This window comes from Mustela lutreola, chromosome 4 (genome assembly GCF_030435805.1).
Source record: "Mustela lutreola isolate mMusLut2 chromosome 4, mMusLut2.pri, whole genome shotgun sequence".
Classification (NCBI taxonomy): domain Eukaryota; kingdom Metazoa; phylum Chordata; class Mammalia; order Carnivora; family Mustelidae; genus Mustela; species Mustela lutreola.
Window position 1 is genome coordinate 134,687,199 of NC_081293.1, and position 144,179 is coordinate 134,831,377.

The 144,179-nt window shown below is 36.4% G+C and overlaps 1 protein-coding gene and 1 long non-coding RNA gene across 3 annotated transcripts; one reads left to right on the forward strand and one right to left on the reverse strand.

The window, feature by feature from the left end:
• Window positions 1-15,255: 15,255 nt before the first annotated feature.
• SEM1 (SEM1 26S proteasome subunit) lies at window positions 15,256-41,513 on the reverse strand. Its single transcript, XM_059171183.1, has 3 exons — window positions 41,304-41,513; window positions 21,784-21,877; window positions 15,256-15,468 (listed from the first exon to the last, which is right to left on the reverse strand). The coding sequence occupies exons 1-3, from the start codon at window positions 41,377-41,379 to the stop codon at window positions 15,426-15,428; spliced, it is 213 nt and encodes a 70-aa protein (XP_059027166.1). The 5' UTR covers window positions 41,380-41,513; the 3' UTR covers window positions 15,256-15,425.
• A 5-nt stretch (window positions 41,514-41,518) lies between these two features.
• Window positions 41,519-118,695, forward strand: LOC131829410 (uncharacterized). Of its 2 annotated transcripts, none has more exons than XR_009352842.1 (3): window positions 41,519-41,655; window positions 43,729-43,885; window positions 116,692-118,695. It is a non-coding gene; the product is annotated as an uncharacterized LOC131829410 (long non-coding RNA). The 2 variants fall into 2 exon arrangements; XR_009352843.1 differs by lacking the exon at window positions 116,692-118,695 and adding an exon at window positions 44,703-46,479.
• Window positions 118,696-144,179: the final 25,484 nt, after the last annotated feature.

Consider the following 144,179-nt stretch of genomic DNA (forward strand, 5'->3'; position numbering starts at 1 on the left):
TATAGATCCATTTGGTCAAATATGTCATTCAAAGCCACTGTTTACTTGTTGATTTTCTGTTTGGATGATATATCCATTGATGTAAGTGAGGTACCAAAGTCCCTTACTATTATTGTATTAGCATGGATTAGTTCCTTTATGTTTGTTATCAACAGTTTTAAGTATTTGGGTACTCCCATGCTGGGTGTGTATCTATTTATAATTGTTAGAACTTCTTTTTGAATTGTTCCCTTTATGATTATATAGTGTCCTTCTTTGTCTCTTGTTACAGACTTTGTCTTAAAGTCTATTTTGTATGATGTAAGTATTGCTGCCCCAGGTTTCTTTTCACTTCCACTTGCATGACAAATGCTTTTCCATCCCTTCACCTTCAATCTTCATGTGTCTTTATGTTGGAAATAAGTCTCTTGTAGGCAGCATATAGATAGATTTTGCTTCTTTAATCCATTTCATCATCCTACATCTTTTGATTGAACATTTAGTCCATTACATTCAAAGTAATTATGTATTTATTGTCATTTGTAACTTGTTACATGATTGTTTTTGTAGTTCTTCTCTTGCTCTCTCCTCTCACAGTGTCCTGGCTTTCTATAGAGATATAGAGATTCCTTTCTCTTTATTTTTTTTGCATTCCTAGTCTATTTTTTGATTTGTGGTTACCATTAATTTTGTATATAACATCTTATGGATATAGCAGTCTATATTAAGTTGATGGTCCCTTAAGTTTGGACCCATTCTTAAAATACCAAATTTTTACCTCTTTGTCCCCTGCACATCTTAAATATATGGTACTGTACTTTATATCCCTTCATTTTGTGAACCCCGTGGCTGATTTTTATAGGTATACTTCATTTTACTTTTGTGCTTCCTACTTTTCTTACTCTTGTTTATGGCCTTTCCTTTCTACTCAGAGTTCCTTTCAACATTTATTATAAGGTTGGTTTAGTGGTGATGAATTCCTCTGACTTTGTCTGAGAAACTGTTTCTTGCCTATTTTGAATGATAGATTTGCTAGAGAGAGTATTCCTAGTTGCAGGTTTATTTACTTCCAGCACTTTGAATATATCATGCCACTCTCTTCTGGCATTTCAAAGTTTCTATGAAAAATCAGCTAATAGCCTTATGGGGTTTCCTTTAAATGTAAATGTTTTCTTTTCTCTTGCTACTTTTAAAATTCTCTATCACTACCTTTTGCCATTTTAATTACTGTGTGTCTTGATATGGACTTCTTGGATTAATTTTGTTGGGGTCTCTCTGTGTTTCCTGGGTCTGGATCCCTGTTTCCTTCCCCAGATTAGGAAAGCTTTCAGCTATTATTTATTCAAATAAATTTTCTGCCCCCTTTTATCACTCTTCTCCTTCTGGGATCCCTATGATGCAAATGTTGTCATGCTTGAAGATGTTGCTGAATTCCCTTAATCTATTTTCATTTTTTATTATCCTTTTTCTTTCTCCTGTTCAGCTTGTTTGTTTTCCATTACTCTATCTTCCTAGGTTGCTGATCCATCCTTCTGCATCCTTGAGTTTACTATTTATTCCATTAGATGTATTTTTTTATTTCAGTTATTTATTTCTTCATTCTGACTCATCCTTTTTTATATTGTCTACCTCATTGTTGAGGATCTCACTGAGATCTTTCACTCTTTTCTCAAGTCCGGTGAATATATTTATGACCATTATTTTACATTCTCTATCAGGCATATTATTTATCTCCATTTAATTCTCTTGTGATTTTTGTCCTGTTCTTTCATTTGGGACATATCCCTCTGTCTTCTCATTTTGTCTAACTCCTTAGGTCTCTCTCTATGTTTTAAGTAAATTAGTTATGTCTCCTGCTCTTGAAGTACTGGATTCAAGAAATAGAGGTCTTGTACTGCCCTGCAGTGCAATGCCACCTGTTCACCAGAACCCTGAATTTCATGGGTGTCTCCTGTTTGTGTTGCATGTGTCCTACTATTGTGGCTGAGCTGTGTTTGCCTTCAATTCAGTCCCATCTGCAATGCTCTCTTTACCTATTGTGAGTAGGGTTTCATCCCTGTGTTGTTAATGGGCCAGTCTGGGGCTACCTTTGGCTTGAGTTGGGTCAGACGAGGCATTTGACAGAACTCCAGACACACTAAATTGCAGGGAGCACTCCCTGTGCTGTCTCCTGAGAAGCTTTTGTAAGTGGGCAGGGCCTGGAGTCAGACCAGACATCTGCCCCAGCCCACTGTTAGGGCTGCAGTCTAAATAATGTGTGTGGTTATCCTCTTCTTTCCCCAGGACAGGAGTTACTTTGGATTGGTGCTGGCCCCACTGTGACTACTTACACACTGCCAGGCTTGTGGAGACGCTTTGGATTGGCTTCTGCCAAGGGTGTGTTGGAGGGGGTGGGTCCACAAGAGAACACACAGGCGCGATGCCCTGTGTTAGTAATGTTTGAGCAGGTCTGGTATAGGAGGGGATCTATAGCCATTTTGGAGAACACTTTCTGAGGTTGGGTTGGAGGTGATGGGTCCATAAAAAAGCACAGGGGCAGGGTATGTTGTTAGCAAACTAGTTAGAGAAATTTTGCCCTGTGCTGGTTCCCACAGGTGTCCATGTATCTAGTCTGGGAGGTAGGGGAGGAAAACGGTGCCCTCCAGCTCCTTTGTTCTTGGATAAGTCTCCCAATATCACTGCCCCTCCAACACAGAGTCTGAGATTAGTAAAACAAATCTCCCTCCCATATATCCCAAGTGTTTTCCAAACTGACATTTCTATGCTGCATCTCAGCAAGGCTGTTTGTTCTACTCTCTCTTTAACGGCAGGATTCAGTTTCCTATCACCTTCAGGTTCTTCCAGAGCCAAGCCTGCTGATTTTTAACATTCTAGGTGTTAAGTGTCACTGATTTTAAGAACTCGTGATGTTAAATCCCCTCTGTTTTTTAATCCTCCAAATGTTATGGGATTCATCTTCTCAATACAGGTTCCCGCTGGCATGGGGTGCCTGGTGTGGGGTTTGCTCATCTTCCTTCTCTGTGCCTGCAGTGTCCCTCCCTCCTGTGGATATTCTCACAGGTCAGCTTGGTTTCCAACCACATCTCTGCTTTCTCTTCTTCTCTAATTTATGGCTTCTTCTCTAATTTAGCTGTGCAGAGTCTGTTCTGCCAGTTTTTAGGTCATTTTCTGTGTTATTTACACTAATGTAGGCATTATCTAGGTGTATCCATGGGACAAAGTGAGCTTAGGATCCTGTTACTCTGTCATCTTCCCCAGAAGTCCTAGAAGCCATATTTTTATATGAAAGATGTGATTTTCCACTGAATTCCAGTAACTGGAACAATTCTTCAAGTGTTATTCTTCAAGTGCACTTTCTACATGACTACAGAAGGCGGCATGATCTCTTACAATCCAACAGAACTGCAGTATGCTAATCATAATCCTATTTCCAGACCTTCCTCCAGGCTTTTCTTTCTGCCTGGAATGCTCTAGCCCCCCCCCCCCCCCCCTTATGCTCATACTCTTTGAGAAAAGCATAACTAATGCCCCAAAATACACAGCTCTCCATTCATCCCTCAGCATCCTAGCTTACTGCAGTTAAATAGGGCTATGAACTCATTCAGGTCAATGGTCTGTTAACAGTGGAGAAAAGCACTGCATAACGTTCCCCCTTGCTCTTCCATTTTGGTGGAGAACATGACAGCCACGTGTGTTTATGGGGGTCCAAGTGATAGACCTGAGTCACCAAAAGTGTATAGTTGTCCCAGAGAAAAGACTTTGCATAAGCAAGAAATAACCTTTCAAGGGTTAAGATACTATGATTTTGGTGCTACTTATTACCATAGCTTAAGCCTGACCCACACTGAATAATATACACTACTTACATCCCAACCCCACCCTAAACTTACTCCTTACATCCTTGACCTCTACCTCACCACCCACTTGTCTGAGAGGTTTCTTGTCAATCTTCAGATCATGACTCATCTGTTCTTGGAGAAGTCTAATGGCCATCCTTTCTTAAGATCTCACCCTTGATATCCTATATTTTTGAGCCATTTTTTACTTAAAATTATTCTCCTCATAATTTATACTTGCATATTTATAAATATGTCCACTTATTTTTTCTTGTCTCTATCAGTAGACTGAATGTAACACACAAGAAATCTATAAGACCATCTAGGTTTTACTCATTAAAAAAATAAGTAAAACCTAGATGGTCTTATAAATAAAAAAAAAGATAAACTAGAACTTAGAACATCACTAGATCTTAGAACAATGTTTTTTGTTTTTTTAGTAAATGAACATCATTCTGTCAAAAGAATTACATGTAAGAAGAAGGAAGTCTGTTGTTCCATAATATGGGCAATGGCATTAGAAAGACAAATCCCACTGGACTAGGTGCTAGGCTAGAAATTTGTACAGAGACTTGACTACAAAAGTTCTGTACACAGAAGAAACTCAAGGGTATAAAAAATTCACATCTAAGAGGAAAATCATCAAAGTCTTGGGCAAGTACTGAAAACCAGATCACTGTTACTATTCTTTCATTTTGGTAACCCTGTCTACAAGCACTAGTGGTATTTCACAGTAGAAAGGAGTGGGGACAGGGTCATTTGGAAGGTTCTGAATCTGATAGAAGATGGGAATAGATAATATATTAACCTAAGCAAAAACAGCAAATATAAATACCTAAGTCCTATACCAGACATTTACCATTTTGTATTTATCTAGCACCCAAATGTATCCACATATATCCACCTTCCTAATAGCATCTCCCCTTGGGGATAATTCAAGTGGTGTGTAGTCTTATGGGGCACCGAGTGCCATCTCTCACTACCATTTCCCATTTCCAAAGAGGGAGCCTATTTCTTCCTTTATTCCTTCCTTCACTAACTACCTGGTACACCCTGTACCAGGCAATCAAACATCACTCTTAGGGCTGTAAATCCCAGTGAGTGAGCAATGAAAAGGAAGAGAGCACAGAGGCCAAATTCATTGGGTCAAATTCAGGGCCCAAGAATCAGGGAGCTCCTGAGTTGAAACTTTGGGTAACTAAGATACTGATGCCAGAGATGCCCTAGCTCTTGTCACTTTCTTATAGTCCTACAGCCCCAAATCCCTGCCAGTGAATTCTCCTTTGACTTAAGATATTTAGGGTTGATCTTTGTTGCAGGCAACCAAGAACTCAGACCATGGCTGCTATATACAGCTATCAAAATTTTACTTTGTACAAGCAAACCCAGCAAAAGAAAGCGTGGCTAAAATCCAGCCTGTGCTCCACTTGCTGAGTTTGTGGGGCTATATTCTGCTAAAGGAAAGGGTGGCATTTTCCAATTTCCTTAGAGGCATTTATAGGTGGGCAGGGGCCCTTCCCCTGACTGATATATCCCCTTTTTTCAGTTGTAAAACAGAGACCTAGAGATTAAGTCATTGACATATAAACTATGATTACAGTGATGCAATAATACTACAATGGACTATTCTGCTGCCTCTCTACCTGTAGGTTGAACCACCTATTTATTCCTGCAAGGTAAATGTGAAAGGACAAGAATGTTCTTGTACAATTCATCTTTCTATAACTGAGCTTACCACAGTCCCAGGTACTTATAATTTGTATTCAAGTATTAATATGGTTGGAATTTTAATTAAAAATATATTTACAAATATTTAACATTCTGTGTTATACTAGTTTTTGAATTAACCCTTCATATTCATCACCACTGGCAGAAAAACAACTCAAAGAACTCAAGAACTTCCCAAGTATTTTAATTTCCTATAAACTAGATTTTTCCAATTTTATAGAGAAAAAGAAAAGAGAAAATTCTGTAGAAAGAGAAAATTCTCCAATTATGCTGTCCAAACTCTTATCCTAATCTCTTCAATTCCCATGATAGTTTTTTACATTTCTCACATGTCTTTTAGATCACAGATTTATCTGGAGACTCTCAAGTATTTATACCATACCTGGTATGCAAATGACATTTATTGTTAACAAGGAAATTAGAGCACCACCAGTTCTTCCATTAAGAATCTAACAGTTATGCTACTTTTCCTTTTACCATTTTATTAAATCCTCCATTCTTCTTTTCAATTTACTTTAAGATGATCAAAATCTTTTGTTTCTACTTCTCCTTCCCATAAAAGGAAATTAGATTTGTTTTCAGGCTTTAATCCTGGTAAGATAAAGTGAACCAACTTTGTTTTCATTACTGTCCAGTCATTCCACTAATCACGAAAAGAATCACTAAAAGCAATCAGCGAGCAAGGTCAACAACACTCCACAGAGGATTGGTGCAATAGTACTTAGCAAGACTGGGGGGAAAAACTGGCTGTGCTTCACAGTCCTAAGAGGCCTAGTATGGCTTCTTATGAAGTTGCCTCTAAGCAGGAATGGGGATGATTGAGGGAAGGGAATTATCTTTATTATGCAGGTCTTCTGGTACTAAGTCAGTTCATGCAACAAAGAGCTAAAAGTTTCATTTGGAGGTTAGGGTTACCATCTCTCAGTACAGTGACTCAGATATTGGACTTTGAGACAAAGAGCCTAAGCTTTCACAGGTCCCGTTCTTCTCTAGCAGTTTGTGTTGTCATATGCAATAAGGAATTGCAGTATCTTTCACAAACATGGACACCAGTTGGGGTTAACAGGTTCTAAGTTAAAGAAACCAACTTTACCTAACTTGAAAGGGACTTTAATGGAAGTGAGAGTTAAGAGAATCAAAGACGATGTTGAATTCCCAAGTTTGAAAAAGAATCCAAGATGCCCTGTTAGGGAGAAGAGTCTCAGAAGCAGGAATGAATTCTGACAGTTTTCCCCATCTTTTGATCTGAGATAGAAATTATGAGAAAAGAGTCTAATTGGCCTAGAATTGGCCATAGACTTTTCATCCTTTTGGCTTGGGCTGAACAGGGGACCTCAATTCTTGGTTTCATGAAGACTGGAGGGGGATGGTGGAGAGGTGGTGAAGTTAATTACCCATAAAGAATTTTGGGTATTGTTATCAACATAAGGGGCATAGTATTGTAGGTGGCCAAGTTGAAAACAATGTCCACTATGGCGTTAAAACAGAAATTTTTTTGACCCAAAGAGCACAACTTAGTTTCAGTGAATACACAGTGCCTGATGCATGGTAGCTACTCAATTTTAAAAAAATATTTTATTTATGTATTTGACAGAGAGAAAGACAGCGAGAGAGAGGGAATACAAGCAGAGGGAGTGGGAAGGGGAGAAGCAGGCTTCCCGTAGAGCAGGGAGCCCAATACAGGGCACCATCCCAGGACCCTGGATCGAGAACTGAGCCAAAGGGAGACATTTAATGACTGAGCCACCCTGGCATCCCTCAATAAATATTTTTTTGAATGAATTTCTTCTTCAGTGCTATTTGTTCTCATCCTTCCTTTATGCCATTTATATTTCCTTTTATTAAGTATCCCTTATTCTAGATTGATGAAGTAGAACCCCCAAAAAAGAAAGTTCAATGCAGTGAGGAGAGTACTGGAGTTTTTCTTGCTTCTCCCTATGTGACCTTGGGGACAGGTCATAATGGCTTTGGGTTTATTTCTTTAACTGCAAAATGAAGTGGTAGAGGTAGATGCTCTTTAAGAATCTGTCCAATTCTGTAAATCTAACATCATGGTCAGAAATATAAAGATGACAAAGACTCAGCAAATTTAGAAAAAAAAAATGTTTATAATTTTCACAGTATGTAGTGGTTTTACCCTGAATCTGGACAGAAAGCAAAACCTAACTTACTTGGTAGTACTTAGGAGAAATTGCCAATATCATAGAAAATCTAGATCACTGTTATCAAACTTTAAAAAATGGCAATGAAACCGATTTTTCAAATGAAATCCTACATTGAATCGCAATGTCTAACACAAGTAAAGGTCAAAAAGGTCCAAATGAAACAAAGAGGGATCTGTGGACCCCTATCCTCACGCCTTAATCCACAAGCTCCTAGGAATACTATTAGAAATCCCTCATCAAATTTGACTGAATATCCTAGACTTTTCTGTGCATTGTGACCGTTCTAAAATGAGATTACCAATTTCATTCATGCAAGAAAAATTAAGGAAAAGTATATATGCTCTGTTTCAATGATATTAAAAGAGATAATTGTTAGTCTATCAGCAATTTTAATTTGAAAACAAAATAAAACCTAACAGCAGTTAATCTCCTATGCTACTGTCAACTAGTAATACACAGATTGAGACTATTGTATCAGTGAAAACTTAAGCTTCCAAAATGTTTTAATAATTTAACAAGCTAAATTGTAAGAAGAAACTTCTCCAATATATAAATCACAAGTATTTTAAAACTTTGCTTACAATTTTTGTACACTTACAGCATGACTTCTTTATCCCACTAAATGTTTTTCCTACAGTCCTGCTTCAGAGGAAAGATGCATATCTCCAAAGCCAAAGTAATTTAGCATATCTGTATCTATGTATCTGTATCTACCTATATATCTGTATATATCTCTATCTATATGTAGAGAACATCCTGTTCTTATCACCAAAGGGGAAATTACTGAAAAATATTAAATGACATAAACACAAACTGTCATCTTTGTGACTAGATAGTGACCTTAGCCCTAGCAAAGAACAATTGCTCTTCTCATAAAATCTATCCATTCCTCGACTTGGAAATATGATAATCAAAATCAGTAAGATATACCCTATCAACTTAGACCACAGGTTTCTACACACACAATGCAATGAGTATTTGAGTATGAGATCTGCAAAGTTCAAACATCCTTATTATCTTTTTTTTTTTTTTTTAGGATTTTATTTATATGACAGACAGAGATCACAAGTAGGCAGAGGCAGGCAGAGAGGGGTAAGCAGGCTCCCTGCTGAGCAGAGAGCACAATTCGGGGCTCAATCCCTGGACTCAGACCATGACCTGAGCTGAAGGCAGAGGCTTTAACCCACTGAGCCACCCAGGTGCCCATCCTTATTATCTTTATTAACACTAATGTACAGAAGAGAACATTACCTTAGGTAAAGGATTACTCTTGAAAACATAAGATTCATATAATTAATGTATTGAATAATTAGTGAAAAATGATGTCATATTTTGGGCAAAGTAAAAAGTTATGAAGATTTTTCTGTAAGATATTCACTGCAGGAAGTAACAAAAAAACATATTTCAGTCATTGGTGATCCTACTGACCTCTTCTGGCAAGATACAAGTTTTGAATTGTCTAGGTACAACCAATGAGATGACATGAGCCAATTACAAGGATTTGTGTCTTACAAGCAAGAATGAAGGCAAAAGTCATCTCTCTGTTTAAAAAAAAAAAAAAAAGTCTCTCCTCTATCTCCTCATTTATACTGACTCTGCTGGACCCTTCTGAGCTCAGGAATGACTTATGAGGATGAGGGGGGGGCAAGCTTTCCAGGTACCAACTGGTGGAAAGGCCCCTGGTGCATTCAAGCAATTGAGTATAATGACTTTCTGCTTAGTGATTTAACTTTCATTTACTTTTCAAAAGTGACCAAAATATGACACTAACTGAAAATCAAGTGATGTAAGCTGAGATAGGCAGAGGCTAATTATATTCAGCTTTGAGTTCAGTTTTATGATGCTTTAAGAAGTCCTTGATGGCATTTAAAGAAAGGGATGACATGGTCTAAATTTCAACAAGATCCCTATTTTTAACAGGAAAAGACAGTAGGGCAGAGAAAGTAAAAGCAGGGAGACTAGTCAGGTGATCATTATAGAAAAGCCTAGTGAATGATGGTTTAGATTAAGGTACTAGAAAGTGGGAGTAGATAGATTCTGAAATTATCAGTTATTTCTAGATACCAGTAACCAAATATCCAACCGAAGATACCTTATATTTGCTTATTTTGCAGGAAGCTTAGTGCCAGAGCAGCCTCAAGGATATTATCGAAGAATCACATTCTTCCAGACTAATTACCTTTGGCCTCAAAGTGGAATAGTTCTTAGGTAACTGCCACTAGCAATTAAGACTACATGCTCCTTATTCACACCTATAGAGAGGCTTGCTATTTCAAAAGCCAAGATCCCTCTTTGCCAGATGCCCCTAGCCAATTGTTTATTGGCCCATATCTATTTAAACTTGCCCATCCATCATCCACTCATCTGTATGAGATGGAGTTATGACTGACTAAAGCAGAGCCCATCATGAACTGGGAATGGAGTTGACTTGCCTTGAGTTAGATGGCATATATGAAAAGGTAGTATGTGGGGGAAAAAATGATTTGTTTGAAGAGTAAGGGGAAATGGATGCTGGGTAGGCAAGCAGTGCCATCAACCTGATATACTTTGAAGGTGGAGTTGACAGGGCTTGCCACTAGATTAAATACCAAGAGAAGATTTCAAGAACAGTTCTTAATAGTGTTGGCTTCAGCAATTGGGAAGATGGGGTATTTACTGAGATGGTAAAGACTGGATGAAAGATAAGGTTAGAGAAGAATAATCAAATCTTCCATTTCTACCATTTCTTCCATTTCTTCTACCATTTCCACCCAGTTAACTTTGAGATACCCTTTAGATCAAGTGATCAAGTTGTTAGTGGTTAAGAAAATTTAGGACTTCAAGGAGAGGCAAAGACTGAAAATAGAGAATGAAATCATACATATGCAGTTTTGTTTTTCTTTTTTAAGCAACTGAGACTGGACAAAATTACTGAAAAGAATATAGTATGGATAATAGAGCAAGAAGTAGATACAGGATAGAATCTAGACCTATGCCAAGATTTAAAGTTGGAATACAACTAGAGCCATTAAGGCAGCTAGAAAACTCAAGTCTAACTCACAGCATCTTCTGTGTGAGTAGACAGAGTGGCGAAAATTATTAGCTCTCTGCTAAAAGAATGGAAGATGTTCCCTCTCTCAACTTAGCTGTGGAGCATAAATGATATGGCTATCTTTAAAAAGTACAGAATAGATCATGATATGCCATAGCATGGCATTTTTAACATACCATACAATTTTTCAAGAGTGTTGGCTCATTATTATAATTCTTTAAATTAAACATTTAGTAGAAATAGGAAGAAGAGACATGGCATCCAGTGGTGGCAATTCTGATCCAAGGCCTGATGAAAAATACTGACCATTATTATATCTACAATTTGAATTCAAAACTATTTCAAGTGGAATTAAGTGATTATGGAAAACGACAAAGAAAAAAAAAAAAAAAACAACCCTGGATGCTAGGCTTTATCTGACACCTACAAGCTATACAACCATGGCCCCTTTCACTGCCTTATTTTCCAAGGTGGCTTTCTATTTGATGAAATGTTTACAATAGACAGGCCCTTCCTACCTGCCTTGGCAGGGCTGTTGTGAAGATCAAAATTAAAGAAATCTATTAACTATAAAGTCCCACAAAAATAATTTTCTTCAGCTGCTTGTCTTTCTACCATTGACGGCTTCATCATCCTGATACTAAATACCAATTTTCAGGTACTCAATCCTTAACAGAAAAGAATACCCAAGCTAAATTTTGAAATTTCATGAAGAACAAAACACCAGATGGAACTTTGATAGGAATTGCATTAAATGTGTAGATTGCTTTAGGTAGCATAGACATTTTCACAATATTTATTCTTCCAATCCAGGAGCATGGAACATTTTTCCATTTCTTTGTGTCTTCCTCAATTTCTTTCATGAGTACTTTATAGTTTTCTGAGTATAGATTCTGTGTCTCTTTGGTTAGGTTTATTCCTAGGTATCTTATGGTTTTGGGTGCAATTGTAAATGGGATTGACTCCTTAATTTCTCTTTCTTCTGTCTTGCTGTTGGTGTAGAGAAATGCAACTGATTTCTGTGCATTGATTTTATATCCTGACACTTTACTGAATTCCTGTATAAGTTCTAGCAGTTTTGGAGTGGAGTCTTTTGGGTTTTCCACATATAGTATCATATCATCTGCGAAGAGTGATAATTTGACTTCTTCTTTGCCGATTTGGATGCCTTTAATTTCCTTTTGTTGTCTGATTGCTGAGGCTAGGACTTCTAGTACTATGTTGAATAGCAGTGGTGATAATGGACATCCCTGCCATGTTCCTGACCTTAGCGGAAAAGCTTTCAGTTTTTCTCCATTGAGAATGATATTTGCAGTGGGTTTTTCATAGATGGCTTTGATGATATTGAGGTATGTGCCCTTTATCCCTACACTTTAAAGAGTTTTGATCAGGAAGGGATGCTGTACTTTGTCAAATGCTTTTTCAGCATCTATTGAGAGTATCATATGGTTCTTGTTCTTTCTTTTATTGATGTGTTGTATCACATTGATTTGTGGATGTTGAACCAACCTTGCAGCCCTGGAATAAATCCCACTTGGTCGTGGTGAATAATCTTTTTAACGTACTGTTGAATCCTATTGGCTATTATTTTGTTGAGTATTTTCGCATCTGTGTTCATCAAGGATATTGGTCTATAGCTCTCTTTTTTGGTGGGATCCTTGTCTGGTTTTGGATCAAGGTGATGCTGGCCTCAGAAAATGAGTTTGGAAGTTTTCCTTCCATTTCTATTTTTTGGAACAGTTTCAGGAGAATAGGAATTAGTTCTTCTTTAAATGTTTGGTAGAATTCCATCTTTTTCAAAGAAATGAAACAAATAATTCTAAAATTTATATGGAACCAGAAAAGACCTCGAATAGCCAAAGGGATATTGAAAAAGAAAGCCAACGTTGGTGGCATCACAATTCCGGACTTCAAGCTCTATTACAGAGCTGTCATCATCAAGACAGCATGGTACTGGCACAAAAACAGACACATAGATCAATGGAACAGAATAAAGAGCCCAGAAATAGACCCTCAACTCTATGGTCAACTAATCTTCGACAAAGCAGGAAAGAATGTCCAATGGAAAAAAGACAGCCTCTTCAATAAATGGTGTTGGGAAAATTGGACAGCCACATGCAGAAAAATGAAATTGGACCATTTCCTTACACCACACACAAAAATAGACTCAAAATGGATCAAGGACCTCAATGTGCGAAAGGAATCCATCAAAATCCTTGAGGAGAACACAGGCAGCAACCTCTTCGACCTCAGCCGCAGCAACATCTTCCTAGGAACATAACCAAAGGCAAGGGAAGCAAGGGAAAAAATGAACTATTGGGATTTCATCAAGATCAAAAGCTTTTGCACAGCAAAGGAAACAGTTAACAAAAGCAAAAGACAACTGACAGAATGGGAGAAGATACTTGCAAACGACATATCAGATAAAGGACTAGTGTCCAGAATCTATAAAGAACTTAGCAAACTCAACACCCAAAGAACAAATAATCCAATCAAGAAATGGGCAGAGGACATGAACAGACATTTCTGCAAAGAAGACATCCAGATGGCCAACAGACACATGAAAAAATGCTCCGTATCACTCGGCATCAGGGAAATACAAATCAAAACCACAATGAGATTATCACCTCACACCAGTCAGAATGGCTAAAATCAACAAGTCAGGAAATGACAGATGCTGGCGAGGAAGCGGAGAAAGGGGAACCCTCCTACACTGTTGGTGGGAATGCAAGCTGGTGCAGCCACTCTGGAAAACAGCATGGAAGTTCCTCAAAATGTTGAAAATAGAACTGCCCTATGACCCAGCAATTGCACTATTGGGTATTTACCCTAAACATACAAACATAGTGATCCAAAGGGGCACGTGCACCCGAATGTTTATAGCAGCAATGTCCACAATAGCCAAACTATGGAAAGAACCTAGATGTCCATCAACAGATGAATGGATCAAGAAGATGTGGTATATATACACAATGGAATACTATGCAGCCATCAAAAGAAATGAAATCTTGCCATTTGCAACAACATGGATGGAACTAGAGCGTATCATGCTTAGCGAAATAAGTCAAGCAGAGAAAGACAACTATCATATGATCTCCCTGATATGAGGAAGTGGTGATGCAACATGGGGGCTTAAGTGGGTAGGAGAAGAATCAATGAAACAAGATGGGATTGGGAGGGAGACAAACCATAAGTGACTCTTAATCTCACAAAACAAACTGAGGGTTGCTGGGGGGAGGGGGTTTGGGAGAAGGGGGTGGGATTATGGACATTGGGGAGGGTATGTGCTTTGGTGAGTGCTGTGAAGTGTGTAAACGTGGTGATTCACAGACCTGTACCCCTGGGGATAAAAATATATGTTTATAAAAAATAAAAAAATAAAATATCAAAAAAAAAAAAAAAACACCAGATTCTAATGAAAGCCCATTAAAGCCTCTGCCCAATTCCTATAAGGTTTCAAAATTGTACCTTGCACCAATTTAAAGTCACATGAGGTGGCAACCCTCCCGGGTAATATCTGACACTGTCAAAGTGACTACTGATATGGCATGTAAAGATAACCACCCACCAGAGTTGAGAACATATAAATCAAAATATTTCTTCACTTGCCACAACAGTAGCATGGCTGCCTGTGCTGCACTACAGGATTACAAAAATGTAAGATGTTTTTACACTTTCCAAAGTTCGTTCTTATTCCTTAGTCTACCTAAATCACCCAGCAGTTCTCCAGGTAGGCAAGACAGATATAAGCTTGTCTTAGGAGAAAAACATGTTCAAAGTCATTTTGAGGCATAACTTAAAGTGTATTTCAGGCACCCAATTTTATTTTGGTGTTAATACATCATGTTACATAAATTTTACATTTTAAATTACTCAACAGTTCTCCTAATTCTCCTTCTAAATAAGTAATACATTCAAGTTTGAAAATATTCCTCATAAAACCTGTTCATTCTAAGACTTAACGAGGAAGAATCCTTTTACCAACTAAATTATATCTCCCACTCACAAAAGTAAATGTGGCAATGATAATCACTTTGTAGAATCTTATACTAAATGAATCTATTATGTAGTACCTGAGAATATGCCTGTTAACAAAGTCTCTTGATCCTACTTCACCAATTTTGACAGAGGACACTGACTATGATCAAACCACTTGGTTTTCAGTACTAATAATACTCTATCACCTATTAATACTATTACTAATGGCTCAGGAACTAATTACATCAATTGAAAACAATCAATATTTTTAAAACACAGGTTTTAAAGGGTCATCTTAGAGATGTCAGCATGTTTCCTAAGCTTTCAAAATACAGATGAGATTAAGGTTAAATGTAACTTAAAAGAAGTAACCTTATGAATAAGATCAACATTAAATTGATGTGGTTAAAAAAAAGTGTTGAATTGGGGATCAGATGAATTTACTGTCTCTATATAATAAAGTCCTAGAAAATCATAAATAGTGTGAGAAAATTAATGACGGGAAGCAAAAGATCAAGACTTCTGAACCAAACCAAGATTAGATCAAAACATTTATTTTTTTGTGTGTTACAAAAACAAAAATAAATCCCAGCAGGTAATGAAATAAACCTTTTTTTTTTTTTTTTTTTAAAGTGTCTCATCCTGGGTTCTCTGACTTAGAATTTAGTACAGTTCAAGTTTAGGTTGCTTCAACACTTCTTCTGGATGCTATGAGGTCTCCATCTTATAACCATGTTTCTCTAGTTCAGCTCTATAATAAAACACAAAAGAAGAACACCATCACTGGACATTCTTTATGATAAATTAAAGAAACAATGTTTTTAGAAATAAAATTAATTAAACAATGAGCTAAGCCTAGGCACAAATATAAAACACTACCAATTAGCTTCTACTTTACACCCTTAAAAGAAATCTGTGCAAGAAGGAAGCTGAATGTGAATAAACATTAATGCTAATAAAATTCTGCTTTCCCATAAGTAAACCTAATTTTATATTCCTTAATTTTCTAATAAATCGATTTAAGGAAAAGATGAGATAGATTAACTACTATCTTCCAAACATCTTTGAAATACCATACAAATGTCCTGTTCCTAATATTTAAAGAAATTTTAAGAATTATCAACCATAAGGCTAAGAACACAAGACATCTGGTATCAAATTTTTAGGAATTTTATAATCCTAGTAGGTATTACTGCTATTTACACATAAAGAATAAACAGACTTCTTTCCATATTGACATATATCTACTGCTCTAACCCAGACAAAACTTATTAAATTTAAAAGTACATGGGACTTATTCTGCATTAACTTTATGTAGACAAAACATATATAATAAGTTATAAAATACTAAACAAGATTTTACTTAAAAAAATTTTAAATGTGTATTAAAGACCTCAAAAATTTACAAATATATACAAATATATATTGTAAATATGCAACATAAATTTAATTTATATTTTATATAAATATAGATATTTTATAATTTAAGTAATTTATTCAACCTGAACTTTCAGTCGTCCTTATATACTGCAACTTTTCACCTGCTTTGCATAAAACAGATGCACAAAAAAGTTTAGCTCTATAGTCAATTTCAGCTAAACTACTACTCCAAGTATGATCGGTAACTTCTCTGACACAATCCAATTTTATAGAAGTTTATAACAAAATTATTTCAGGGCCAAAGTATGATAAAACACTGTATAAATGGGGCGCCTGGGTGGCTCAGTGGGTTAAGCCGCTGCCTTCGGCTCAGGTCATGATCTCAGGTCCTGGGATCGAGTCCCACATCGGGCTCTCTGGTAGGCAGGGAGCCTGCTTCCTCCTCTCTCTCTGCCTGCCTCTCTGCCTACTTGTGATCTCTCTCTGTCAAATAAATAAATAAAATCTTAAAACAAAACAAAACACTGTATAAATGTAAAGTATGATTAATGTGCCCCATGCCATTATATCTAGTAAGATAAATTGACATTTGTTCTCAAGTATAATTTAGCTTGGACACTATCATACTCTCCAATGTAAACACAACACAAAAAAAACACATGTAGGAATGATGTATATTTACTATTCATTTACCCAAATGTCACTAAAATATTTACAGTTACTTATAATACAAACATGGATCTAAAGTCCATGAATAATATTAAATCCAGAGATTATTCAGAAAAAACATTTTTATCTTCTGCTCAGGTGTAGAGAATAGTATGGGCCAGTGGTAAATCACCCCTTTAGAAGTCAAAAGATCAGCCCAGGTTTCTACTCCTTCCTTTGCTAAATTTAACCAAAATGCTCCCTTTGCCCCCCCACCCCATCCCCTTCCAGGAGATTAAAAGATTTTATCTGTTCTTCATGTTTTCTACTTAAAAAGGAAATAATTTTTAAAGTTTCTTAACAGTCTTCTGCCGTCTTTAACAGAATCAATGTGGATTATTCAAATTCTCTTATTCTACAACAACAAAAATCCTGGAAAGTCAGCCTACAATTTAGTTAACAGGTACACCAAATCTGTGCAGGTTTGCATCTGCCTTCCTGAAAGGAGGTAGTGACTAATTACATTTGTAAATTATTAACACATACAAAGGAGAATATGATATGCTTCTCTATTTTTAAAGATGAAAAGGTTTTTTGCTAGAATTTAAGACATATAAAAAATCAAAAGGAAAAACAAATCAAGGTACTAAGTACAAAGCACAAAATTATACAATCTAATCTATACAATCTAACAGAGATGAGAAAGAAATCCAGCACAACTGGAACAGGATCACAAGACACATATAGTGACTACACACTATTTGAAACAAAAACAGCACCTTTCCTTTATCAACAAAAACAGAAAGACAAATAGCCACTGGTAGGTTTGAGAACTCTCTTATTATCCAAGAAACTATACTGCTATAGGACAGTGGCTATATTTGACATGGAAATCAGAACAATATTGGCTTCTTGGATTTTTTTTATGTAACATGTGATGCAAGGTCAGGAAAACTAATCCCACCCATTTCTACTGAATGTGTCTCTAAATAACTCCAAGAAGAACTAAGAGTCATTGTTTTTGCTGCTTCTGATTGTTTCTCTATGACTTTTAGTTACTTGGAGATACAGGTGACCTTTTTCTTTCTCCTTCTACTTGTTATAGGTATTTACAGTGAAAGAGAAAAACATGGAAAGCAGAAGGCTAAGACATGTAGCTAATAAAAGGCAGATTCAGAGTTGGAACCCAGGGAATCACAGTGACTCTAGAAAATGTATTGCCTCTCCAAAGCTAGGGATTAGAACCTATTTACAATATCAGAACACAGTAAAATATGTTCTTTATTATGGCTTAAAATATCACATTAAGGACCTCCAGATATTTTACAAAGACTAAGAAGAACATCTTTGCAGAGCTAGTTAATCAGGACAACTTTTTTAAAGCAAAGATAACAATATTATCTGACACTGCAATGTCCAATACCGGAATCACATATGGCTATTTATTAAAATTAAGTAAGATGAAAAATTCAGTTCATCAGCTGCACTAGCTACATTTCAATGTGCTCAAGAGCCACATGTGACTGGTGGCTTCTGTACTGGATAGGGCAGCTTACAAAACATTTCTATCAATATAAGAAGTTCTATTTTATAGTGCTGATGAGATGTATCAACCCACATGTGGAAAAAAACCCTCATGATTCAAACAGGAAAATAAAAAGAAAAATCTTATTCACTAATAAATCTTATTCACTAATAAAGGTATCAAAACTTATACTCTTATAGAAATCCACAAACATAAAGGCAGAACAAAAGAGAACATAAGAATTGTGTAAGTGTATTATAAAAACAACAGGACACAAATAATATATGAATAATGCTCTACTTCCAAGCTAGAAAAAAGGTAAGATGCAGTAGTGGCAAGAAATCCAATTATCAATGTATTTACTACTAAAAGTCTCCTGGTAAGATAATTGTACATAATAACGCCTTTTTAAAAAAATTATTTATTTATTTATTTATTTTGAGAGCGCGCACACATGAGCAGGGGGAGTCCCAGGCAGAGGGAGAGTGGAGAACCTGAATGTGGGGCTCAATCCCAGGACCCTGGGATCATAACCTGAGCCAAAGGCTGACACAACCGACTGAGCCACCCAGGTGACCCAGTATTTAATAATGTCTTAGTTTAATTTTTTATGAGAAAAGTGCTATTTTCTGACTTTGAAAGATAAAAAAGGAAAACATTTTGAAGAAATTTAATTTATGAATAGCAAAGGAAGAAAACTCATTCAGCTCCAACCTGAAAAGTTTTAAGATAACAGAAAAGAAAACAAATGATAATGATAAGAACTCCGAATGGGGATCAACAGAGCCGGAAGGCCTGAAAATATTCTAAGAGTATAATGTGATTCTAGTGAGGGAAGAAAGAGAGGGATGCCTACTAAAAGAAATAATGAAAAAAGAAGAAAAGAAAAAAAGAAAAAAAAAGAAAAGAAAAGGTAGCAGGGTGTTCTCTGATGTTGCTCAGTTTTAAAATATGAACCAAAAATTAATGCAAAAAGTGGCAAGAACTTATGCACACAGAATTTAACCCCAGAATGGATTGAGAGCTATAGAAAGAACAAAAAAGGTGAGAGCCATATATGAATAAAAAGAAATGAGAACAGATCCAATGCTTGGAAGAGATGTAATATTAACAGACTCAGAGAAAAAGCAGAATTATTGTTCAACAGTGTTGTTCCTATCTTGTTCATAAAACTGCAATAGGAAAAACATAATTAATACAAAATTGAAAACTAAGACAGTTTAGATAACTCTAAACTGAATTAAAGCAGCTTAAAATCTCTAGGCTCTGAATAATTACATCTCAGCGTACTGAAAGAATGAAAAGACACAGTCAAAAAAGAGTCAGCCATTTTGAGAAATCATGGAGAATTGTAAAAGTACTAGAATAAAAGGGAAAGGTAAATTGTGCTATTTCCAAAAAGGGGAAAAAGGTGATAGATAAAATTGCTATTAGTCTCCAGCAAAATCCTAAAATATCTTTAGAATGTAGGGTTTTTGAGCCCGTGAAAAATGCAGTGTAGAACAAAAGGTACTGCATCATTAAATTTTTTATAAAACATCTCTCTTTTTGAATAAATGTACTAGACTAGAAAATTAGAAGTCTGCAGTAGAACTGCTAGATCTTGATTTGAGCAAAGCATGACAGTTTACTTAGATAACTCTGTGGCCAAGATAGCTACTATGGATTGAATCAAAATAAAATTGGGGAGGTAAGAATTATCTCTACAACAAATGGTACTGGTATAACAAAAGAATGAAGTTGGACTCATTTCAAACCATGTACAAAAATTAATTTAATTTTTTTAAAAGATTTTGTTTATTTATTTGACAGACGATTACATGTAGGCAGAGAGGCAGGCAGAGAGAGAGAAGGAAGCAGGCTCCCTGCTGAGCAGAGAGCCTGATGCGGGGCTCGATCCCAGGACCCTGAGATCATGACCTGAGCCGAAGGCACAGGCTTAACCCACTGAGCCACCCAGGCGCCCCCCAAAATTAATTTTAAACGGATCTTAGACCTAATGTAAGAACTAAAATTCTAAAACTGTTAGAAGAAAATATGTGGATAAATTTTCCTTGAATTTGGCAATAAATTCTTAAAAAGTAGATAAACTGGACTTCATCTGAATTAAAAACTTATGTACAGAGAACACTATGAGGAAAATGAAAAGAGAAATGAGCAGAATGAGAGAAAATAACTGTAAGTAATAGGTCTGATAAGGGCTTAGTACTCAGAATATATAAAGAACTCTGACAACTCAACAACAAAAAGAATATCAACCCAACTTAAAAATGGGCAGAGGACTTAACTAGATTATTTTTCAAAAGAAGATATACAAATTGACAACAAATACACGAAAAAAGGCTCTTCATTAGTCATTTGGGAAATGCAAATCAAAACCACAGTGAGATACCAATCCACACCACTAGGATGGTTAAAATAAAAAAATAAAGTTTTGATGAGAATGTGGACAATTTAGGACCTTCATACACTATTGGTAGTAATGTAAAATTGTGCAGCTGCTGTGGAAAACAATCTGGCAGTTCCTCAAAAAGTTAAAGAGAATTATGATACGACCCAGAAATTCCACTCCTAGGATTATATCCCCCAAAGCTGGAAATAAATATTCAAACAAAAACTTGTTCATGAATACTCATAGTAACACAGTTCACAGTAGTCAAAAGCTGGAAACAAACCAAACGTCCATCAACTGATGAATGGATAAACAAACTGTGGCATATCATACAACGAAATATTATTCAGCCGTTAAAAGAAACAAAGTACTAATACATGCTGTGGCATGAATGAAAGGTGAGAACATTATGCTAACTGTAAGAAACTAGACACACAAGATCACTTATTGTATGATTCTGTTTTTATGACTTATCTAAAACAGGCAAATCTATAGACAGAAAATTAGTAGTTGCCAGGGGCCAGGAAAAGAAGAATGCAGAGTGACTGCTTAACAGGTATGGTGTTTCCTTTTGGAGTGATAGAAATGCTTTGGAATTACACAGAGATGATAGCTGCAGAACAGTGTGAATATACAAAATGCCACTGAATTATACACTAAATGATTAGTTTTATGATATATGAATTTTACTTCAATCAATCATATTAGGTAAATTTGCACATGAATATGAAAAAGTACACTCCCATCACCCCAATCTCCTTTCCAGTTTGAGAATCACCAATCTTTTGGTCCTGGCATTCTGGTTCTAATTTCTGCGGAGTTATTCAACATTGGTAGAAAATTAATGTTGACAGAATTAAACCCACAAAAATAAAAAACAGCAAATATGCTTCTATTTAACTACCTTTGTAAGGAAACTAGAAAGAATAAAAGTTCTATGCAATTACACAAAGTATTCATGTTCAGAAACACAGATGAAGGTAGTAGATTTTCCTTTTCGTAATTCAAAAATGTATTTCAAAGATTAATGATCTTTTAAAGAGGTCAATCATCATATATAAATTACATATTCCATCTTTACAATTAATACTAAGCTATATAAAATCTGACTTAAAACTCACCGTAACTGATTGGAGAAGTCATCCTCTACATTGTCATCATCCCAATTATCCTCCCAGACATGTGCATCTTCATCTTCATCTAAACCAGCCCAGTCTAAAAACAGAAACAGATGCTGTCTAAATACTTCTCACATGTTATTTCCATAAATACAGAAACTTCAGAAAGTTTGCCACTTAAGACACAATTCAAAACATCTAATACCATATCTATAAGAAATGGTAACCCTCCTCCTTAAATCTCAATTTATGCTGTCGTGTTCTCTCAATTCTTGAATTTGCAGAAAATCTAAAGCAGAAGTTAATACAAAAAAAATTCTATTTGCCATGAAAATGTATTGTAATTTCAAGAGGATATTTACTTTCCTGATTTTTACCTTGGGCTAATTTTTATAAGGTCTATTTCACAAACTTCTAAAATACAGCACCAAGGATGTGAAAGTAAACTGAGGAGAAACTGCTAAACATAAAAAATGATAACTCATACATAAAAAATGGACCAAATTACAAGCATCACTAACATTTGCCTATCAACAATAGAAAATTTTTAAAGGGAGGACAAACATAGATATGTACAAAGAGGAATGCTACCGTTTTTAGTTTTCTCAATTTCCTTTTTTGCTTTCTTCCCTTTTGACGATGGGGAGAGGGGTTAAATTTTAGCTTTTGTTTACAATACTCAGAAAACCTATGAAACTAACATCTCCTTCCCTACTACCTCAGACATTCGCATTATCATTTCTTACCTATATAATGGCAATATTCTTTTATCAGGCTCTTCTTGCTTCTACTCTCTTGATCCTGATAAAAATCTAGCCTCCTGGGTTATAATGTCATTATATATTCTTCTTCTTTTTTTTTTAAATGTCATCAAACCATCCCAGAAGAGAGTTTATGCATACTCTGTTGTCCTATTTAAGATGCACTGCCTGCTATAATCTTGACATAGCTTTATTACAAAAAATTGTATGATTTTGCATAATGTATTTGTTTTAAAACAAGTATTTTAATTATTTAAATTTAAATCCACTGGGATGATTCACTCATGTTAGTCATGCAGCTTCAAGTACCCTCTTATACACATTTCCCCCTTGTAAAAAATAACAGTGAAGAGCAATTCACAAAATTTTCCTTTTTATTCAGTTCTAACTTTACTTCACATTTTGAAATTGCTTAAAATTTTCTAGTCATCAAACATATGCTGCTCCTCATTTCTTTGACTTTCTGCCATCTTTTGAACCTATTAGTTGGCCTGACATCTACTTAATTAAAATACCTTAATTAGTTAAAATACCATTCCCCAATAAAAGGAACAATAGATCCCTGAAGAAATGGCTAATACCAGATCTGGAATAAGGAAGTTAAGAGGTAAGTTTGGGATTCCTTTTTGTAAACATGTCAGAAGGTACTAAAACTGGGTTAAAGTTGTTTCTACTGGCCAAATCTGGAGCAACTTTAGAATCACAAAGAATGACATACTGAATTAAATGAAAAAACCCATGAGTCCATAGCAGTATTTTGGGGGATGGGTTATTGGGAAGGGGATGCTCTTTACAATTCCCAGGTACATAAATGGAGAAAGAATGACAGAATTAGAAAATCACCACTTTGTAACCCTCAGTACAATTCAGGCAAGGATCAGCAACGGATACTAAAACTATTGAGTGAAAAATAGCTGAAACTACACAAGATTATGTACTTACTAAATGAGGGGAAAATTGGAACGATCTGGAAATCACAACCTTAACCAATGATTACACTTAACATCACCAATAAATTTTGACAACTTGACATGTATCTTTTGATGTAATTCAGTGAGAAATAAATATCTATGTAGATTTCATTAAAAAATGCTGGCCTTTAATCTAATCATGAAGGAAATACCAGGCAAATCCAGAATGTGAAATTCTTTATAACTGGTACCTTCAAATAAGTTAATGTGATAAAAAACAAACAAACAAACAAAAAAGAACAAAAAAAAAAAAAAAAAAAAAGAAGGGGCTGTACTGGATGGGGGAAAAGGGATGAGACATTTTCTACAACAGTTGGTAAAATCTGGATATGGACTCTGTATCTGGATGACAATGAATTAATGTTAAGTTTCTTAAACATGACTGTAAAACTGTTTTAGAGGAACATGTCCCCCACTAAAACATGTATGCTAAAATATGTAAGAGTTGTGTCATTTTGTCAACAGTTTATTCGCAGGTGGTTCTCAAATATATTTGATATATATGATACAAGTAAAGTAAACAGGGCAAAATACTAGCAACTGATAATCCTTAGGTATTTGTTGCCTTTTTTTAATTGACACACAACTGACATATAACATTGCATTAGTTTCAGGTATAAATATAATGATTCAATAATTGTATATTTTGCAAAATGATAACCACAGTAAGTATAGTTACACCCATCACCATACATAGTTACAAAATTTTTTGTGATGAGTAATTTTGAGAGATTTACTCTCTTAGCAACTTTTGAATATGCAATACAGTATTATTAAACTATAGTCACCATGCTATATACAGTAAATTCCCACGACTTATTTATTTTGTAACTGGAAGTTTGTACCTTTTGACCCCTCATCCATTTTGCTCAGCCCCACCTTGTCTTTTTTAATACTTTTCTATAGGGTTGAAAGTTTCAAAATTAAATGGTGGGAAAAATAGTTTAAAAAAAAATCACTTTGGGGGCACCTGGGTGGCTCAGTGGGTTAAGCCTCTGCCTTCAGCTCAGGTCGTGGTCCCAGGGTCCTTGGATCAAGCCCCACATCGGGCTCTGTGCACAGTGGGGAGCCTGCTTCCCCCTCTTTCTCTGCCTACTTGTGATCTCTCTCTGTGTCAAATAACAGAAAGAAAAAAAAAAAATGACTTTGGAAATCAACTCTGGAAGCCTTCCCTATGCCCATCTCCTCCTCCTTACCCTCGGGGATTAGGATCCCTCTTTTGTGTCTATCTCTATTACGGCAATTACATAAGGTACAACCATAATGATCAGTTATATGTCTATGTCCATTACTGGAGTCTGAGCTCCTTAACAATAACTTTGTGTTATTTACCTTTGTATTCTTTTTTAAAAAAATTTTTTTTAAAGATTTTATTTATTTACTTGACAGAGATCACAAGTAGGCAAAGAGACAGGAAGAGAGAGAGAGGAAGAAGCAGGCTCCCCGCTGAGCAGAGAGCCCGATGCAATGCGGGGCTCAATCCCAGGACTCTGAGATCATGACCTGAGCCGAAGGCAGAGGCTTAACCCACTGTCCGCCCAGACACCCCTACCTTTGTATTCTTAAACTACAAACAGTACCTAGCATCATGCACAACAAATGGCTATGAAAAATAAAACTCTAAACCAGACCTTGTATATTGTTGTATAACCCCCTTCCTACCCAAAACAGTTATACTCTCTCTTAAGTATGTCTTAGCCTAAGTTTCACTTTAGTAATTAATTATTAGAGACATGGCTAAGAACATTTCAACTTGAAAAGAAAAATAATAAAACGTATGATTTAGGTTTTTCTTGTACATATAAGTTAAAATCTATTCAACAATTTTTGTTAGGTATATAACATAATGAGTAATATGGGTATATTACTCATTATGTTATATACCTAACAAAAATTTTTGAATGCAATACATGTCATCATCATGATTTAAGAATAGAAGAAAGTACGTCTATTTATCTGGTCCCCCAAGACAGGACCAGATAAAACTTAGGAGGCATCGTAACTACTCTTTCTCCTTCCACTATCACAATCACTCATTATGACCCTTCCATTTCAACTCCCAATTATCTCCAGAATAAGTCTCCCCTTCCCTATTCTTACTGCCACTTATTAATTTAGGGTTATTCCCTTCATAAATAATACTGTAGTCTTCTTTCTGTCCCCTCCTCCCCAGTGGTACACAGTTTATACCATTCCACCACCAATGCCTAAAATGCAACTGCCATCTCTGTCCATTACTAATTCAAAACCTACAGGTTTGAACCACATTTTATTAAATCTGCAACTCTGATATGATTAGTTGAGTGCTGGGCACACCACAGACACTCAATAAAACACTGGGTAAATGGACTATATTTCTCAAGTGCCCTCTGTGTGGTCAATCTCAAGAAAACAGAGGCCAGTGTGATCTCAGTAAAGCCAAGAGCATCTATTTCAACACAGAAGAGATCAATAAGCTCCTGTATTATGAACTGGTAATGTAAAATTCTCAATTATACTTTGAGAATGTCTTTGAGAATAGTGATAACTTCATCCAATGCTCCCCAAGGAAAAATCATGGGGGAAACTTAAGACCCTAGTGCCTGAAAACATGAAAAAGTTTCCTTAGGCAATTTAATTCAGATTGTTAAGAAGCTCAGTTAAATGTATACCCAACGTTAGGGCACCTGGCTAGCTCAGTTGGTAGAACATGTGATTTTTTAAAGAACTTTTATTTATTTATTTGCGAGATAGAGCAAGAAAGATCATAAGCAGGGGGAGTGGCAGAAGGAGAAGCAGACTTCCTGCTGAGGAGGGAGCTCGATGACATCCCAGCACGCTAAGGTCATGACCTGAGCCAAAGCAGACACTTAACCCACTGAGCTACCCAGGCACCCCAGAGCATGCAATTCTTGATCTCGGAGTTCAAACTCCATCATGGGTGCAGAGCTTACTTAAAACACACACACACAGGGGCGCCTGGGTGGCTCAGTGGGTTAAAGTCTCTGTCTTCAGCTCAGGTCATGATCCCAGGGTCCTGGGATCGAGCCCCGCATCGGGCTCTCTGCTCAGTGGGGAGCCTGCTTCCTCCTCTCTCTCTGCCTGCTTGTGATCTCTCTCTGCCAAATAGATAAATAAAATCTTAACCCCCCCACAAACACATACACACACACACACACAAACGATGTATACCCATCTTTAATTATTGGATATAGGGCAGTGAATGTATATTAATAAAAGTTCTCAATAATCAAAAGTATTTTTACACAAATAAATTTTCTTGTACCTCTTAGCTTATTATTCTCAAGCAGAGAATACTATAATTACCTAAATTCAAATCCTAACTATTCTCTGAGGTCCTTAACAACAATAATACTTAACAGCAGTATTAATTATATCTCAATTGACTGGGCTAGAAATAGCCTTACATTTCCTATAGTACCTTGCAACTCAAACTGAAAATTTTTATTTTGTTTGTGAAACTAACTATATTTTATCATGAGTAGATTAAGACGTTAAAAAAAATTGGGGAACCACATTAAAGGAGCCACATTCCCTTAGTCTGTGGAAGTGTGATTGGAAAGCTACTGCAACCCATTTTTATTTTTACTTTTTAAAAGATTTTATTCATCTATTTGAGAGAAAAAGAGTGCACACGAGCAAGGAAAGGGGCTGAAGGAGAAGCAGACTCCCGCTGAGCAGGGAGCCTGATGTAGGACTTAATCCTAGGACCCTGGAATCGTGACCTGAGCTCAAGGCAGATGCTTAACCAACTGAGCCACCAAGGCACCCAACCCATTTTTACACACACACACACACACACGCACTCCCAAAGCTAAAATAAACTGAGAGAAAAAACATTTTGCACCTTTATAGACCAGAAAAGTGACTTAGTTAAGAGTTAATCATCAGGTACTGGGATAAAGTAGTATTGTTAATTCCCATATTGCCATTGCAATCAATAATAAACTGTTCATTATATACGTCATAATATTATGAATAAACTTTTTATTCTTCTAAGAGGAAAATCTCAGAAAGTAAGGTATTCTAAGGGAAATATAAAGGGGCAGAAACTGCAATGTTAAGTACATGAGAGGAACATTAAGTAAAGGTGGTACTGGGTGTAGCTCAGATAAAATTTTAAATTAAAAAGGAGCCTCATTTTAAACAGTAGATATATCTCTCTACAATACTGAATGATTTTCATTTTAAAATTAAAACTAAATAAAGCACTTCAAATGATCTCAAATTTAACTTTCATAGAAATATGTATTCTTGTATGTTGAACTTGTATTGGGACAACTAAATTCATAATTCATTTTATGGCAAGTGAACACTGACTATATGCATTCATCCACATCCTCTCCAGTCTTACTATAACCTATAGTTCCATAACTACCTAATAGTATTAATGGACAGTCTAGGATTTTATGATTCTTGTGTTGTGCTAATTGCATACACTAAGGCTTTCCAGTATAAAAAATCCACATAAAACTAACTATATCATTACACTGCAATGTAGCAAGATATGGCTCTACACTTCAAGTTTTTTTTATAAAATGTCTAAGATGAAGTACTGTTTAAAATCAGAATTTTAGAGAAACTCTTGGAAATCACAGCACATCATACCCCCCTTCATTTGAAAACCACCGCCATTACCACTACAATAAAACAAAGAAGGTAAATATTGTTTACAAGAAAATATTTAACTTTTTCTATCAATATTTCAAAATCCTAGACTTTAAACATTGATATTTGTATTGAGCCAAGAAACAGGAATTGCTAAATTAAGTGTTTATTTTACTGATACTTTAAGCATTCTTCATAAAGATATCTAATGGGGTATAATATTCCACAAAATAATCTGAAAATATTAAGACTAAATAATATGTTCTTGAGTAAAGGCGGTGATATAACTAAGTAACAACTGAACTGTTTTAAAGTTCTAAGACACAAAGTCTCTTACCAGCCCACAATACTTCTAATTAACATAACCAAGTTATTTCTATTTATACTACTCCCTAATAAACAATAATGTGTCAAAAGATTTGTTAGAAATATAAAATAAAAGAATATTTATTTCACATTTCTCTGCTAATCTTGTAGGCCTACCCTTTCAAGAAGAGTAAAAACATAGTTTTCCCCCTGCCCCAGGAACTTTTAATCTTACTATGACTTGATTCAAAATGCTGATTTCAGTACTGTTATTATTTGATGTCATTCAAATGTCTTCAAGCTGGCTTTTAACTCAAGAATTTTTAACTAAAGAGACTAAAAAAACAAAAACAAAACAAAACAAAACACAAAATCAAATTGTTAATACCTATCCAACTTCCTCAGACAATCACCAATAAGAAACAACAGATTCAATAACTTGTTTTATAGAAGCTCCCAATTCTTAACTCTACATAGGATAGAAAAAGTCAAAATTCTTACCATGAAAGACACTAGTTTGAAGAGTGTCTTAAAAACTTAGAGTGGTACAAGGTTGGGTTTAAAAAGTTGAATTCTGGGATGCATGGGTGGCTCAGTTAAGTGTCTCCCTTCAGCTCAGATCATGATCCGAAGGTCCTGGGATTGAGAGCCCCATATAACAACACTCCCTGCTCAGCAGGGACCCGGCTTCTCCCTTTCTCACTACTCTGTGCTTGTGTTCCTCTCTATCTCTGTCATAAATAAAATCTTAAAAAAAAAAAAAAAAAAAAAAGAAGAGGTGAATTCTGATGATAATTTAGCATACAGATAAAGTATCTCTCCCTCCTTTAAAAACCATCTTGTGCTATTTTAATGGCAAGGAAAGGAAAAAGAAGGTAAAAATAAAGTTTAAAAAAAAAAAAAAAAAAAAGGAAAGCAGCTCATGAGGGTTGGGCAAGACAGTACAGTGAGCAAAATTTTTAGTAGAATACACACAAAAAAATTCATAATGATAGTTCTGTATTTCTTTAGTAGTATTATACAGTACTTTATAATTTTGATACTATTGAGTATACAGATATACAAATTTAGAAAAGCTGGTTAAATTCTTCACAAATCATCATATGAAATTCAATGTATTACTCTTTAACCTTAATGCCTTATCTTAGGAGTAAGACACACTAAACTCTGTATGAAGTGAACTATCCTTCCAATTATCACAGGTGAAGAATCCAATATGTAATCTTTTGAATTACAACTTATTAAGCACTTTAAACTATTTAACAAAAGCACCAATGAAGATATATGTGTTCATTCACACTGACAAATGGGAATCCATAATCTATTTTAGGTGGAAACTTTAAAGATTTTATTAACAAATGTACTGAATATATTATGTAAAAAGTTTAAGTTATAAGGTAAAATAATACCCAAGTATTATTTCCAAACACTTATAAATCCTCCATACTGTACATATGTTACATTATTTATAAATTGCAATATATGTATACTCATACTAAGTGAATGTGTAAATTAAAAAGCAATGATGTTGTAATCTCCGGTATCTGGCATTTCTTGCAATATATCCCTGATTTGTGTTTTAATTTTCAACTATAACTCTAAACTGATAACTATGCAATTTTATTTAATCACTCCTTTTTAAAGGCTTAAACCCAAATATAGGGCAAAATAATAAAATGAAACAAAGGATACCTGATTCATGTCTAATGCTTTCCTTCAATACATAGCTGACTTTATAAAGTATATACTTTATCTTCAACACTAAGTGCATTGCCAGGATTGTGATTAATCATTTAAATAACCACAGCTGTGTTTACTTCAGTGTGCAGGCCTCCAGATGTGTACTGGTAAAAAAAAAAAAAAAAACAACCATATTTTAAGAAGAATTGGAAGTAACCAATAACAGATGCCTAATACATAAGTTTCTAGGAATTCTAGAAAATTATTTAAGACTTTCCCCCAGATATGGCTTTGTTCACATCTGCCAGTGAGAATTATATCTGTGACTAGCCTTAAGTTTCACAAATCTGAACCATCAAAGATCCTACATACTTCTTCTAAGTATCACCTTGAAATTTAAGTATGGGAAAGGGAATTCTCTCAACTTAGTATTTTGAAATTACTCTCCCCACTCTCCAATACACATTTCAAAATTTCCCTAAAAGTATAAAGTATACTATTTGAAGAAAAGCGAAAAAGAAATTCTCGTTATATTAAATAGGGTTGCAAATGCCTTATTCTATACCAATGTGTAGGAGCATCAAATTTTCATTTAATCCTTAAAACTAAAGCTACCCTCAGTATAAACAAACTAATCTTCAACAAAGTGTCTTCAAATAAAAATTGAGCATTTATATGCAGAACATTATATGAAGAAAAAGATTTTTAAAAACATATGGAAGTTTGAAAAATTCTTAATCGTACACTTACCATCACAGTATACAGAGAACTACCTACCATCATAGGTACGTGAAAGAGAACAGCACAGTTACAAAACCATCATTCTGCTCATGAATTCAACAATGAAGACACTCTAAATCTAGTCATTTTGAGATGAATATACATGTCCCTGCTTAAACTGTATAAAATAGATTAAAACAAAAATTTAAGTTTTACAGGTTATCATGATACAAAAACAACTATACCCTAGAGATCTAATGTTTATTCAATAGCTAAAAAATCAATACCTAGCACAGCACCATATTATTACTGCATTTTCTCCAATAAGGACCAAAAATGTCAGTGAGGAACTTTAGACCAACCAACCAAATGCAAGTCATAAATGATGTTGCTACCAGACTACTGGTAAGCTTTCAGTTATTTGTGGTCAGCAGTCTGAAAGAGGCTCAAAATAAGCTAAATAATCATTTATAATTTTTCATATATTTTAAAAGAAGGAAATTCAAACACAATTCCTTTCATCGATAATTTAAAAATACATGCCTCTAGGAGAATGGTTCCACAATAAAGTCATGCTGACTTAGCTTCTCTTTATTAGCGCTTAGTTTTTCTCTGTACTTTTATAAAACTGCCGAAAGCCATTACTCTCATTTTTTGCAAGGCCTCATGCCCACACTTGTCGCAATTCCCTCATTCTGATCCTCCATATGAATGAGTTAAGATGTGAACCCCAGCACCTGTCTTCTACTAGACATGCAAGTGCAAAATCACAACCTCCAATTTCTTATTCCCAACAGTCCTTATCAAACCAGTTGCCAAAGCTCACTTGTTATTCTTGTGTCACTCTCTTCACTTCTTTCCTACTAACAACCTTTCTCAGGCCCTTAATCCTCAGTCAAGCTATTTCAACATTTTGCTAATCAGTTTCCCTGACTCAGTCTCTTTTCTATCTTTCCAAATTAATTTAGCTGAGTTGATCTTAAACTACCTACAGCTTAAAGGAGGCCCACACATATCAAACAAACAAACAAACAAACAAACAAAAAATCTACTTCTCATGTATCTAAAGGATAAAGTCCAAACTGGACTTTTGGTTTAAAATTTTACAATATTGGGCTCCAAACTACCTGCATTTACAACCACTATTTCATAGTCAAATAAAACACAAGTATTATTTTTTCACCTCCAGGTATCTACTCTTTTCCCGTTCTTTTGGAAACCCTTGTTCTACACTTCTGTCTTTCGAAAGCTTTGTTCAAATGTTGCTATCTCAGCTTGTACAGAACTGGAAATGATTTCCCCTTCTTTTCAACTTCTGTTAGTTACACTTTACTACCAGCTGTTTAATTCCCTGCCCTCCCTATCCCGGCCCCCACCACTGGAAGGAAACTCAATGAAATCTTACCCAGAAGCCCAATAGATAAAGATAAGCAAAAACAAAATTGCTCTGATTTAATTGGGAGTATTGAGGGAAGGACTTCGAGTTCCACTCCCAAGATAAGCACCTCCAAAATACTAAAAATCTCAAGCTTACTATGAAAATCACTGTGCCCTGACTCCATGGTATTTCTAAGTTCAAAGGTAAGTTATCACCTAAGGAGTCAAATTTGCCTCAGTAGAGCATCTAGTTAACTATGACTTGGTAAATTACCAAATTTTGCAGAGCCCCAAGCATAAAACCTTTATAAATCTGCTATGTGAATTAAGTGAGACCATGTATCTAAAGCACTTACTATTGATAAATGGCAGCTAACATCATTCTCTCTGCACCATTCACTACCACATTTATAGGAAGCACTCAACAAATACATATTGAATGAATAAATCACTTATTATGCACCAATCACCTCACAGGAAGTTGTGGAGTAAGGAAAGTAAGAAGGAAAACATGTTCCAGAATAAAGACAATACTATTTCTACCAAACATTACATGTATACAACACAGGAAAAAAATGTATTTGGTGAACTTTTAATACTTCAGAAGAGTTTAAATTTAGTCTTTGAAACTTTTATTTTCTCCTCAATGTTTTCAACAATTCATCACATCTTTCACTGAGTGATGTTTAACAACAATCCAGTAATAATGTTAAATACTGAAGTTGCAATTGCTTACTGCTAGTTTATTCTATAGGATCAGTGAAACAGCTAATCCAAATAGTTTTTCGAAGTAATTTTTACTGTTTAATATCCTGGAGTACGCCTCTCACTAAATCCTCCCAAGCACATACATATATACGTGTGTGTGTGTGTGTGTGTGTGTGTGTATTTTTTTTAAAGAATTTTTAAAAGATTTTATTTGTCAGACAGAGCGAGCAAAAAGCAGGGAGAACAGCAGGCAAAGGGAGAAGCAAGCTCCCCACTGAGCAGGGGGCCCAATGTGGGACTCAATCCTAGAACCTGGAATCATGACCTTAGCTGAAGGCAGACACTTAACCCACTGAGCCACCTAGGTGTCCCCAAGCACCAGTATCTTGATTTTTTTGTTTTCTTAACTTCACTGTATTTCTTTATACCTCCTGCACATCTGTATGCATCCTTAAACAACTGTTTGCTATTATTTTATGTATCTTTATATTTTATATGAATACACTATTTTTAGAGCACTTTTGGAAATTAATTTAAAAGTTTTCAATACTAGAAAACTAATCAATTTTTAAATAACCAACGAAGTCAAGCTTTATTTTGGATATTCCTAAAATTACAAATAAAATATCTGTCAATTCAAATTCTAAGTAAATACCAAATATCCAAAATCCAACTCCCTAAGGAGACTGGAGGGAAGAAAAGGGAACTAACATTTATTGAGTACCATTTTGTATGAAACTCTGTGCTATGCCATTTCATATGTATCATTGTTATGTGTGTGTCCTTCTCCATCTCAAAACAGTTACGTTGAAGCCCTAACCCCAATGTAATGGTATCCGGAGATGGGGTCTTTGGAAGGTAATTAAGATTGTGTAAGGTCATGAGGGTGGAGTCCTCAAGATGTGATTACTGCCATTACAGGAAGAGACACCAAACAGCTCACTCTTTCTCTCTTCACCCTGTGAGGACACAATAAGAAGGCAGCAGTCTGCAAGCCAGAGAGTTCTCACCAGTCACTGAATCAGCCAACACCTCGATCTTGGACTTTCCAGCCCCCAGAATGCTGAGAAAATAAACTTCCATTGTTTAAGTCACTCAATCTACAGTATTTTGCTATGGCCCCTCGATGGTAACAGCTGGGGTGCTTGGGTGGCTCAATCCAACTAAGTATCTGCCTTTGGTTCAGGTCATGATCCCAGGGTCCTGGGATCCAGCCCTGCATAGGGCTCCTTGCTCAGCTGGGAGTCTGTTTCTCCCTCTCCCTGCGACTCCCCCTGGTTGTGTGCAGGCACGCTCTCTCTCTCAAATAAATAAATAAACTCTTAAAAAAAAAAAAAAAAGACAGTAAAAATTCAAGGAAAAAATAACAGTCAATCTCACTTAATTCAATCCCAAAATCAAAATAATGACATTTCATTTTTCATCCATCAGGTTCACAAGGACTAAAATGCTAAATATGGACAATAGGCAACCTTATGAGGGAAAAAGTAAACTGTGATAGAAATTTTAATTGGTATAGCCATTCTCAAAGGCAATTTAAGGCTCTATGTCAAAATTCAAAATGCACCTGGTAGCAAATGAGGTGGCAGAGCCAAGAGGGCATTCCTACAGAGGCAGAACATAGAGTGAACACGGAGAAGTAGTCATGCGGTGCTTTAGCGAGGAGAGGAGAGGGTGGTCTGGCAAAGAATGTTGAAGCCCAAGCGACATAAGGAAGGTAACTGTGGGTGGAGGGATCAACAAAGATTGGCTAGGGAGCAGGATGACCAAACAGACAATATATTTAAGACAGTGAAAGCCAGATTTCTCCCTGTTAGGGAAGGGAGATACAAATATGGAAAGAAAATGAGCTAGAATGAACCCCGTAGTGCTGAACTGTAACTGGAGACACTGTGTGAACTTATGTTTTATATATACACACATACAAATACAAGTGTATAAATTTATGCACACATTTGTGTACTTCATTCCTTCCACTGAGAGGGTCCCCAAAGCAACTAGCACAGCTGGAGTTGAGATCCTGCTTTCTGAATATTATTCTCCACTAAAAGAAATGCTCCTTGGAGAAAGAGCTGATTCAAGGATTTGAGCAGGGAAAGAACAAGAATAACTTGGAATATCTTTTTGTGTCAGAATGCTTGGAAACGCACAATTGACGGCGAAATGTCAAAAAGGTCAAAGGTATGACAGGGCTCCCCATGTTCAAATATAGGACAATCTGAGGATCAAAATAAATAATAGCACCATATTATAACCCCTTAAATGATAATCCGAGTCTGTATGGATATAAATAACCAAATTAATAAACTGAAAGTTTGATAATGAGTGGAATTTAGTATTTCCATAGTTTCACAAAATGCCTATTAATTACAAAGGGAAAATGAGTAATCTAATTTTGGAAGAGCCTCATAGAAAATACCTTAATAAAGTGATTGAGGTGAACTTCTTCAGTAATACAACAAATGTGAATCATATTCTATCTGATAGGATGTAATGAGAACACAAAATCGCAACTATGATATTCCTGATAACCAAGGTGTAGAACCTGAATTGAATCAGGTGAAAACATCAGAGAAATTCAAGTAAGGAACATCCTACAAAATAACTGGTCTGTAAACTTCAAAAGTGTCAAAATCATGAAAGTCAAAGACAAAGTGAGAATTGCTCTAGAATGAAAAATACTATATATAATATGGTCCTCTGTATTTTTTAAAAATATATATATAAACACACACAATATATACATAAATTTTGGAAAGATGCTAAAAAAAACTAGTTAACAGTGGCTATCCCTGGTGTATGGCGAATGATTTGGGGGAAAGGCAAGTAAATGCTTTTACTTTTTACTTTATGCCCTTTTATAGGTTTAAATTTTTGCTATAAGCAGCTACTTGTACAATTATCATATGCGTAATACTATAAAAGCATTTTAAAGAAATTAAGTAACTAACATGAACTGATAAGCTACAAGTTGATGAGAAATGGATTCTGAAACTAGGTTTGATCTTAGATTCATTGTGCTTTTTCTACCCCAGGGTTCAAAAACTTTCTTCTTGCATATAATTACCATGAATGGACATGCAACAAGCACTCTGCCATTCATCATATTTATTTTTTATTTTTAGTAACACAATTTCTTCATTTCTTGCCACCACCACGTAACTAATTTAAATGTGTGATAGTGTTATGTATGTGTCCACTATATTACATTTAATAACTGAAAATAGCAGAGTCCTCTGAGCATTAGTTAACTAATATATGACACATTATCAGTTGTATCTATCCTTATATTTATAATTTTCAGGAATCCCATTGATGATTTAGTCCGGTTGGTATCCAATCAATGTAAATATTTCTCCATGACATTTTTCACTGGACAATTCTTACGCAATACTGGTCTATACAAAACAAGCATTTAAAATCCTTGGCCTCTACCCCTAAATGTCATTACTTCACATTTGCATCTGTCAGGTAAATGTGATGTCTAAAAATTCTTCCCTGGATAAGAACCACTGTAAGATGTCTTACTTTGTTAGGTGAGAGTAGCTCAGTTATTCCAGAGGGAACCACAAGCTTGTTTATTGTCTGCCTCAACAGACAGATTTCCATCAGTATCAGTCTCTTACCCAGCAATTTTTCAAGGAGAGTTGGAAGGCAGGTAGTACACTGCTCTTGAATTCATCAGATAACAAAGCAGTTTCACTGATCATAGAAAAATTATAGAATACTTAATATAATAGAATTCTCTTGTAAATATCATTACTTCTGGAGGCAAACTCAGTTTCCTTTTAAATATTCTAAAAAGTTTTCCCCTAAAAAAACAAACAAACAAACAAACCCAAAAAACCCCCTCTCAATTCTGGCACAGAAAGAAGAGATTAAAAGAACCAAAAGGCCCACTTGTTCTTTCCACTCTTCTTTTCTCACCCACTTCTGATTGTCAGAGGAAGGTGATTAATGAAAATATTTTAAGTATCCTTTTAATATCTCTCTGATGAAAATTTTTTTGACATTTGAAATAAATTATAAAGTATTTCAGTTTTAGACCCTGCTCTAGTAATTACCAACTTAGCCATACGAGCTTGACAAGTTTTATCTTCTCTAGATTTTAAGTTGCTTCCCAGTTCTAACCATGCCAAAGCCTCCAAAATTAATTATAATCAATCACACAAATTATGTTGAGTGTCCTCCGAACAAAGCCTATTCTCAGTTTAAATAGCCAAAAAGCTGCAGAGCGCATTTCACAAAGATCCTAAACATGATTTTTAAACAGTTCTTTTTTTTTTTTTTAAGATTTTATTTATCCTTTTGACAGAGATCACAAGCAGGCAGAGAGAGAGAGGGGAAAGCAGGCTCCCTGCCGAGCAGAGAGCCCGATGTGGGGCTTGATCCTAGGACCCCGGGACCACGACCTGAGCCCAAGGCAGAGGCTTTAATCCAATGAGCCACCCAGGTGCTCCTAAACAGTTCTTAATGACCAGATTATATACCAATCAGTTAGAGTAACTGTGAGGAACTGCCAATGTAACACAGATCCACAGACTAAACAACAAGTTTTTAAAAAGAAGCATTTGTTTCTCTGGACCTTCAGAGAATCACCCCTCCCACCACCAGTATACCTCACACTGAAGAACTATTCAAAAGAAACAAAGAGGCTCCATAAAAACACATTACCGTAGCTTCCGTTTTAAAACAGAAATTCCCCTTCCTTAAAATGACTGAATGACATCCTACCAAACAAGTTCTTATCTGGGATGAGATGTAGCAACAACATTCCCCCAAAAGATGGATAATCCATTACTCAAACCAGGGATACCAAACTTCAGTAATGGTATTCATGCAGCAGTCTCTTGTAACTGCGAGCTACCCTACACAATGGGTATCCCCCATCACCCACTTTCTGGAGCAATGAGGCAACAAGGCCTGTGAAAATCAGACCTCCTACAGATAGAAAAGAGGATTATAGCCCATTTTATGTTGTATCTGTTACTGTGTCTGACAATGGCACATTTACTATAAAGACAACCACAAGAAAGAGAATCTCCAAAGAAAGCAGAGAACCTGGAAAATAATTCAGGTCATAATCACTGAACTGAAAATTCAAATACTAAAAAATTCAAAATGGGCCATTTAGTTATTCTCCAACTATAAAGTGCATACAAATCTTTAAAGGATCTTGGTAAAGTCCACACTAATTCAGTAAGCCTAGGTTGAGAAACTGCATTTCTAATAAGCCGCCAGTTAATGCCAAAACTGCTGGTCTATGGATCACAATGAACAGCAATGAAGACTGAAACATGACTTGGCCATAAAAAATGAACAAAAACCATATAGTTTCAAAAGGGAAATAATTCAGTAATTCCTTGGTGATATTTTCCCAGGTTTTTCTCTTAGTTTTTTTTTTTTTTTTTTTTTTTATAAGAGCAGTTTTTATTAGTAAAGATTTATTGGTTTCACCTATTGGGCTAATTTTGTACCCACCAAAATCTTAATTCAAATTAACATGAAAGGAAAACCTGTCTAAATTATGAACCACAGAAGAAACACAGAAACCTAAGCAAAACAATGGCATTTCAATGTTATTTCTTACTCTAAATGGAAATATTCCTAAATGAATTGGGTTTTACACATTCAAACCTGAAGACAACAAATATCCTATACAGACCAGTTAAGTGCTGAGTTACTTAATTTTAATAAACTGGTTGATCTCAACAGGCTCTTGTCTTAAAAATAAATAAATAAATAAATAAGTAGAATTCTCAGGGTATCTGGATGGCTCCATCAGTTAATCAACTGACTCTCAGGTCATGATCTTAGGACCGTGAGATCAAGACCTGTATCAGGCTCTGTGCTGGGCATAGAGCCTGCTTAAAATTCTCTCTCCCTAAGATCCTCCTTCCTAAAAAACATTCTCTGCTTTTTCTCTTAACTTTAATGAATTCTTTACTATATTACTACCAAGACTTTGAACAAATTGCTCCTCACAACATAAACTTCGAATAAGAACAAACTACATATTCTGCAAAAAGCTGCTGAAATCAAAGTTGCTGAGAAAAATCATGTGTATCATTAGGTACTCAGTTATCTCCAGAACTCTCTAAGCAGTCAATTCTCAACTACTTACTTTTTTTTTTTTAAAGATTTTATTTATTTATTTGTCAGAGAGAGAGAGAGAGAGAAGCACAAGCAGGCAGAGTGGCAGGCAAAGGCAGAGAGAGAAGCATGCTCCCTGCTGAGCAAGGAGCCCAAAGCAGGACTCGATCTCAGGACCCTGGGATCATGACTTGAGCTACCCAGGTGTCCCTCACCTACTTACTTTAAAATGCAAGTTTATTCATTAAACGAGCATTTATTTATTTATTTATTTTTAAAGATTTTATTTACTTGACAGATAGACACACAGTGAGAGACAGAACACTAGCAGGAGTGGGAAAGGGAGAAGCAGGCTTCCCGCTGAGCAGAGAGCCTGATGTAGGACTTGATCCCAGCGTCCTGGGATCATGACCTGAGCCGAAGGCAGAGGCTTAATGAGCCACCCAGGTGCTCCTCAACAAGCATTTATTTACCACTTACTATGTGTCAGGCACTTTGTTAAATGTTAAAAATAAAGCTTGTGTTGGGGAGTCACACAGACCTTTCAGATCCTGGTTTTACTACTTAATGGCAAGCTTTTGAAATCTAAGCATGGATTTCCTCACAGCTGTAGTGACAGTTATACTATAAAATGAAAACAAAGTGTCTACATTGTACCTTGTATGTGATAAACAATGGGTAAAAGCTATATGAAATATGAAGTCTGAGTAAAAAGTTGATCCTGCCCTCAATAAGCCAGTTCTCTACTGAAGAGCTCAGTATTAGATTACAAACCAACTTGACAGTGAGGTAAAGGAAACATGTCTGGGGGGCCTGGGTAGCTCAGTGGGTTAAGCATCTATATACCTTCAGCTTAGGTCATGATCCTGGGGTCCTGGGTCCTAGGATCCAAACCTGCTCCAGCTCCCTGTTCAGCCGGGAGTGTGCTTCTCTGTCTTCACTCTGTCCCTCCCCCACCCCCACTTGTGCGGTCTCTCTCAAATAAATAAATAAATAAAATCTTACTTTAAAAAAAAAAGAGAGAGAGAGAGAGAGAAAACATGTCTGGACAGATAAATCACTACCAAAACAACAACAACAACAAAACAATCCTCTCAATACATAATGAATCCCATAACTGAAATGTGCTTTCGGTTAGTGTAGGGGTCCTATGAACACTAATGTCTTCTTCCACTAAGCAAAATAACAGAGTACACCATAAATAAGAAGAAAAAATGTTCAAGCTATGTGGTTTTTTATGCACAATAGGATCACAATGGGGTAAACACCTTAGGACAATTTTAGCGAAGTTGTAATTGCTTAACATAACAGATCGGTACACTATTAATCACAATTCTCTTCCTACCACCTTCAGAAAGGCTACCAATAGCAGCCTTTATTTACAAGAACAAATATTTACCCTACACATAACAAATAATAAAGGAAGTCATTCTGGAAACCTACCTGGAAACAGCAATTAATAAATTTTGGTCTTTATTTATAAAAATATAAACAGAAACAGTACATCATTCCTAGAAGGTATCCATCATTTCTAGCCAGCTATATGACATTCGACAAACTTTCTTAATAGTTCCAAACTTCAATTTTTTTTTTATCTGAAAAATGGTAATACCGGTACCTAGTTGCTAGAATTGTTAAAATGAACACAAGCAAAACACTTAGACAAGTAATTACTCGATAAATATTAGCTATTTGCTATCACTTACAATGAGAAAACTACTCTTGGTAACCATGAAACTAATAAAAATATAAAGCTTTAGGATTCTGTTAGTTTGAAGTGATCAAAAATGAGAAACAAGGATAAGGTAAGAACGTGTCATTACCCACCAACACCTGAGCCTACTTCAGTGGCTTCATTTGTGAAGTCCTAAAAGTAAGCAATACTGGCCTAACCAGGTACAGCAATTGAATTCTGGGTGGTTTAAGGACAAAGGAACGCTGCTACACGACAAGAAAGTAAAGAAAAAAGAGATATATGTAGATATGAACGAGGTGACGGGTTAGGAAAAAAAAAAAAAAAAAAGACCAACCATCCCGGACTCGGAGAGGCTCGGGTCACCATGGCTCCTCCCAATGAGGAAGCAGAAGGCATTCAGCCTCACTAGCGAGGCCCACCCAGACACGCCGAACCCAAAGCCGGTCGCATTGAAGGTCGCGCGTGCAGAGCCTCGAGAGCCGGCCGCAGGGGTCTGGACTTCCCGCCGGCGCCCCCGGGCCGAGCCCAAGCATCCGCGCCGACTCTACCCGGAGGCCTGAGTCACCGCCCGCGCGGCCCAGAGGCCGGGGCCCAGCCGGTTACCTTCGGCAGGGAACTCCTCGAACTCGTCGTCCTCCTCCAAAAGACCCAAATCCACCGGCTGCTTTTTCTCTGACATGACGATGCTCTGCGCCAAAAACCTCTCAGGCCAAGAGGAAAGTTGGAACTCTCACTTTTCCTCACCGAAGCCGCCAACGCCGAGGCGCCTCTGAGGCCGGCTCTACCATCGAGACGCGGTAGAAGAGCCACGGGAGCAGCGCAAGGAATGCTGGGATACTGGAGGTCCGCCCAGCGCTTCCTGCGGGTGTAGCAATCTGTCAGAGTTAAGAGATGGATCATTTTATACCTTTATTGTTTTATCGGGGCTCTCTGAATTGGCAAATTTGGCATCCGGGTAGGTTTTCCTCATTGGAAAAGACTCACAATGTGTAGAAAAATTAAACACCTTTACTTAGTCTAAGTCTGAGGGATAAAGTGCCCGATAAGATTCCCGAAGGGCCTGCTAAGTGTCGGGCCCTTCATATTGATTAGCCCCAATCTTAAACCGATCCCTAAGCATCGTATTAAATATCTCCACGTCACAGAAAATTCAGATTCAGAAAAAAATAGCCAAAGTCAGTCAAGTAGTGCTACACAGTCCAAATACAGGTTTGTTTACCTGACTTGCATCTCCACTCTGCCCTTTGTCCGTCGTTTCTCCATCTTGCAATTATGCTGTGTGTTTCTGTGTGAAATAACTAGTTTTAAGGTTATTATAAAATCAAACAATGTAAAAATCGATATATTTAATACTTTATGGTGTTCACATATATCATTTTGAATTTTTCAAATATTAAGTATTTTTAATGTAGCTGTGAGCTTATAAAACTTATGTATGTTGTGTATGTAATATTATAATGTAACATATAATTAGGTGTATAAATTTTGACACATATGCTTGCTTGTATATTTAAATCGTGTTCCTTCATTCAACAACAGTAGGTGTATTAGTTCATGCCATGCACCAGGCACCATATTGGAAATCAAACAGGTGTAAACAAAGTCCCTCTGTTCCAGGAGTTCAGAGTCCACTCAGAGACATGTAAACAGGTAAATCACAGTGGAACATAGTAATACATTTGAATTTCTATTTTAAATGGAAGTTATCTGAGAAATGAACAGAGCGTATGGATGTACAGAGAATACAGCAAGTAAATATAGCACAGATATGGACCAGAATTTGGGAACCTCAATTAGATGTAAATATTTTTTAAAAATGAGATGTCCCTTATTAATACTATTTTGATTTGTAGTGATTACTGAAAACATTAGCAGCCTTCAAATTAAGTTCAAAATGTATATAATTTGACATGTTATATGAATAAACACCAAAAGAAGAGAAGGAAAAGATGAGGAAAATCTAAAATTGGAATTAAAATTAGAAGTAAACTAAAACTCTAAGTAAATGTGGACAGTGGAAATATAGAAAATATATGGTATATTTCTTCATATTAAAATTTTTAAGTATGGCAGCATTTGCTAACTCTGATGGGACCTCTTAAAATTTTGTACTTTCATGCTGTCTATCATATATATTACATATGCCACTGGGAACGACACACCAAGGTAAAGCTTTGGGCAGGCAGTTTGATTTAGGCAGCAAAGAATAAAAAACAAATCATAGATCTGAGACAGCCATTTTGCACAGAGATAAAAGATTTGCCTGAGGATGTATCCATAGAGACAGAAAAATTAATGGCTGCCAGGAGATGAGGAAGGGGGGAATTGGGACTAACCGCTAATAGGTATGAGGTTTGTGGGATGATAAAAATATTTTGGAATTAGGTAATGATGATGGTTGCAAAACAGTGAATATATTAAAAACTACTGAAGTGTACACTTTAAAATGATAAATTTTAAGTTATGTGAAGTGTATCTGAATTTTTTAAAGTGCTATAAAAAATTTGGCTTTTTAAAGGATAAAGGAAAAAAAAAAAACACCTCAGTGTGTAGAGACAGATAGTTGACACAAGAACCCCTAAAATCATTTCTTTCTAACACTACTGAACATGTACATATGTAGGAAAATGGCAGAAATACATAAATGTAGACAAAAGTAGAGAGGGCAAAGAGGTAGAATGAGGAAGAAAATGGAATCTTAAGATTGTCTTAGCTGTGTGTAGCAAGGAAACCCTCTATAACATTAGAGAGAAGCACTGCAGTCACAATTATGCCTTTTCCTATATATATCTATAATTGGTCGATTATATTTAACTTCACAAGAAATCAAGATAGCATATTTTATAGTAGATGATTGAATTTGTCTCTAGCAATTTTTTTTTTTTTCCTCGAAGTCCTGTTTGGGATCTATATAATTATAGTTATACCACAAATACCTGAATCCTTAAGTTTCCTGTAGAATGACTATCAGTAACTAGGCAGAATGGATTCTATAAGATTGATCTTTCTAATATTTATCTCTATCCAGGAAGAAATGGCCAGGGGCTGCTAAATGCCTGATATCTGGAGGAAGGACTGATTTCAGAGTCACTTCATTTGACCTCAGGAAGGTACAGCTAATTAGCCAGCCATGAAGAACTGAGGAGACAGGTCTACACATCAAGTCTCTAGGATGTCCTTCCAGGGTATGTAAAAAGCTTTGGTGACGGAATCACTTGAGTTAATTCAGGCTCTGCTGCTTACCAGCTATGGGGCCCTAGAAAATTACTTTCCCTCTTGGGCCTCAGTTCACTCATCTTTGATATGGGAGTAATCAATTACCTTCTCCATGAGGTTGTGGGAAGGATTAAATAAACTATTTCATATAAAACACACTCAGAAGGATGCCTGACATATGATGAACAATAAATAGTAAGAGTTTGAAGCAATAAATAGTAATAGTTTGAAATCAAAAGAATGACGATGTTGATTCCTACCCTCTAGCAATTCACACTACTTCTTGAGGTTAGAAAAAAAATTAATTCCAGCTGTGCTTGTCATCAAGAAAAACTCAACTTTTGCTGTGCCCTATCTGTCTTTTAATCTGTCCTTTCTAACCTCCAGAACACAGTTGTTTGCTAGAGCCTCTAAGTGTCCAAAGGACAGGTCCTAGATAAAATTAAATCCATAAATCAGACCTTCAGGACCTTTCTCTTCCCACCAGGTCACAACATTCAGGCATTTAACCAACAAGATCATCAAAATTTTACATATATTTGTGATAAAGGCAAGTGTAACTCTGTAGGAGAAAATGGAAATTTGAAAGGGTGGGGCATACTAAACCATATGCAATTTGTGACAAGGGACCTAAAAGCAGGGAAATGTAGAAAGGATGAGATATAGAAAGTAGACTTCAGTATATCTTTTGTAGAACATCTTTTATTTCATATAAATCTATAGCTCTGTGTTCACATTTTCATTCTTTCTGGGCCTTTAAAATTTATTCATCTTCCCCTAAAACAGATCTTGAAGGTCTTTAAGAAAAGTGGACTATAACTGTGAGGTCAGGCTCTGAACACCTGCAGCTAGCTGTAAGCCCTGCTGTGATCTACTTTTTTAAATTTATTGTGGTAAGAGCACTTAATATATCTACCCTTTTACATTTTTGAATGCACAATACAGTATTAACTATAGTCATGGTGCTGTACAGCAGATCTCTAGAACTTACTCATTTTGAATAATTGAAACTTTAACAGCAATTCCCCATTTCTCTCTTTTTCCAACCCCTGGCAATCACCATTTTATTCTGTTTTTATGAGTTTGACTATTATAAACACCTCATGTAAGTGGAATCATGGAATATTTGTCCTTCTGTGACTGGCATATTTTATTTATCATAATGTTCTCCAGGTTCATCCATGTTGTTGAATATGGCAGAATTTCTTTCTTTTTTAAGGCTGAGTAATATTCCATCCCTTTTCCTGTCAATGGGAATTTAGGTTGTTTCTATATCTTGGTTACTGTGAACAGTGCTGCAAAAAAACATGGGAATGCAGATATTTTCTTGAGATCCTGAGTTCAGTTCTTTCAAATAAATTCCCAGAAGTGGAATTGCTGGACTGTATAATAGTTCTATTTGTAATTTTTGGAAAGATCTTCATACTGTTTTCTATAGGGGCCGCATCATTTTACATTCCCCAGAACAGTACATAAGGGTTATTCTTTCTCCACATCCTTGTCAATACATGTTACTTTTTTATTATTACTATTATTATTATTATTATTATCATCATTATCATTATTGTTATTATTGCCACCCTGACAAATAGATGTGAGATGGTGATATCTCATTGTGGTTTTTATTTGCATTTCCTTGATGTTTCGTGATGTTGTTTATATTTTCACATACCGATTGGTCATTTGTATGTTTTCTTTAGGGAAATGTCTATTAAAGTCCTTTGCTCATTTTCCTTTTTCTTTTTCTTTTTTTTGAGCAAGAGAGCATGCATGTATGAGGTGGAGAGAGAAGCAGAGGCAGAGAGAGAATCTTAAGCAGGCCCCACACCCAATGCAGAACTCAGTGTGGGACTTGATCTTATGACCCTCAGGTCATGAACTGAGCCAAAGTCAACAGTCAAAAGCTTAACTGACTGAGCCACCCTCAGGTGCCCCCCTTTGCCCATTTCTTAATTTGGTTTTTGGGGTTTTTGCTATTGAATTGTAAGGAGTTCATATATATTTGAGGGATTAACGCCTTATTAGTTACCTATAGGTTGCACATATTTTCCCCCATTCTGTAACTTGCCTCTGTGGATTATTTTTTTCTGTGCAGAATTTTTTAGTTTGATGTAGTCCCTCTTTTCTATTTTTGCTTTATGGCTTGTGCTTTTGGTGTCATATCCAAGAAATTACTGCCTAGACCAATGTCATGTAGCTCTTGACTACATTTTGTTTCAGGAATTTCACCACTTCAGGTCTTACATTTAAATCTTTCATCCACTTTGAGTTGATTTTTGTATGTGATGTGTGTTTAATGGTTTGGTTTGGGGGAGTGAGTAAAAACAAAATGAAATATAAGAACTTTTTTTTAAACATAAAACCTGAAATATGTCATTTTTGAAATAAAGGGATATTTTCCATTCTCTTTTCACAAAGTTATTTAACATTATTTATGGATTTTGCTCTAAACTATATGATATGCAGATGCCACATGCAGACATAGCCCCTCCCCTCTTAGAGCTTACATCCTAGTAGGTTTTTTAGCTTCTATCAGTTCACCTGGAATAAAGCTAGAATTTGTTTGGAGCAAATATTTGAGACTGGCTATGTTTCTAAACTTTAATATGCATTCAGCTCTGGTGATCTTATTAAAATGCAGCTTCTGAATCAGCTGGTCTACCTAGGGCCTGAAGTTCTACATTTTTAAAAAAAATTTTATTTATTTATTAGAGAGAGAAAGAGAGATCACAGGTAGGCAGAGAGGCGGCAGGGTGGGGGGTGGTGAGAGCAGGCTCCCCGCTGAGCAGAAAGCCCCATGCAGGGCTCCATCCCAGGACCCTGAGATCATGACTGGAGCCAAAGGCAGAGGCTTAACGGAGCCACGCAGGCACCCCTGAAATTCTACATTTTTAACAAGCTTTCATTTTGCTGGCCTGGAGACTACATTAAAGCAGCAAGTGTTTAGATGAAATGAAGAGAAAATACCTGACTTTCTGATCATTGATCCAGCTAACAATACTGCATGACTAGTCTATAACTTGCTCTTTTAATGGTGTAGGGGAGAAAAGACTTTCCCTTTGTTCTCCTAGGTTCAATAACTGGGTCTGTAAAATAAATTGACAACAGGCAGATTAACAGGAGCAAAGGTAAACAAACTTCTTAATTTTTATTATTATGCACACCAGGGCCTCACAGGAAAAGAAAAAGTGAATACCCAAAGAAGTGGTGAGATTTGAGAGCATGTATGCCATCTTTAACAGTGGGAGGCGGGGATATAGGCAATTTAGGGGAGAGGAAGTTATTTTTAGGAAAGATGAACGGGCTGTTAGAAGAATAGATAGGAAATATGATAATTTATGACAAAGTGTGTCTGTGTGTTGACTTGACTTCTAGTTCCCTCCCAGTGGTAGAAGTCAATCCCAGGAAGGGGATTTATGACAACTGAATTCCTTTTGAAGGCTCTGTCTTTAGGCCGATAAGGGAAGTTCAAAGGAAACCTCCCCCTATATCTGTTGTTTTTCAGGTGCCTTTCCCTCAAAATAATCACTATACCAAAGTGACATGTTTTGGAGTGGCATGTCCAGAACTCCTTCAACAGCCATACTAAATTAAAATTCTTGTTTCTTGATATTAGAGCTTTACCCCTGAAATGCTCTTGCTCCTATCCCTAGGGGCTTACCTATTAGACGCGTATATATCTGTGAACACACACTCACATCTTCATTAATATTATGAGTGCTCTATACTCAGTGGCTGGTTCTGGACTCTCGGAAGAATTACTATCTCAATAAAAGAAGAGTTCTTGGCTCTTTTAATGTGACAAAATGCTTGCATAAGTAAAAATGTGAAAATCATAATTGTAAAATAACTCTCTAAAAATCTAGATCTCATTGTAGAACAATTAATAAATAATAAAGAAATGGTTATATAAAATTGAAATACTAATAATGATAAGTACTTAAGGAAAAGCCCAGCCAAAATTTCCATCTTGCACCAAAATACATGTTCAAAAATCGATATTTGCATGCCCAAGACTTGTTTGAAAAGGCGATTATGGTCTTACAAGTAAATCATAAGAATTTTAAAAATTTTGTAAATGCTGTATTTATATGACAGACAAGAACCACTCTGAAGGAATCATTATGGTTTGGGAAATGATATGCAATTTCAAAATCATCTAAATCATTTCAATTGCCTGTATTTACATTTATATAATGGGTATTTATAATGGTGATTATTTTAGAACTTACCTTGTTTTCCAGGATCTCACATTGGTTTCTATGGGAACGAGAATGGCTCTGAAGAGGAGCATTTTAAGAACTCTTTTTACATTCAGTGACTGCTAACTGAACTGCAAATTCTGTTTGTTAATGATTTTTAACTCTTACATTTTAACACAGAAATAAAAGTTGGGCATTCTAGCTTCATAAATCGTTTTAAATAGTAAAAACTATTTTTATGAAACATCTGGCACATTGAAACATTAGAAAATGAAATAACTGGTTCTAGGACCTAATAATCTATTCACTTTATTAAATTCATTAGTGATTAATCCATATTAGCCATGTGCTTACCCTTGGAAAATTGTGTAAAGAAAACATCATCTGATATATTGTTTTAGTACATTTTCTCTGCTATTGATGTGTGTATATATGTTTTCTTACTTTTGTAAAAATCCCTTTAAAAAGCAGTATAAAATGTTCTGCATTTAAAGTTTCCCTCTCCGGTTCCTCACCCATCCTGTGCTATTATTTACCCTGGTACCATGTTATACCTTTGCCATGTTCTCACACCAGCTGGAACTTATTTTTAGTATTTTTTGAAACAAGCTCCTAAGTCTTCAAATTCCACTTTTTCTTTTTCTTGGAATAGATTTTTAGATCATAAAAAGCCCAATGTGTAAGTTATGTATTACATTTGTGCAGTTTACTATATTTAATATTTCCTCACATTTCATGTTTTCCTATAAACTTTATTTTTTTTATTCCCTGGAGAAATGATATTTCAGTATATTTTTATTTAATTCCCTCTCAAAGTAATTAAAACCCACTAAAAATAAGAGAAGCTTATTTCAGAAAAGAGTGCTAAAACTAAATTTTTGTAATGTCCAAACTATAAAAGATGCCAGTTGAAAGCACATGGCATCTCATAACCAGCTTATGTAATAGCTTCTCCAGTTATTGCTGACATATAATCTGTGTCTTAAATCCAAAAAGTGCAGGTTGATGGCAGAGTGCCAGGCAGGGTGGAATAAGTGAGAGTGTTTTTTACCTTCTTGGGTTGGTGGATTTCTGCTGTTAACAGTGTTGCTCTAGCATTGGTCAGGATTGCTAGAGACTAGGGGCAGTCTGAGAAGTGAGGCTGCTGGTGTTGTTTGACCAAGAGACTATCCTGTAGAGTACTGACTTGGTATAAACCCCGAGATTTTTTTTTTTCTTTTGTAAAAGTATTTTTCATTAGATTTGATTTTACGAAGTAAACTAGGGATTATTACACTTTGGAAAAAGTGAAAATAAATGGGAAATATGTAACCAAATGTTTTGGGAAAATGATTAATTGATTGGCTCTTCTGTTTTCTAAAAGTTGATTTTTAAGTGAGGCAGAAAACAAGCTGAAAAGTAAAAGCAAGTAATATGTTAATCTTCAGAAGAGAAATATTTATAAAGTATCTGAATCTGAAAATGAGGAAAATGATTGTTAGGGCCACTCAAAATAGGGTCTGTGGACCAGTGCCTGTCTAGGAAAAGATAAATACAAAAAGTGACTCTTTAGAGCACTTTGACATTGCCACTTCACCCAACTCTGTGATTTTTGTATTTTACAAAAATCAGTCCATGGCATTTGGAACCTTGTGAAATTTGCCCTTCACTTCAATTAGTTTGAGTTGCACTGATTTAGCATAAATTACTATAAACCAGGGGGGAAAAAGTGCCATTTGAACTTCATAGTATTGAAAATAATTTATCCTATGTGATTCTGTCTGAAAGCTAGGAAATGAAAGGTTTTTATCTCTGAAAGGTCTCTTTCTAGCCCTATAATAACATCTTTATTTTCGTAAGATTATAGCAAAGGAGGCTGCTGCTGTTATTCTCTCCTTTTGCAGATATAAAAACAAAAGTACAAAGGGCTTAAGTGAGATGTCTGATATTACACAATTACCATCAAAATTTTAAAGGCAAGAGAAGAGCATTTCACAGAACTTGTTTAGTATTCTGATGAATAAAATAAAAACAGCCTAGCTTGATTATGGCAGCAAATTGGATATATTTGCAATTTCATATGGTAGATGGCAGTGCATTGTCTTAAGTTTTCAGAAGGAAAATCATTGTTTTACAGTCATTCAGTGGATGACTAGTGAAACTACACATACTAAAAATCAAGGTGAGGAGTTTGAAAGAATTTACTAAGCAACACCAAAATTGAAGAGAATGAAGAAAAGTAGGAACACATGTAGAGTTCGGCTAAAGAACTGTTAAGAGCAGAAATTTAAGTCCACACTTCTTTGAAAGATGTAAAACCCTGTAAGAGAAAATGCCTGCTACCTTGGACTACAGATACAAATAAAATGAAAATATGAAAGGGAGAGTTTAGACATACTCTGGGAATTTTTGTTAATTGTTGAGAGTATTAGGTTAGTTGAGTCGGCGCCTAAAGGAATCTCTGAGGACATTTAAAACCTCATTGAACAGAGCCATGGACATTGTATTATGGAAAGCAAGACTTCAATGGCAAGGGGGATGGACTGGATCAACCATGAGATCTTTTCCAGCTCTAATTTCTAGTATTCCATAGCTCTGAAGAATAGTTGCTAAATTGCTTGATCAACCCAGACAAACAAAACTCAGCACAAGAATAAAACCCCAGACAAAACAATAAAGGTAGCCAAAATTAAAACACGCCCCTCCAAAAAGAAAAACAAAAACCCTAAATCTTGCATCATACACCAAAGACGACAAATTCAGGCTCTGGCAACCTGCCCAGAGAAATGAATTCCAGAGACAGGACCCTTCAGTGAGCAAGCCCAACCAAAAAGTGGGGAGAGTTCAACTTCTCAGTCAGGCTTGCAAAACCTCCCAGATGATCTTAATACCAGAGCGGGCTTAAAAAGTAAAAAGGAAGAAAAAATCTCTTCAAGAATCTGTTCTGTGAGTGAACTGTTCATTCAACAAGGATTTATGGAGTGCCTGCTGTACACCAGCCACTACTCTAGGAAACGGTACAGGTGAACAAAACAGACAAGATCTCTGACCTTGAGATACTTATATGAGGAACGACACAGGGTGGTGTGTCATATATTAAGGGGTGGTAAGTGCTAAGTGGGGTAAAAAGTAGGCTTAAGAAAAGGAGGGGTTGGGGGTGGAATGTGGGGAAGTGACTGTATTTAATAGTGCAATCAGGATAGAACTCAGGGAGGTGACATCTGAGCAAGGTTGAAAGTGAAAGGAGGTAGCCAGGTAGATTTGTGGCAGGGGGAGAACATTCAACATAGCAGGAAGGTTGGAGAAAACCTGGTGTATCTGAGGAACAGGAAGGAGGCTAGTGTGGCTGGAGGAGAACGAGCATAAGGAAAAGTACAGAGTGAGTCAAAGAAGCCTTCTGGGTTGTTATTAGGACCTTGTCTTTTACTCTGAGTCAACTACCCACAACATCTTGCTTCTAGGATCCTCGGAACTCAGTAAGAAACTAATTTATGCCAGGTAGCATCCTCCCTGGGAAACCACTCCACCCACATATCAACAGTGTTTCTGCAGGTTACTTGCTGTAGTAATGTCAGCTTTATCCAGGTATATGGCCCCTTAATGTAAAAATATGTCCTGTAGTTACTACTACTGAGAATGAGGAATGCTCATCAATACTGAAACTCTGGATATTTCCTTCTGTTTATTCTTAGATCACAATAAAAAAATCCAAACAAAATTATATTTGTGATATTTGTATGTTATTTACATATATATGAAATATGTCTTCTGTAACAGAAAATACACCCCTAATATCAGCAATACTATTATGGGCTCATGCTTTTGAAACCTAATCTTTATTAAGCACTTGATGAATATTTAAATGTAAGGAGAAGCATAAGCAAATCAATTAAAAAAAAAACTGGCTCTGCTTATGAGAAGTAAAGACATTATGAAAGAAATTATTAGATGTTTTCAGGTATTTGAAAAATTATGATAAAATTAAAAATTCAGTTAGAAAAGCACTCTTAATGTTTATTCATTAATTGAAAAAAATTGTGCTGAGTGCCTGCTTTGTATCTGACAAGTTTTCTAGACACTATGGATAAAAGAGGGAGCAGTTCAGGAAAGCCTGCAGCCTACTATGTTTCTCCCTTAAGATTCTCCTCAGGCAGTTCACCAGATCATCCTTGTGTAACAATATGCAGTTGAGGACATAGGTTGGAGGCTCATCTGCAAACCAGTATCACCTTTTAAGATGGAATATGTCAAGAAAGGATGCTTTGTAATTTTTCCCCATCTAGTTATTCCCCTCAGGCAGACAACATGCTGAAGTCTTAGGAACTTTAGGCAAGGAAAAGAGCACTGCATTTGAATTAAGAGCTTTGTGGTCCTATACACCAGGCATTAGGTGACTACTGGGCAATTGAAATGTGGCTAGTCCAAATTGAGATGTTCTCTAAGTAAAAAATATACAGGATTTTGATGATTCAGTTTGAAAAAGAGAATGCAAGCTATCTAAACATTTTTTATGTTGATTACATGTTGAAATGATAATATTTTTATTTTTTAAAATTTTAAAAAAGATTTTATTTATTTATTTGACAGAGATCACAAGTAGGCAGAGAGGTGGCGGGGTGGGGGGGTTGGCGGGGAGGGGAAGCAGGCTCCCTGCTCAGCAGGGAGGCCTGATGCAGGGCTCCATCCCAGGACCTTGAGAACATGACCTGAGCCCTGAGCCGAAGGCAGAGGCTTTAACTCACTGAGCCACCCAGGTACCCCAAGAAATAATAATACTTTTAATACATTGGGTTAAATAAAATATACTATTACTTTATCTTAGTTCTTTTTACTTTTTATATGTGGCTACTAGAAAATTTAAACTTAGATCTGTGGCTTAATTTCCCCAAAAGTGGGGATCTGTATTTGTTTCCTGTGTCAGCTCAGTACTATTGCATAATAATAGCTTATTATGAGTACTCTGCTCATTGAGTGGCAAACTCTCTTCCAAGCAGATTACTTGTATTTAAACATTTAGTGCTCATAATAACCCTGTGAGGAATGATTTCTCTGGTTGAGTAATTTGAGGCACTGAAAGGTCAAGAAACTTGCCAAAGGCTACACATCTAGAGACCAGGAGAGCAGGAAGGCTTTAAAGTTGTAACTAATCCAGTGACTCTCAACACCTGAGTGTTCATCAAAATCACCGGTAGAACTTGTTAAAACACAGATTGCTGAGCTCCCTCTCCTGAGGTTCTGACTTATTTGATCTGGGGTGTAACCTGAGAATGTGCATACCTAACGAATTTCCAGGTGACACTGATGCTGCTGATTTGCAAACCACATTTTGAGAACCATTAGCCTAATTCAGTGCACTTATACCACCAGCCTCCAATGTTAATGGAGTCTTCAGCCTTTTCGAACCATAATTTCTTTACCTTAAACTGTGGATATTTCATATACCAGAAAGTTTACCATTTTAAAGAGTACAACTCCACGGTTTTAGTATGTTTACGATTTTGCCACTATTGTTGCTATCTAATTCCCAAATATTTCCATCACTCCAAAAAGAAACTCAGTACCTGTTAGCAGTCATTCCGTTTCCCTCTCTCCCAGGCTCTGACAACCACTAATATACTTTCTTTCTCTATCGATTTGCCTATTCTGGACATTTCATGCAAATTAAGTAATATAATGTGTGGTCTTTTTGTCTGACTTCTTTTCCCTTACCATCATGTTTTCAGGGTTCATCCATATTTTAACATCTATTTATACTTAATTTTATGGCCAAATAATACAAAATTGTACCACTTTTTGTGGTGCACAGATTTTGCCCATTTCTCAGTTGATGCACATTTGGGTTGTTTCCCCTTTTTGGTTATTATGAATTTGTGTGGATTTGTTTTCATTTTTTCATGGGATATAACTAGGAGTGGATCCAGTAGGAATAGAATTGCTGACTCATATGGTAACTCTATATTTAACTTTTTGACGAATTATCAAACTATTTCCAAACCATTGTACTATTTTACGTTACCATTGGCAATATATGAAGACTCCAGTTTTTCCATAACTTTGCCAACATTTGTCATTGTCATTTTGATTACAGCCATCCTAGTGGGTATGAAGTATTGTCTCATTATGGTTTTGATTTGCTTTTGTCTAATGACTAATGATGTTCATTTTTTTTAAATGCTTATTGGACATGTGTATATCTTCTTTGGAGAAATGTCTATTCAAATCCTTTGCCCATTTTAAAATAGGGTTGTCTTTTTATTTTTGTGGTAGAACGATTCTTTATGTATTCTGGGTACAAGTTCCTTATTAGATATATATGATTTGCAATTTCTCCCACTCTGTGGGTTGTCTTTTCACTTTCTTGACAGTGTCCATTGAAGCAAAAAGTTTTTAATCTTGTAATTTATATATTTTTTAAAATAGCAACTATATATATTTAAGTACACAACATGATAATTTTGTACATATACATGGTGTACATATACATGGTGAAATGATTACTACAATTAAACAGAATAACATATCTCCTCACATAGTTATCATTAAGTTTTTAATTTTGATGAAATCCAATTTATCTGTTTTTTTATCACTTGTGCTTTTAGGTCACATCTAGAAACCACTGCTTAATCCAAGGTTATGAAAGTTTAGGTCAGTGATCCATTTTCAGTTAGTTTTTATACATGGTGTGAAATAAGGGTCCAACTGTATTCTTTATCATATGGCTATCCAGTTATACCAGCACCATTTGTTGATCATAGGATCCTTTTAAAATTTAGATAAAAATATTTCAGAGGTGGTATTAATTATGGCTACTTATTAATATTAATTACAATACTATTTTCCCCTCTTGGTGCTTCTCTGCAATTCTATCAAAGCTTTGTAAACACTGTATGTAGAACAAAATAAATGTCCTGTGAACTAAAACTTCAAGTCGGTAATGACTGACCACAAGATAGGTTTGTTCAATTGCAGTTCTTCATTTACTGTTACGTATTAAAGTACCAACATCCCTGCCATTATGTCAACCTGTATTAATTCTCCCATTCGCATATAGAGGATGAGGGAAAAAGGAATGTTTATCCTGTATGATTCTCCTTTGTGATTTTATAATACCATCTCGCTCTTGTTTGTGCTTATGGTACCTATTCATCTGATATAACTACAAATCTGAAATGTGGTGAGTTATTGCTATATACTACTGTAGTAATGAATATACAAAAGAGACAAGAATAAGATAAATGCTAGGGAAAAAAGTTTTAGAAAGGAAAGAAAAAAGGCAAGTCCTATTGTGGGACTGACAGCAATTAATGTATGTAGATAATTCCTTTCCATAGGAAGACAGCTAAATGGAATATAAAACACATTGTCCAAATGTTGTAAGAAGGTTGCAGTGAGGGTAAAGATATAGAGGTACAAAGGTGTGGGTACATGTGGCATCCAGAGAGATGAGAATTTTAAAGTAAGAATGTTTTGGTGTGTCCCTAGACTAAGGGCTCCCAGACCAGTGACAGGAATAGTTAGGCTCCTAAGCAGATATAAGTCTGTGGTGCCATAATTCTAAGGGGAAGTTTCATCATCAGCTTTAAAGCATTCTTTTTGCTTTATTCCCTGCCTCCATAGTCATTAAGCCTATGTCTGTCCTTGGTTCATTTCTGAGGTCGATATCTGGAGAGAAAAAAATTCTTAGTGTAAATGGTTTGCATTATAAATGAACAAAGTTTTCTAGTGACTTTGTGGAACTAAACCTAAACTCTATTAGATGAAGTTCTGGATCTAAGGACTAAGGAAAAAATCCTAGACTAGCATTTAGTCCAAGCAACATTGCTGAGTAGAATATGATAATGAAATTAGAAACTAAGCCACAGAGCCTTGTACATTTGTTTCAGAATCACATATATATTTAATAAAATTCTCATTAGTTACTATAATGAGTCAAATGATAGAAATAAAATTTGGAGTCAGATTCTTCTTTTTGAGTGAATTAATAACTCCTTAGCATTCAAAGAATTCTGGATAGAGATGTAAGTATCTCAGTATGTTTAAGGGAGGTAGTAATTCTTTAAATACCTATTTCTGTGAAAATGCCCACCGAATTTGGTAACATACGGTTGAAAGTTCCTGAAAAATACACATTTCCCCCAAATAAGAATCCAATCAACATTTTTCCTTATTATTTCTTATGAACTTCACTCTTATGAACAAGAACTGCAAACAAAGGGTTTGTTTGCAGACTAGGAACTATGAATGGAAGACTTTTATTTAATTTATTAGTTTTTACAACTTCTGCCATGCTTATTACATTCTTTTCTGGTGTCAGCATTCCTATAGTACTTAAGTCTAAACTTCTAAAGCAAAAATGGTGTTCATGTCCATACAGTTGACAAGAAAGTACTAGGGAGTACATGACATGATCCACTCACAGCCAGTCTTAGAGATGAGAAGAAACAGGAACCTCCAGGGATAGATGCAGTATTAAAGAGAAAAGGAATGCAAACTATGGAATTCAAGTCTTAAAACTTTAAAAATCATGTGATGAATTTATGTTCCATAAAATTCTTGGTCAGTAGCTACCATCCTAAGTCTTAATCACCATGAGTTCCATGGACCTACATGAGGGAAGAAAAGGCACAGTTGGAAATTACCTTAGGCCAGAGACTGGACCCAGCAGGTTCCACAGAAGAATAGCCTGCCTGTCTTCTGTTGGTCCAACCAAGTGAGATTCTCTTGAATTGGGCAGTGATAGCACAAACCGAGAGAAAACAGACACCACAGAAGTTGATTACCATACCCCTGGCTGCCTACTTTCTGGTATAGACTTAGGTCTCTTTTCAGAGCCTGCGGTCACCTTTACTGTCTTGTGACTTCTGATTTCATGTGGGGTTGTTTCTACACTCAGACCTGTGACTGAATTGAATAGCTGATTGCCTCACTCTGTTTCATGTTACCTGACAAGATCAAGCAATGGTGTATCAACTCCAGTGGCTCAGGGATGGGGAGCAGAGGCAAAGCAAGCATGGATAGTGAAAGCCAGGACCTAGGGTCTTAGAAAAAGCATGCATTTTTAGGATATTAGAAAAGCAAGCTGTAGTTAGCTTAATTTTGAATTCTGGGGCTGATTCCAAGCAAAGTAAAATTCCCCACATCCTGGGCAGAGCAAGTCTGTACATGTGGTGGCCGTGATGTCTTGTCCCTAGGCAATCACTTCTCTTACCTTAGAACAGCACAGTGAGGTTGCCAAAGACTTTCCTCCCTCACATCGAGGGCTGATTCATGAAACAGTGACTTGCTGGGTTACACCGTGTCCTGGATTTAAAAAACTGAGCAGGAGCCAGGGTGTGGACTATCTATGTAATTCTGTCCCCAGCCTGTGTCAGCATGTCTTGGTATTTAAGCAAAGTTTAAGTGCATGCTGATTTGTGTGAAGAAAATTCAACAAAAGAATAAAATTATTATAGACCTCATCATTGTCAGGAAAGTCAAATACTCTGGTCACTGGGTGAGATGGATGAAAATTTTATTTTAAAAAGCTCTGATATTATAATGTTAGCCCTAAAGTAATTCTTTTTATAAACTGTTTATCTATTTCTTTCCATCCTTGCATTAAACTTTATAACCCTCCCATGAGGTAAAATTTTATCTGTTTTACAAATGGAAACATGACTTTTTAAAGATCATAATCAATAATAAACCTAAAGAAAAAATAACCGTGAATTTCTTAATCTCTGTTCATGATGGCAAGATGGGAAAAGTAATTTATTATACTTCCATGATAGAAACATTTCCGATGAATTTTTTAAAATGCTATTTTTTTCTCTGTGCTTGTGATGTTTAAAAAACATGAGAATGGGAGAAGAACATGCCTTTTAAGGATTTTATTCAAAACAAAACCCTATTTACATGCTTTTTCATTTTAGTTATTTTTCTAATAAACTTTATTTTCTGGAACAGTTTTCGATTTATAGAAAAATCATGAGGAGAGCATGGAGATTCCCCCATAACCCACTAGTAGTTTGCCCTGTCATTAGCATCTTACCATAGTATGGTGTTTTTGTCACAATTAGTGAACCAATATCAATACATTATTTTTAATTGAAGTCTGTCCTTTACTCAGGTTTTCTTAGTTTTTACCTATTGTCCTTTATCTATTCCAGGATATCATCCAGGATGTCACATTACCTTTAGTTATCCTGTCTCCTTAAGCTTCTATTGACAGTGACAATTTCTTAGACTTTCTTGGTTTTTGATGACCTTGAGAGTTTTGAGGAGTACTTAGGTATTTTGGTTTCAGCTATATCTATATCTCTATTAGGTATCTTGTAAAATGTCCTTCTATTGAGATTTTTCTAATATTTTTTCTCTTAATTAGATGGAAGTTAACAAAATTTAGAAGCAAGACCACAGATATAAAGTGCCAATTTAATCCCATGGTTTATCACTTTTGATCACCTTGACCACCTAGCTGATGTAGTGTTTGTCAGGTTACATGCTCTTTTAAATTTTCATTTGATCATAGAGAATATTCTTGTTATTAAAAATAAAAAAAAAAAATTCTTAACTTTAATTTTAAACATAATTTATCCAAATAGCAATAGAATTAGAACTAGCGATCACTGAACAGATTACAGTACATAAGAGATGACATTGCATATTTAGGAGGGTGACAGGAGGAGGAATTACACAACAGAAAAACTGGTTTAGTGAGTCTTAATGTTTATCATGTACAGGATTCCTCTGGAGCAGGTTGATACAATCAGTTCACTAGCATATTTTACTTTGCAAAACATGTTGCAATTCCTTTTCGTTATCTCCCCCCACCCCACCATTCCTAATGAGGAAGAGAAGTAGGGCTTCCTTCAATCACTTTTCAACAAATGAAGGAAGGACTTTAGAGAGATTTGTGTTTGATTTTGAACTTAGCCACTTTCTAATAAGTGCTCTTTGGAAAACTTTTGAGAATATCTTGTCCATAAAAGGGGGCAGTGGGCATATGTATAAGAACACAAGAGGATTAAATGTGAAGTAGGTTGAGCAAGGAGGCATTATTACTACAAGGTGGAGAATATGAATTCCATAGCTCTTATACATCTATAAACATGTTTGTTTTTCATGCCCATATGCTTTATGGCACAGCAGAAAATACAAAGCAGATATTTTGCTAAAGCCTCATGGTGTGGTGGAGAGACTCAAATCTAAGTAATAGTGTTATCATCTCTGAATCAGGTGAATGACTTTAAGAGCTCAGGATTTGGAGTCAAAAGACCTGGGTCTATAGCCTGAGTCTATATCCTGAGTCTGTCATTATCTACTGTGTGACATTGTAAACATTACTTAACATCTCTTAGCTGTGGTGTAGTTGTCTGTAAGATGACTATAATGTAAGGATTAAATAAAAGCAGCTAGCACATAAATTAATATTAATTTCATCTGGATTTTAATCAACTCTGAAGAAGCTGAAAGTCAACTTGCCTATGTAATAACTAGCAGAAAGCTTCAGAGCATTCTTAGCTATGCTTTCAATAGAGAAATTGGGCTCTTAATGTCCTCGAAGGCCATTATTTTGACATTTTGTCTAAGGCTAGTTCTTAATTTGACTCAGTTATTTTAGGTAGGAATGTTTTCAAAAGACCTAAGTGATGTTATTAACAAATGGGTTACATCTTCTCTTCACAGAGTTAAGCCTCTAATTATACCTTGAGCTGATTTATTAGTACTACAGGCTTAAACATTTCCTAACTATTAAGACTGACTAGAGACTCAGAATAACTGTCCACATGCAAGGGATCTAAATAGCAAAACACCACAGAGGAAGAGGTGATACATGGTAGGTGAGTCACAAGGAAAAGCTCAGAGAAAGGTATTAATTAGAGTAATAGGAAATTATAACAAGTAAAATATGGGTTAAGTATCAGTCAATTTCCCTTAAGGACATATTTCCTATGGTAGGAGGGAAGAGTCTTCTAAAGAAGGTGATTAAAACGAGACTGAACAGAGTCCTTATGAACGTACCAGAGAGAAGAATCCTACAGTGGTGGAAGTATGGGGGGAGGGTGGTAAGTGATCTAATAGACTTTTGCACTGCTAAGAGACTTGAGTTGCTGTTCTACCCAGTAATTGAACACATTGTAAACCACTAGGTATGCAGTTCCCTCCCTTGAGTGTGTAACTGTCATTCTCATAGGCACTATTTTTTGCGGGGGGGCAACCTTCCAGTATCACTGATATTACCATAAAGATTCCATGTCTGCCTTTGTTTTTAAGATCCAGTGTATATATTTTGACCATTCTTCCAGCAAAGAAAATTTTATTTCTCCAGATATAAAGGACTAATTATTAATTTCAGTTTCCTTAAAAGGAATATAAATTTGACTTTTTGGAGTTAATTATTTAATTTCTTTTTTGGTAGAATGCTATTAGTTTAGTAACATTGAGTGAGTAAGGATTAGCTGCAAGTCTCAGGAACCCAACCAGTGTATTTAAGGAATGAGGAATAGTTAACTATCACTCTTTTAAGTCAAATAGGGAGAAGTGCACACAGATTCATAGTCTTGGCTTCAGCAACTTTGTACCCCCGCTGTAGTATCCACAACTGGGCTGCTCTGGATCTCAGGCAACATTGGGCCATAGCACTCCTCCTAGACCCATTCCAACTTGAACCTACACGAACCTTCATGAGCAGGCTAGGTGGCCACCTATGTGGAGTAATTTCAGAGGTGCTAGGAAGGTCCTCCTTATCTGTTGCTTGGCCATATCTGCAACAAATATCATTCTTTAATTAGCACCAAGGTGTGACATCATCCCCCCACTCTTATCATCCACCTCTTCATCCTGCTCCCATCCTACTTTCTACTTCCTTGTATCTTCTCTTTTTCCTCTCAAGCTCCCCAAACGATTTGGGGGCATTGCTGTTTGCTCTCTACCCTTATTTCATTTTAATAGCCAAGACCTGTTAAATCCACTTCCAAATATCTCTAAAATAATCTACTCTTCTCTACTACTATAGTTTGATTCACACTCATCTTTCTCGTGGGTTATTACAACAGCCTCCTGAACTGGTCTTGCTTCTCTTCTTATCTCCCTTTAATCCGTGATCCACAGAGCAGCCAAGGAGATCTTTTAAAACACTAATCTGTGTTAAAAGATTTAAAACAGGGAAGAATATGGAGAAAAGAGTACACTTGTGGACTTGTGCACATGATCTGGTAATTTCACTTCTGGAATTCTGTATCCAAAGGAAACGAATATACCAACTCAAAAAGATATCTCCACCCGTGTATTCACTGCAGCTTTATTTACAAAAGCCAAGACATGAAGACAGACTAAGTGTCCATCAATGGATTAATGGATAAAGAAAATGCTATATGTATATTATGTGTGATTATTATATTATTCATCATAATATATCTAATATAAATAACTTATAATGTTTATAATATATCTATAATATTTATATGTGCTATAATATATGTAATTATAACATAAATGTGTAGTTTGTGTGTATATATATATGTATATATGTATATACATATAAATAAAATGGAATGCAGACTTATAAAAGGAAATCCTGCCATTTGCAATACCATGATGGACCTTGAGGTCATTATACTAAGTGAAATAAGTCAAAGATAGGCAAATGCCATATGATCTCACTTATAGATGGAATTTTTTAAATTAGCTCATAAATATTGAGAACAGATTTGTGATGGCCAGAAGTGGGTGGTAGTGAGACGTGAAATGGGTGAAAGAGGTCAAAAGATAAAAACTGCCAATATAAAATAAATCAGACGTGGGGATGTGATTGTACAGAATGGTGACTACAGTTAACAATACCCTATTGTAAAAATTACTAAGAGAGTGGATGTTAAAAGTTCTCATCATAAGAAAAAAAAAATAAGAATGGGGCGCCTGGGTGGCTCAGTTGGTTAAGCATCCAACTCCTGATTTCAGCTCAGGTTATGATCTCAGGGTCATGAGGTTGAGCCCTGCGATGGGTTCCATAATAGGTGGAAAGTCAGCTTGAGATTCTTTCCCTGTCCCTCACCCTTTCTGCTCCTCCCCCTGAGCAGACATGCACGTGCTCTCTCTTTCAAATAAAAAAAACTTTTTAAGGAATTGTAACTATGTGTGGTGATGGATATTAAGTAGATTTGTGGTGATCATACCGTAATATATACAAAATTGAATCATTATGTTGTCCACCCGAAACTAATATAATGTTATATTTTAATTATATCTCAATCGAAGAAAGCAAAATAAAATTAAAAATCCAAACAGGAACCTGATTATGTCAAGTCCCTTCTTAAGCACACTGCTTACCTTCCTGCTGACTTCAGTGAGTTTCATATTCCCTCCGCATGGCTTTCCTCTCTAGCCTTATTTCCCTCCTCTCTCTGTTTTACATTCAGTGCCCCAGCCCCACACAATTAGGGGAAGCACTTTAAATACGCTGGCTATTTCTTCTTCATCTTAGTTCCTTCAACCTTAATGCTTTCTACTGATCCTTTTTCAACTGAATAATTCTCACTTACCACGTAGATTTAACTTTAGATAACTTGTTCTCCAGGTCTTCCCATAGTCCCCCAAGGCAGGATTAAATGCCATTCCTGTGTACCTCTGTGCCTCCCTATATGTTCACCTCTCTGCAGCTCTATCACACCTTAATATTTCCTAAGAGATTGTGAACCAGCATATCCCAGTGACTGGGACTTTTTAAAAAACTAATGTATTTATTGATTTTTATTTATATTTTACTTTTTATTGAAGTAAAATGGACATATAATATCCTATTAGTTTCAAGTATATATCATGGAGATTTTATTTTTATATATTATGAAATAATCTTCATAATAATTCTAGTTACTGTCTGTCACCATACAAAGTTTTTGTAATATTACTGACTGTATTCCCTATGTTGTACATTATTACATCTTCATGACTTATTTTTTTATAACTGGAAGTTTTTACTTCTTAATCCCCTTCACCTGTTTTGCCCGCTCCCCAAACCCTGATCCGATTGATAACCGAGAGTTTCTTTCCTCTATCTACAAGTCTGTTTTTTTTTATTCATCTGTTTTTTAGATTCTACATATTTAGAAATCTAGATTTCTCCAACTTACTTCACTTAGCATAATGCCCTCTAGATTCATCCATGTTGTTGCAAACAGGAAGATTTCATTCTCTTTTTATGGGTTTCATTCTCTTTTATGGTCTCTCTTATGGTGAGTGATATTCCATTGTGTGTTGCATGTATGTGTATATATAGATAGATATATACATACATACATACAAATATAATAGGTATATGCATATCCATTCATTTATTGAGAATTTTTACATATATATTCATCAGGGATATTAGCCTGTAATTTTCTTTTTGTGGGGTCTTTGGTTTTGGTATCAGGATAATGCTGGCCTTGAGGTGTTCCTTCCTCTTCAATTTTTTGGAATAATTGGAGAAAGATGGATATTAACTATTTATATGTTTGGTAGAATTCACCTGTGAGGTAGTCTGGTCCTGGGCTTTTGTTTTTTAGGAGCTTTTTAATTACTGATTCCGTTTTATCACTTGTAATTAGTCTATTCGGGCTTTCTATTTCTTTATGATTCAGTTTTGGAAGGTTGGGTATTTCTAGGAATTTATCCATTTCTTCTAGGTTATCCAGTTTACTGTTGTATATATAGGGACTGGGTGTTTTTCCCTGTGTTATCCCCAACATTTACTATAATGCCTGGCAATGCCTAGTAAATACTAAGTAAAACCTTGTTGAATCCGTAAGTGACAAACAGATCTTCCCCTGGGAGAAGTAACATATTGATTCAACAGCAGAAAAGGCACACAAATTAGGGAAATTACCTCAGAAACTTTGTGGAGAAGATGAAATTAGGACTGGGCAGATGGGGTGGCATTTATGGCATGAGGAACCGTCTGAACAAAAGTATCTAGATGAGACTAGGTAAAAGATGTTCATAAAATATTGAAGAATCTGGCTTTATTAGAGTGGAGGATATATGCTGAGAAAATGAAGAATGGCCTGATTATGAAGGGTTTTGAAAGACAGGGTTTTTAGACATAGTATAGATGAAATTGAGACCCATTCATGATTTTAGAACAAATGAATGATTTTAATAAAAGTACTTTTTAAAGAAGATTGATCTGGGAAATGTATACAGAAAACACTGGACAAGGATGGTTCTACATACTGAAAGGCAGTTAAGAGGTCAATGTACCATAACATATGAATAAGGAGATGAGGTAAATTAAATTGCTATTCCAAATATTCATTCCTTCTCTCTTCCAACCTACATTTCTCACCTCTTGGCTCAGGACTTGATGATATGATCTGCTTTGGCTGCTAGAATATTAGTAGGACTTGAGAAGCTCTTGTGTGATTGGATTTACTTCAGCGGTCATCAAGAGAAGAACATGTCTTAGCTAGCCTAGAGAGAAAGAGAAAGAGAGAGAGAGAGAGAGAGAGAGAGGTGGGAAGCAGTTGAGCCCCAGCTGACCAGCTGACCTCAGGCAGCCCACAAACACATGATAAATACTAAATATTTGTTTTAAGCCATTGGGTTTTGGTGTGTTTGTTATACAGCAATAGTAGCTGATACAGGGGATAAGGATGTGATAGTGGTATAGAAAGAAGGAAGGGAATGATTATGATATATTTTTAAAGGATAAATTAATTGGTTGAAACAGGCTCTGGCCATAATGAAATAAATTTATGTTAAAAAATGGAAAAGAATAGCTTTAAAAACCTTTTTTCCTTTATTGAATAAATCGAGACTATCTGAATAAGAAAATCTGAAGTAAATGAATAACATTATTATTCTTAAGAAGCAGTCACTTAGGTATATTCTTTCTCTTCTGGGGGTAGATTTATTTTTCTATTCAGCAAGTGTTTGCTTTATGCATTTGCATTCGCAATGGTCCTTATTTGGTCAAATCCTTCTTTTGGAAAGTGTACCAGTTAGTTAATTATCTACTTAGGAGGGAAGATGATGTCACTGGAAAACATTTTATTCTTGTGAATTTACATAAACGTAGAATGCAAATAAAATAACATTTTTGAATAGTCCCCTGCACATTTTTACTTTGGGAGAAAATAAAAATTGACTGCCAATTTCTGGTAATTTTTTTTCTTTTGTAGACTATAGGTAATTTGGAGTGACTAATCCAGCTGTCTTTACTCAATTATCTGGCTTGCTTCTGGCAAGAAGCACATTAATAGAAGAAATCAGAGGGGACATTACAATTAGAAGAGCAAGGAAGAACTATATAATGCTTTGCTTATAAGAATCACCTATTGTTGCTGGGGAAATTGCATTGCAATATTTTAATTTGGAAGTCAAATCACTCATCCTTGTCTAGACATAATCCTCTGACTATGGAGGAAAGTGCTTCTTTGCCCTTCCACCAAACTTCCTGCTGCAAATCCGCTTTTACCTGTGTCCCACTGTGTGGATTCATATTGCTGTGGGCAAGCAGCTTCTGATTATTTCACATGCAGGAAAAAAGGGCAGGAAGGAGGGAAGGGGGGTAGGAGTGGGGAGAAGAGAAGAAAGAGAAAAAGAGGAAAATGAATGAAAAATTCTCTATAGGGTTACTGGAGATCAATAAATATGGCTGAGGTGTATATATCAAGGTTTGTCATACTGTCTTACCCTGGCTATGTTCTTTCTGGGCTTTTTTTCCCCTCTAAGATTTTATTTATTTATGAGAGAGAGAGAGAGAGCAGGAGCAGGGAGGAGAGGGAGAAGCAAGCTCCCCTGCTGAGCAGGGAGTTGGATGCAGGGCTCAATCCCAGGATGCGGGGATCATGACTTCAGCCAAAGACAGATGCTTAACCTACTAAGCCACCATAGGTGCCCCAGCTATATTCCTTCTAAAAGCCACACACTTTGGCACAAAACTGCCACCTCAAGTCTGTGAAATACCCTCTTCTATCATTATAAAAACTCAGCTTTAACGTATTTCTTAGACAAATTTTCCTAGACGTATTTTACAAATGAAGACTAGGATACAGCTGGGAGTACCTAGTACTCGGCTGGTTCTGTTAAGAGAGTAAAGTAGCTCTAAGAGAGTAAAGGAGCTGGATTTCCCCTAACCAACTTCTGGGGATGCCAAAAGAGAAGAGAAAAGGTTGAGGAATCCTAGAACCTGACATTGAAACTTAAGGAGCTCCTGGGAGCCAGAAGGAGATTAGGTCCAGGTGTGAGGAACATATCAACTCAAAAGCAAGGGGCCATCCTGTGCTCTGGATCAGAGTCAGATAGGGAAGTGCTCTCTAGTTTGGATGGAGAGTGATAAAAAGCAAGCCAATGAACAAAACTCATACATACCGGAGATTAGTCCTTAATCATTGAGCTCTCCCTCTCCCCCTTTCCTTTCAATATGCCATGAGAGAGGTGATTGTCGTTCAGAGAGCTAGCTTTTGGCAAAGAATAGTGCCATAGGCCAAGGGATAGGAATGTTTCAAAGCCAGTTGCCAAGTTGATGGTGGAGAGAACAAGTGGGATGAGTGATAGAGGGTGAATTTTACACCAAAGACCTTCTAAGAAGAGCATTCCCTCCCCAATGCCAAATACAGTCAGATGAGTGCTAGACAGAGCCTAGGCTTTTGCTGCTTCAGCGTGAAAACATTACCACCCAAAGCAGAAACTTTCCAAGATGTAAGCACTATAAAAGAAGACAAACTTAACAACCTGTGCTAGATGAAGCACTATTAATGCACCAGGTAGAAGAAAAAGATTTTTAAAGCATGATAAAGATTTTCAAAAAAATAAGGGAGATTATTAGGAACACAAAACAAACAAAAATCATTATAAAAATGAATCAGTGAAAGAAGCTGGGCGTCAAAACATGAAACTTGAAATAAAGAACTCAATATATCTGAAAATAAATTAGTGAACTGGAAGATTAGCTGAAGAACTCTCCTAGGAAGCAACAGGCAAGAAAATATAAAAGGAAAGGTAAGATATACAGAGAATAGAAGTTTAAAAAAAGTTGAGATCTATAAATAGGAGTCTTGAGAAGAGGGAACAAATAAATAAATGGAGGAAGGAAGTCTTGCCGTTTGCAACACTATGGATAGACCTTTAGATTGTGATTAGTGAAATAAGTCTGACAGAGAAAGTCAAATACTGTATGGTATAACTTACATGTGGAATCTAAAAAAGCCAGACACATAGAAACAGTAGAAGGATGGTTGCCAAGAGCTGGGAGTGACAAAAATGGTCAAAGGGTACAAACTTCCAGTTATAAGGTGAATTCTGGGATCTAATGTACAATATGGTGACTATCATTAACAGTATTGTAGGGGGGGCTGGGTGGTTCAGTGGGTTAAGCCTCAGCCTTCAGCTCAGGTCATAATCTCAGGGTCCTGGGATCCAGTCCTGCATTGGGCTCTCTGCTCAGCAAGGAGCCTGCTTCCCCCCACTCTCTGCCTGCCTCTCTGCCTGCTTGTGATCTTTGTCTGTCAAATAAATAAATAAAATCTTAAAAAAAATTGTATTCCTGAAAGTTACTAAGAGTAGATCTTAAATTTTTCATAACACACACAAAAAGGTAATTATGTGAGGTAATGAATGTCTTAACTAACCTTATTGTGATGATCATTTCATAATATATGTGTATCAAATCATCACATCCATCTTAAACCAATGTTCCCGGTCAATCATATCTCAGTAAAGCTGGGGAGGGGGACCAAACCAAATAAATGAAGGAAAGGAAATATTTGAGGAGATAATAACAAAAATTTTTCAAAACTGAAGAAATGTCGAAGACCTTAGATAAAAATCACCATGAACTGCTAAATAGAGTAGATGAAAAAAGAAATCATAACTAGGCATAATATACTAACATTTAAGACCATCAACCAAAAAAGAAAAACTCTACAAACTTCTAAAATGGGGGTGAGGGCTAGGCACAGGGTATTATACCTATCAAGAAACAAGAATGAGGTTGCTATTAAAGACATTAAATGAGCTAATGTATGTAAATTGCATCAAACACTCCCTTGCATAGTAAACATTCTTTAAGTGTTAACTATTTTATTATCAAACTTTTCCTAGATGGAAGAAGACAGTAGAGTAATATTTGTGTTACAGTTAACATAGAGTATTAAAGGAAGTCCTTGAACTTAGGGTTTTATGATATTCTCAGTAATGTAAGGTTAATAAAATGATAATATTCCCATAAAATGTTCCCTTGGACAGATATTTCCAGTAGGAAAAAAATCGATCACTCTGCTCCCAAATGCAACCCTTGTGGCCCCCAGTGGTGTGTGGTATCCTCCTCTCCTGGTTTGTGAATATATGTCCAATACACTGCTATCAATCTCATATGTCTCAAGTCAGGTGTCTTGTGTTTGGCCATCTCATACTATTTAGGGTGGGAAAATCCTTCCCTCACCAAAGGGGTGACCAGAAGGCAATCAAAACATAACTAATATGGGATATAGATTTAAATATATTCATCAGAAAAGAAGAAAGTCTAAAAACACATGAGCTAAGAATTTTAATCAAAGGGGAAAAAACAACAAAGCAATGAAATAGAGACTAGTAATAAAACCTGGATAAAATATATAATTTGGGGAAGAAAAACCACACAAAAAAAGCATAATTGGCCCAAGAAGAAATAGAAAAGTTTAGTAGACTGATACAGTTACATTTTTTGTGGTAATCAAAGCTTTTTTTTTTTTTTTTTTTTTTTTTTACAATTTTACAGTTGAGTTTTACTAAATTATTAAAGAACTGCTAAACTTTATGAGTTATCCCAGAAAATACAAAACAAGGGAAAACTGCTCAAGTAATTTGATAAAGCCAATTAAACCTTGATTTCAAACCCAGATGAAAACAGTGTAAGAAAAAAATATGTAGATCCACCTTACTTATGAATATAGGTAAGAAAATTCTAAATAAAATTATTAGCTAATGGAAGGATTCTATCTGTTAAAAAAAATAGCATCGCAATAAGTTTTTCTCTTGAGAATACAAAGGTCATTCAACATAAGAAAATGTACACATTAAGAGACTAAAAGTAAAAGATTTATGTCATTCAAATAGCTGTAGAAAAAGAATTTGATAAATATGATTTTCAAAAACTGTTAAAATTTTTTTCCCTAAATAAAGTTTATTTACTAAAACTTTACGACCAACATTATACTGAATAGAGAAATTTTGGATGTTGGCTGCAGTGTACCATTATTTGATACAATACCAGAAGTTCCGGCCAAAAAATAATATTTGAAACAAAGTAAGAGGTATAGGATTAAAATGGAAAAAATAAGTATTGTTTTTTTGTAACTACATTTAAAAAAACTCAAAGGGATTAGCAGACAAAATATTAAAGTATTAGGAGTTTTTTGAGAGTTTGGCAAATCTGTCAAACAAAAACAGTTTAGAAATTTTAACCAGCAATAATTAGCTTAAAAATATTAATAGGAAGGAGACACCATTTACAGTAACATTCAAACCATAGTGCCTAAGAACTAAAGTATACAATGTGTAAAACTTAATAGAAAATTTTAGAATTCTATTAAGAATGTAAAAGAAAATCTTAGTAAATAGATCAAATGACAACATAGCATTTTTTTTCTTTCAGTATTGACCTGAAAGTGTTAATAAAATTCTAGCAGTATGTTTTTAGGAATTTAAGCAACTGATTATAAGATATATGAAGGAATACAAGTTCCCAAGTTTTAAAAGGAAAATTTTTAAAAGGAAAAGCAAAGTCATTTTTAAATGACTCACCTCAGACATTAAGATACACCGTAGACTCTTAGCAATAGAAACAATACAGTTTTGGTAGAAGAACAGAGACTGGTAGGATTGAACAGAGTGTTTATAAACAGACCCATGAACATATAAAAACCAGAATATGATTGAGAAAGCATTACAAAGCAGTAGAGAAAGCTAGATTTTTTAACATATGATTCTGACTGTGCTGATTTACCATATAAAGAATAAAGTAGCTCTCTACTTCACATCATACACTATAAACTATAAAGCTTACATATTAAACTATAAAGCTAATAAATAGAATGTAAAGGAATGTTTTCTAACTTCTTCCTAAGGAATGGTTTCTTGGATCAAGGAAGTATACACAATATTGCCAAAATTGATGTCCATAGCTGTATAAAATTTAACAATTTCTATTCAGTGAAGGGCACCATATACAAGGCTAATAGAGAGGTCACTGGAAGAAAATGTTTGCTAACTCTAAAGAGAGTTTCTAGTAACTAAAAAAAAAAAAAAAAAAAAAAAAAAGAAAAGGAATCATGCCTACAGAAGTGATACACAAAATGGAAGATAGTCAATGAATAGATGAAGAAATGCTCAACCTCATTAGTAATCAAGAGAAAACAAAGGAAATTCAAACAACATGAAAGGTCATATTTTACTAACCAGAGAGACAAAAACCAGAAATAGGATAATATTAAGTACTGGTGAGATATACGTGGAAATAGGAAAACGAGAGCACTGCTGGGAGGAATGGAAACAGGAATAGCCATTCTGGAGAAGAGTCTGTCACTACTTACGTTTAAATACTAAAAAACATATATTTAATTATATAAATTGCATCTATATTCTCTATTTGCTGACCTATCAATCCCATTCCTGAGTTTATACCTTAGAAGATACACTCACAGGGGCGCCTGGGTGGCTCTGTGGGTTAAAGCCTCTGCCTTCAGCACAGGTCATGATCCCAGAGTTCTGGAATCAAGCCCGGCATCGGGCTCTCTGCTCAGCAGGGAGCCTGCTTCTTCCTCTCTCTCTCTCTGCCTGCCTCTCCGCCTACTTGTGATCTCTGTCTGTCAAATAAATGAATAAAATCTTTAAAATAAGAAAAAAGAAGATACACTCACAGATCTTTAGAAGTTATATATAAGGATGTTCATACGAAGTGGTATGTGATAAGTTACTTGGTAAGTGCCTGGAGGGGACGTAGGTGCAATCACCAGGAAAATGCATAAATAAAATGTAGCAGATGCATTTAAAATACCGTACAGTGGATAAAAGCATACACTCAGTGTACATACAGCAACATGGATAGATCCTAAAAACACAGTGTTAAGTGACAAAAGCATGTGCATATCCAGGGGCATCGTAAGCAAAGTAGAATGGCGATCTTGGTGAAGGAGCAGGCATTGGGGTGGAAAGGGAAAAAAAAAATAGAAATAAAACAAGAGAGACGATTGGCATAGAGCCAGGAATTGAGTGTAATGAACACAAACATGCTTCTGGTGTCCCAAAGAAAAAAAGTCCCAATGCCTTGTCTGGTTGCTGACACAAATTCTCCCACAATTTCAAAATATAAGATGTAAACATACACATGTGCATGTACACACACACACACACACACACACACACCCTGAAGGACCCAAACCAGACAAAAACGCTTTTACAGCCTTACCTGGAAGAGCTTATTTTTGTGTCTAACAACTAGTTAAATCAATTAATGCAGTTAAACTGGTTTATGCTTTTATTTTCCTCTTCTCCTTACACAGATTTCTCTGCCCTGTCAGCATCACACCCCACATCAGTTACTCCCCACAACTTTAGTGAATCAATAATATTAAAGGCTGAAAAGGAACTTGTGAAGATAAAATTCAAATTAATTTGGTCAAATATACCCACTCCATGTACTGAACCTTCTTGGTGCAGGTTATTTGGGGAATCAGGTAATTAAGCAGCAATTTCTATTAGTAGATTGCCAACAGGAAATTAAACCCCAAACTTTTGCTCAGTGGTAAAATTCTTGTCTAAAATGTCAAGAAGATGTTTCATCAAAATCATCGAAAGAGAAAGCAGAGTTCATTAACTACTTGAGAAACTCAAAATACAGTTAGTTGGAGTATTGCTACTCTCCAAAACAATACCATTAAAATATTCAAGTAGGAATAGTTAATATTTATTAAGGGCTTACAATAGCTGAGCATCCTGCAGGCACCTTATCAGGCGGTTGTTATTATCATTTTTTTTTCTTTTTTAACAAATGAGGAAACTGAGGCTTAGAAACAGAAAGTATTTAGCTGAGATTATATAGCTACTAAATGGCCAAAATGATGAAAAACAACAACAACCAGATTTAAGAGGTGTTTCCTTTCTCTCACAGGAAATCCTTTGTATATGTATGTAATGGCAGAGGAGCTAATTCTGAACTGTAGTATTAACTCTAAGTTGAAAAGAAGGTGATTTGTGGAGTCATGCCTCTTCCCAGTAGGCACAAGCTTCTGTTCCCCTGCTGCCGATTAGCTTACCTGATCAAAATTTTGACCTCCATTCTACATGCCTTTCGAGCCCTCTGGAACTCATGATATGAGGCCCCAGCTCATTAGACCTGTTCAAGCCAGACTTCAATGCATTGTCAGCCCTAGGGATCTGTTTGGTCTGGTACTAAGTTCTGTTTTCACCCAAGAGGAGAGAGCATCCAAGCAACCCTATTTTCTAAGAACTGTGAGTTAAGACACTGTGCAAGTAACTCTTTGGGGTTTGTTCCAAGGTCAATAGTTATTACTAGTCATTGTGTTTTCTATTATCCTCTTTCTTTCCTTTCTCACTCTCTCTCTCTCATTTTATTTTTGCTGTGAGCAAGTCTTAAAATATGTTGGGCAGTTTCCTTATGTACCAGAGCTAAAATTTCTTAAGAAGCTATGAACATTGGAGAAAGATGTATATGGGCAATCATATCAGGAAGTCATGATAATTAAAACCCTAGTTTATGTCCTAAAAAGCTCACTAAACCAGGAAACAGGAGATAATTGCAGTCCTGATATTGAGCAGTTGGTTTACCTCTTTTGGGCTTTCATTTTGTCATCTATAAAATGACTGCCCTGGACAGATAATTTCTAATGTCTTTATTAAAGTTTAATGTGCTCCTGGTAAATTAATGCATAATTAGAAGCAAAATAGAATGAGATTAAGAAAATGCCCAGGTTATAATATTTGAAGGCTATCTATGTGTCAGCACAGCAAATGTAACATAAAGCTCATGAACAATAACAGAACAATGAGAAAGTCAAAGTCAAGAGGCTCTGGGCTTAAAAACAAGCAATTGTGGTTCTTAAATTTGGGTATAATGAGTCAGAACCACAAGGTAATCTTTCCATGACAAACAGGTATGACCAGACCTTTCCTAGAGAGAGGGGCTGATGCACTGATTCTCATAGTATGAGTTTTTAAACTGGCATCTTAAATGTGGTTTTTAATATTGTTGGAGTAATAGACTTCTTTTAGAATCTGGTAAAATCTAATCCTTCTATCTCAGGAAAATACAAGTATGAACACACACCATTTTACATATAATTTTAGAAGTTTACAGACACCATGCATTCAGCCTCCAAATTAGCAACCCTAAAGGTATAAATGATCTCTAGGTCATCCATAGGGTTAGTTGACTATTTTCTTGTAGTTTTCATATTTATAACCTGGCTCATTCATTCATTAAGTCATTCAGCAAATGTTTATTGATCACCTTAGTAAGTAATGAGAATCCATAGTTGAAACACATAGTGTGCCTTTGGTAAGGAAGTAAGGATAAGGTAAGTATAGAAAGTACAAATTAGGAGCAGTATCTGTGTAGGGCAAGGTTTCCCAGCCTTGGCATTTTGAGCTAGATAATTCTTTATTTTGGGAGCTATCCCACGGGTTGTAGGATGTTTAGCAGCATCCCTGATCTTACCTACTAACCACTGGTAGAATCCCAACTCCAGACTGAGATACCCAAAAATGTCTCCAGGCATTGCCAGTTGTCCCCTTGTAGAGGAGGGGGTGGGAATTCACCCCTAGTTGAAAATCACTGACTAGAGAAAAGCGCCTCTAAATCTCTTAGCAAAAACTAGGGAATACACAGGAATAAAGACTAGAGGAAGACATGAAAATATTAGGAAGGACTGTATTTCTCCCACTTCTAGTGTCCATGTAGAAGGATTTGTAAAAGCACATTCACATTCCTGGCCTCTCCTTGCCTCTTTATTTATTTACTCTGTCCTAAAGAAAATGAAGTGACTGGCCTGATTGGAAAGTTTACAAAAGATCCTGGCCTTAACAGGCTCAGGTTCTTTTTTCTCATCTTAGGATCTGCTGCCTTCAGGGTATACATGTGATAGTACTTCTCCAGGGTCCTCCTTGGTCACCAGGGTAGGGTCTTCTGTAGGGTCTTCCTTAGTCATGGGGGGAAGCTTAATCCAATCCAGTCCCATCACTTCAGTTGGTGAGCTGCCCAACTCAAGGGTTCTTCATTAGCATCCTACCTAGGTTCACACACCTAAAGCTATGACCTCTGATTAGGGCTCCAACAGTAAGCAGAGTACTATTTTGATCTTAACCCTCTCATCCTTTATTTTATTTTTCAGTTTATCCAGAACAGATGGTAGGGAAGGGGGATATTCTATATTGAGTCACTTCAAAGACTACTTTTCCCAAATATTAAAATCAGGCAGATGAGTTGGGAGAACACAGTCTAGACAAAGGAAACATCGTAAACAGAAACAATAAAGTATGAGGTTGTGGTCTACTCAAAACTCTATAGTCAGTTCAGTGACCAGAATCTGAAGTACAAGGTGAGGGAGGATTAAGTGGTGAATTAGGCTGGACAGAGAGGTAGAAGCCAGATCAAGAAATGCCTTCTAGACTGCTTAGAAGAATCTAGACTTTTTTTTTCTCCTGAGGCCATTGTGAGCAGTGTGGAGATTGTTATGAGGCAGGACTATTAGGGTGGCTGCTCTAGAAGTCAAGTCACTAGAGGCTGGGGGCCTGAGCAAGAGAATTGTGGGATTTCCTACAGAGATTTTTAAAAGTAGGACTTATAAGTATAGTGCAAGGTGCTATGCATATAAATTTTATAAAGCATTGATTTTGATTTTGTTTAAAAACAAAACAAGTAGATGACTTTGAGCTTGCAGTATATAAACAAAAAATCAAAATACATTCCACTCTGGGATTTTGCTAATATTATCTTAGATTCACTCGCTCAACAAATATTTTTTGAGGAGCAACCGTGGAGTTTACATTTACTAAAATAGGGGATTTGTGAGGGGAGGGGACTTGGGGTATGCATATCAGAAGCTCCATTTTGGATAAGTGAATTTTGAGATGCAGTTTGGCATAGAAGCTTCTACACTACAAGGCATGGAGCGAACACCAGATCTTCTAATTCTCCTTTCCCTAACTGCCCTCCCCCACATTATACAACCTCCCATTGACCTGTTGGTATAAAACAAAACAAAAAAAACTTTTTTCTTCCAAGTTTTAAAATTCACATGACGATTGTGCTATGCTTTAATTTTTCTTTTTAGTTTTATTTTGTCTAATAAAGTGAAATATGCATTAAAATGCCTGGCACACGATAGGCGTTGAATAAATATTTGTTGAATGAATGAATGGTAGTGGGGAAGCCACAGGGCAATTACTCTTTCCTGAAAAGACCACACAGGAATGGAAGGAGAGCAAGGCAATGTTGTTAGAGTCTAAATAAGAACCACTATAAGTCTCAGGCATTTTCAGAAACTCAATGAGCAATGAGAAATCCAGAAATCTTTTACTTCTATAGATCCCAGAGACTTGGACAAAAGCCTTCAAACAACGTATTCCATTAAAGAAAGAACTTTTGAAGAGAAAAATACTATGTTTTTTTTTCCCTTTCTTAATCTTAGCCTTACAACTCAAACCAAGCATAAAGAATTGGCAGTACTTTTTTTTTTTTTTTTTTTTTAAGAGAAAAAAAGCCTTCCTGCGATGAAAGATAGAAAGTTCAACAGTGTTCCCGGCCAACAAGAGAGTGGTTTTGTAGCATGATGGGAAGAGATATTAATTTAGGAGCTATGTAGTGTAAATTGACTCATTGGTAATATAAAATATAGTCTTTGGGAAGAGACCTAAGGATCCATGTGCAAGACAGACTCATTGGATGAGATTCATAATCTGTGCAGGAGAACTCTTCAGAGCTGTCTTCTGGAAAAAGAGCAGGAATCTCACACAGTAACCCCAGAACTGAGGTCTGTGTTTGTCCACACGCTTGGGTATAAATACTTAAGAAGGGGAAGAGCTTTTATGTTCAAAGGAAGAGAAAGGCTGCTTCATTGTAAAAGAAAAGTTAAAATTTGGTGGGCTTGAAGGCAAGGATAACTGAAGCAAAGATTCTAATTTCTTTAAACGTATTGTGTAATTGTCATTTGCAGCCCATGAGAAGCAGATGCTAAGATGAAGTGCAGTTCTAGTGGTATTGGCAGGCCAGGGAATGGAGGAGGAATATAAGTTAGGGAAGATAAAGGAGGGAGGAAGCTGACTTGGCCAGGGAAAGCCTTCAGACTAAAATGTGGTTCTGACATCTATACGAGGAAAAAAATCTGGGGAAACTGAATTCAGCAGGAAGAACCTCAGACCATGATAGAAATCTAACAGTGTCTTGGCCCACCCAGCAGGGAGCTTCCAAGCACCAGTAACTGGCTTTAGGAGGCTGAGTTAGGCAGAGTGGCCAGGCCCTAATACTCTAACCATGCCCAGCCATTGGCAGGATACTTCCCGGAAGACATGGCCTCAGCACAAAAACTGAGGAGAATACTGAAGGCTCTGCAGCCAGAAGATGTTAACTAAGCATGTTTCCTGCAGATGAATGGGAAGCTGCTTCTCAAAGGGAGATACGACCAGGGAACCCCCATGACTATCACACAAAATACCATTGTCTTAGTGAGGCCACCTCACTATACAAGTGAGGTGACCTAATACACTTTGGTGTATTAGGAAATGGGAATGTACTGGAACCTGGCTGATGTTGCATAAAATATAATGCATAATGTTTGCTGGTGCACATCTTATAAAAAGACCAGATCTCTTCATCCATGTTTTTGAAAAAGTGCTGCCATACCTATGTAGAGCATTTTAAAATTTCCTATCATTACTTCTCCACAACTTTGTAAGGTGAAAGCAAACAGACCTAACAACATGTGGGAATTTTTGAAATATCATTTATAATAGCGTCATCAAATATCAAATATCTAGTAATAAATCTAGTAAAGATACTTAAAAACTTCTACTCTAGAAATTATAAAACTTTTCTTAGAGAAATTAAGGAACTAAGTGGGAAAATAAACCATACCTGTGGATTAAAGACTCAGTATTTTTTACATATCCATTCTTCTCAAATTCATCTATAAATGCAATGCAGTCCCTAAAGACTATTTTTAAAAAATAAGCTTTATTGAGGCAAAATTCACATAGAATAGGATGCACACATTTTAAGTATGTGCAACTTATTTTAATAAGTTTGAAAAAATTAACATAGAATAGGATGCACACATTTTAAGTGTGTGCAACTTATTTTAATAAGTTTGAAAAAAAGTAGACTCCAGGGTATCTACCACCTCAATAGAGATATAAAACATTATTTATCATTCCCAAAAGTTCCCTCATGCTACTTTACAGTTACCACTCTGCCTGAGTTTTAGGAAACCGCTGATCTGCTCCCCATTTTGTCTTTCCTAGACATTCATATAAATGGAATCAAATAGATGCTCTTTATGTCTTGCTTTTTTTTTTTAACCACAAAATGCTTTTCAAATTCATCCATATTGTTGCATATGTTAGTAGATTGCTTTTTTATATTACAAATTGCTATTCATACATTCACCACAATTTGCTTATCTAGTCACCTGCTGGGGGATATTTGGGATTTTTCATTAGGGGCTTCTAAGAATAAGGCTATTTAAACATTCATCTAAAAAATATTCATTTTCAACTTTTTGTGTAGACTGCAGTTTCTCAGCTTCAAAACTATTGACTTTAAGTGTGGCAAATCTTTTTTGTTAATTTATGCCTGTGTATTGTAAGATTTTTAGCAGGATCCTTGTCTTCTACCTACTAGATGCTAGTATTCCCCAGTAGTGGCAATAAAAAAAAAAAAGTCTCCAGACCTTGCCAGTATTCTTTGACTGGGGGGCATGGGAGTGTCAAGACTCACCTTCAGTTGAGAAACTATTATATACATTTGTATTCATTGTTCTTAGGTAAATACCTGAGTGGAATTGCTGGGTCATAGTGTAAATGTATGCTTAACTTTATAAATAACTGAAAACCTGTTTTCCAAAGAGCTTGTTCCATTTTATACTTTCAAGAGCAATGCATGAGAGTCGTAGTGACTCCTCCACACATTTGCCTGTGTTTGGTACTATCATTTCTGTTTTAACAATTCTAGTGAAAGTAAACAGTGTCTTGTTAGATTTTCATGGTTACTCATGCTATTGAGCATCGTGTTCTTATTATATTTGCCTTTTAAGTCATTGTCCTTTGCTCAATTTTCAATTGTTATTGTTCTTTTAATTATTTTTATAGTTCTTTGTATGTTCTATATATGATCCGTTCATCAGATATATATGTTGCAGATGTTTCTCTTACTCTGTGACTTATTGACCTTCTTAGTGGAGATATTTTTTTTTAGGTTAATACGTTTGTGTTCTAAAAAGAAAAAAATCTTTTGTTTTTATCTTCCCAAATTTGTGAAGATATTCTCTAGTCTGTTTCCTTAGAGAAACTTCAGGTTTCCAAGTTTTATATTTTGAATGATGAATGATTTTGAGTGGGTTTTGTGGGTAGAGTAAGATAGGAGTTGAGGTTCATTTTCATCCTTGTGAATATCTAGTTCAATATTTGTTAAAAATGTTTTTCTCTTTGGTGACTTGACTAGAATTCAGTTGACTACTATATGTGAGTCTATTTCTGGACTTTCTCTTCTATTTATCTGATTGTCCACTCCATTGTTTCTTAACCTTTTTATTATTACCCTCCAACGAAACTTCCTAGACATTTTTATTCCTAATCACCACTTTCTCTCATGAACTTTTAATGTCAGATGCATATTGTGTATTACTTTATGCACCATAGGTATACATATGCTTTATATGTGAAAAGAATAAGAACATTTTCTTCCAAAAACCAATTTCTACCTGCTTGAAGGTGATATTACTCCCATTGAGAATGCATTATCTATTCTCATACTAATACCAAATTGTAGCTTTATCATCCAAAAGTCTTCCACCTTTGTTCTTTTTAAAAATTGTATTGGCTGTTCTTATCCTTTGTTTTATGATAAGTTTTGTAATCAGATTGTCAATGCCTTTCTAAAACTGAATGCTGAAATTCTGTTACTGTTCATGAAGGAGTAATAGGCATGACATTTATTTTTTCATTTAAACCATGTGGGGAAAAAAGAAGGAAGAAAAAAGAAACCATATGGAAGATTCTACAAACTACAACTCTATTTTTCAGATGCTGAAGAACAGATGGTTCAGGACTGTGGTCCCCAAGAGAAGGAAAATAAATAAACTGAGCCAGGTAATCACCTCAGAGGCACATTCTGAATTATAGAATAGGAAGAAGGTTGTCAAAGAGAACACAGCAACTTTGCTGAATTGACACAGAGATGAGAGTTCTGGGAATCTGAAGTAGCTGCATCTTGCAGGGAAGAATTCCAGAAGAGAGGCAGCTAAACAGAAGCAGTTTCAGAAATCTATATAGAGTTCCGCCTTGGATTTTTGCTTAACACTAATATTTGCACACATAGGATAAAACTCGCTGAGCTCAGAAAAAGAACAACGGAGCCATGAGCTAAACTGCTCAGAACTCACACAGGGCTTAGAATTGTTTGAGTTCCCACCAGCCAAATTGGGCATTCCTCACTAGTTAATTGGAATATTCAATAGAGATCCTGGAAGGGTCACCTGTATTACGGTGGGATTAAACTATCCCAACACTAACAGCTACTGTAGACACATTCTAAAAATTCTTAAAACACGTCTCATAAAGATCAAACTAAAATAAAATACAACTAATTTAACAATCTACCAGAACTAATTAAAAGCTCTTTAAAGAAAGGCAGCACAGAGCAATCTATACTTTCAATGCCATCCTGATGAAAATACCATTGGCATTTTTCAGAGTGCTGAAACAATAATCCTAGAATTTGTGTGGAACCAGAAAAGACCCCAAATCACCAAGGAAATGAAGAAAAAGAAAAACAAAGCTGCGCATATCCTGGTGCCTAGTTTCAAGCTTATTACAAAGCTGTGATCACCAAGACAACATGGAACTGGCACAAAAACAGACACATAGACCAGTGGAACAGAATAGAGAGCCCAGATAGGGACCCTCAACTCTATGGTCAACTAATCTTTGACAAAGCAGGAAAAAATATCCAATGGAAAAAAGACAGTCTTTTCAATAAATGGTGCTGGGAAAATTGGAAAGCTATATACAGAAGAATGAAACTTGACCATTCTCTTACACCATACACAAAGGGAAACTCAAAATGGATGAAAGACCTCAATGTGAGACAGGAATCCATCAAAATCCTAGAGGAGACCATAGGCAATAACCTCTTTGACATTGGCCACAGCAGCTTCTTTCAAGACATGTCTCCAAAGGCAAGGGAAACAAAAGCTGAAATGAACTTTTGGGACTTCATCAAGATAAACAGCTGCTGCACAGCAAAGGAAACAGTCAACAAAACAAAGAGGAAACCCAGGGAATGGGAGAAGATATTTGCAAATGACACCACAGACAAAGGACTGATATCCAAGGTTCATAAAGAACTTCCCAAACTCAACACCCAAAAAAACACAATCAAGTCAAAAAATGGACAGAGACATGAACAGACACTTCTCCAAAGAAGACATAGAAATGACTAAAAGGCACATGAAAAAATGTTTATCATCATTGCCATCAGGGAAATTCAAATCAAAACGACATTGAGATACCACCTTACACCAGTTAGAATGGCAAAAATGGACAAGGCAAGAAACAACAAACAAACAATGTTGGAGAAGCTGTGGAGAAAGGGGAACCCTCTTACAATGTTGGTGGGAATGAAAGTTGTTACAGCCACCTTGGAAAACAGTGTGGAGGTTCCTCAAAAAATTAAAAATGAGCTACCCTATGACCCAGCAATTGCACTACTGGGTATTTATCCCAAAGATACAGATGTAGTGAAAAGAAAGGCCATATGCACCCCAGTGTTCATAGCAGTAATATCCACAGTAGCCAAACTGTGGAAAGAGCAGAGATGCTCTTCAGCAGACGAATGGATAAAGAAGATGTGGTCCATAAATACAGTGGAATATTACTTAGCCATCAGAAAGGATGAATATCCAGGTTTACACCAACAGGGATGGGACTGGAGGAGATTTATGCTAAGTGAAATAAATCAAGCAGAGAAAGTCAATTATCATATGGTTTCACTTATTTGTGGAACATAAGGAATATCATGGAGGACATTAGGAGAAGGAAGGGGAAAATGAAGGGGGGCGGAATTGGATGGGGAGATGAACCATGAGAGACTCTGAGAAACAAAAGTGAGGGTTTTAGAGGGTAGGGGTGGGGAAGGATGGGTGAGTCCATTGATGGGTATTAAGGAGGGCATATATTGCATGGAGCACTGGGTGTTATATGCAACCAATGAATCATGGAACACTACATTAAAAACTAATGATGTGCTCTATGGTGACTAACATAAAATAATTAAAAAAGTAAAGAAAGGCAGCAAAATCCAACACTAAACAACATAATATTTACAGAAACTGACAAACATTAAAAAATTCTTTTTTTTTTTAAGATTTTATTTATTTATTTGACAGAGAGAGATCACAGTAGGAGAGAGGAAGGGAAGAGATCACAGAGAGAGAGGAAGGGAAGCAGGCCCCCCGCTGAGCAGAGAGCCTGATGTGGGACTCGATCCCAGGACCCTGAGATCATGACCTGAGCTGAAGGCAGCGGCTTAACCCACTGAGCCACCCAGGCGCCCCAAACATTAAAAAATTCTTAGACATGTCAAAATCAAGAGACAGTATACTTTATACTCTTTATGTATATCTCAATAATAAAGTGAAAAGATAAAAGAATTTTTGGTATGTGGCTGTCCAATTTTCCCAGCACCATTTATTGAAAAGGCTGTCTTTTTTCCATTGGACATTCTTTCCTGCTTTGTCGAAGATTAGTTGACCATAGATTTGAGGGTCTATTTCTGGGCTCTCTATTCTGTTCCATTGATCTATGTGTCTGCTTTTGTGCCAGTACCATGCTGTCTTGAGGATGACAGCTTTGAAAAATGAAATTGGACCATTCCCTTACACCACACACAAAAATAGACTCAAAATGGATGAAGGACCTCAATGTACGAAAGGAATCCATCAAAATCCTTGAGGAGAACACGGGCAGCAACCTCTTCGACCTCTGCCGCAGCAACATCTTCCTAGGAACAACGCCAAAGGCAAGGGAAGCAAGGGCAAAAATGAACTACTGGGATTTCATCAAGATCAAAAGCTTTTGCACAGCAAAGGAAACAGCCAACAAAACCAAAAGACAACTGACAGAATGGGAGAAGATATTTGCAAACGACATATCAGATAAAGGACTAGTGTCCAGAATCTATAAAGAACTTAGCAAACTCAACACCCAAAGAACAAATAATCCAATCAAGAAATGGGCAGAGGACATGAACAGACATTTCTGCAAAGAAGACATCCAGATGGCGAACAGACACATGAAAAAGTGCTCCATATCACTCGGCATCAGGGAAATACAAATCAAAACCACAATGAGATATCACCTCACACCAGTCAGAATGGCTAAAATCAACAAGTCAGGAAATGACAGATGCTGGCGAGGATGCGGAGAAAGGGGAACCCTCCTCCACTGTTGGTGGGAATGCAAGCTGGTGCAGCCACTCTGGAAAACAGCATGGAGGTTCCTCAAAATGTTGAAAATAGAACTGCCCTATGACCCAGCAATTGCACTATTGGGTATTTACCCTAAAGATACAAATGTAGTGATCCAAAGGGGCACATGCACCCGAATGTTTATAGCAGCAATGTCCACAATAGCCAAACTATGGAAAGAACCTAGATGCCCATCAACAGATGAATGGATCAAGAAGATGTGGTATATATACACAATGGAATACTATGCAGCCATCAAAAGAAATGAAATCTTGCCATTTGCAACAACATGGATGGAACTAGAGCGTATCATGCTTAGCGAAATAAGTCAAGCAGAGAAAGACAACTATCATATGATCTCCCTGATATGAGGAAGTGGTGATACAACATGGAGGCTTAAGTGGGTAGAAGAAGAATAAATGAAACAAGATGGGATTGGGAGGGAGACAAACCATAAGTGACTCTTAATCTCACAAAACAAACTGAGGGTTGCCGGGGGGAGGGGGTTTGGGAGAAGGGGGTGGGATTATGGACATTGGGGAGGGTATGTGATTTGGTGAGTGCTGTGAAGTGTGTAAACCTGGTGATTCACAGACCTGTACCCCTGGGGATAAAAATATATGTTTATAAAAAATAAAAAATTAAAAAAAAAAAAAAAAAGAATTTTTGGTAAAAAGTATTGCTGTAGGAAGCATAGAATATAGTGTGTATCAAACTTTTAGGATTACACAGAAGGTTTGTATTTTTTTTAATAATTTTTTTAAGATTTTATTTATTTATTTGACAGAGAGAGATCACAAGTAGGCAGAGAAGCAGGCAGAGAGAGAGAGAGAATGGGAAGCAGACTCCCCGCTGAGCAGATAGCCCGATGCGGGGCTCCATCCCAGAACCCTGGATCATGACCTGAGCTGAAGGCCGAGGCCCCACTGAGCCACCCAAGTGCCCCGAAGGTCTGTATTGTTAGAGCACAGATTGTTGAAGCAACACCTAGAATTCCTGATTGCTGGGTCAGTTATTGAGGCCAAGAATGTGGATTTCTAGCAAGTTCCCAGCTGCTACTACTACTACTGCTGTAGCCTGCTCTCGAGAACCACTGGGATAGTGGTTAGTTTTAGATTCTAGGGTTAGTTAAATCTACTCAAGCCATGTACTCAGTTTGAAATCTTGGTTGCATTTCTCTCTCTCTTTTAAAAATACAAGACAGTATGGGAGGTTGGGTGAGCCTGGTGGTGGGTATTAAGGAGGGCATATATTGCATAGAGCACTGGGTATGGTGCATAAACAATGAATTCTGTTACACTGAAAAGAAATTTTTAAAAAATGAAAAAAAATACAAGTCAGTATATTTCTTTGTTTGCTTTTTAGAGATGGTTTTCCATTATTGCATTATAAATCCACTGGTAGACACTTAGAAAGTAATATTTTATTTTTTTGAAGTGTATTTTACACACAATGTTACATTAGTTTCAGGTGTATAACATAGTGATTCAATAAACCTGTAGATTATGCTGTGCTCACTGCAAATGTAGCTACCATCTGTCACCGTACAATTCTATTATAATACTATTGACTTTATTTCCTATGCTGTACCTTTTATCCCCATGATTTATTCATTCTAAAACTAGAAGCCTCTATCTCCCACTCCCCTTTCCCATTCCCCACACCTCTGCCCTTTGGCAACTATTAGTTTGTTTTCAGTATTTATAGGTCTCTTTCTGCTTTTTTTGTTTGTTTCTTTGTTTCATTTTTTTAGATTCTTTGTAAGAGTGAAAATACATGGTATTTGTCCTTCTCAGGCTAACTTGTTTCATTAGCATAATACCATCTAGGTCCATCCATGTTGTCACAAAAGGCAAGACCTCATCCTCTCTTATGGCTGCATAATTTTCCCTTATATGTATATGATATGTATATATATTATAGATATTCCTATACACACACATATATAGATACCTATATAGATCTTACATTTTCTTTATCCATTCATCTCTCAGTGAACACAGGTTGCTTCCATGTGTTGGCTATTGTAAATAATGCTATAGCAAGCATAGGGATGCATATATCTTTTTAAATTACTGTTTTCATTTTCTTTGAGTAAATGCCTAATAGTGGGAATTATTGGATCATATGGTATTTCTATTTTTAATTTTTTTGAGGAACCTACATATTGTTTTCTACAGGGGCTATGCTAATTTACATTCTCACCAATAGTGCATGAGGGTTCCTGTTATCTCCATGGCCTCACCAACACTTGTTATTTCTTGTTTCTAGTCATTATGTAGTCATTTTTGTTTCTAGTCATTATGACACATATAAGGTAGTATTTCATTGTAGTTTTGATTTACTTTTCCCTGATCCTTAGTGATGTTGAGAATCTTTTCATGTGTCTGTTTGCCAACTATATGTCTTCTTTGGAAAAATGTCTATTCAGGTCCTCTGCCCATTTGTCAGTTGGACTATTTGAGTAGTTTTTGTGTGTTTGTGTGCGTTGAGCTATATAAATTCTTTATATATTTTGGATATTAACCTCTTACAGGATATATCATCTGTAAACATCTTCTGCCACTCAGTAGGTTGCCTTTCATTTTGTTGGTTTCTTTCACTGTGCAAATTTGGTTGCATTTTTTGATCTCTCAAATCTTTGATTTTTTAAAATAAAATAGGGATAATAAAATAATAAAGGTACCCCATATAATTGATATGAGGATTAAATGAGATAATATACCCAGTAAGTGTGCAATAAAAGCTACTTTGTTATATATAGTTATATATAGTTAACTATTTTTATTATTATCATCACTGAGAACAAACTTATGTTTTCTTTGTTTATTCTGTGGTCTTAAGTTAGCTGGTTTGTTGTAGTTAAATGTGAAAATCCTTTTTAATCCAAGTTCTTTCTACAACTATTTTCCAAAATATTCCTTTGGGGCTAAAATTGGTTGGTTTAAGCTAAAAAGATGAGTTGGATTTTTTTTTAAGGCAAATGAATAAAAAATCAGTTAAACCTTGCTGAGTTGTGGGAATAGGGGGAAAAAGTAATTTTCATGGCTTTAGAAAAACAACCTCATTGAAGTATCTAAAGAATATTGTAAACATAAAATAAGTTCAGTTTGGCATAATAATGATTCTTGAGGACAAAACTTAAATTAGCAACCTTGGAAAAATAGAGGGTTTTTCAACTAGGATTTTACTGACTTTAAATTAATTAAATTTAAGCTTCTTAAGGGAAAAATTAGTGTTAAGATAGGATACTGGAGATGACAAATAGAAAAATCTCTTACAACAACATTGTTCTATGGAACAATTAAGGTACTAGTGGAAAAGCAGCTGTCCATGAAGAAATCCTTTCCTGTACAAAAGTATACAGTAACCAGCTCCATAACACCTCATTGACTTAACTCGAGAAGGAGTTTTGATATAGTTTTGAAATACAAATTCCCAAACCCTTTGAAAAATAGACCTAAGATATATCTTTGGTTGTATTTTAACTATGATAAATACCACAACTAGATCTACATATAGTGTGGTAGGTATATCATTCTTCAAAATACTTTCTTTCTATGAAGATTGATGTCAAACCTGGTTAGGTGACTGACTTTGGCCAGTGTGAAACATAGGTGAAAGTGATATTGCCGTATCAGAGCAAAAGCTTTAAAAGCCATTAGATGAGGGGTGCTGGGTGGCTCAGTTGGTTCAGAGTCTACCTTTGGCTCAGCTCATGATCCCAGGGTGCTAGGATTCAGCCCTACATAGGGCTCCCTGCTCAGTGGGGTTGTCTGCTTCTTGCTCTCCCTCTGCCTCTGTCTTTGCTTATGTTCTCTCTCTCTAAAGTGAATAAATAATATATTTTTAAAATAAATAAATAAATAATAAACAAATAAATAAATGCCACTATTTGGCTTTGCCCTCTTTATTTTCCCTCTGCTAAAGACTATGTTATGTTTCAGATGGTGAACTGTTTTTTCAGTTGGGGTCCTAGAATGAAGAAAATAGAGTGAGAAGTCACAGGTGGCCAGTGACAGATGAATAGTAGAAGCAAGAAATAAACTTTTTTTTTTTGGCTAGGCCATGGATAATTTAAGATTTCTTGTAATTGCAACATAACTTATGCCAACACACACACACACACACATTATACATTGCCCCCCAACACACATAAACATTATATACCCACCCCCCCACACATCATATATAGTGGTGCTCTCTGCAAAATTGGGCTTATGTTGGCCAGCCCTATGGATACATGTCTCAAATTTTTAAAAAGGCTCCTCTCACTAATAACCTCAACTAAGAGGAAGAGAGTCAGGGAGAAGATAGGGAGAAGATGCTGTTGATAGGTAAAAAAGACCAGAAATCTGAGTCTACTTCCAGATTAACTTTTTGCCATTTTTGAGAGCCAGTGGTCAATTCAAATTTCACTTAGGACCCCTTGTGAAATATTGAATGTCTGTGCCTATCTTTGTACCACCAATAGGCCTACCCCAATAAAACAAATAGTATATACATTTAATTATGTTTGGACAAATGAATGACTGATGACACTGACCATAGAAAACAGAGACTTTTTTCTCCCTGAGTTATGATGAATCTATAAAATTAACACCCTGGATATTTTTCTAGGGAAAATATTCTTAGAGACTCTTTGGTTGAGTGGGAGAAATAGGATGAGAAGGGAAGGGAGCAGTGGTGAAGGATAAAGCGAACTAGGTGGTGTCAGCCAAGCAATTTGGATTAATTAACAATTTTTTTAAAAGGTAGATGACAACAAAATATAACAGCTAATATGTCTTTCCAAATAGCTTCTCAAAGTGTCGGATTTGTCTGGGAATCTTTCCAATAATAATGCATGTTGCCATGCTTTAAAGAGGCTAAAGATAATCTATAGCTCACAAAAAAGAACAGGTCTGAAGGTATTAGGCCATATGTAATTTTCTTGGGTCACCATTTCAAAGAGTTCTGTAAGTCTGTGGAATCCATTAAGTAAATTGTGTGAACTCTCTTAAAGTCGAATTGTTTATTAACAATATTTTATAGAAGGTCAGAATTTGAGTATTTTTATTAAATATATTTTTGGCTTTCATTTTTTAAAAATCATAAGTTAAATAACCATGGTTTGGGCTCATCAAGCAGTTTAAACTGTTTTTGAAAAGTTTTGGGTTCAATAAAACCCAAGCTGCTTTTTGCCAAGCACCTTTTCCTCTCATTTTAAAAACCATATGTATTTTAAGGGAAATTTAAGCCATGTGTTTTTGATTCATTTAAATTTAAATAATCAAAATGGTGTTTTTTATAAGCTGGTTGATGTCAAAGAAGCTTTTTGGGCCTTTTAAAGAAACTTTTATTCTAAAAACAAGAAGCAATGATGTGCCAAGTATAAATACATTTCAACACCAAGAGACTTGTATTCATTTGTAACTGCAGACCTCTGAATCTGAGTCCTTTCTATATCTGGCAGAGATAGATCATTCTTGTTCTGTAACATATTGGGGCCTGAACTCCCCAAAGCTAACTAGCTTTTCAGTGAAATAAATGTATTGACGCTGTAAAAAGTAAGAAAAATGGTAATGTTTGTTAAAATTTTTTCAGAGATCATTGGTACTATAAGAGGTTGTTTAGCCAAATGGAAAGGGTTTTCCTTTGTCTGTTACACATTTATTGAGTTTCTATTGTGGATATGGTACTTGGTGGTAGGGAAAGATACTAAGATGAACATCTTTGGAATTCCTTACTCAAAATTAGGAAGAGTAACCTCAAAAGTTTGCTTTTAAATTCATTCAAGCAGGAAGAGCCCTAAAAAGTCTAATTGGTGGTATTTTGGTGGAAAGAGATTAGTTTTGGAATTTTCAGATATGAGGATAATTTTCTTAGGGAATTAGATTAAGAATGAGAGGAGATAAGAGCATTGTGTGTCCAACTCTTCTTTTTTAAAATATTGATTTATTTAAGAGACAGCAAGCATAAACGGGGGGAGCAGCAGAGGGAGAGGGAGAAGCAGGCAACCTGCTGAGCAGGGAACCTAATGAGGGGCTTGATTTCAGGACTCGGAGATCATGACCCGAGCCGAAGGCAGACGCTTAACTGACTGAGCCACCCAGGCACCCTGCATCTCTTGATTTCAGCTCAGATCATGATCTTAGCGTTGTACGATCAGGCCTGGAGTCGGGCTCCGTGCTAGGTGTGCAGCCTGCTCAAGATTCTCTCTCTTCCTCTCCCTCTGCTCACCCACAACTCCAGCCTACTCATGTGGGCACGAATACTGTCTAAAAAGAAAAGAAAGATAGTGTGGGGGTGGTAGAGTTTATCAGGTAGATGGTACTGCTTTTTCTTTCTCCCACTTCTGTCTCTCCCTAAGATAGGACCAGTCGCTCAGATGACTGACCAAATCACAATGTCTTGTAAGCTGTTATGTACAGAAGCATAAAGGCCCACTTATTTTAAATCTTCAGATATATTCTCTAAACTTGAAGTTGACTTAAATGTCAGATGAATAGTCCCCTCAGCTCTCTCCACTCAGGTTTTCAGTAGCTTCTTTTCGGGTCTATAAATGTGAATAGCGTTCAACTTATGAATCTTTCAAAGGGTAAGTAGGATAGCACTTCACTTTTTGCCTCACTCTTTGGAAATTTGCTCCAAAGAATTATTGAATTATTTTGCTGCCCCCCTCCTCTTACAGAGTTGGGGAGGAGTGAGGATCAGGGGAAGGAGATAGGAGAGGCTTTGCTCCAAAATTTGACCTAACTCAATGTAAAGACAAAACTCCTGAGAAATACTAAATTCCGATTGCATGGCTTCTACCATGTTTTTATGGACTTTAGTGTATATCTAGAGTAAGATGATTCTTAGGCAGATGCTGCTTAGCAAGACATTGTAATGGGCCTCATTTCTTAGACACATGGAACTTTGCATATTGTCAAAGAAAATTTATTTTCTTCTATAAACAAAATTACCACATATAATTGTGCAGCCTGTGCAGTATACATCCTGTGTAGTTGTGTGGTGGCTTTGTGTATATTCAGACATGTCTGGTTTCAGGTGTTCAGATGATGGCATAAGAGATTTTCTTTCTCCCTCTCTTTCTCTCTCTCTCTCTCTCTTTCTCTGTCACACACACACACACACACACACACACACACACACACCCCTACCAATAGTTTTGTTCCTATACCCTTAGAGTCATGTAATCTTGTATCTAAAAAGAACTAAGGGATGGTTTAATTAGGAAATGAGCTCAAGAAGCTCTGCCATTTTTTTTAAGATGAGCTTCCCTGAGCACATCATCCCCAAATAGAGAATATACAACTAATAGCCGAGCATGGTGAACATTAAAAATTATAGCCTAATTATCCCTGTTCTGTCTTGGGTCATGTGCCTATCTCTGAACTGAGCATACTGGCTGGGAGACTGAAATGTTCTGGTGGGCCAGACCTGAGTCTTGGTCAGTTACCAGAATTCACGGGTGGATTCAGCCCCACCTGAACCGCATGGAGTAAGAGTGGGAAGGGATAGTTTCCATAGAGAACCAATAATAGGAGGCAAAAAGGCTAATGTCCATATCTGCCACCTAATATTTTTCATTTGTTACTGTGCCATGTTGTCTTCAAATACTAATTACATATGTCCCTATTAAATTTCACCTACTTGGTTTTCTACTGGGATTCTAGGGCACTGGAATAAATATGAATCTTTATTTTATCATTTTTAAAATAAGTCCCATAACCAATGGAGAAGTTAATCTTCTATATCCAGGTTATTATATAAATTTGAATAATACCAGATCAAAAATTGTTGAGACACTTAACTAGCTTCATGTTGACATAATTTCTTTAATGGCTATTTATCAAACACTTAGTAGGTACCAAACATAAAATTATATTCATGAATACTTTGGGTTATTATTGTTCAATCAACCTAAAATTCAGTTACACTTATGATTATCCAACCTATATTTTTTATCTTCTAACTAAGGATATCTCTTGATTCAATTTACATAAACATTTTGAATGTGAATTATGTGCCAGAAATTGTGCTAACATTGGGACTACAAAGGAGCCTCGTGGGGAAGAGAGATGTGTAAGAGAACAAAACAAGATTAAAATAAAATGCGATCAAATGAACACAAATCATTAGATTATTTGGCATATTTACTGTTAAATAGATTTATGGACTAGCAGTATAACCCTATTAAAAAAGATACATTACTGAGGAATCAATTTTCTTAGTTAAGCGGTGATGAGTCCCAGATCTCTCCATCATTTCCTGAGTGCTCATGCATCATCTGTAGAGCAAACAACTCTAAAATTTTACTAGAAATCAACTTCACATTTTAGATAATTTCCAAAAATTTTCATCTTCATCCTTCTTTTAAAATCAAGACCCTTTAAGACTCTCACTTATTTTCCGTGATGTCCCCAAAAGAATGACTGTTGACATGAAAACCACTCCTGCAGTTCTTTCACACCCTGGAGTTTAAAGTGTCTAGGCACAGATATAGACATTCATAAAAATGGAGAGATGCTGTACTTTTTTTTTATCTTATTGCTTTTATCTCCATAGACCAGTGGTCCTCAAACTTTAGCATTATCAGAATCATCTATGGAGTTTTTTTAAAAACATAGATGCAGTCAGAGTTTCTGACTCATGGGCAGAAACATGGATTGGAGATGGGGCCTGAGAATTTTTATTTCTGATTAGCTCCTGGGTGATGGTGATGCTGCTGGTCCCACGACCACATTTTGAGAACCACTGCTCTATCAGTCACATCTGCCACTTTGTTTAGAAATCATTTTCCTTGCCAAAAAAGATAAAGGAAAATAAAAAATGAACCATGAGTGACTATAGACTCTAGGAATCAAACTGAGGGTTTTAGAGGAGAAGGGGATGGAGGGATGGGTAAGCCTGATGATGAGTATGAAGGAGGGCATGTATTGCGTGGGGCACTGGGTGTTATACACAATAATGAATCATAGAACACAACGTCAAAAACTAACGATGTACTGTATGGTGACTAACATAGCATAATAAAAATTATAATAAATAAATAAATAAGAAATAATTCTGCCTTCCCCCTGTAACTCAAGAACATCACACCATCTGCTCAGAATTCGTTCATTTATTTAACAAATGTTTATTGAATACCTACTATGTGCCAACTACTGCACTAAGCACTAAGAAGGCAAATGTACACTAAAACCCCAGCTCAAAGACATGTACATCTGGACTTAGATTAAATACTAAGCAAATAGAATCTTCTTGGAAAATGCTGTGTTGAAGTTTGCTAAGATCATATGAGGAACCAGAGCAGTGCCTATGTGTATTTTTTTTTAATTCAAGTATTGTTGACACACAATGTTGCATTAGTTTTAGACCTATGTGTATTATTCGTGAGTATTTTGTAGGGGAGAGGCAGTTCCCCTAAGAGGCAAGAATGGTTCTGTTACCAAGAGAAGTGATGCTAGGCAAACAGAATCTGCACTCCACTTTGGGGTTAGGGGAAGATTTTGAAGAAAAGCTGACAGCTATGAATTATTCCTATAAGTCTTTCTTAAGTTTTTTTCTGTTATGTTAACTTTTATATTAGCTGTTATATTAACTTTTAGTAGCCCTTATTTACACGAGTTTCCCTTTTACACTTGAAATCATTGGTCATTTCATAAATAATTATAAAAAAAATGAAAATTTAAAGTATTTTGAGTATCCTTTCCTCAGGAATTAGAGACAAAAGGTCCATGTTCCTACACCTGCCTGCTGCCCCCTGCACTGAATGGGAGCAGAGCCAAGGCCCTAGAATATGTTACACAGTATCACAGCTACATCACCAGGGTCAGTTTACATTTGTAATCCAGGAAGCAGAGACATGAGAGGGGGAAAGGGAATCATGGGAGAAAAACCATGAGCTTTGTCCAATGTTGTTCTAGAAATCCAAAGCTTATAGGGAAATTGAATCAGAAACCAAGAAGAGGTAGGCAATGTCAGAAATGAAGGTTCTAGGTGGTACCAAGGAGTTTTTCCAGAATATTTCTTTTTATCCTCTACATGATTTTTGTTGGACTTTTGGTCATGATATACTAAAGGTTGAGTTCAGCCTTTGGCATAATTTCAGGCACAGTCTTTTTATTGGGTTTGAAAAGGCCCACAGCATGGAGACCAATTAGCTTCTCATAATGTGGCCTCATCTCCTCATAGGGGTACCCTGAGACAGCACTCTACTCTCTGAGGAGTAATAGAACAGGCTAGGCTATAAAAGAGAAAATTCCCCCAGTCTAGTCTTGTACACATTGATTTTACCTCTAAAGGTAAATGATTCAAGGTATTTCAAGCTTTCAGCTTCTGTAACCCACATAACCTCTTTTTTCTCTCTCTCCCTCATGTGTGTGTTTTCACGCGTGCACGTGCACGCGCAAACACACACACACAAATATGTAAAAAAACCTGCATTTTCCTCTGGGTCAGGAAAAGTATTGGGCAATTATCACTTAACAACAAGTATTTGTTTAGGATCTACTAAGTGCCAGGTCCATTTTAGGTGCTTGGGATTGCCAATAAATAAAATAATCAAGACACCCTCTCACCCTTGTAAAGCTCACTTTCTAGTGATCTTGTATATCCCATGTGAGTGAAAGTATCAGATTTTTCCATGAAATGATATTTAAATAGGAGGGGGGCCAGTTAATAAAGTATAAAATAAAGTGGGAGAACCACAAAGAACATGATGTGAACGAGTGACTTCTCTGAGTAGGAAAGTGGGTGGAAAGGGGATGTGTGACTGAGGTAAATTCAACCACTTTATAGTTTTGCTTGGGGTAAAACCATCTGTTTTTTAATAAAAATGGAAAAAATCTATTAAACTAGAAAGCATGCAGGTAGGCAAATTTTAATAAATAAAGCCATTTTCTTTTTCGTCCCAACAAATCTGTTTCTGCTATTAAGGCTTTAACATAATCCACCGACTAATCAGTTGGTCAGTCAGTCAGCACCTTATGCTTGTAGTTTTACAGTAGGGCGCTTCTAGATAAGAATCCCATTCTTTCTTTTTTCTTACACGGTTTCAAGAGATGTCTGGCAGTCAGACTACTGAATTGAATTCAAGGGTACTTTCAGATTAGTGCCATGAAGCAGACAATTCACCATATCTCCACAAACTACATTACTGACCCCCAATGAATGATGTCTGACTGAAACAGTAAAGAGTGGCTTATCTAGCATCTAATAGGCATTGCTTTTCCCAGGATGGGCAGAGAAGGGGATGCTGAAGGGAGGCATCACATGTAAGACATAGCATCACTGAGTAATCACAATGAGTACATTGTAACTAAGTCGGCCCACATCAACAACTGTGTCTGGAAAATTTAACCTATGGCACCTATTCTTAAACTGAAATTCCACTTCAAGTGCAGTAGAATAAAAAGTCCAATTTTCTGGAAACTCTGAAAAGAGAGCCCATGTGTTCCTGGAGAAGAAGTGGCCTCTAAAATTATGTATGAGACCAGAGTGGGTTTGATGGTGGACTTTGTTGCCAAGTTTTGTGCGATCACAGGGCTAAAGTTGCTACCAACCATTCACTATGGGGAAAAGTATTATCTTGGATTTTCCATTCAGTTATGGGTATGATGTCTCAGAAATGCCTACAAAAGTGCTGTAGCAAAAAGACCCTGCCAGGGGCAGTTAGCTAGTTAGTTACCAACACTGTTGGTTGCTATTTTCTGTTGGAAACAGATAGAAGAACAGTGCAAGTAAATAATCTCATCGGAGGTAGAGGAAGACTTTTCTAATCCTTAACAGTGTTCTTTGGGACTTGTTTTTGAGTTTTGTAGAATCATGGATATCACTGGGAATCAGCTTCAGATTTCCATAGGATTCTGTATTGTGAAAATTGCTACATCAAATGAACAATGAATTGGTTCACAGCTACTATGGAGTAGATGGGTGGGAAATGTCACAATGGTTGTTTCCTAATTTACAAACCAGTAGGATTATTTTTTTTTCCTTGAGAACTTGGATACATATGTAACTATACTAGTCTGATACTTAGTTCTTCATTTTTTAAAAAGCATGAGAAAATGTCTTCTATATTCAGTATTTTGTGTGCTAGCATCAATAGAGAAGGGGTTTAGGCAGGGTTCATACCATTTTATAAAATAATTATTAAAAATCTGTATGGGGGAGGGCACCTGGGTGGCTCAGTGGGTTAAAGCCTCTGCCTTCGGCTCGGGTCATGATCCCAGGGTCCTGGGATCGAGCCCTGCATCGGGCTCTCTGCTCAGCAGGGAGCCTGCTTCCTCCTCTCTCTCTGCCTGCCTCTCTGCCTACTTGTGATCTCTGTCTATCAAATAAATAAATGAACAAAATCTTTAAAAAAAAAAAATCTGTATGGGGTGAAAATTTGAAACAAATACGTTTCCTGAAGTTGTAGATTCAACCTAAAATTAAATCCACAGTTATTCCAATGTGGCTAGAGGTGGTAATCAAAGATTGAGTGGATTTGCTTCACTGGGGGGTCCCCACTCACTACCAAATCACCTCTAATCTCTGTATTGAGCCCTATTCCTATAATGTAACTGATTTGGCTCTTTGACACTTTCCCCCCTTAAACTCTAAAAGATTCCTGTGTTTTGTTCTCATCGTTCTTATCAGATAATTATTCCCATCCCATTTTGCTCATGCTTTTTTGCATCATCTCTTTTGTTGTGCAAGATTTAAACTTGCACTCACTCCCTCTCATCTCCTCCCTACTAATCCCGCCCAGGAATCATTCTATGGATGAAAAAAAGGTGTTGACTGTTCAATATGTTTTCTGTGTATTTATTACTGCCTCTCCCCAGTTCTTTACTGCTAAGAAGCATGGAGATGTTCATTTAAATCTCTAGGCTTCTGTCATGTCACAATAGAATGGATGTCTGGGATCGGGTGGATGCTTTGAGTAATACTGAAAGCTGTGTCTAACTTGTGTCAGCAGTGAAGTGGCAAAGAATGCAGAAATACCATCCTCAGAGGATACAGAAAAAGCCTCTTCAGAGTAGAACTGTTTTCCAAGAAATATGAAGCTTACTAATTTCTAGTGTCCAGGGACTTGTAATCATAGTGAATGAGCTTGAAGTTTGAGATTTTGTAGTTGTCATTCAAAGAATATTGGAGATCAAGATATATCCTCAAAGTGCAAGCACAAACTGCATTCATCCTGGTACTTTCTTCTCTGCTACATGTCCATCAATATCACCTATTTCTTTCTGAGCATATCTTAGTTTGGGGCCCTATGAAATATCATTGAAATAGGTGGCCATTAAAAGGAGGGAGTTGAACCTTATGACAAGGAATGATGTTCCTGCTACCTTGTTAAAGGAATATTCTTTGTGCATTTCATGACCCGCCAATTTTGTTACGTGCACACCAGACACACACACATAACCCAGGGAACAAAGAATTAAATTACATACACCGAAACATTAGTGGGGATATCTCTAAGTGCTGGGATTACAGAAGATTCTTATATTTTTCTTTATGGTCATCTTTGTTCTTACAGTGAATGAAACAATGTTATATATATTATAAATTAAGCCATAGCCAATTTGACTTCATATGTAGAGGGCCACCAAGGGGTTTGGACTTATAAGAAACAAACAGAACAAAAAGTCCATGTTATAGTTGTATGGTTTCAAAAGTAGTAATTTAGAGGCTTCATAATGATTTACTGGTTCTCAAGGTGAAAACAAGTTCTGATACATTTCAGTTAGTTTTCATTGAGACTTTTAGTGTTCCTATTCAGTGTTCCCATCCAGTGTTCCAATGTGTGTTTTGCTTATATCTAACACTATTTCCAGATGGTTTGGAATGAAGAAAACCAAAGTTTTTTTAAGGCAGTGTCATCATATTTTATTCTCATATTTGGAAACAAACAATTTCATTGTGCCCTTCTTTTATGCATACAGGTATGTCCTTCTTTTGAGATAGTTACAGAATATTTTCCTACTTCCTTTTATGCCTTTTTGCAAGTTGGATCTTTTTAAAATTTATTTAGTGCTTTTTGATCTCCCTCCAAAAGCTTTATGACAGCCGAGTTTAAGTGGTTGCTTCAGGCTATAGAAGTCAAAGATGAAATTGAATTATGCTTCCAGGCTTGGCATACAAAATCAAGAAAAATTTCATTCATTATGATTAATTAATCCAGAGGCACAGTGGTAGTATTATGATTATATTGTATCTGGAACTTGGCATATTTTCAACTGACATTTACATGGTAAAGGGGGAATGGTAACTCTGTGCCTGGAAAATTGCTCCATAATGGGCTGGGGGGAAAAAAGAAAAAAAAAAGAACAAACAAGAAATCAAGGAGAAGAAAAGATGCTATATATTGCATGTGGGGGTTGGGTCTTTTGAGATTCCTCTCCCTTGATTATCTCTTGAAAAATCCTGTAATATGGGATGATGAATGGTTTACAAGTCAGTTACTCTCAATACCATTTTTACTATATGACTCAATTTGTCATATATGGTGTTATAGTGAAAGTTATTCACAATGATAGTGACATACATAAGTGAATAATAAAAACATTTCAAAAATGCCTGTTAGAGAAGAGGCATTGCTAGCAAGAATTGCCTACTCAAATCCTTTTATATGGACTTCTTTTCTTTGTTGTGATAAACTTCAAAATAGACTACGTGGGATTTGTATTACTATCTAGTAGACAGTTGATATGTCTACTGGACTAGCACCAGCTGAGGAGGGAGACTTCTCTAGGATGAGAAAAATGGAGAAAAACAGAGAAAAAGAAAGGGAGAGAAAGAAGGGAGGGAATTAGAAGGATAATGAATCCCATTATCCACTGTAATAACACTGGATAAAACAAAACAAAGTGCCAGTGGCATGCAACAGTAAATATGAATTCACCATGCATCTGTGGGTCAACTCTGCTGGTTTCTGCTGGATTTGCTCATGCATGTGCAAGGTCAGTTGCCCTAGGCTATTTGAGATCTACTGGGCTTCTCAGCTTTAAGGTGCAGATATGTAGGTCAGCCTGGGAGCTATGCTCCCCATCTTTCCCATCTAAGAAAGATGCCATATTCTTTTCATGGCAAAGACAGAGGCCCAAAAGAGAGCAAGTTCCACTGCAATAACAGTCAAAAGCCTAAATGCCATGACATCTGTAAATATCTCACTGGGTCAAAGAAAGTCACATAGTCTGAGCATTAGTGGGGTGGGGAAATAGGAGATCCTGGAGAGAGAGCAAAGAACTGGGAGCAGTAATTCCATCATCAAAAAGGATGAAAGCAGAAGGGGGAATGAGTATGGAAACAAGCAATTTCCTTTAGATCTTCCAGAGCTGATGGCCAAGCAAATAAGGAACTCATATTGGTAATGGTTTTGACCCTTCAAAATGTTGGAATCTTCATTAGAATTTATTTTGGAGGTTTCTTGCTAATAAGGTGGTGATTTGGTGAACACTTCTGTTGTAGGTCACAATCTCCACTTTGTCAGCAACTTTCCAGTGTGTTGGCATGAAGTATTTTCTGAGTAGTGTGGGAGAAACTTTTCTGGGGGCCTGTGAATTTCCATTTGTCATTAATTTTTATTTTTATTTTTTTTTTATTTTTTATTTTTTATTTTTTTAAAGATTTATTTATTTATTTGACAGAGAGATCACAAGTTAGGCAGAGAGGCAGGCAGAGAGAGAGGAGGAAGCAGGCTCCCTGCTGAGCAGAGAGCCCGATGCGGGACTTGATCCCAGGACTCTGAGATCATGACCTGAGCCGAAGGCAGCGGCTTAACCCACTGAGCCACCCAGGCGCCCCAATGTCATTAATTTTTAATCACATTGTCATCATGACAGCTTCGGGCCTTATGGATGCAAACATTAGCTAAGGCAGGTAGGTGTAAATCAGGTTGCTCTCTGAAAAGTATGGTTCATAGGTGTTATATATGGATGAGGATACAAAATATACTTCCTATATGAGAAAGCCAGTTAAAGAGCACTTTAAGGATGGTCAAATTAATTTTGTACTTGAATTTCTCTATTTCATCATCAACAGAAATGTACTTATGTCATCAAGAATACAGTAACTATAGAATTTGTAAGACATAAATAAGTGCTGAGTTACAAGAATTCAAATTTGGCAAAATAAGATGATTTCATTATAATAATTTTTGTCTAATATTAATATAGTTACTACAGACAGTTTTTTAGTTGAAAAGTTAATTCTAAAACACATTTGGAAGAAAAGAAAACTAAGAATGTCAAGATACTCCTGAAGAACTAGTAGAACAAGGTAAAAAGACTTGATTTACCAGATACAGATTTATTCCAGAGCAATGATTAATAAGGTAAAGTGGTATTGTTACTTTGGGGAAACTAACAGAAAAGAATGGAATGCCTAGATAGAGACACATAATATGGAAACTTCATATATGAAGGGCTGGCAATGAGGATCTGTGGAAGGTAAACTAGCCACTTCAACATGCTGAGAAAACTAGCTATAGGAGGGGTCATACTTTACTCTTTTTTTCTCTCTACACAAACATACACACATGTGCACACACACACATGTGCATGCGTGCACACACACACACACATTTCAGAATGGTTTGGTGATTTATCCATGAATAGCAAAACTCCAAAATTTTAAAACTTTGAAAAGAAAATAGAATAGTGTTAAGACTTCTGGATAGGGTTCAGTAGAGAAGACAATAAGATAGCAACATTAAAAAAACCATGAAAGAAAAGATTTGCCTTGCCTTTCACTGCAGACACTGAAAGACACTGAATTCCAGTCAGATAAAAGTCAGATGCTTCAGATATTGGTCCTTCCTGGTACACCACACTTGCAGCAGAATCACGTCCAGATGACTGGGACATAACAGGAACACAGAGTGAAAGACTAAGAGAGGGCGTTGTATAGAATAGGTGTATAGGAGCACAGCCAGATGAGTGCCACATGAAGAAGACTTACTACCATTCCAGAAAAAGAAGATGTATAGGAAGGATAAAATTCAACATGGAATTTCATATCACATCTCATTGTAATGTCTTATTTTTATTTTCTGTCATATGATCCCTAATATGGATTTGTGGCTTTATTTAATATAAATTTTATTTAATGAAAACCCTTGTAGAACATAACAGTTATACATAAATATATTCCCATAAATATGAGTCCTTCAAAACATTAAGATAGCTACTGATTTTTTAAACCACTGAGTGTCTACTGTATTTCAACATAATGTAAAATATCTTAAAATGTAATGGACTTGAAAAAAGGCTCTATTGACATTTTGAGGACTGAGGGGAACAAACTGGTGACAGATCCCTTCCTTGGAATGAAAGGACTGTTGTAGGTGAGATGGAGAGTAGAATTGTAAGGCAAGACATGGAAGTGGAGAAATGAAAATGGGCAATCTCTCAGCTAGAATTCATGTACGAGAATAACAAAAACCATGTCCTTGACATGGAAAATTATTTTTCAGTTTTTATACTATTGCAAAAGTTCTTCTAAGAAAAATAAACCGTTTTAATAAGATGGAAGTCTATCCATAATAACAGTGTAGAAACAGGTTGACTGATAAAACAAGTTCATGTTTTAAAAAACCACTGCATCTCTTAAAACATCATAAACAAAACCTTGCATAGACTAATATCCTTGAACAAGGACAGGTATTTTGCTTTTTAACATTTTTTAAAAATTGGGGAACAGCTTTCCTTCTTAAAGATTTCCTTACATGTTAGATAAAATAACAAATAGAGGGGATAATGTCTTAAAAGAGGATATCTAATAACCTTAGTCTGAATATGTAAAAGCATATAGGTCTCAAAATTAGTAGACCTGTGTTCAAATAGTCTTGAGAACTTGGACAAATTTCCAACTTCATTACATTTTTATTTTCTTGTCTGTAGTATGAGAGTATTGTATAAAATGATATCAAAAACAAAAGTGAAAATCCAGACAAACAGAAGGGCAGGCCTTAAGCACCAGGCAAGTTCCAGACTCTGAGTATAATAGCAAGTCAGAGAGGAAAACTTAGAGCACAACAGAGCTTTACTCTTCAGAGAAACTGAATATCTAGCAAGCTAATAAAACAGACAGCATTCAAGACAGGAAAAGATACAGTAAAGTTAGAGGAGACTGAATCCCTTGAACCAGATGAAATTCCAGGCTGCAGAAGTGGGGGGTCTAAGAAGGAGGCTGCTTTCTCTGATAGATAGACTTGCTGCCAAGTGTGGAACCAATGCTCCCCAAAGCACCTCTATCTTTCTTGAGTCTGACATTGGAGTTTGGGATTGGGAGAGCCTGATCTAAGATATGGAGCCAAGGGACTCTGAAGGAAGGTGACAGCAGAATCTGAGGAAGCAGGAACCTAAATAGCACTGTGGCTTTCAAGACATTAAGTCTCTCACAGAAGAATGAAGATCTCATTAGCACTTTTGTACAGCCAGAAAACATAGTCCTAGACAGGCTATATGGCTGTCAGCCCAGAAACTTCACTGTAAATCATTTGGAAAATCATGTTTGTCAACAGAAAATTAAAATGCCTTTAATGGTAGTTGCTTAAATGTCGTCTGGTGTTTTCACCACAGCCTCTTTTCCTGGGGAGAAAATTTCAAATTTGTCATTATTATCCTCTCTTAGAAGTGGCTCAGGGCAGTTGTTGTATGAAACATAAACCAAAACACAACAATCAACTTCCAAATGGGATGCCAGTGTCGTATATGGAAGCAGCATGTAAACCACAAAGGGAGGAGGGTAGCAGCACATTTGTCAGGTTGCCAGTACGAGACAATGTCTGCATTTCCATAACTAGATCTGCCTTTAGAATATTTTATGTCTTCCAAATCAGACCTGGGGTTTTCTGGAATGATGAACAGTAACACCCTAAGCAGCAAACTCTTAATCAGTACTACTCTGAAATTTGTAACTGAAAATTAATCAAGTCTCCCTGTTGAGGTTAAGAACATGATTATGTGATAATGTTGCTCATTTCACACATGGAAAAATCCCAGGGCAGTTAGGGGTCCTATTAAGCCATTTGTATTTTTAAATCATTTATTCAGATTTGACTTTTCTGGACTTGGTTTAGAAGCTGTTGCATTTTGTGTGTGTTAATCTCTGCATCTCTCTGCCCAGTTTTCTTTCTTTATTTTAGTTAATTAATTAATTTATTCTTTTATTAACATATGATGTATTATTTGTTTCAGGGGTACAGGTCTGTGAATCATCAGACTTACACAATTCACAGCACTCATCACAGCACATACGCTCCCCAATGTCCATCACCCAGCCACCTGTCCCTCTCCAGTCCCCCACCCCAGCAGTCCTCAGTTTGTTTCCTGAGATTAAGAGTCTCTTAGGTTTGTCTCCCTCCCCATCCCATCTTGTTTTATTCTTCCCTTCTGCCACCAACCCCCACCTTGCCTCAAATTCCTTCTATCAGAGAGATCATATAATTGTCTTTCTCTGTTTCACTTATTTTGCTTAGCATAATACCCTCTAGTTCCATCCACATCGTTGCAAATGGCAAGATTTCTTTCTTTCTTTTCTTTTCTTACTTTTTTTTTTTTTTAAATGATGCTCTGCCCAGTTTTCAATACAATGTAATATCACAGGAAAATGGCTCATCTTTACCACATACTTTCTGAGAGCCACTGAGTCAGATATCTAAACTTTTGGAGCCTTTCTCCAGTCTGTAAGGATAATCATACCCACTTCACAGTCTTGTCCTGAAGAACAACCTGAGGGAACCTCTATGCAAGGCCTGGCATTCAGCACATGTTAGTTTGCTTCCTTGGTTTTCAACTGACCCCACTCTACCTACTTAACCACATTTCCTACTCACTTCTAAACCTACAATTTTCATTCCTCCAGCAAGGCAAGTCTCCTTAATGTTCCTGCCATGCTAATTCTTACTTTCCAATTTGGGTTATATTGGTGGGCCCATTCTCTTTACCTAGTTTCTACTCATTTCTAGGTCCATAAAGCAAACATATCTACACATAAATATCAAGAAGATGGAAATAAATCATGTTATTTTGTTTTACTTCTACCTCTAACAGTTTTTCTTAGCTACCTATTTGTGTAGGTAGTCATTGGTCATTCTTCATGGTCATGGTCATTCCTCAATTTGTGGATATCATGGGGAATATATATAATAGACTTAATAAAGTTCATTTGTGTGAAATTTATAATTGTAGAAATATTTATTGCTTGGCTACTAGGCAGAGGATATAACATTGAGGGAAAAATAGTCCCTTCCCTTTTAGGCCCATTTTTCCCCTGGGAAGAAAGTTGAGTGATACTGCATGTTGTATTTTCACTCTGCTTAAGTAGTTTTTACGAATTATCTTGTGTCTTTACACTTGGTAAAATTCAGGCCATAGTCTTTTGCTTATATTTTCTGGAGAGTGAAATGAGATTATATAATCAATGGTTTAAATAATATAATATATGATAATTTGTAAACAAGAGGCTTTAATTTCCATCTAGACTATCTAAAATTTGTTTTAGATAATAAAAACAGACAATTTCTTCTAAATTTACCAACAGATTATGGCTTAGTAATTGACTCATTAGGAGTTAAACAAAGGGCTTAGTGGTAAGGTGATATAATCAGAACACATTCTCAGGGGTTGCATTTATCAGTCGAAGAAAAATATGTTTAAGTACTAGAATACATGTCAATCCATGCGAAAAGTAAATCTGGTTAACTATGTTTAATGTATTTTGTCAGCTTTGTTCACATAATTTATATTTGAACTCAAAGGTGCTACCTTGATTTATTAGCTCTAGACTGGGCGCTCATCTGTCTTTTATAACGTTCCCTTTATGCACTATTATTATCTCCATCACATAGACTGAAGCTTTTTCTTATGTTCCCCAAGAAGACCTTATTTCTTGGAAAATAAAAAGGAAGCAATGACACACTTCCTGGCGATATTTAGCTTGGGCTGATGTGGTAGGGAATTTTTATTGATTTTTTTCTAGGTAGAGGAAGGATATGGTCTCCTTGTGTTAGAGAAGTTACATGGGGGTGATGGTCTTTAACCTTTTGATCTGCCCCTCTATCTGAGAACCTGCTGAGCATGATTATAGATCACGAGTTGGGCTTGGGTTTTCCCAAGCTGGCTGTAGAGACAACTTGTCTAGGCTCCCAGTGAACAGCCACAGCCCACAGAGAATGTGTGTTTACCCAGACCTTTTCCATGGTTTACTTCTGAAAATTAGTTCAACCGCATGGGAATCTAGTTAGACTCTTGGAATTATAATCTTTGACTGGCACGTAACCCAAACATTTTTTTATAGGATTTGGAAAGCAGATTGCAACTTAAAAAATGAGGAAAGAATAGTAAGAGTTCAGTCTGAACCTCTTTCTGGTCTGCCTGAAATCTACCTTTTAAAGCATGAGTTCCCATTACCAAATCACCTAATTTTATTAGATATAATTTGGAAGCACAATTCTGGTGAGACACGGTGACAGATAATTTTTCAGTCCTCTTGCAACTCATTTGGAAGGTAAAGATATGTGGAAATCATCCCTATGAAACTAGACATATTCCACCCAGTCATTTAGGAGGATAGGTTTTTGTAGGATAAGGTCGATTTTATAGAATACGCCAGTGATACTTCATACATGAACCAAGGTCAGTCCTATGGTTGATAAACTGAAATATGAAGTTGATAGATAAACTCTTACTTTTAGAAATCTTCAAGCTATTATATCTGCATTTCTGATTACAATTAAGGCTGATGCTTTATTTGAAAATGCATTGTTTTTCCTGTCAAGAATAAACCATACTTATTAATAGAAAAGAAAAGCTTATCCATAGTAGAAAGCTAGCAAAAAACTTGCTATGCAATGAAGAACTTGCCTTTTCTAGTTCTAACATTCAGTAGCTGAAAGCAGATCATTGCCATAAAGAAGTATTTACCAATTTTAAAAGGTCTTGGCCCATCATAGCTAGTGTGAGATTTGGAAGATAGCTTTTGTTGCCAAGGTGACAAACACTTATAAATATAACACATCTTCTAATGTGCTTTTAACTTGGTATTTTTATGGCTTTTAAATCAGATACCATTAGCAAATATATTAGGTAATTTAGCTGAAAGACCATTTTCCTCTAACACTTTTTGTTACATTTCCCCAGGTATTTCAGTAAATGTCTGTTGTGACATTCTACTCCTGCTAGGCTTCCAACGTAAGGGGATACATAAAGTACATCTGGTAAAGATTAACATATATTACCTTGCCTTTTTTGTATTGATCACCGAAAAAATGTATAAAAGAGAGTTAAATTTGTAGTCTCCTTGAAGAGCAATCATTGTTCCTATTGTTATTTTGGGGTCTGTACCCCCTCCCCCCAAAACAATCTGGCTTTAAGATTCAATACACAGAGGAAAGGGTTTTGGGACAGCGTAATAACTATATATTAATACTCCCCCAAACCTCCACACCTAAAATGCTTTCCCTTAGATATTGAAAAAAGGAGGGGGCTATGGTGAAAATAATTACAATGGATCATCTGGAGCCCTAGTATTTCCATGAGCCTCGGTTTATTGTTCTAAACAATAAATCTAAACAGCCCAGGCAGGGAAGGAATTAGCTCCAAGTGTATGCACTGGATTTTTAAAAGAAGGCTCCTGAGGTGGACATATTTGCCACAGCAAAGATAAAATCAGATCAGACGTATTTAGTTTAGGCCCAAATTTGCATGTATTGTTACTTTGTCAGAAATTTTTCCTAGAAGATTGTCCATTAATTCATTCATTTTTTTTTCCTTTCATTCATTTCACCAGTAGACATTTAAGAAATATCAACCATATTCCAAGAACTGGAGATACAGAGATGAGCAAATCCTGGCCTTCAAGAAGATATTATCAGGAAAGACGTAGGCAAATAAATGAAGTATTACAGCACACTATTACGTGCTAAGGTAGAGACTGCACACAAAGAAGGGGTCAGAGATTAGTCCCAAAGAGGAAATGTCCTTTGTAAATTGTTTTAAGAAAATCAAGATGGAAAAGAGGAATATATATTTGACAGTTAATGTTTTATATAGTAACTCCCGAATTGCTATTTCCTTACTGTGTGATCCTGAATGCCTCTCTGTGCCTCAGTTACTCCTGCTATGTAATACAGATAATTATCCTTGCCACCCGCATAGCTCATTGAAGACTGTTATAGGAATAATGGGGTATGGGTGGTGTAGCTATTTGAATTCTTAGGAGAAGAAAGATGATGTGTAAACACACAGCATCCTTATTATTCCAAGCGGTAGCATTTTGGATAATCACTGTATAATGCTGCACCTTTGTGTGTGTGTGTGGTTTGTTTCTTTATAGAAAAGTAAGTGCTAATGTTGAGTTTCTCTGATGACTTTGGAAGCAATTCTAATCCAGCAGACAAAACATAATAATCTTTAGAGTAAGTTAAATCCTTTTGTATCTGAGTAGATTTTGTTATTTACCAAGGTCTTAGGCAATTTTACCACAGTTATGAAAAGCGGTGCCCAACAAGCCCAGCTCTCTCTGTGAGTATCTGAAAGACACCACTGCAGACAGGCCAGAAGCTTCTTTACAAGACACAGCCCAGAGTGTGTGCACACGCGCAGTGGCGCCAATGTCGTGTGTGCGCCTGAGCCTTGGCCTTGCCAAGAAGAGCTGGGAACGAGCTGAGACTGGCTAGCATACCTGAGGCAGCTGTTAACATTGTGGCGCCTGGATTCTTCTCTCAGACTCCAGGCTGGCTCCCCTCCTCCTCCTCCTCCTCCTCCTTCTCCTCCCCTTTCTCCTCTTCCTCCTCCTCCTTTTTATAGTCTTTCTAACTCTGCCTCTCACTGTCTTTCTTCTTCCTCCCTGTGACTTGGTGGGTGATTCCCATGGCCTAACACTGTGCCCTAGTCCTGCTGCCAGACACTCCAGAACTTTCTGACTGGTGGAAGAATCCACGCTGGTCAGGGCGTGAAGTCCCAGAGAAAAATGATCTCTTATCAATTTCCTCTTTCCTTTCCCTCATTCAGTCTCTTTCTCCCTCACTCTCTCCCCACTGCTGTCTAGTTCTTACCTTGATTTTTTTGTGGAGATTAGCCATGAATTGCATGGCAACCAGGGAAAGTGACAGTTCAAGGCAGACCTGCTCTTGGGCTCTGAAACTTGCTTCAGGCTATCTCAGCAAGATATCATCTATCAACTTGACCTGGGATTTGCCAAGGCAGTCCAGCCATTCATTAATAAAAGAGGCAGGCTGTATTAATCCCTCCTCTCCCCTAGAAGCAGTGCTGCTCAGAAAGCTTTCTCGAGGAGATGCCAAAGAGCAGTAAGGTCATACACTAAATAACTGCAAGGATTAAAAAACAACAACAACTGTACAAGAAACTTTAATTTTTAGTTTAATCTAGCTTCGCATCGTTTGAGATAGCTTTCCATGGACTGCCACTGGAATTGGACAGAACTAGTACAGCTGATCAGAATGAACAAGGGGGAAAAAATGGTGCTAAACCAGCATGGGAAAGGCAAAGAGCCCTAGACCCCTGGAGGCCCCAAGGCCCTTGACTAGGGTAAAAGGTATGTATCACCAGTAGAAAGGCCAATGATATTAATCCTAAGAGATGATCTCTGGTTACATTTCATGGACTTGGGACCCACTGAAAGAAAAGAACAATTACTTATAGTCATATATATTTTTTTTAATTTGACAAAGATCCCCATCATGGTGGATTAGGTACATTTAATATCTCAATAAATAAGCCTTCTACAATAGTAACATGTCAACTTTGGTTCAAGAAATCCACTCCAGTTGATAGTCATCCAGGAAATGTCTTTCATGCCTACATATTAAATTTAATCTGCCACCCCTGTCTTATAAGACTTTGTATTCATCTGCTGAAGAAAAGATGCTTATTTTATCATTCCAACTTAACAGCTTGCTTAGCAAAGCTGGTAGGTAGGAGTTTAGAAGATATTCATTGAATGCCTATTTTGTATATTCACAAAGGAGGTAGATTTAAGGGAGTTACCCCAAAGCAGTATGTTTTTTGTCCCACAGTTATCCTGTTGGTCTTCCTTTCATTCAGCAGATTTATCTGTCATGAAGAATTTAAGTTTCATATTTTCCTCTGTCAGTTGTGAAAAGGCCTGTCAGCTGGGGCTTACACTACAGTTTGCCAAAAGGCCTATAGTACACAATGACTATACAATCTTATATTTGTGCTCCCAGTCCCCAGATAATCCCCCACTTTCCTTCTCTGCAGCCCAGTTATGATCAGGCTTAAGTTGCATATTCCATTTTTAGCCAGATTTTGCTGATAAATGCTATCAGCAAGACTGAAATGAAATACAGCAGGTTTAGCTCTTATTACCAGTATAGAACATGCCTTGGGAGTTGTGTGTGTGATACTGAGACAGTAGTTGTATAAAACTATTTAATTCACATAAACTCAATAAGGGAATGTTAATGGTATTGGCTTTTATCTGCTGAATGTCCCAAGGTCCTTTATTCATGCACCTGAAAATATAGACCTTTGATTAATGTTCTAGGAGTTGTGCCAGAGATACCAGGCCATTTCCTGGATTGCTTCCAGTAGGGAATGTAATTTTGAGAGAAAACTGCAAAGTCTTGGTATTAATTTGTTGAAACCCTCAAACATAAGGCAGTTTGTTTTTGCCATTTGTATTTTGAATTCACATGTATCCCCAGTCTAGGAAAGATTTACATTTCCCACATCCATGCAGAAGCTACTACATTCTCATTAAATTAAAACCATATACATAGTCGGAGGCCTGCAAACCATTTTTTTAATGACCTATTGAGTCTGCAGCAAAAGGCAAAAGACTGATACACTAGAAACATGTATCACTGATTTAGCCAAGGAGAGGGAAGGGTTAATCATTATTCCTAGAACTCTAAAGTGGAACAAAAGCTTGCAGCTTGACACCAAAATAACATTACAATGAGAAGTGAAATTGCTTCTAAGGCTAAATTGCTTCATTTGAAAATTGTAGTGATACTGAGAACAATTATGTCACTTAAACTTTCACAATTTTGTTTTTATAAATCAGTTATAAAACTATCATGTGGTTTAAATGCAATTATTTAATAACGGCATTTGTAATTGTCCAACATAATCAATTATGCTTCAATCAGGTTCTTCTCTGAGGCTGTATTTTTGTTAGTGTCTGAGTCATTCTTATGCTTATTCATACTTTTGGAAAAAGCCAAATAAAATCATTGTTTTCCAGAAAAGTTTTTTCACCCCTCTGATTGCACAGTATTTTCCCCACTGCAAACTGAGTTTCAGAACTCTTTTTTTCTCTTTGTCTTAGAAACTAAATGCCCACCCAAAGCACAAGAAGAAAACACAGGGCTAAATAATAGGAAGAGTGAAAGTTGGTTCTTTAAGAGTCATCATAGTGTTGTGAAGTATGTTTTCTGAACTGAGTCAGGGACCAGAGTTGGGGGTGGGGGGCATGGAGTGGTGCTTTCGAGTTACCCAGCAGGAGCCATTACAAAGCTGGTACCATAAGCTGTATATCATGCCTTTGATTTTCTAAGAAGGAGGAGGAATGAATCATGGGCTGAGTCCCAGAGGCTATAGGATTTTAGTTGCTGTGTTGTGCAATTTGTGAGCTATTTGGTCCACTCTAGATTGCCTAAAGAACTATGTTTTCCTTCAAAATTTCAGCTGAAGTCTCTGTTAGTGCCTTCTCCATGTGTTTTGCCTGACTCACCCTGATCTCTGTACCCAGTGGCTTGGCCAAGAGAATTTTCATGAAGCCAGGCCCTTAGCCTTTCTTTCCTCCCCATTCTTTTTCTCTTCTCTAAGTAGAGTCTCCCTTATCTTGATTTCTCTTTTACATTTTCGCTAAAGATTTATACCACTTCATAGAAGATATCAAGCCTTTTCACTCACTCTGCTGTGTGTCTTGCCTTAAAAGCAGATACTTCTACAGAAGAGCATTTCTTCATTTCAGATCACTCTTCAAGAGAATGACTGAGTCCTGCCAGTGACGAGATGTTCAGCTTCAGCCTCATAGATTCAGCAAAAACTGGATCAGGGATCCCAACAAAGACTGTTCTATGTAGAAGCCCCTGAGTTTGTTTTGAAAGCCAAATATGATAGTATCCCTTTCCAGCTTAAACCAAGCCCATGGTGTTCCCTCACCTTAGAGTAAAAGCCAAAAAGTTCTGTGTATTTTGGCCTATATTGTTTCAAGTTCTGCTCAAGCCTTCTTTCCCTTCACTCTTTGTTCCAGCCAAATAGGCCTGCTCTCTAAAACAGCCACTCTCTCTTCCAGCCCAAGACCTATACACCTCCTGTTTCCTCTGCTTACGATGTTTTCCCACACCTGCCTCAACCCAAACCCCATATTCCTTACTAAACTGGTTCTTACTCATTTCTCTTCCCCCTTTCAGGCCAAGCACACTATTTCAGGAAGACCAACATGATGCCCTGAACTAAGGCATTGATAACACAAGTAAATACTACAACTAGGTATGAAATTTAGAAAGTGTAGGAAGGTGAGACTTTCAAAGTTCTTTCCTTCCTTTCTGTGTCATTCTCTAGCTGGCTTATCGTCAGGGGAATGTCATCAATCCACGCTCTTTTCTTGGCCACATCACTACTGTTTACTTTGTAGGGCCTTTTTTAACTGCTTTTGGGAATAACCGTATCTCCGAAGGGTAATGATAAGAGAATCATAATAATTTATAAATGAAAAAAATAAAAGGAAATAAACTAGAGAATAGTAATAATATAGAATAAAAAAATCAATTCTATACAAAATATATCAAACTTCAATTCTTTTGAAATATTCTGTGGGGGGCGCCTGGGTGGCTCAGCAGGTTAAAGCCTCTGTCTTTGGCTCAGGTCATGATCCCAGGGTCCTGGGATCGAGCCCCACATCGGGCTCTCTGCTCGGCAGGGAGCCTGCTTCCTCCTCTCTCTCTGCCTGTCTCTCTGCCTACTTGTGATCTCTGTCTGTCAAATAAATAAATAAAATCTTAAAAAAAAATTCTGTGGGACTGAGAGCCCAAATAGGAAGTTGAAAATTAAATGAAATATGTAAGAATTCTTCAAGACTCAGCTTATAACTCTAAGCTAGGAAACATTAGACACTGAAGTATCTAATGTACTATGGCCTTGTTCCTAATATAAGTTGTTTCTCTCTCTCTCTTTGTGGAAATAGAAAGTTTTAGAAGCCACTTTTTCCCTTAATCATTTTGATGTAATGTCTTTAAATCCACTTTCCTTCTTGACTTTGTGTCAAGTGTGTTGAGGAACACTCTTAAACCTGCAGGATTTCAGAATGACAGAAAGGTCTTATTTCTTAGATAAGATGAGAAAACTAATGCTTAGAAAGTCAAGATAGCTTTCCAAGGCAACTTAGCCGTCATCTAGGAGACTGGGGACCAGAATCCCTGTCTCCTCATTCATGGATATTTATGCTTCCCAAGATACTACATTTCACTGTTGGATCTGGGGGGTCACAATATTAAATGTTCATCCATTGTTAATTCTGTGGTTTGCATTTTTTTGGCGAGGCAGTCACCCAGCTAGTACCTGGGGGACAAAGACAAAGGTGAAATCAGATGAAAATGCTATGTGCATACGATAAAATATTATTCAGCCTTTGAAAGGAATAAAATTCTGACACATGATACAAAATGGGTGATATTTGAGATATTTATACTAAGTGGAATAAGCCAGCTACAAAAGGGTAATATTGTATGATTCCATATATATGGGGTACCTAGAGTGGTCAAATTCATAGAGACAGAAAGAAGAATTGTGACTGCCAGGACATGGGGGAAGGGAGAAAAAGGTAGTTATTCCTTAATGATTACAGAGTTTTAGCTGGGAAGATGAAAAAGTTCTGGAGATGGATGATGGTGATGGATGCATACCAGTATTTAATGTTCTTAAAGACACTGAATTGTACACTTAAAAATAGTTAGAATGGTAGATAGGCTTTATGTATATTTTACCACAATTTTAAGAAATGAATAAAAAGATGAGAAATTATTAATTATGGACTCCAACCTAAAAGGCATGTGTGGTAGGAATTCTTGACATCCAGATAGTGCTATGAAAGTACTATGTGTGGAGGAGAATAGAAGGTAGGTGAGGGGAGGAGGGGAAAAGAGAAAGATCTATAGTATAGACCAGTGCTGTCCAATAGAACTTTCTGTCATGGTGGAAAGGTTTTATATCCATGCTATCCAGTTTGGTAGCCACTAGCTAGTAGCCACATTTGAACACTTGAAATGTAGCTAGCACAACTGAAGGACTGAATTTTTAATCTAATTTGACTTGTAATTGATTTATTTGAATAGTAGAGGTCTAGACCTTGTATTATTGGTGACTTCATTTAAAAGTACTTGTATTTCTGCTTCTAGTTACATATATATATATATATATATATATATATATATATATGAATTCAATACCATTTATTTGCTCATTTAGCCACTGTTGGCAAATCAGTGTATCTCCTGCTAAGACTCTTGCTAAGCAATAAAGATTAAAAGGAGCCGGGAGAAACTCTCTGCATTGCTGGAAGGAACATAAATTAAGTGTAACCACTGTGACCATCAATGTGGTCATATCTCCTGAGGTGAAAGATATTCATATCCTGTGACCCAGTGCCCCTAAACCCTAGAGAAACTCTCATATGTGTTTGGGAACATGGACATTAAGAATCATAAAAGACCTAAAGATCAATGGAAGAACAGATAAACTATGTTCATAGAGCAATACTGCACAATAGTTAAAGTAAAGGAATACCTTGTCAACCTATGTGGCTAAGCCCCCAAAACGCAATAGTGAGCAAAAATAAAAATTCATTTGCAGAACGCTACATATAGGATGATATCTTTTTTAAAAACCCTTTTTAAAAACTTGCAAAATTATTATTTATGGATACAAACATATATAGAAAACATAAAACTGTGTGTGGGCATGAGAGACAACACATTTAGGGTAGTGAATACTTCTGGCAAGAGAGGGAGTGGGATGGGAGAAGGTATAGAGAGGTCTTCAATCTATCTGTAATATTCTATTTACTATAAAAGATTTGAAGCAAATATGACAAAACCAGAAGGGAGTCCATTGATATTCATTATATTATTAACCATACTTCTGTGATACTTAAAATATTTCATAATAAAATTGATGCTTAGAAGTGGCTCTGCTGGGACGCCTGGGTGGCTCAGTTGGTTAAGCAGCTGCCTTCGGCTCAGGTCATGATCCCAGCGTCCTGGGATCGAGTCCCACATCGGGCTCCTTGCTCCGCAGGGAGCCTGCTTCTCCCTCTGACTCTGCCTTCCACTCTGTCTGCCTGTGCTTGCTCTCGCTCGCTCTCTCTCTGACAAATAAATAAATAAAATCTTAAAAAAAAAAAAAAAGAAGTGGCTTTGCTATTTAGAACAACTGTCTCAAGGAGTAAAAGAAGACCTCATTAGCTGATTACATTTGAGTTCAATCTCTGAAGTTATATAGATGTTTACTCAGGAGAAAAATAAAAGGGGTATTTACTTGAGGCTGAGAAGACAAAGGTCAAGGTACAAAAGAGTTTGGTGCCTTCAAGGAACAGCAAGAAATTTTGGCTTCATTAGAACTTAGAACTGTCATGGTACAGGTGGGGTGCTAAGGCTGGTAAAACTGATTGGGATTGACTCTGGTCTGGCTTTGCAATGTAAGCCAGGGCAGCAGTGTGTGTAGTGTGGGTGGAGTTGATCAGTGGTGGAATGGAACAGGGAGAGATTTCACACTCAGAAACTCTCATGATTGTCCATGAGCCTGAACTGTGGTAATAGTAGTAAGACATGGAACAGGTGGGGCAGGAACTATCATGGGTAGAATCTATAGGACTTGGTGATTGGTTGAATGAGTGAAGGAATGAGCTAGGGCAAAGAACCAAAAATGAGGTTCCCATCTTGGACAACCTTGGCTAGTGGTTGCATTGACCTAAGTAATAGGAGAAGGAAAAGAAGCATGGTTTCCCTAACTGTGGTATTGAAAAGTTAGAGAGGCAAGAAGATAATGAGTTCAATTTTTAAAGTGCTGAATTTGAAAAATCTCAAGGCAGAATGTCTAGAAGGGAGATATGGGGACAGGCAGCATAGAGATAATAACTGAGATAGATGACACAAGCAAGGGCCATCCAGTAAAACAAGAAAACAAGGTTGCACCATAATGCTAAGAAGCTGGATGATCATGCTTTAGGCGCACTAAGCTGTTGTTTCCAGAGAATGGTCATGTATTAGCAGGAGACTCTGAAGACCTGTAATTCAACAGCAACAAAGAGGACTAAACAATGGGATCATGCTCCAGGGTTTGGCATCCAGCCTTAGCACACTAGTATAGTAATAAAGGCACCAGCTTTGTAGTTAAACAGACCTGTATTCAGTGCATTTGAACTTTCATTCCTGACTTACTAGCTGTAAATTGGGCAAGTCCCCAAATTTCTCTGAGCTTCATTTCTTTATCTGGAAATGGGAACGATAATAGTACCTGCCCCAAAGGATTATGTTGAGGAAAAGTATAATAATGTTTGTTGGTAAAGACAAATTTATAGACAAATAGAGAATACCATGTTAACTGCAATTATGGGTAAATCACTTCTAATTCTGATAGAAAAGTTAGAACATAAAAGTATTAAATATAACTACAACTGAAAAATTGTCAAATGATGCACAATGTAAATTGTGGCAAAAATAACAAAAGTGTATGTTAGGGGAGAAGTTAAAGTGGAGTTTTTGTATGCAATTGAATGCAAGTTGTTATCAGCTTAGACTATTATAACTATGAAATACTTTATGTAACCCCCAGAGTAACCACGTGCGCGCGCACGCACACACACACACACACATGCCTAGGAAATTACACAGAAGGAAAAGAGAAAGGAATCAATGCATATCAATACAAAAAAAAATCAAGAAGACACAAATGAACATAACAAGAGTGCAAAGACAGACAAAAGAACTATTAACACTAGACAATAACAAAATGACAATAGTCAATCCTTCCCTATCAGTAATTACTTTAAATGGATTAATTCTCCAATCCAAACATAGGCATAGAGTGGCCAAATGGATAAAAACAACAACAAAACCATCTAATTATATTCTTTCTACAAGAGACATACTTTAGATTTAAGGACACACATATGCTGAAAGTGAAGGGATGGAAAAAGATAGTCCATGAAAATGGAAACAGAAAAATAAGCTGTGGTAGCATTATTTATATCACGTAAAATAGACTTGAAAATAAAGACTGTAACAAGAGATAGAGAATAGCATTACATGATGGTAAAGGGATCAATTCAATAAGAGTTGGTTTTTCTGAAAGATAAAATTGACAAACCCTTAGCTAGACTAAGAAAAAAAGAAAACTCAAAAAATAACATCAGAAATGGAAGAGATGATTTTAGAACTGATGCCACAGCAATAAAAAAGATCACAAAGACTGCTAAGAATAATTACATACCAATGAATTGAGTAACTAGAAGAAATGGATAAATTCCTAGAAATACACAACATACCAAGACTAAATTATGAAGAGATAGAAGTGTGAACAGAACTATAACTAGTATGGAGAGCGAATCAGTAATCAGAAATGTAACACCAAAGGAAACAGTGGCTTCTCTGGTGAATTCTGCTAAACATTTCAAGAAAAATTAATGCCAGCCCATCCCAAACTCTTCTAAAAAAATTTAAGATGGGAGAATAATTATAAATTCATTTTATGAGGCTAGCATTATTCTGATACCAAAGGGAAAGACTCCACAAGTAAAGAAAATAACAGGCCAAGGCGCCTGGGTGGCTCAGTGGGTTAAGCCTCTGCCTTCGGCTCAGGTCATGATCCCAGCATCCTGGGATCAAGCCCCACATGGGGCTCTCTGCTCAGCAGGGAGCCTGCTTCCTCCTTTCTCTCTCTCTGCCTGCCTCTCTGTCTACTTGTGATCTGTCTGTCAAATAAATAAAGTCTTTAAAGAAAAGAAAAGAAAATGACAGGTCAATATCCTTGGTGAATATAGATACAAAAATACTCAATAAAATACTAGCAATTGGAAAAAAAAAATACTAGCAATTAGAACTCAACAGTACATTAATAGATCTATACACCATAACCAAGTAGGATTTATTCCTGTGATATAAGGACATTTCAATCTGAAAATTAATTAATGTGATGCACTGCATTAACAGAATAAAGGGTAAAAATCACATGATAATCTCAATAGATGCATAAAAAGAATTGGGCAAAATTCAACATTTTTTCATAATTATAACTGAACAAACAATATAGTAGAGGCCATATGTATAAAGCTCACAGCTAGTATTTATACTCAATGGTAAAAAACTGAAAGTTTTAAGATTAGGAACAAGGGATGTATGCCCACTTTCACCATTCTTATGAGACATAGTTCTGGAAATCCTAGCCAAAGTAATTTAGGAAAGAAAAAGAAATGAAAGGTATGCAAAATGGAAAGGAAGAAGTAAAATTGTGCCTTTTTTGCATATGACATGATATTTTATTTAGAAGATCCTAAAGATTGCATAAAAACACTGTTAGAAATAATGAATTCAGTAAAATCGCGGGATACAAGATCAACATACAAAAATCAGTGGCATTTCTATACACTAACAGTCAACTATCTGAAAAGGAAATTAAGAAAACAATGCCATTAATCATGGAACAAAAAGCAAAATATTTAGGAATAAACTTAACTAAAGGAGATGAAAAGACTTGTCCTGAAAACTATAAAACATTGATGAAAGAAATTAAAGACACAAACAAATGGAAAGACAGCTTTCATTCATTGATTGGAAGACTTAATGTTAAAATGTACATACTACTCAAGTAACTGACAGATTCACTACAATCCCTTTTAAAATTCTCATGGCATTTTTTTTTTTTTTTACAGATAGTAAAAACAATTCAAAAATTCATGGAGAACCACAAAAGACTCAGAATAGTCAAAGCAGTGTTGAGAAGAAGGAACAAAATTGGAGGCGTCACACTTCCTGATTTCAAAATATATTAGAGTTACTGGAATCAAAACAGTGTGTGGTACTGGCATACAGACAAACCATATAGACCAATAGAGCAGAATAGGGCAACCAGAAATAGATCTATGCATATATGATCAACTGATCTTTAACAAGAGAGCCAAGAATATACAATGAGGAAAAGTAGTCTTTCCAACAAATGATACTGGGAAAACTGGATAAACACCTGCAAAAGAATCAACTCAAGAATGAATTAAAGACTTACACGTAAGACCGAAGACTGTAAAACTCTAGAAGAAAACACAGAGGAAAAGCTTCATGACAGTGGTCTTGCTATTGATTTTATGGATATGGTACCAAAGTCATAGGCAACAAGAACAAGAACAAAAATAAACAAATGAGACTATATTAAACTATAAAGCTTCTGCACAACAAAGGAACCAATCAACAGTATGAAAAGGCAACTTACAGAATAGTAGAAATTATTTGAAGACCATATATCTGATAAGAAGTTAATATCTAAAATATGTAAAAACTCTTACAACTCAATTTTTAAAAAATGTAATAGCTTAATTTAAAAATGGCTTGAGTGAGGACTTGGATAGGCATTTCTCCATAGAAGACGTAAAATGGCCAACAGGTATATGAAAAGTGTTTAATGTTACTAATCATCCCGGAAATGCAAACCAATGCCACAATGGGATATTACTGCCCATCTGTCAAAGTGACTATTATTTAAAGTCAAAAAAGTAAAAACAAGAAGTGTTGGTGAGGATGTGGAGAAATTGGAACCCTTACACACTGTTGATGGGAATGCAAGATGATGCAGCTACTGTGAAAAACAGTATAGAGATTCCTCAAAAAATTAAAAATATAACTACCATATAATCCATGAACCCTTTCTGGGTATTTATCCAAAAGAATTGAAATTGGACCCCCAAAGAGATATTAGCATTTCTTGTTAATTATAACACTATTCACAGTTATGGAAACAAGTTAAATATCCATTGCAGTTGAATTGTTAAAGAAAACGTATTATATACATGAACAATGGAATACTACTTAGCCTTTAAAAAGAAGGAAATTTTGCAATATGTAACAACATGGGTAAACCTTGAGGACATTATGCTAGGTGAAATCAGCCAGTCACAAAAAGACACACACTGAACAGTTCCACTTATAAGAAGTATTTAAATATCCAAATTCATAGAATTAAAGGATAGTATGGTGGTTGTCAGGGGATGGGAGAAGGAGAAAATGTGAATTCCTAATCAACAGCCCTAAACGTTCATTTAAACAAAAGGTTGTCTTCTAGAGATGAACTTTGTAGCATTATACTTACAATCAACAGTACTGTTGACTTAAAAGTTACCAAAAAATTTAAGAGACTGGATCTCATGTTAAGTGCACTTACTACAGTAAAATAAAAAAACTTTGAAGTATAACTACTGGGTATTTACCCTAAAGATACAAACATAGTGATCTGAAGGGGCACGTGCACCCGAATGTTTATAGCAGCAGTGTCCACAATAGCCAAACTATGGAAAGAACCTAGATGTCCATCAACAGATGAATGGATAAAGAAGATGTGGTATATATACACAATGGAATACTATGCAGCCATCAAAAGAAATGAAATCTTGCCATGTGCGACGACATGGATGGAACTAGAGCGTATCATGCTTAGCGAAATAAGTCAAGCAGAGAAAGACAACTATCATATGATCTCCCTGATATGAGGAAGTGGTGATGCAACATGGGGGCTTAAGTGGGTAGGAGAAGAATCAATGAAACAAGATGGGATTGGGAGGGAGACAAACCATGAGTGACTCTTAATCTCACAAAACAAACTGAGGGTTGCTGGGGGGAGGGGGGTTGGGAGAAGGAGGGTGGGGTTATGGACATTGGGGAGGGTATGTGCTTTGGTGAGTGCTGTGAAGTGTGTAAACCTGGCGATTCACAGACCTGTACCCCTGGGGATAAAAATCTATGTTTATAAAAAATAAAAAATTTTAAAAATGTATAATGTTGATAAAGTATTTAGTAAACATTAAATACTTACTAAATATTAGTTCCTTGTCCTTCCCTTTGTTTTATCCTTGCTAATGCCAAGACTTGTCTGAGAACATTTTATGTAAATTGCTGTTTTTTCAAGGTAAGCAACATACTTCTAACCACAGAAGCTCTAGATTGCTTGAAAGCAGAGACTATATCTTATACTTTGATCGATCAAGTATATATTGGACATATATTATTTGCCTAGCAAGCTATAGATTACCAACAACATGTAGCACAATGCTAGTACATAGTAGGTACCAGATAAATATATAAATGCCTTCTGAATTGATCTTTTCTACAGCACAACCAATAAAAATACACATAAAATGTTTTATAATTTAGGCTAATGTATATTCACTTGGTAACAACCTTGTTAAGACTAACAACATCCACAGGCAATAAGCATATCATTTTAGAAGGAAAGAGAAATACTTACAATAGCTATTTGTTCAAGTTCACAGGGAAAAAAAAAAGTCATTTCAGTGCCAAAAATAGACAGCAGTTAATCTAACTGTCAGTAAATATGGGGAAAGCTCCCAGTGGTATTTCAGTTATGGGCCCAGTGAGGCGTGAACACACTGTCCCTTAGGATTTCTAATGCAAAAGAACAAACATAAAAATAGAAGACTGCTTTTCATGTAGTTAATCCCAAGTTATCTAATCATATTCCAAGCAGCAACCAGAGCAGAGGACCCAGGGTCAAGGAGGAAGCGGATTTGGCTTAGAGGAAACCTGTTTGGGTTCAAGGCAATGGGGTATACAAATTATGGAACAAGCCCACGTCTTTGTATGCTTTCTTATGCCCTGTGTGGTAAAATAAGCTGATAGCATAGAGTCACCACAGAAATGAGATCTCATTTAATTTTTATCTTTGTGACTTTCTACTTAGATTGATTATAGGAAAACTGTGATTTGGCCTGGAGTATAAGGTAGACTAAGACTTCCCATCTCAGGTATTAATAAGTTTTGCCAGTAAGTACTCAGAAGAGAGGTTAATGGATTGCTGAAAAGCGCCCAAGTAGCATACTGACTAACTGTGATATGAAGGAGGGGTGGGAAGATAGCAGAGTCAAAAAAGAAGAGGTGGCCAAATGAGGCGGAGTTTGAGACAGAGATGTCTATGGTGTGCTCGTTACGACAAGAATAAATAAAGTTAGAGACTCCTTTCTGAAGTGGACAGACTAAGAGGGGGTAGAGTCCTATCTCTCTTTCTGGGCTGCCATATTCTCATTTGTAAAATGCATATATTGTGTATGCATATCTACAGAGAATATTTTACTTCAGAAAATCTGTTGCTTTGAGATATGGAAGTGTCAGTTGGGGTGGAGGGAGACAGGAAAGGCAATTATATAGTTAGTTAGCAGATGTCAAAACCTGAGAAGTCAGGAGGTTAGTGAAAGGCAATAAGAGGGATTTCTCCTAGGAAGCAGAATACGTAAGTAATCCTTTTGTTGTGGGTTGAATTGTGTCCCCCACAATTATATATCTAAATCCTAACCTCTGGACCTATAAATGTGGCCTCATTTGGAAGTAGGATCTTTGCAGATGTAATCAAGTTAGGATGAATTCATAATGGATTAGAGGAGAAGGCCATGTGAACATGGAGGCAGAGATTGGAATTATGTGACTATAAGCCAAAGAACAAAGGAACACCAAGGAATGCCTACAATCACCAGAATGTAGGAAAAGGCAAAGAAATATTCTTCTCTGGAACATCCAGAGAAAGCATGAAACTTCCAGTGCCTTGATTTTGGACTTCTAGGCTCCCTAACTGTGACAGAATCAATTTCTGTGTGCTCATCTATGTGCCTAGAGCATACAAATGTCTATACCTCAAATTATTTCTTATCTTACTAGTATAAGAAATAGATATGGTGTTTGGCCAAGTAAAAGAGTAGGCATTAAAACAATTTATAGACCTTTTGAGTTTAGGGAAACCAATGAATCAGTGGCTGCATTTTAGAGTCACTGAGATTTTAGTAAACACAAATATCTAGGTACTACCTGCAGAGATAAGACTGTGATACAGCCAAGGTATTTTTTTTTTTTCTTTCTAGAAAGAGAGAGAAAGAGCACAAATGGTGGGCAAGGGGCAGAGGGAGGGAGAAAGAGAGAATCTCAAGCAAGTGCTACACTCAGCACAGAGCTGAGATCATAACCTAACCCAGAATCAAGAGTCAGATGCTCAACTTACTACCCAGACACCCTAAGGTATTGGTATTTTTAAAAAGATCTCCAGTGTTGTCAAGTTGAAAATGTGTACTGTGTGATGACTGGGATGATAAGAAAGGGGTCTATGATGAATCCACCCAACTTCTTGCCAGGTCATAGAGAAGATAAATTTATTAATTTATTAGGTGGATGATTATACCTGGTTCAGATGATTATACCTGATTATACCTGTCAGAGTTCTGTCAGAATTTCTCTTGTGTTTTAGACCTAACTTCTAGCTTTGCCCCAAACTCTTCCTTCTTCTTCATCCTCCACACGCAGTCACCAAATCTTCTTGATTTCTGTCTTTAAGTGTTTCTTAAAAGCATCTGCTCCTCTCCATTTTTTGGGTCATTCTCTCACCACTTCCTGCCTGGATTTCTACATAGAAGCCTAATTCAACCTCCTGCCTGTAGCCTCCCCATTTTCAATTAATTCTCCCAATTGCCACCAAAAGAATAATTTGGAGGTACAAAAGTGTAACTCTCCTGTTTAAACCTTTTTAATGACTGCCTTTCACCTGCAGAGTCACTTGACAAACAGGACTCTCCGTGATGCAGCCCTTGCCTCCTCCTCGACATTGTGGCCACTCGACCTTTACACTTTATTCTGTAGCCATAGGTCACTCTGCTATTTCAGATTTCAGTCTTTTTATATATTGTTGTTGCCGTTGCCCAGCAAGTCCCTCCCTAAACCTCTCCTTTGGCTACATGGAATACTTACATTCCTGATCCAGGAAATCTTCTTGACATGTACTCCCACTATTTCTTCTCTTGTATCATCCCTATGTTTTATTTTTAAAAAATTTTTATTTAAGTTCAATGAGTCAACATATAGCACATCATTAGCTTCAGATATAGTGTTCAATATAACAATACATATAATAATATTTAGAGTGTGTATATATATATATTTATATAATATAGATATTTATAGATATATATAGAGATATCTCTCTATATATATCATATATATTTATATATAGAGATATTTATAAATATATATTATAGAGATATATATTTATATATATAGAGAGAGAGATATCTCGATATCTCTCTCTCTCTCTCTCTCTATATATATATATATATAAAATAAGTTGCTTATAACACCCAGTGCTCATCGCATCACATGCCCTCCTTAATGCCCATCACCCAATCCCCATTTCCCCAGCTTCCTCCCCTCCAGCAACCCTCAGTTTGTTTCCTTTAGTTAGGAGTCTCTCGTGTTTTTTCTCCCTTTCTGATGACCTCCCCTTCACTTTTCCCTCCCTTACCCTGTGATCATCTGTGCTGTTTCTTATATTCCACATATAAATAAAACTATATAATAATTGTCTTTCTCTGATGACTTATTTTGCTCAGCATAATACCTCCAGTTCCATCCATATCGATGTAAATAGTAAATATTCATCCTTTCTGTTGGCTGAGTAATATTCATGTGTGTGTGTGTGTGTGTGTGTTCCACATCTTCTTTATCCATTTATCTGTTGATGGACATCTGGGCTTTTCCCACAGGTTGGATATTGTGGACATTGCTGCTATGAATGTTGGGGTGCAGTTGCCCTTTTGGATCACTATTTTTGTAAACACATGAAAAATGCTCCACCAAACTCGGCATCAGGGAAGTATAAATCAAAACCCACAATGAGATTTTGCCTTACACCACTCAGAATGGCTAAAATTAAAAAGAAAGGAAACAATGAATGGTGAGGATGTGGAGAAAGAGGAACCCTCTTACACTGTTCATAGTAATGCAAGCTGGTACAGCTGCTCTGGAAAATGGTATGGAGGTTCCTCATTTTAAACATAGAATGGTCCATGCCAGGCTTCTAATATGATCTTAGTTTCCAAGAATATTTTTTTCCAGTTCATTGTTCTATGAAGATGAAGTGATAGAAAAAGAATTCATAAAAAGATTGAAAGTGAGTTGTATTCAGGGTTAAGATTGCTCATGCTACAATGTTAGCACTATACACTTTTACCAGCAAGAAGCATTGCAGATCATAGTGAAGGAATAAGTCAGAGGCACAGTTTCTTCAGGTCTTCAAATGGAGCAGGCTTTGGACTAAAAAAAGGCATAATTATTCTTATGCTGAGGAATGTTGTCATGGTGAAGAAGTAGAACAGGAACTCTTTGCATTAGTCAATGAAATCCAGAACTTGCTGGAGCACATTAGACTTAAAGTCAGAGGAGGATAAGGATCTTGTAAGATCTCCCTGGATACCCATCAGGCTGATGTTGTGTTGCAGAAACTGGTCTTCTGCTGGCCAGGTAAATACTTCTCTAGCCTGCCTTGCAACTTGCACTACTGGAGGCTGGCCCAAATCATGTAGACATACACGATGTGCTGGGCCAAGTCCTGTGAGTAAATCAAGATAATATCAAAGGGATCCTTTATAAACTGTTGGAGCAAGGCCAGTCTATTGCATCATTCCTAATGGCATTCTACTCATAATGACTGTACTGAGTTCTAAGGTAGCTTTGCTTTTCACTCTAGATTCAAACTAGTTTGTATGCCTCTCAGAGGTCATTTGGTATAGACAATTAATGTACATTATTGGTCTTAGAAATTGGAGAGCATTAGATGATGATGGGAGAGCATTAGATGATGATTGGGATGAGAATCAGTAATCTTTCATAACCCCATTTGTTCGCTTTTATATTACATAAGACGAATCAGAATCCAAGGAGCAAAGAGAGAAGGGGAAATGAGCCTTCACTACAAATTTGCCTCAGTGAACTTCAGGAGTTGCTTTGTATCTGCTTTTTTTTTTTTTTTTTTTTTTTTTAAATCTCCAGGCTTACTATTGTTAGATGTTTACCCCTTTTAAGGTACTATGCTAAGCATCTTGTGTACATTACCTCATTTAGTCCTCACAGCAATCTCTGAGGAATACATGGCCAGTAGCTCCTTTATACCCATGAGGAATCTTTGGAATTTGCTAGTCAGCAGAGTCAATTCCATAAGGAAATATACGAGATCTGCTAGGATCCATATCAATCTCAGTGCAGTGGTTGTGGTGGAAAACATGATGGAGAATTCATAGGGCATCTAAAATAAAGCCCAGATCAACTTTTGCATATATGGTTCAGTTTGCCTGTATTGTAGTCCAGGGGAATCATAAGTAATATTAGCAAACTGTATAGATGTAAAAATCAGTTCTCAGGAATACAGTGTCCTGGGATTCAAATTACCAAGGTAGGGGTTAAATCCAAGGAAATCTGAGAAGAAAAGGAATTAGTGGTACAATTTTCTCTTGTTAGTTCCTGATGATCATTGTTGGATTCTGATCTTAAAAGGCTAACCAGATGAGAGTAATTTCTTTTTTTATTTTTTTAAAATATTTTATTTATTTGACAGAGAGAGAGAGAGAATCACAAGTAAGCAGAGCTGCAGGCAGAGAGACAGGGGGAAGCAGCCTCCCCACTGAGCAGACAGCCTGACGCGGGGCTCAATCCCAGGACCCCGAGATCATGACCCGAGCCGAAGGCAGAGGCTTAACCCAGAGCCACCCAGGCGCCCCTCTTTTAAAATTTTTATTATTTTTCACTATTTTTTTCATTTTCTAAATTTTTATTAGGAGAATGATTTCTATGAGAAATCAGAGATCTAGGAATGAAGGCAAAATCCAGGTCAATCTAGTCAAAGCATAGTATAGTCTTAGACCCTGAATCAGAGTTTCCCCACATTAAATCGTCCAAGTCAAAATCTCTGAAAATATCTTGTGGAAATGTGGATAGGATAAGAGGCAAGAGATGCGTTCTTTCCTATTAATATTCAAAATCCTTAAAAGCATCCAATGAACTACATGCCAGTATAGAGGGAAAAAAAGGCCAAGGGCATATGTTTGAAGCTGTTCTATGGTTATGGGCATTGTGAATAAATATGCTGGTGGAGATATCCATCACTTGTCTACTTTGTAAAGCCTGTAGTTCTGAAGTGACTGACTCCATTGCATTTTGTCCCTTACTCAAAGTATGAACTGAATAATTAATGGATGAAGCTAATATAGAAAGCTGGTATGAAGTGGCTAAAAGAGGGAAATTGGATCAGTGGAATTGTTGAGCCCATTAAATCCCAAAGATTTCTGAAGATTACAACTCACTTTGAATCTCTGTTTTAGAAGACATCAAATTCAGAGAGTGTAAGAAACATGCATTTGGAAGAAGCTAGTTTTTACCTTAAGATTGAAGTTCTATTTCTTTTATGCTCAAATTGTACCAGGAATAACTCCAGGATTTTTAAGCGAGCTATAATTTGCTTCAGTAGCTCTCTATTCAGTATTTCTTTTGAATTGTTTAGACCCCTGGCTAGAAGAAGTCATTCTGCTCCTCAGGCATTGACAAAAAAGTCAGAAATGTCAGCTAAAGACATGGGTTTGTCTATGCAGAATCAAAACCTGTTTGTGTATATTCAAATGGACTGGTTTGGAAGCAGAAATTAAATTTCAGAACTATATAAACAATTATGAAAAGATTAAAGATATTTTCAGCCTGGAGTTCATCTAAAATACATGATAAACTCCTTTTGGACATCACATCTTTTTGAAGGGGCACTGGATAAAAATATAAAATGGGTATTTCAGTGGTGATATGTGTAAAACAAATTTTTTTTCTCATTTTTGTGACACAGTTTAGAGCACTAGTTCTCAAACTATTTTCCCTTGAAACATGCTGATTTTTCCGTTGCTAAAATGAAGCAACAGGGATCTTTTCACTCTAAATAAAAAAATACTCATTTTTCTTCTTATTTATTAATACTGTTAATAAATAGCTCATAAGGCTAAAGTGAAGAAATAAATGAGGGGCACTTGAGTGGCTCAATGGGTTAGGCCTCTGCCTTCGGCTCAGGTCATGATCTCAGTGTCCTGGGATTGAGCCCTGTATTGGGCTCTCTGCTTGGGGGGGGGAGCCTGCTTCCCCCTCCCCCTGCCCCCCGCCTTCCTCTCTGCCTACTTGTGATCTCTCTCTGTCAAATAAATAAATTAAATTAAATTAAAAAAAGAAATAAATGATCACATTGACAGATGAATTAATAATTATGCTAATGAAGGAAGTCATACAGAGAAAGACAAATACTGTATCATATCACTTATATGTTAAATCTCAAAAAGCCAAACTCATAGAAACAGGGAATAGAATAGTGGTGGCAAGGTGCTGGGATGTGGAGGAAATAGGGAGATGTTGGTCAAATGCTCCAAACCTTTAGTTATAAAGTGAGTAAATTCTGCAGATTTAATGTATAGCATGGTGACTATAGTTACTAATGCTGTATTATATACTTGAAGTTTGCTAAGACCATAGATCTCGAATCTTTTCATCACACACACACACACACACACACACTCGTACACACACACACACTCGTACAAACACACACATATACCAGAAGTAATTATGTGAGGTTATGAGGATGTTAACTAACATTGTTGTAATCATTTTGTAATATATAAGTGTATATAATCACCACATTATACACCTTAAACTTACAAAATGATATATGCCACTTACATCTCAATAAAGCTGGGGGCAGGGGAGAAAAAATAAAAACAAAAACCCCCAGAAACAACTGATCCTTGTGTGCCAGCTTGGCTTCTTTGAGAAGTGAGGTCATAGTGTGTTGTCACATCACCTACATAAAATGTTGTCATGCTGTATGATAGAAAAAGTGCTCATATGATAGAAATATCTCCAGCAATGTATAAGAAAATCCCCCAAAGAGCACTGGCACTACAGGAACACCACTCACACAAAAAGTCTGAAAATTATAAATTTTATTATGCACATACCCTCTGATCCAGTTTTCCCATTTCTAAGTATCGATTATATCTACAGCACAAAAATATTTAAATGCATAAATGGCGGTTCTTATAGCATTGTAATATTGAAAACTTGGAAGCAACTCAAACAGAATTTTTTGATAAACTCATTTTGATAAATGGAAGACAGCTAAAGGATAATCCATAAAAATGGTCTGATTATTATACATACTATACTGGAGGGACAGAAATGGGGCCTTAGAAAAAAGTCAGGAATGATACACACCAGACCTAGTAGAGATTGCCTCTAAATGAGACAGTGAGTTTGAAAGGGGGAAGGATAACTTGAACTTTTTTAAACTGTATATTTCTGCATTATATAAATATACCCAAGAATCTTCTGTGCACCTGAAAAACCATTTTCAAAAGAAAAATTATGTGCTGAAAGAAAACCACATGCAAAGAAATTTCTTTCCTTTAGGATTTAGTGCCAGAAAAACTTTGCCTTCAAAAAAAGAATTTGCGGACATACTTCATTCTGATGCTTCCCTTTAAATTCTGACTTTCAGGAAACTCAGATCAAAATCCATGCTCAGTCAGAACAGCCATACCAGCCTGTGAAGTTAGCATATTTACTATCACCTCTTTTTACGGATCCCATTTCTAATTCCTGGGTTTATTTCATCAAACTCATTTTATATGTGATCTTGGTTATAAGTCACTTCATATGTTTTAAGAAAGAATGAGGAATATATAAATAAACAAATAACCTAATAATTATTTTCATTGAATTTGAAAGTCATTTCATGTTTCAGAATTTCTGTTAGTGATAGTTTACTTGTACCCAAATGTAACTCAATTTTAGACATTCTTATTCTATAGCATGTAACTCACACCTTAAAAAAATAATCAGAGGCTTCCAGAACTTGCAGAAAAATATATGCAGTATTTTGCTTTTTCCCCTTGTACGGTTTTGAGGTAGTTGTTTAGATCTAGTGAGCCATCGAAGTTAATTATACCCAGAGGAAGTCCACAGACCTGAGGGATTTGATAGCAATGTATCTATTTATTGAAGTCCTCTGTGGATGAAGTAGAATAGTCCTTAAAGAATATTCAGTGGAAAGACCCTGGTACAGATTTATACAAGAAAATGAAAATACAGTTTACTTTTCGCTAGTAAGATTTTTAAACTGCACATTCTTTAGAATACTGATGATCATGAATATAAACACCTACCTTCCTGCACCCATGGCTGCCCGGCAACACACGCTCTCTCACAGCGTCCTGTTTCACAAGACCTAAAGTTGGCTCTATCCTTGGTTTAAAAGGAAAAAAAATGCAGATCATTTTGGGTACTTTGTAGTGTGTTCTTTATTTTGAGTGTCTTTTGAAACACATCCTCTGTGTTCCAGAAATAAACTGGCAGCTCCCTCTTCTTGCCCTGTTGAAATTGCTCAACCTTCAGTTCCCCATGCAAACAAAGCTATGAGAACAGTGTTTTGGACAAGTCCTTTTCCCAACTAGAGGGTTCAGTGTGCTCTGGGAACACTGACATGATTTTTAAATTAACATTAATTCTGTTTTGCTTCAACTATGAAAGAAATGGGGTTTCTTCAAACACCAATTAAATAAAGCAAACCCCAATAAAGGGAAAATACTCTCTCCCCACCTCTAGCCCCCAACAGGAAATTCCCCCCTGTTGAGTTTTCCCCAAGGTCTCTATAAAGCTTTTCTGATGAACTTGCTTGAGCCTTAATGAGAATGAATCAGCACAGATTTTCCATCATATAAACAGAAATATTTAATTTCATGAAAGGGGACAGCGTGCTTGACTCTGCCTAGCCCACCACATAATATCTTCAGTTTTTCCTCCTTCCTGCTAATTTATTTCTCATAGTATTTTCATAACAATAATTTTTTTCAGGGTTTCCGAAACCTAAGGATTATACTTGCATATCACAGATGAAACAAAAAGACTTAAAAGCCTTTCCTTCATTGCTGACTCCATTTTCTTACTTAAAGCAGAACATATTTGTCCTCTTTGTGTTTGCTCAGAATAAATTTTCCTGCACGGGCCACTCCCAGGACCCAGAGGGATAATCCTACTTCCAGACGTGCCCAGGGGGCAGAGCAACATATCCAAAGATCCCACTAGGACAGTGTTTCTCACACCACATTCAGAAAAAAACACAAGATGTTATTCTGTGTACTACCCAGAAAGGGTTCTGTGGTCAAATAAATTTGTGAAATGCTGGAAACGATGTTTTTTTAGAGATTCATAAAACATATTGGCATGTTAAAAGCTCTAAAAAGAGCTTTAATTAAAAAGAAAACTTAAGTAACTTTGCTTAACCCTATTTATTTTGCCAACTAATTTGACCACACCACCTTTCTTCATAGAATATTAGCATTCTATAAATCACAAAAAAGTGGGAAGGAAATGAATACTTACTAAGCACCAACTACATGTATTGATTATTGGAATTAATCCTCCTAACCCAATGAGATAAATATTATTAAACCCATTTTTACAGGTTAAACATACACATGCGTGCACACACATACATGCACACAGCACACACTATAGCAAACTATAAAGCTAACATTCTAATCTAGGTCAGTCTGATTCAGAGACCTGCATTCTTTCTACTCTATTACATTTACCATTTAATCCTCAAACTACTATGTGTGACCAAACTTCAGCTTACTTCTTCTCCTATATTAGCAGATTGGTTTCATCGAGGTCTCCATCATGACAGATGCTGAACCTGTTGTGTTTATATATGTCTCTCTTGTACTCAGCACAGCACCCTCAACAGCTGTTGGACAAAAGAATGAATGTGGTATCAAGAGCAAGTGAAGGTACTACTAGTTGTCCAGAGTGTGTTGTTTTAAAGGGAACTAGAGAGCTTTCCAGGGACAGTAAACCACAAGTGAGGAGAATTAAAACTACAAAACATGAGGAAAAGTTAAAAATTTTACCTGCTAATCTGAGTTGGAGAAGTTTCTGAAGAGGGTAGTATGACATGATGAAGTCTTTGAATATTTTAAAGATGAGACTGTCATGTGAAAATTGGATTATTTAGACATTAGGTGGGGTGAATTTATGACCTTCCAGATTCCATTTGGGCCTGAAGTTGTATGAGCTTTAGGGCTGTTTAAAGATGCATAAAAGAATGGTGTAGTTCATAGCCACCAGTGACCAATTATCTTGCATGCTCAACTGTGGAATCATATAGCTTAGAATTCCTGTACTAGTCAGAGTTCTCTGGTGAAGCTGAACCAATATGAGATGTGTGTACACACACACACACACACACACACATACACACACTATGCGAATTGGCTTACACAATTACAAGAGACTAAGGTATGCTATAATATGCCATCTACAAACTGGAGAACAAGGAAAGCTGTAGGTTTAATTTAGTTGGAGTCAGAAGGCCTGAGAACCAGGGGAGGTGATAGTGTAATTTCTAATCCAAAATCAAAGGCCTGAGAAAGAAGAGAATGGGCAGCACTGGTATAAATTCCAGAGTCTATATGCCCAAGAATCAGGAGCTGTGATGTCCAAGAAGATAGATGACTAACTCAGAGAGAGAGAAAATTTGTTCTTCTGCCTTTCTGTTCTGTTTGGACCTCTAGCAGATTAAGTGGTGAGAGTGGATCTTCTTTATTCAGTGTAGTTAAAATACTAATCTCTTCTAGAAACACCCTCACATACACATCCAGAAATAATGTTTTACTAAGCTATCTAGGCATCCTTTCTAGCCCAGTCACACGGTGCCTAACTGCCACAATTCTCCTATAGGGTGTCCTCACAGCTTGTAAATGTAGCCATAGAAAAGTAATTTCAAGGCTACCAACACAACAATGTTTCAGTCATTCAAAAGGAACGTCAATGGTTTGATGATGGAAAAGTCAAATCTTTTCTGTACTGTAATTTGTCCTAGGAAGAAATTTGGCATAATACAGTAACATCTCTATTTTATTTTATTGGAACCTAGCCAATGACCTTTATTTATAAGAAGTGCTGGAAAACATTATAGTTTGTCCTCTAAAACATCCATCATTCATGGTTCTAGTCTACAAAAGGGATATTACAGAGAACATATTAAGGTATAAAGAGAGTAAATAACATCTGGAAGACTTTTTGTATATTAATCAATTAGTTGCATTGTTTATAAAAATCTTCCGAAGAGCAAAAATCCAACCATATTGGATTTGGTTCAAGAGGAGTGCTTAGAAAGTTAAATATGTAAAGATAGACATGGGGACAGATGTATTCTGACTCAGAAGAGAGTAGGGAATCATGAAAGAATTATATTAAATAAAAACATTATATTTCTATTTGTGTGTATAAAACCAGTAATATTTTATCAAAGAATTTGGAAAAACCACCACAAATAATAAAGGGTAGCTCTATATACTGTGTACACCTGTTTAGGATTTTTCTAAAGACCAGTGTGGAAATGTTAAGTATTGACAAAATCAACTCCATGAATTAGGTTCCCCTATAATCCTATGCAAACTGTTTTCTATCCTGGTGTGAAATTAATACTGCAGTGCCTAATTATTTGTTCTGGTTTTCCTCCTTGTTCCTAATCCAATTATTTAGGACTAGAAACAGTGTTTTAATGAATTTGCTAGGGAAATCATTGGGAATTGCTCCTATATAAAATTATTTGTGTTAATTTTATTAAAAAACAAAATGGAATATGCTTTAGATAATTTAGAAGTCATTTATTGAACAAAATGTGTTGAGAGCCAGCTACATTCAGGGCATTTGGGGGACAGAGCAAGGTATGAAATATGGGTCTGTCTAGAAAAGCTGATGCTCCAGAGAAGGAGAAAATTTGGGCAGTAACAAGAATACAAAGTAGGAAAGGGCAGTCACTGCAAGAGATGGAGAGATGAAGTATGGTGGTTTCCAGAGAATGGTATTTATTTACCAACATGGTACATGTGTCAGATGTACCAGAGTCAACAGACTATCCTGGTTTCACCTTCCATGATATTCTGATCAATACAAAAAAAAATCTGACCAAATGGTCAGGATAAACATAAAGGCTAGAAACATTGACAATATTTATTTTTTTTCAGATTAAAGATTTTAAAATGATATTATGATTGTTTGCCTATGTTTTCACATTGTATAGATGTTTTATAGATGCAAAAACAGAGCAAGTTTGTATATAATCCATCCAAAATGATATGAAATAAATGAGTGTCTTGGAATCCTGGATAATTCCCATTGTTCAAAATGTGAATAACACTTAATTTGCTAATAATTAATAGGAATCAATTATAGAATGATTATGGAAGAAAACAGATACCTTAAAGTCTTAATATATAGTGGACAGGCATAAGTAAGAGAATAACCCTATTTTTAAATTATTATTATTATTTTTTTAATAATTTTTTATTTTTTATAAACATATATTTTTATCCCCAGGGGTACAGGTCTGTGAATCGCAGGTTTACACACTTCACAGCACTCACCAAAGCATGTACCCTCCCCAATGTCCATAACCCCACCCCCCTTCTCCCAACCCCCCTCCCCCCAGCAACCCTCAGTTTGTTTTGTGAGATTAAGAGTCACTCATGGTTTGTCTCCCTCCCAATCCCATCTTGTTTCATTGATTCTTCTCCTACCCACTTAAGCCCCCATGTTGCATCACCACTTCTTCATATCAGGGAGATCATATGATAGTTGTCTTTCTCTGCTTGACTTATTTCGCTAAGCATGATATGCTCTAGTTCCATCCACGTTGTCGTAAATGGCAAGATTTCATTTCTTTTGATGGCTGAATAGTATTCCATTGTGTATATATACCACATCTCCTTTATCCATTCATCAGCCGCAGCAACATCTTCCTAGGAACATCGCCAAAGGCAAGGGAAGCAAGGGCAAAAATGAACTATTGGGATTTCATCAAGATCAAAAGCTTTTGCACAGCAAAGGAAACAGTTAACAAAATCAAAAGACAACTGACAGAATGGGAGAAGATATTTGCAAACGACATATCAGATAAAGGACTAGTGTCCAGAATCTATAAAGAACTTAGCAAACTCAACACCCAAAGAACAAATAATCCAATCAAGAAATGGGCAGAGGACATGAACAGACATTTCTGCAAAGAAGACATCCAGATGGCGAACAGACACATGAAAAAGTGCTCCATATCACTCGGCATCAGGGAAATACAAATCAAAACCACAATGAGATATCACCTCACACCAGTCAGAATGGCTAAAATCAACAAGTCAGGAAATGACAGATGCTGGCGAGGATGCGGAGAAAGGGGAACCCTCCTACACTGTTGGTGGGAATGCAAGCTGGTGCAACCGCTCTGGAAAACAGCATGGAGGTTCCTCAAAATGTTGACAATAGAACTGCCCTATGACCCAGCAATTGCACTACTGGGTATTTACAAACGTAGTGATCCAAAGGGGCACGTGCACCCGAATGTTTATAGCAGCAATGTCCACAATAGCCAAACTATGGAAAGAACCTAGATGTCCAATAACCCTATTTTTATTTCTACTGCTAGATTCTCCTTGATTTTCTAAATCTCTTCATGAAAAAACTAGAAGATAAATTAGAGATAAATTACCTTAAAATGGATAGCATATAAACTGTTTAATTGCCAGGAACTAATAAGCATTTTGAATCAAGTAGGATTGAAGGTTCTTAAACTTCAGGTAGCTTAAACTTGTTATGTACCTTAAATTAAGAAACAAAATTTCTTCAAAGGATAATTTCATGCTCAGAATTACTAAAAGCATGTAGCATAGAGTGACTCTACCTTTTCCTGTCGTTATCTTTTCATTCTTCTTTTTTTCTAAGACATAAGGTGACATATCCAACTGCTTATCCTTCATCAGATGTTTCTATGAGCAGCAGAGCAGAAAGCTCTAATATCTATTCATTCGTAATGTGTCATTCTGAACATATTAAGGACAATTGACTTCACATGTCATAGGTAATTAGAAAAGTCACCTTTAGTTCCAGGTTTTTAAAGTACAGTACCATATACTTTTTTTTTTTTAAATAAATGCGTGTATTGATGTCTTTCAACATGTCTGAATGTCTTTCCGTCTCTCACTTTTATGATGGGCAAATTATCTCTGTGGTCATTTAATTTAAAAGATTAATGAAAATATAATTCCTCTTATTTTAATCCCTGAGCTGGAATTATACAGTAGAATTTTACAGTGTTTTTCCTTGTAAACAAGAGAACTTGTTTCTTTCCTGAGATTCAGTAACCCAGAATGTTCTATTCCTAGAAGTAATTTTAGGCACTCACCTGAGAAAACAAGAGAGGTGTAGGTGAAAAATGTAAAGTTGATAAGTCATGTTCAGACAGTAGAGAATAGTAGGCTCATGAATGTTGTGCTTTTTAGGAAAGGCAGCAGTAGTTCAGATATGAATGGCCAACTTGGCTTTCTACACTTATTAATGGCAGTTCATTTGACCTGCCTGCAATGCATCCTAGTGAGCTGAGCTAGAAACACCCAAATGTCCAGGCTTCAGGTAAGTGTTGATCAAACTTTAGAACTGAACTACGCTTTTATTTTATTCGAGGACATGGGTGGGTTTCTTTCAGACTTATACGGATTTGACACATTTATTAGCAGAAGATGGACATTTAGGACAGCATTCATTTTTCCAGATAAGATATCTTCAATGCAACCCTCAGTTTGTTTTTGGGAGGAGGAGGGTTGGGAGAAGGGGGTGGGATTATGGACATTGGGGAGGGTATGTGCTTTGGTGAGTGCTATGAAGTGTGTAAACCTGGTGATTCACAGACCTGTACCCCTGGGGATAAAAATATATGTTTATAAAAAATAAAAAAATAAAAAATTAAAAAAAAAAGATATCTTCAATGCAGGTCAACTTTCTAATACTTCTCTGTTGGAATCTTGCCTCCAGAGACATCTTTACACCAAGCAATCATCAAAGCATCTGATAGGTTTCAGACCCCCTTAGACTATACCTCTCTATAGCATGAAATATGACTGATCATGGCTTGTTTCTTAAAGCATCTTTCCCCTTGGCTTCCTTGATACTTCCTAGATCCTAGATCCTTCCTCTGTCCTAGTTTTCCTCCAATTTCCCTGGCCTCCCTTCTGAGACTTGCTCTAAACCGCCTTTAAAAAGATACCATGGATGTGTGGTCAACTACAAATGATAGCCTAGGGAAAAAGTAGACAATACACCTGTGCTAATTCATCCCAAATACATATTGGAGTTCCAGTGCAATTGAGGTTTATTTCTTGCTAACTTAACAGCTCAGAGTGGGGATGCAGAACTGGCAGGCAGCAATCTCACACAGTGATTCAGGGATTCAGGCTTTTGTCTCATGACCTTACCCTACCCATTGTCACCTGCTTGCACATAGCAGAAAAGGATAAAAATGCAAATAGGAATTATAGCACAGACATTTTGGTTCATAATCTACTATCTAAAACATAATCACACTTGAGTGCAAAGGAGACTAGGGAATATGTTCTAGAATGTGCCTAGGCAAAGAAGTGGGGGACAGGTTTTCAGAGACAGCCAGAAAACTACCTCAGTACATTACAATGGATTAGTAAATTGAGTAGAAGGAAATACAACATACAAATTACTAAAGATATACATATAAGTAACACCAAAGCAAAAACGCATGCCACCAATGAAGAGACCTTTAAACTCAGTATTTATCAAGGAAATGCGACTTAAAATAATGATATATCATTGTCAAATGTTTTAAAAGGCAGTAATACCAAGTGCTGGTGAGTATTCAGGGAAATAAACATTCTCTTATATTATTGATGGAAGTGCAAATTACAATAACTTTCAAGGAAAATAATCTGCAAATGTATATTAAAATATAAATATATACTTTCTAATTATAATCCAACTTTTGGAAAACTTTGCTATGGATGCTGTGATGCACTCCCCTAAATCACCCACTAGGACTGAAAATTCTTTCCCCTAAGCTGCCAGGAGTGTTGCTTCTTGATAACTCACAGCTGTGTCCCTTTTCAGGAATTTTCCCACACGAAAGGATGCTGCCTTACCCTAGCCTATGTCCCCTCTCTTGTGGCAGCCACCTGTGCTGACTGGTCAGCTTAGAGGGTATAAAGTCTGGCGTCCTTACTTCAGTTGAGGATATATTTCAAGGATTGGCTCAATGAATAAAAAATACATGATTTCACACAACAATGTCTGCAAGGGCCATTACATACCAGAATGACAAAAGTCAGAGATAAAATTGTTTTATTAGCAAGTCAATAAATCACAGAAAAAGAGCTTTAGATTTTACTTATTTTGGAGACTAGTATTAGATGAATAACTCTGTTTGGGAGGGGATATTTGTTTATTTTTTTATCTCACGGCACAAAGTTAACTTCCCTGTAACTGCATTAAGTATGTTGGAGGCTTCATCTAATTACAGCAGAATAAATTGCCCCTCTTGCTTTCTTAGCCATTTTCATTTACTACCAAGTTAGAACTGAACACAGACAACTTATTTGTACTTCAACCTGGGTAATTTATATCCCAGTGTTTTACATTCATGTGCCTTATACAGTGGTTGTGATAGTTAATTTTATGTCAACCTGAGTGCTCCATGGGGTTCCCAGATAAAACATTATTTCCAGGTGTGTCTGTGAGAGTGTTTCCAGATTAGATAGCATTTGAATTGGTGAACTCAGTAATGTTGACTCTCCTCTCCAGTATGGGTGGGCGTCATCCAACCTATTGAGAGCCTGAGCACTATGGAAGACAGAGGAAGGAGGAATTTGTCCTTTTTCCTTCCTCAATGTTTGTGTTAGGACATTGATCTTCTCCTGCCCTTGCACTGGGATTTACACCATTGGCTTTCCTGGTTCTAAGGCTTTTGGACTAGGACTGGAATTACAATACCACCTTTCAAAGTTCTCCAGCTTTCAGACAGCAGGTCATGGGATTTCTCAGCCTCTCTGGCCATGAAAGCCAATTCCTCATAACAAATCTCTCTCTATATATATATAAAATTGAAAATTTATATATGTATATATAAATTTAAAATTATATAATTTAAAATCATATATATATATATATAAACTAAGGAACTATTATATAAAGCATGCATATATATAGATACATGCATATCTCTTATTGACTTTCTTTCTCCGAGTACCAGACAAATATAGTGGTCTTCACTTGACCCTCTCATGACAGCTTTGGGAAGTAGCTAAATGGTTTTTGATGTGCCCATTTTACAGATAAAGGAACAATTTAAGGATAATACAGAAAAAAATCATCACCAGTTCATTATAGAACTGGAACTTAAACTGAAGTCTCTGATATCTAGAATAGATGTATCCTTTCCGCCATTTTTTTTTCATAAAGTCCCACATAGAAGGCTTGAGGTTGCTTCCTTTTTATAGTATTTCTTTCATTTCATCAAAACCAGTAGTTATCGAAGTAGGAACTTACATACAAGTCATACCATTTTAAGGACCCTTTTATGCAATATCTCCACTGGGGAATGAAAAAAAGATGCTTCTTGGGCAGGGGCTACATCTTCTTACAAGGTTTGTAATGGGTTCAGGACATTTGGGTAATGTCTACATGATCAGATGTTTTCTCCACTAAAAGCAATCAGAGAGTGTGTGTTTGTGTGTGTGTGTGTGCGTGTGTGTGTCCAAAATGGCTAAACTCCTGACTTCCCATTTCTGAAACTGAAAAGCTCTTGCTCACAATCTAAGGGTCTACAGGCTTCAGAGCATGCAGCAGCATTGAGAGGCATGCCCAAAAGGACTCTGCCAGGTCAGTATGAGATATGCTGCCCCAGGGCCCCAGCCCCCATAGAATCTAGGCAAACTACAATGTGAGTATCTTTCCTCCTTTTGAACATGCATCTGACAATGATCTTTCATTGTAATAATTGCTGAGGAAGTAACCAAGGTGAGGCTTTAGAACAATCACTTCTTTTCAGAATGGTAAAACTACTTTAAGGAAGCCTTAATTTTGGTCCCTAAAATTAAATTTTTAAAAATGTGGTTGCAAAAAGGCCTTTGTTCTGAATATACTCTACATCTCTACTCTCCTGTTAGCCTGCCAGCAACTATCTAGACCTATGGGGTAGGAGTTCCTGTGTAGTTGGTGAGTTTTAGCCATTACTGGAGAATTCTACACCTGACCATTTAACATCGTATTTATTTTGTTTAGGGTATATCTGGTATAACTCAACCCAGATTTAACTTTTAACTGTTAAATTCCCTGCTGACAGAGACCAGTAAAATCACAGTCCTAAGCTTTTATTTGGAATCCCAGGGGATATATCTATACCTGCATCAGTGCCTTCAGATCTCTGGAGGTGCGTGAAGGTACAGTCCCTTTCCAGAAAGAAAATATGTCAGCCATCCAGTCTCAAATGCACAAGGGGCCCAAAGGATAGTGTAAAATCTCTTATCAGTTTGTCTTTTGGTTTATATCAAGTTGGCCTCAGATAGGCTCCCAGATACCCCAACCTCCCTGGTTTCCTTCCCTCTTCCTTCTCCAGCACCTGAGTCTTGACCCATAATGGGTCCATCCTCCTTGTATGCTTCCTACATCTACCTCACATACTCAAGAACACAGAGACCAGCATTTCTGATAAGTTCATGGAGGAGGTTGGTGACACCACACAGCGTGAGGTCAGTGGTCTGGAAACTTCAAATTACTCAGAGTGAAGGATTTAGAGATGAACCATTCTGGTGGGCCATCATAGGGATCACATCCATGAGTTATGGTACTAAGTCACTCCTTCTCACAGAGATGGATGTGGGCATGGGTGAAGGTATAGAGGATATCCTGTCACATTTTCCTTTTTTACTGAAGTATAATTGATGTACAGTATCCCATCAGGCATATATCATAGTGATCTGATGTTTTTATACATTACAAAATGATCCCCATGTAAGTCTAGTCACCGTATGTCTCATGCAAAGCTATTAGAATATTATTAACTATATTCCCTTTATACATTGCATACCCATGACTTATTTATTTTATAACTGGAAGTTTTGTACCTATTAATCCCCTTCCCATTCCTCACTTACTGCCAACTCTCCCCTTTTGGCAAACAAGAGTTTTTTTTCCTGTATCTATGAGCCTCTTTCTGTTTTGCTCATTTGTTTTTTTAGGATTCCACATATAAGTGAAATCATACAATATTTCTATTTTTCTGTCCAGTTTATTTCCCTTAACATAATACCCTCTAGGTTCATCCATGTTGTCATAAATAGAAAGTTTTCATTATTTTTTATGGCTGAGTAGTATTCTGTGTGTGTGTGTGTGTGTGTGTGTGTGACATCTTCTTTATCCATTCATTATTATCCATATATTATCCATTATCCATTATCAAGCAGAGTATCCATGACTTCTGAATGAAGAAATAACCATTCTCATTCTAGACTAGATGCTACAAGTCATTTTACTTAGAGAAGGGAACATTCTTCACATTTCCCAGAGATCACAAAAGAAAATTAAAAGCATTACAAATGTTGTATGGTTGCTTTATGAATTAGTTCTTTAATGTTTAAAAGCAAGTACATCAGATAAGCTTCATGATAGTGCAGTTTTTTTTTCTTTTAAGGGACCAGTGAAGTGATATTTTTAATTCAGCTCTGGACTTTCTCCAGGAAATCACTAATAATTACTAATTGTATTTTTGTTAAGTTAATGAAAGGATGCAGGATTTTTTCAATGCCTTCTTTCACTTGTGTAATTAATGATATTGCTTTTTTACATGATTGAGTAAAGCTACAATACAAAGACATGAATTAACTGAGAATACTTCTTTGTGCAGTCTTAGAAAAATTATGTGTAAATCCTAGTCATGCAATTGTCTTAAAAGAAACTATTCCTTTATCATCTTTTTCCCCATATTTTTGCTGCTTAGATTTGTAATAAACACTAGCAGAAAAAAAGAAGCATTTACTGATGTTCTAAACACAGTTTTGCATTTATTTGTTGATGATCATATTTGCAAAAATATATTAATGGGATTTTCTTAGAAAGCCCTTTCACAGTGTTAAATGGAATTGGATGTCAATAAGAGTAAACCACCTGGAGTATATTTTCTGATTCCTCCAAGGTTTCCAAACTGCAAATTTGGATAGCTTCTTAAATTTATGAAATCACATTATTCAATAAAATCTCCAGTTATTTTATTAGATTGAGTGGAAGTTTATTTGGGGAAGGACCTGTTAGGAATAATAAAAAAGAAACACTCAGGTTTTGCACAAGGAAGTGTTGGTTTCCCTTTGAAACTCTTTGGATAACTAGGAGGACATCATCATGAAAACACGTACATAGTTTCACTTAAAATGGTTTGTGTTTTGGAACATCTTACATTAAAGACTTACAGAAATTGACTATGCATTAGACTCTTTTCTCTCCATGCAAGCTCCCTATGTTTTTCTCTAACATATTCTTTCTTTTGTCCTTTCTTCTTTCCTTCCTTTGTCCTTCCCTCCCTCCATTCCTAACTCTCACTTTCTTTTTTATTCCTTCTTTCCTCCCTCCTTTGCTTTCTTACTGTTAGTATTATTATTGTTATTATTATTTGGTTCATTTTTCACAGAGAAGAACTCTTTCCATCCTTAAAGAGAGCTTAAAACCATGGATTTATTCCCGGTTTGGGCATGAAGAAGGGACTCATTACCAGATATTTTAAAACAGCCGTACATTCAGCGTGTGATTGGAATATTTGGGTTGGGGGCTGATAGCAGGAGCATTGGGTGTGCAATAACCCAAAAACAACTAAGGAGGTACCAAGAGTTAAATGTTAATTGAATATCAGGTACCCATGGCCATAATCAGGTATCAGGTGAGAGGAGTGATCAAGTTCAAGGCATTATACTACTACTAATACCAGCAAATACTTAAATAGTACATACTGTGTGCCAGGCACATAGTTTATATATTCATATTCCTTAAAACAGTCGCATACGGTAGGTACAATTATTATATCCATTTTACAGATTGGGAAATGGAGGCACAGATGGGATAAATAACTTGGCCAAGATCACACATTATTATAAAGATTTAAACCCAGTCATTCTGAAGACAGTCATCCTGTCTTCAAAATCCATCTTCTTAGCCACTATAGTATTCTGTCTCTCTGCTAATTGGTTTCTTCCAGTCAGTATCTTTTAATGAGATCACTCACTGTTAGTGTCATTGACATTTTGAAGGAACTATTTGTTATTTGCCATTGACTAGTCCTTTGACTAAGCAGTGCATGCTGTGACATAGCATTATCTCCACCCAGCTCCTAGGCCACTCTGTCCCAAGAAAGCAAGTCTGGCCATTCATGCTCTATCCATCTTTCTATCCATCCATCTAGATCTGAGATCCCCAGGATTCTCACTATAGGACTCCTCCCAGCAACATTGTTATACAAGTGAAATCTGGTCAGGATGGACATTGAAGTCAAAGGCAGCCTTGAAAGGGGAAAAAGGCAACCAAGAGGGAAACATTTCTGCAAAGAGAATTATGCAGCGAGAGAAAAGTGGAAAGAAAGCATGAGTGTATCATGGTTAAGAATGCTGACTTTGGAATACAGACAGATCTGGATTTAAATCCTGCTTGTGCTACTTCATTGCTGGGAGACCACAGGCAAAGTACTTAATTCTGAGTCTGTCTTCTCCGCTCTCAAATGGGAATAATTACACATATCTTGCAGGATTATTGTGAGAATTAAAGGAAGCAATATCTGTCAAGTTCTTTGTGGTCTAATGCCAGGCATGAGGTACTGAATAAATAAGACATTCATACACATAGGTCTGAACAGATATGGAGTGGTAAGCAGCCTTCAAATTTCTGTGTGGGAAGAAACATTTCTGTGACTAAAAATATCCATTGCTCTTTGCCTATAGAGTTGTTAAGTTCTAAGATAATTTTTGAATTAGCAACCTCTTGTTCAGTTGTCAAGAATTCATCCATATTTTTGAGGTTCCTTTTGAAAAGAAGCAATGCCCTTGACTATGAACAAGACACATACACACATATGTCTGCACAAACTCACACATAACATTGGGACAAACCCTTTTGTGGCTTGGACCTCTTGCCAAGAAATACAAGCAGCAGAATGAATGAAAAACATTGGAGGTGAAAGCTGTGCCTGACTACCCCAACCCACAGCCAATGCTAATGCACTTATGTTTGATACACATTTCAGTTAAGGCAGTAAACAAACTTCACAGCCCAAGAATAATTTTGGATTATTTATTTCTACAAACTCATTCCCACCGGGTTCCTACTGATTGTGAATTAATTTCACTCTGGTATTTCTCAAGGGGAGTGTTTTATGAAATTATCATATGCAAATAGCTTGTGGCATATTTTCCCTTTTATTTATTTATTTTTTATCTGCACCAGTTATTTTATGGAGTGCTTCTTCAGCAGCACATCGAAACTTGATTTTTAGTCATTGCACACAAAATATAGACTTCTGTACTTGGGGTTGGTTCACAAGTCTTGGAATTAGATGACTAATTTTCTTATTTCAGAATCTGAGAACCCAAAAGTATTCGGATTTTTTTTTGCATATTTATTTATGCCTGGTGACTCAGGTACAGGGGGGAAAATCATCACATGGAATAAATTGCAGTATTGTTTATCTCAACATGCAAAGTTATTCTATGATACCTAATTTCAATCTGTTATGCCTAATTAAAGTGGTGATAAAATGAAAAATAGAGAATTTGAATTTTAAATAAATTTTAAAATATATGAGGATTTTTAAAGAACTTAGGGGTAGAAAACGTCTACATAAAATACATTATCATGCTTAAAATAATCTTTAGAAATTTTCCTTTTTGTGTGATTGGCGGACTACCCTTCAGAATGCTCAAACTGGACCATCTCATGATGGACCAAGCAGTTGGTCTCTTTTAAGAATAACCCTATTTTAAAGGTAACCAGTAGGACTCATGCTCCGTGTTGCCTGGGGAGGTCTAAATGATGCATTTGATACTCTGTCTTGTGAGTTTTGGAAGCCCCAGGGCTTAAGTCAATTCTAAATTCAAATTTTGTACCAAGATGTGAAAATGCTTCATGATAGAAAGCTTCTTTCAGATTCCAATTTGTAAGTGGCCAGGCTGTGTCAACTCAGTGCACATACGGAGAAAGGTAGTTCTTGGGTTAATCAGAGTTCAAGCTAATGACAAAATCTTTTGTCAAAGCATTTCCACAAGTAAAAATCTAAATGTGAAGAATGTTATTCATCAAGATGCTAATGGTGGTCATTAGTAAACAAATACATCTATGTAAACTGAGTCTAGTTTCTATGGAAATTCTAAGGAAAGCCAGAATCACATGTTTATTTATTTGGTAAGTAGCAACGCACCCAAGGAGTCTCTATCTATTCCTGATCTAAAACAAGTTTAGAACTACTAGACATTGTTCTCAAGTAACATGGCAGCTTAGTTTGCCTTTATATGCTCCTGAGCTAAGAGACACTATAGAAAAGGATATCTGGTAAAGAAAAAGGGCACCAACCCACTATTCCCCCAGTGTCTTAGGGATCCAAAGTGAGCTAAGCCTACACTATGCTGAGGTCTTGTGTTTGCTTCAGTAGCTCATCTGGGAATTCTGGCCTGAGCAGAAGCCCTTTGTTCTGCTGGGGGCTATATGTAAGAAATTTCAGTTTTCTCTAAATGGACTAGATGTGGCTCAGAATCAGAGACTCAAAACTACTGCCAGTTTTCTTTCTGGCCTCCTCTCCCTGCTATGGAAGCCACATGACACAGAGTGGAGGTGAAGAAGTGCAGTTTTCAGAAAAATAGATTTCTTAATAGGGAAGGTGCAGGCACTTTAGATTTCAGAAGTGGGAGAACCCAAGACCAGATGAAGTCCTAACTGGAATAATTAGGTAAACAGCTAATTAGAGGCTTTTGAAGCCTGAGTGGATGGAGGAAATGAGAAATAAAGGTGAAGCAAGCCAAAATGGCAAGCCTCCTTGACAAATTGCTGCCTAAAGCCAAGAGGGCTGATGTTCTGCCAAGGACAACAAAGACTGGAAGGTTTTAGACACTAAGAAGAGTTTCAGAATTATTACATTTTAGGCTTAAGAAGGAAGGCCCAAAGTCTAGTGATAGAGTATATTTAACACATCTTTAAATGCTTATAATCTTTAATATTGTCCTTTACTATGATTGCCTCTTGTCCATTAGGCTATTAGAGTAAGTCATTCCAGTTATTTATTTCTTTAACTAAAAGACTAGATTTATTGAATATGCAATGGTGAAAGCACAGTCTCTTCAAAAAATTATGTTGGGAAAATTGAACAGCTACATGCCAAAGAATGAGACTGGACCACTATCTTACACCATACACAAAAATTAACTCA

What these genes read in the sequence shown, in the direction of transcription:
- SEM1 (XM_059171183.1), bottom strand. Translation starts at nt 41,379, where the DNA reads ATGTCAGAGAAAAAGCAGCCGGTGGATTTGGGTCTTTTGGAGGAGGAC. An exon ending in CGAGGAGTTCCCTGCCGAAG is followed by an intron (nt 21,878 to 41,303) that starts GTAACCGGCTGG and finishes TTCTGTTTTTAG; the next exon opens with ACTGGGCTGGTTTAGATGAA. An exon ending in GACTTCTCCAATCAGTTACG is followed by an intron (nt 15,469 to 21,783) that starts GTGAGTTTTAAG and finishes GTTTTATTATAG; the next exon opens with AGCTGAACTAGAGAAACATG.